Below are 144,179 nucleotides of genomic sequence, written 5' to 3'. Positions count from 1 at the left end.
CAGTGTACGAGCAACATTTCCCCCTAATCCCCCTATGAATAAGACTGGATTATACTTTATTGTGTATTTAGCTGTATTATGGCAAAGCTGAGAGTGTTTGGAACATACTGAGTGTGTGGATGAGCAGTGGAGAAATGGATTATGCTGCCAGAGTGGTTTAAAAAGTGAATACTCGTCACATATGGAAGGAATCATAACCTGAATCTGAGCTGACCAGAGCCACTCAAAAGGAGTGTTTGTTTTTCTGTCTTCGCATTTTCTCACATAAAGTATGGTGTGCCTAAGGGTCAGTTTGGGGGGTTTATTCTCCTTATGCAAGCTTCACCTGGGGAACATGATATGCAGTCAGTTTTTTTCCTATTATGCCGATGACACTCACAACTACACTGCAAAAAAGGGGTGTCTAAAACAAGAAAAAAACAATAAATCTGACGGAAATTATGTTGCTTCTTGGACAGATCATTTCACTTGACAAGATTTCTTTTAAGATTCAAGATTGTTTATAAAAATCCATGAAGTGAATAAGTTCAAACATTAAATATACTGCCTTAGTATAGTTTTTCAATTGAATAAATGTCAAAAAATTTGCAAATTTTGCATTTGAGTTTTACATAGTGTCAGCTCTTTGGGATCAGGCTTGTGTGACCACCATAAGATTTATTACTAAATCAGAACATAATTTTAAATTTAAATGAAAAAAAAAAACAAGTCTGAAAACAAGAAAAAAACAATAAATCTGAGGGAAATTATTTTGCTTCTTGGACAGATACTTTCACTTGACAAGATTTCTTAAATTAAGATTGTTAAATCAAGATATAAGCATGTTGTACGCTTAAAATAAGAAATTACCTCTTAAAACAAGATAAATTAAAGTTGCAAGCAGCGATGAACTGGCCCCAGCAGAGTGCACTGCAAATTATTTGTTTCTTACCAAGATTTAAAAAAACCCCGTTAGATTTAGAAGTGTTACATAATTTATCTTGTTTTAAGAGTTAATTTCTTATTCTAAGCGTTCAACATGCTTATTCCTAGATTCACTTTACTCCATGTTATTGGACACATTATGCATTTTGCAAGAAATCTTGTTCTTTATTTGATAGTGCAGCCTGTTGAATCACATTTCAACCATTTGATCAAAATTATATTTTGTCTTTTACAGACAAAGTAACCTTTTTCTTTCGTGCTCCTCACACCATGATTATTGAAACAACCTATTAACTAGTGATGTACAAATGAGGCTTCATGAACCATTATTTTTATTTTCTGAGCCCACTAGATGGCACTCTCTGTTCAAAAACAGGCTGAAAGCACATTCAGCTACCATTGCTTGAGCGTTTTTCTTTAAACCAAGAAAAGACAATGGTTCATGAGGCTTCATTGGCACATCACTATTATTAACTACAAATGTATTGATTGACTAAAGAGTGCACAAAACTCAGCTGACAGGCTTAAAATCAGACAGGTGACATACAGAACAATTTGTGTAGTATGTTTTGAGATTAATCTTAAAATCTTAAATAGTGGTTGTCCAGAATGGATAGGTTAGCAATGGTGTCTTTAAACTGAATACCAAGCGGACATTTCAAACAATCAAAATGTTTCTTAACTTTGAATTGAAAGCACACTTTGAAAGGGAAAACATTTTTTATTCACTGTAAAGTAATAAACACATCTAACAGGCCTGAACTAGATGCTCCCTGCCTGTGTCTTAGTGAAAAGCATTAACAATGAGCATTGACTGTATAGTATTAGTGTATCCTTCAGCACTTCCTAGGACATTCAGTGCAGTCAAACTTATTTTCCATGGCCACATTGCTCAAGGTCAAAATGACTCAGTCAAAAGGAATGTGTTTTCAGACAAACACAGTGCACTGTGGTAGTGACCGCTGTAGTTATAAGGTAGTCCCGCCCCTCATCAACTTTTACTCGAAATGGAACCATATTTTACAAATTGAACATTATGCTGTATTGAAGAAGACTTCAAACAGGCATTTAATCATAGAATAATTAGGAAAATGTTTATTGAGGTAATAAATCAGGTTAGAATTATAGGTTTAACTGAGTTCTTCTTTTTGCAACCAGTGGAGGCGCCCCCTGCTGGCCCTAAGATAGAATACAGGTTTACAGCACTTCCACATTGGCTTCATTTTTCAGAGATTTGCAATTTGTACAAACAGGAGATCAGTAATTGTCAGAGGATATTTCACTTTTGGAAGAGTTTCTGTAAAAAAACTAAACAAATACTAAATAACAACATTGCAGCCTTGATAAAACCTTTAATAATGCACAATGACTTTCATCTGTTCATCACTTTCTCTTTTGATTTTCTTTAATTTATATTTTTACCATTAGCATTACACGTCACCCTCTCCCTTCATGATTGCTATGATGAGTGGAAACCTCTGTCTACGCATAGATCCCCATGGCAGCAATTAGCTAGCCAGTGGGAGAACTATTGCTGTTGTTAGCTTGGGGCTAGCCATTAAAGCTCAGCCTCCTCCATGTTTGCTTCTCACATCAAAGTCTAAAGCCATAGGGCTTCCTGGTGGCTCACCTGTACAGCGCATACTATTAAGGCTCAGTCCTTGGTGCAGTGGGCTTGGAGCCCTTTCCTGCATGTCTCCCCCTTTCACTCTGTCTCTCTGCCACTGTCATTAATGCTGTAAAATGGCCAAAAAAAAAGATGAAAGCCATGTGTATTCAATCCTGGCCAAGACTCTGAATGTCAATCAAACTCTGGTGAGAGCTGTGTGGAGTCAATCCCAGCATAGACTGAATTTTCATTGGTATTTTGAGTACATCATCTTAGAATAACAATTTTTCATTTTTTTCTCTGGTGGTCTTGTTTGCTTATGTAGGCCATAGAGTCATATCGTTTCATAGCCAGTTAATAACACCTTGTAATAACTTGAATGTAACTTTACTCTCACCAGAGGGGTTTTTAATGCAGTAATTGATATGTTTACAATGTTGGTATTACATTTTCATACACATGGGCAAACTCAAACCTTCAGATCATCATGAATTGCCATCTTTATTTTTGTTACCATAAATATTTGCACAATGGCTATCTGTAGTAACATTGTTCTAATAGTTAATTATCAAGGTAAGCCACAAGCCTCTTAACCCTTTTGTTTTGTCTCCCACATATGTATAATTAAGATCTGAATCACCTATTGTATTAATCTGTTTTTCTATGATGTATACTCATACTATTAAGGCTCAGTCCTTGGTGCAGTGGGCTTGGAGCCCTTTCACTCTGTTTCTCTGCCGCTATCAATAAAGCCGTAAAATGATGAAAAAAAAGACAAAAGCACGGATTTGCTTAACGGGATATGACTGTCATTAACTTGCATTGAAGCAAAATCCGTGTCAGTTTCACAGTAACTAATATTTTAAATTATCAAAAAAAATACAGTTTTGGCTGATATATACATTTACAGTATTTCATTGTTACTGAAACTGAATTAACCCATGTATCATTTTATGGTCTTTTACTGTCATGGTTTAGCAGTTTTTCATCGTAAAATCTACAGACATTTTTTTTACAGTGTATCCTGATTGGTGAAAATGAATTACTTTCAAGAAGAGTCACTGTTAGTGAGAACTACTGTATGTTGATTTTAAGTACACATGCAAAATAACTAGTATGCACAAGCCACAAGCCGCTTAACCCTTTTGTTTTGTCTCCCACATATGTATAATTAAGATCTGAATCACCTCTTGTATTAATCTGTTTTTCTATGATGTAATCATACTATTAAGGCTCAGTCCTTGGTGCAGTGGGCTTGGAGCCCTTTCACTCTGTTTCTCTGCCACTATCAATAAAGCCGTAAAATGATGGAAAAAAAAGACAAAAGCCATGTGTAGCCTGGCCCAGACTCTGAATGTCAATCAAACTCTTTTTGTTTTATATTTTGCCTTTATTTTATACTCTTACAGGTCACGTGGGAGAGTGAGAGGAGGATACCATGGAACAAAGCTATCTGACCAGAATCAAATGACTCCCTGCCTTTTTCTCTGTACCTCAATCCATACACGTCAAGGAGAAACTCTCAGCTGTCCAGGCTATGATTTATGTGCTGTAGGTGTCTGCCTTGTAGAAAATGACTGTCATGGGGAATCCCACCCCCTTGTCTGTCTCTCTTTGCCATGTTGTGACCACCTCGCCCACACTTTAGCAAGAGGATGAGCACCACGCTCAGTCTCGATTTGAACAATACCAAAGGGATTACCGTGCGGATGAGAGCAGCCTGACTCAGCTCAATCCCCATGTGAGGGAGCTTGGCTGGACTCATAACGCTAAAGTGCTGTCATGCACATTTCTCAGTCAGAGGTATGGTTTTATTATTTTATCAATATTTAATGATATAAACGCTCTCAAAAGACCACTGTCATTCTCCAGAGGCTTAGCTGGATGTGCAGACATTTGAGGTTTAAAGGCAAAGCGGAAGCATCGGCTGGCATTGGTTTTATGTGGAATCTGAAAATAACATGTTGGATAGTTGCTTTGCTATAAAAGAGACACGTCTTTTTTTTTTTTTTTACTTAAGCCTGCCAAGTTTGTTTTCATAAACATGTTCCTCAATAATGGTTGGTTCTTTTGTTTTGCATTTTCATTTGCTGTTTTAGATTTTTTTGTCATGTAAAAAGCTCTGATAGATGCATCAACCTTTTATTCCCTGTAAAGTAATGAAGATAAACCAACCTGGTCTCACAGGGATCCGTGAAATAGGCAGGGATTTGCTTAACTCAAAATCCGTGGAATAGCCACGGAATCACTCAAATTTCCGTGAAACTACAATGCAAGTTAATGACAGTCATATCCCGTGGCTATTCCAACATACAAAGTGATTATGTACATTCACTGAGTGAATATTTAGAAAATAAAACATATATTTCTTGCTAGAAATGTGATCAATATCCATTTTTATGCAGAAACTAAGTCAAAATATTGATTTTTTCACTAAAAATGAGAGAACTGTCCGCCATGTTTTTGTTCTGACTGCCAGGACCTTAAAAGTCATGTGACTTGGAACAAACCAATAGGAAAAAATATCCATGGAATAGCCATTTACAGTATTTCATTGTTACTGAAACTGAATTAACCCATTTATCATTTTATGGTCTTTTAGTGTCATGATTTAGCAGTTTTTCACCGTAAAATCTACATACATTTTTTTCCAGTGTATCCTGATTGGTGAAAATGAATTACTTTCAAGAAGAGTCACTGCTAGTGAGAACTATTGTATGTTGATTTTAAGTACACACGCAAAATAACTAGTATGCAGCATGGGTAAGGTTTTTTTTTGTATTGATCTTTTTTATGGCAATATTTCTTCTTAAAGAATACACTATTTACCACAGTTTTCAGTAAGGGCCTCTAGCAACCCAGTGGTTAGTGCAGCTAAGAAAAGACTGCCAGTAAAAATAAAACTATGTGCCAGTATAAGAGCTCTTCAAAGTACAAATACTACATTGTTATTTCTAAAAATGTTATTATCCCACAAATACAGTCATGGAAAAAGTTATTATACTACTTTTTTCCTTCAGTTTCTTGTTCATTTTAATGCCTGGTACAACTAAATGTGCCTTTGTTTGGACAAATATAATGATAACAATAAGAGAGTTTAATATAAGAGCTGATATCTAGACATTTTCCATGGTTTTCTTGATAATAACCAAAATCATTATCAAGAAAACCATGGAAAATGGCTAGATATCAGCTCTTAAAATAAACTTTAAACAAAAAAGCAGGGAGAAAACAAGGGTGGTCTAATAATTTTTTCCATGACTATATTTGGAGAAGTGGTTCTCGATTGCCTATTTTATCCAAGGAGGTAAGTCCAAATCTACGTCAGTGCGTAAGGTTAATTCATTGTTATTTTACAGCACAGGGTAGCACAGTGGAATGCAAGTTGTAGTCCCTTTATGCTACATATTAATAACAAAATAAACAAAAGAACAAACTTTTTTTTTTTTAAATGGTGGAGTACGGCCCTCTTTCAAGTTGTGCTCAATTTATGCAAAATCTATGCAAAATGCGTGGTCTTCTATGTATTTTGCACTTATACGTTGTGCTTTTTTGTGATTGACACTGGATGGTGGTGCCATATGAATCATCAAGAGAAGAAAATCAAAAACTCTCCTCCTGCTGTCTATGCTGAGGTTTTCTGGCTGGTCGACGTTTTTTAATGTAAACGTCAAAGTACACTGTAAAAAATGTTTGTAGAAATGACAGTAAAACACTGTCAAATTACATCACAAATAGGGTGTAAATTGTGTATCACTGTAGTAGACACTTTTAATTACTGTAAATCAAAGAATAGCAAAAAACTTTAACTTTTACTGTCATAAACTGTAGAAAACACACAGTTTTGCTGTAAAAATATAACATTACCATGTAAAATTAATGGAGAAATACCATGATGTCACAATGACACAATGACCCTAAAAATAACGGGATTATTCAGTCTAAATTACAGGTTTTGCTGATTTTTACATCTAAATTTACAGTAGAAAACCCACTCACTGTATTTTTTACGGCAAAGTTCTGGCAACCACAGCTGCCGGTATTTTACCGTAAATTAAACAGATTATTTTTTACAGTGTAAGCACAGAGGAAAAGGTGAAGACTATGGGCACCAGCTGTGATCCCCGACCACATGGACAGGAAAGACTCTCCCTGTGTCCACCTGGACTTCACTCTCACAGAGCAGACCAAAAGGAGTTAAACCAAGTGTGGATCTTCTCTGCCTCATATCCTGCTGGACAGCATATGAGAACTGGATGGTGGGCTGCAGGACCTCTGAGCCTGTTACAAATGAGTTGACAGGAACTGTGGTGTCATTTGTTTCTCTGGGGCTTGGCTGGGTCCTGGAGTGCTGGTGTCTCCTATTCTGTGTGGTGAACTGACAGAGCAGAGACGTCCTGATAGGGAACATCACTGCACAGATAGTCTGACTAACCATTTGAAGACTGTTGGGATAAGCACTGTCCCTTTCAAACGGAATTCTCTTCCCCTTCTGCTATCTCTGTGATCTATTTTGCAAGAGCACCGTCGCTGTATCCGGGGCTTAGCGCCCACCAAGACAATTGTGATTGGTTTAAAGTAATACAAAAAATGGGGCGTTTTTATTTATTTATTTATTTTTTTTAACAATTTTTAATGTTCTCCCTGATGTTCAGATTGGTCTCCCCCTCTAAAAATGTCAATGTAAGGCATTTGTTAGTGATTTGCCAATGAAGCTTCATGAACTATTTTCTTTTGAGCCCACTAGATGGCGCTCTTGGTTTAAAGAAAAAGGCTCAAGCAATGGTAACTGAAAGTGCTTTTTAGCCTGTTTTTGAACAGAGAGCGCCATCTAGTGGGCTCAGAAAATAAAAATAATGGTTCATGAAGCTTCATTCGTACATCACTCGTGAGCAGCGAAATGCGCATTTTGACAAACGCTCATATGTGTCGTTAAGGGTGGTGTTGACAAACACTCTAAAACTCTATTCTGATGTTTAGATTGGAGATCTTGTTGTTGACATGTTGTTTTTTGTAAATTAAATGATATATCCAAAGTTTCTTACTAAATTACATTACATTACATGTAATTTAGCAGACGCTTTTGTCCAAAGCGACTTACAATAAGTGCAAGAAACATGGTTTGTCATATTGTTACTAGAGTGAACAATCGCTGTGAGCAGGGTTTGAACCTGCACGGGGAGACCCCATTGGATTTCGAGTCCAACGCCTTAACCTCTCGGCCATCACAGCTTTTCATTTTCATAAATGTATACAATCTGCATTCTATTGTTTATAAATGGTTAAACTCATAATATACTGTTTTAATCAGCCGTGAACCTCGCATGGCCAGTACTGACATAGTTGAGTTTACTGGTTGAAATGAACAAGTCATAAAGAATGTTAACACCTGACACATCAAAGCCCACATCATTTCATAGCATAGGGTATAAGTGGAGCTTATCTGACTGTAGTATAGGTTAGTGTGTCAAAGCAGATATGTTACTGCTGAGGTAAACCCACAGAGAGCTCTGCAACAGTGATTTTCTGTCTTCACTGAGAGTTTGTTTATTTGGTCTTTAACCTGATGATTTATAGACAGTTTGAAAATGTGGTGGAGGATGCGTACACAAAGCTGAACACTTGCCAAGAAAATGTTACAGACCAAAGTGAGAACCAGCAGCCTGGATACATTTAGTTTCTGAAAGTTTCCTTAAGCCATTTGAAGTGTGCATCAAGAATCTTTATGGCCCAGCACACTTGTCACCCTATACAGAACTCCTGTTTCATGACAGAACAAAGTAGCTCTAAACACTGGCTAACACTCTGACGCCATGACATAATGACACATAGGACACTTAACCACATATTACGTACAGACAAATTAACCAATGGCCCGTAAATTTATACAAACATACACAATTGTATTTGCTCTATTTGCATGCAGAGCATTATTATTAAGGTGCCCCTGTCTATAAGGTGGCTGGCCAGTGTTGAGAGGAGACCCAATCTTCCATCCTTATCAGACCATGTGGTTATGTTACTCCCATTTAACAGAAGCCCATTTGTTAAATTAACAAATGTCCTATTTTAAAAAAAAAAACAAACACATCAAAATTATCCTTCCCAGAATATCAACCAACTTCTCAAATTATACTTAAAGTTACTGCAAGTGTAACATTGGTGTAGACTGAAATAAATTTGTATTTGTCGATTATAAAAATATGCAGCTTCAATACAGCATTAAAACATTATTTTTTCCATACTCTTTGGTCAACTTAAATGTACATCATAACTTACGAAAGTCTATGGCCCGCCACCTTAACCTCAAAATTTGGCCAACTTCAAGTTTAGTTTTAATTTTCCCTTGCTAGGCTAGCTTTTGAGTCCAAATCTCCGGAGGTATTTTTTCAGTGTCCAGCGTCTCATGTGCACTTTGGTTCTCACTGCTTTCTGACAAAATCATATTGATAAATTGTCATTATGACCTATTAGTAAAGCTGGTAGGCTAGTTTAGACTTAGTAGGCTGTTTTATCGTCATTGTAAGGCTTGAAATAAGGTTTGCGGCTCCATTCCGACATTTTTCCCCCTCCTTTTGGCCAACAGTGGCTCTTGCTCATAAAGGTTGCCGACCCCTGGTCTAACTATTGGCCCGGTGCTGGCTGCAGCTCAGCTGAGCCCAGGCTTCTGTGGGAGATTGGTGCTCTTACAGAGGTTACCTGCTGATAATTAATGCAGTCATAGTTACTAATGAGCTCAGATCCACCAATCTTAGCACCATTAGCATTCCATGTCACCCTCTTCCTTCATGATTGGTATGATGAGTGGTAACCTCAATGTACGGATCTCCTATGGCAGCAATTAGCTAGCCAGTGGGAGAACTATTGCTGTTGTTAGCTTGCGGCTAGCCATTAAAGCTCAGCCTCCTCCATGTTTGCTTCTCACATCGAAGTCTAAAGCCATAGGGCTTCCTGGTGGCTCACCTGTACAGCACATACTATTAAGGCTCAGTCCTTGGTGCAGTGGGCTTGGAGCCCTTTCCTGCATGTCTCCCCCTTTCACTCTGTCTCTCTGCCACTGTCATTAAAGCTGTAAAATGGCCAAAAAAAAAGACGAAAGCCATGTTTATTCAATCCCGTCCAAGACTCTGAATGTCAATCAAACTCTGGTGAGAGCTGTGTGGAGTCAATCCCAGCATAGACTGAATTTTCATCAGTATTTTGAGTACATCATCTTAGAAAAACTATTTTTCTATCTTTTTCTCTGCTGGTCTTGTTTGCTTATGTAGGTCATATGTAGGTCATAGAGGCATCGCTTCATAGCCAGTTAATAACTCCTTGTAATAACTTGAATGTAACTTTTCTCTCACCAGAGGGGTTTTTAATGCAGTAATTGATATGTTTACAATGTTGGTATTACATTTTCATACACAAACTCAAAACTTCAGATCATCATGAATTGCCATCTTTATTTTTGTCACCATAAATATTTGCACAACGGCTATCTGTAGTAACATTGTTCTGATGTTTAATTACCAAGGTAAGCCATAAGCCCTTTTGTTTTGTCTCTCACCGCATATGTATTATTAAGATCTGAATCACCTCTCCTATTAATCTGTTTTGCTATGATGTTTACTGTTAAATATGCAGATGGTGGAAAGATCACTTCTCACTTTAGCTTCAGCTGAAAAGTTTATGTAGGTGGCACTCTTTGCAAACTAGCAAATTATTTTTTTCTATTTTGAGAATATGGCAATGCATATTTAAGCTATTTTAATATTTTTGGAGATACACCAGAGTGTGCACTTTTGAAATTAACCACTTTGAAAGGCCGGTGCTTTGTCTTTGATGTGGAGCTAAAGTCTAAGCTGCTGTGTGTTTCCTCTTCAAGGCAACACTCGGGAGGTTTGTGTTCATAGTGAGGGCAAAGTTTTAGAGACTTTGGTGATCTGAGAGAGCCTGGTTCACTCACAGAGACATCAAGCATCAAGGCGGAGAAGAACAAGAGCGGGCACTTGCTGCACTCTGTGGATTATTATGCATTCAAATGAAACACTTAGTTAAGACTAAAATAGTAAAAAAGAAACTTTGTTTTATGTTGGTCATAGCTCAGAGTCATTTTCTCTCCGTTTGTGAATACAGTAGAGGACTACTTAACATGCAGTATGATGGCGAGTAGAGTCAAAGGTTTTTGTTTTGGGATAGACTACTTTCAAAATTTCTGTAAAACAGTAGAAAGTGCAACAAAACCCATTTTTATGAGAAAGAAAATGTTTTTTTTTTCAGCTTTTCTTACAAAAGACAAGTGATGAAATTACAGATACCATAGAGAGTAGTCCATGTTAGTATTCTACAACCAGAGAGACAATCCTGAGTGAGTTCGGGAGATTTTTTTCTGCCTAAAGTGACAGGTCTGGGCCAGGTTCAGAATGTTCAAATGTGCTTTCTCCGACACAGTCATCTGAATCCATGTGTGTCATGGAAAAAGTCCTGCTAAGAAAAACATCAGTATCAGTTTTTTTCTGGAAATGCCCAATAGGGCTCTTACTTTTATTTGAAAATGGAAAATTCCATGCTGCAGGACTGGCAGCTCAAAGCACCGGAGGAGTTATGGTGTCTACACCGCTTACACAGGAGCTTTGGACCGATGGGAGATGGAGGTTTTTTTTAACAAGAGCTACCCATTCGTAGGAGGCTGAGAGCATCTTAAGAAGCTCCCGAACCTGCAGGAGAAACCAAAAAGTCAGTCTTTACCCGGTTTTGTTCATTTATCATTTAAAGTTCATAGTTTTGTCACAAACACTGATGTTCTCAGTGAGTTTGTGTTTGAATGAGAAAATAACACAAAATAAGTAAGATATTCAAACTAATTCAGCAATTATTTGGTGTAGATGGTTCACTGATAATTATATTTTGTGTTCAGAGTGAATTATATCTATAAAGCATTAACACACAGAACATACACACTTTGTGATGTATGCATTTGTAAGAGATTACAAACAGTTAAATATGCTAAATCTAAAGTGCATTAAACCTGCATTCTATGTTGGTTCACGGTGACATTTGACCTATGACCTCCGTAATCTAATCAGTTCACCCTTGAGTCCATGTGTACATTAAAACTATATATGGTTGTGACATTTTGTGTGATATGAAATTGTTTTCAAACTTCTGCATGAGTTGATGCTGAGTTATTTCATTTTGCTTTGACTATTTACGTGAGTGATGGTGTCTACACCGCTAACACAGGAGCTTTGGACCGATGGGAGGTGGAGGTTTTCAGGCCAGGGGCGGGGCACCGGTATCATGCCTGAAGTGGAGCCAGGTGAGCAGGCAATGAAACTGGGTTCAGCAGCCTTTAAAAATAAGTATTGGACTGTTTTAGAGATCTTCTAGGTGTTGGGTTAGTGATATTAGCTGGCTTGCTATGTCTTGTATTGCTGCACTTGCTTGACGTTTGGATGTAAGCAGTGCTTAAGTGGTTTGGTTTGGAGGGTTACAGATTTGTTTAACCTTGACTTTTGCAAAATGTGACAGCCCGAATGCCTAACAATCATACTTATGTTCACATGAAAAATAAGAACCGAGGGCGTCCCGGTGGCTCACACTGGTAGAACGTTACCATTAATAATAATAATAATACATTAAATTTATATAGCGCTATTAAAGGTACTCAAAGTCGCTTAACATGACAGGAAATTAGACACACACAAACACAAAATACAGAAGAAAACAACTAAACAGAGATGAGAGATTATGAGTTCAGGTATTGTAAGCTATTTTGAAAAGGTCGGTTTTGAGTTGGTTTTTGAAGGCGTGGAGGGAGTCAGAATTGTGGATAGCAGGTTATTGAGGGCTTTGTAGGTGATGAGCAGGATCTTAAAGCGGATTCTGTGCTGGATAGGGAGCCAGTGAAGGTGCTGAAGGATGGGCGTGATGTGGTCTCTGGAGCGGGAGTGGGTGAGGCTGAGTCCTTTCTGCGGCGGAGCCGGGTTCGAATCCGGCCTGAGCTCCCTTTGCTGCATGTCCTCCCCTCTGTCTCCCCCTTTCTATCTGTCACTTTCAATAAAAAGCATGAAAAAATTCCCCAAAAAAATCTAAAAAAGAAAAATAAGAACCGCCTCTATCCATCACATCACCCCTGTCCTCCAACAGCTCCACTGGTTCAGTTCCGTATTCAATACAAAGTCCTCCTGGTAACTTTCAAGGCTATTCACAACCTCGTCCCCCCATATCTGTCCCACCTCCTCCATGTTCACACTCCCTCCCGCTCCCTCAGATCCTCTTTCTCCAAACACCTGTCCGTCCCCTCCGCCCGCCTCTCCATTATGGGGAGCAGAGCATTCAGCCGCTCTGCTCCCCGCCTCTAGAATTCATTACCACCTCAGCTCAGGAACATTGACTCACTCCCCCATTTCAAATCACAAATCAAAACAGATCTGTTTAAAACTGCCTATTCCCTCTGATGACAATTGCCCTGTCCAACCTATTGTATTGTTCTTAATTCTGTGTATTTTATTGTTGTTTCTTTTTCTATTTTTTTGTACGGTGTCCTTGAGTGCCAAGAAAGGCGCCTTCCAAATAAAATCTATTATTATTATAATTATTATTTTTTTTACCTCTAGTGGATATTGGACTTAAAAGCATTCCCTGTTGAGCATAAAAGGAGAAAGTAGACTCCATAGAGGTTGGAGTCACACTTGAAAACACTTATTAGGTTCCTGCTTCCTACCGACAGTCAATGTTTTTTTTCTTTTTAAACGTGAAACATGAAATTTCCCTTAAACTAACCAAGTCACTTTAAATAATAATAATATTACTAATGATACTAAACATATTTTACATTAAAACAATGCATTTACCCGTGTAGTGTAGCACAGAATAAAATAGAGAAACAAAAGTGAACTATAACAGGATATAAACTTAATTATAATTTTAAAGGCTTTCCATTAAAAGTGAGCGTTATTTAAAACTAGACTGAGAGGCAGGGAGTTCAGAGGCCTTGGGTGCATGGACTGGAAAGGACCGGGTCACCTTGGTTAACAAAGTCAGTGGTTGTATCACTAGCAGAACATCATAGAATGCTCTATGGTTATTACTTGCAATAAGGACCCACTTAAATAGTAATTGAGCTATTTCTATTCACTTCCATGAATGTAAACAGGTTGTTGACGTCTAACGTTGAGCTGGACATGCGTCAATGCTGCATTACTCTGGTTCACATCAGGACAGGTGTTCAATCTACTCACTCAAGCCTCACTGTTAGTCAGGCGCTCCTCTAAGCACCTCGGAGCTTGGTCTCCCTTATTACACAGTCTATCCCCCTCTCTAATCCCACAAAAAGTTGAGAAAGCATATTAAATGGAAGTGAGGGAGAGTTGCTACTGTTGCTAATTGGATTGGAGCTGGCGGGCATTGGCTCGGCGGCACAATGGGAGCAAATGAGAGTGAACAGGCAGATTCTCTTTGGCTGAGGTTACAGTTATTATTAGGCACTGACGGAGAGGTAATTCACTCAGATCAAATGGATTTTGCACTTGTTTTTTTGATCTATAGACTGTCCTGTGAGGCGGGCTCAGTGGTTTGCTCCGCACCCTCACAGCAAGGAGGTTCTGGGATGCAACTCTAGCTGGCTGGGTTCTCTCTGTGATACGAGATACTTTGTACAGCTAGAGTTTACATATAGAATGAAAGCTAAAATGCCAATGACTCCACTTTCCTAGTCCCTACATGCCAAGACTACAATACACTTGAGTATAATCTAGTGGGGGGTATACACATACATATTTTTCATTTGTGATAATTGGACTGTCTGTATATACACCTGGGTTCTTTAATTTTGTTTTATACAAGCTATTTTTTTCTTCTTTAGGCATACAAGGCGAACAAAGTGCTCAGATTCTACAATGAAGACTTTTAACAGTAAACATGGTATGGGGAAAATCATTTGTTATGTTTTCTGTCCTTTTTTATTTCCTCTTCTTCATTTGCATATTTCCTCCTGGTCCTATTCCCTTATTTTTCCCTTTGTTTACAACTTCCTTACTTTCTTCTGTTATTCCCTCATTTCTCAAACATTTTCAAGATCTCCAACCTAAACGACAAAATCAACCGTTTGTCAATGCCACATGTAACGACACATCTGAGCATTTAAATGAGCGTTTCTACAATTCTACAATGTCATCTAGCAGCAATTTTATCCAAAGCGATGTACAAATGAGAGTTAATACAACACAAGCAAGGATTAAGTCAAGAAACATAGCAAGAGTAACAGCCATGGGTTAAGTTTGAGTCCATTAGGACACAAGTGCTTTTAGGTCGCTGAGCGGTCAGTGCGATACTTGTCGTAGTCGTCAGTGTAGATCAAGAGTGAATGTGTTCAGTAAAGAGTTGGTCTTCAGTCTCTTCTTAAAGATTGAGAAGGATTCAGCAGAACGGATGGAGTTTGGAAGTTGTTTCCACCACCTATAGGGGCTCTACAGAGGAGAAGAGTCTGGTTCGAGACGTAGAGGCCTTCAGCTGTGGAGGGGCCAGACGTCTTTCACTGGAGGAGCGTAGTGGACGGGAGGGTTTGTGGACCTGTACAAATGGAATTCACAAACTGTCAGCCACAGAAGTTACATAAAACACAAGTTACGTAAAAAGTTATTTACTTTTGTTTTCACATGGGACCTGAACCCCATTTTCCTAGGTGACAGCCCTCCTTTTATTTGAACCAGCCGCCCTGAGTGTGAAATCAGCCATTTAAACTCTGCATCTACTACTGTGTCAGCAAGATGGCGATGGAGTACAGTCTCAAACGTATATATGAGTTGTATTTTGTAGTGATGTACAAATGAAGCTTCGTGAACCATCATTTTTATTTTCTAAGCCCACTAGATGGCGCTCTCTGTTCAAAAACAGACTGAAACCACACTCGGTTACCATTGCTTGAACCTTTTTCTTTAAACCAAGAGCGCCATCTAGTGGGCTCAGAAGAAAAATAAATTGGTTCATGAGGCTTCATTGGCGCATCACGAGTATTTTGTTGCATGTACAAACACCTACATTGACATTTTTCAGGTCAGACCAGTCTGAAGTATTTAAAGTCAATTTTTGACCTCAGAAACCCCATTCACCAAAACAATATAACCACATGGTAAATTTTATAGCTTCTATGGAGCTTTTCTTTTTTTGCAAGATTTTGCCACAAAAACATGTAGATGCTCAGTTATGTGAAGTTGCTGTCCTCATTTTATTCTATTCAGAGGTGAGAAAAAAAACATCAGCAAGCGTAAGAGCTTTCACACACAATGCAGTTCCTGGAGCAAGACAAAGTTATAGACCTGTCTTGTTTCCCAAAAGCATCTTAAGGCAAGGATGATCACTAAATCCATTTACAAAGCTACCCTCTCGTAGGGGGCTGAGAGCATCTTAAGAAGCTCTCGAACCTGCAGGAGAAACCAAAAAGTCAGTCTTTATCTGGTTTTGTTCATTTATCATTTTAAGTTGATCGTTTTGTCACAAACACTGATGTTCTCAGTGAGTTTATGTGTTTAAATGAGAAAATAACACAAAGCAAGTAAGATTCAAACAAATAAAGCAATTATTTGGTGTAGATGGTTCACTGATATTTAAATTTTGTGTTCAGAGTGAACTATGTCAAGTATATAAAGCATTAACACACAGAAAATACACACTTTGTGATGTATGCATTTGTAACAAATTACAAACAGTTTCATATGCTAAATCCAAATCTAAAGCAAATGAAAAGTGCATTAAACCTGCATTCTATGTTAGTTCACGGTGACGTTTGACCTATGACCTCCGTAATCTAATCAGTTCGCCCTTGAGCCCAAGTGGACATTAAAATATTTTGTGTGATATGAAATCGTTTTCAAACTTCTGCATGAGTTGATGCTGAGTTAATTCATTGTTTATGTGCTGTTATTAAAGTTTTCACAACCGAAACATTGGTATTCATTACCAATATGCTTTTTTCATCACCGCAAAGCATTGTTGTTGATGATTTATTGAGTTTGCACAAATCGTATTCCCCAAATATTTAACCATTGTGCACCCCATGTACATTTTTTGCACATTTCTTTTTTAAATACTCAATAACTTTACCTGTGTTAATGCTATTGGGACCAAATTTTGCAACGATATGTGTTTTCTATCAACTTTTAAAATTTCAACCTTGTATCAATTGATAGGGCAATATTTCACTGTGTCAAAAAAATAGTTCCTCTGAGTACCTTAAAGACATTTTTTGCACCATTGACTCCCATTCAAACATACATTTTTGATCCTAGTCTAATTTGAGCATAACATGATGTTTTATGAATGTATACCTTTCCAATCTAAGCTTTTGGCTTGAAAAAATTTTTTTTTTTCAATTATCCATCATATGATGTCATTTTTCACTATATGGCTGAGGGATCCATTATATGCTGTTTCAATGAGGCTTTCTCCTGTTGCATTTCTGACTATTGCTTGGCAACAGAATACATGATTACAACTAAAATGGTCTGAATGTGTTGGTACTGATTGTCAAGTAATCTGGAGGTTATTTGAGATCCCTCTTAGCCATACACCAACAAAATGGTATGAGACTGGAAAACTAAGGGACTTACCAGCATTAGAGAATGCTGGAGAAATCGGTACTTACCAAACCTGATGTAATACACTAGGGCACTGTGACACTGAAGTGATTTTACTATAAAAGATGATGATCTGTTATATGCATGCCATTGTATTGACTACTATTGATCTGACATAATGGATGTAGAAATGATTGCACTAAATGAAGTAAGTAATGATTTTATGAGAAATAAGATTAACAAATTAATATGATTAAATGGTTTAACTGTTGAAATGAAATACAATAGTGATCCAAAGAAATGATATGACTGTGACATTGATTCTGCTGATTTTGTAAAACTAAAAGACAGTTAGGGCGAGGTTGTTAGAAAAGAGGAATTGAAAGGAGAGCAGAGTTGAGCGAGACATGTTGTAACTTGGTGTACGTGCAAAACTGAACGAAGTCGTGAAGTTGGGAGGAACGGACTAAAGGAAATCTGGCCGGCAACAGAAGAATCATGGTTATAAAAAAGAATTAAACCAATAAGACAATGATTTGAGGAATGGTAATATGAAACCCTTGAGTCTTGGGCGCAGTAGGGTATAAAAACTGCTGCCCGACGAAATTCAGTGTTACCCCTTGCTGCATCCCTCACGAGGAGTAGCAAGACTTTTACAACTCTCTGGATTTGAGGACTACACCCGATCGACCACATCGGTGGTAGGACTTGGATTTTTATAGCTAACAGAAGGAGACGGTTTTGAGGACGTTTTTACATCAAGGAAGAATATTTCCAATTTTGACAGATGAGGACGAGAGATAAGTTTTGAAGGGTAACCACTTCCAACATTTGTCAAGATGGATTAATGGATTCTTCTTTCTTTGTTCTTGCTGTATTGGATTACGGTTTCGGACGAGGATCTTTCTGACTTTGGACAAAGTGGATTGCCTCGGTTGAAGACCGTTTTTCGGACAGTGCGTTTCAAGTTGCTTGGCCAGGCAACTTTTCCCGTTTTCCTCTTCAAATTGGATGGATTACAATTCCCAGCTACAGCTTCATTTATTATAGGAAAGTTAGGGTTAGGGTAAGACAAATCAAACCATAATCATTTTTATTATTATACTCTTATGAATTTGATCTGTAATCAACTTTTGAAATATTACATGCTGTATGCTTGCACCTTGCTATATTATCAATAAATTCTCAATTGCATTTAAAGTGAAGTAGTGGACATTAGATCTCTAACTCTTTTGTTATAATAAGGTTGTGTGTTTAAATAAGGTTCTTACAGGTTAACTCCAGCCAACAAATCAAACTTGTCCTAGGAGCTTTTATTCTCAGCTACTAAATCTGACCTAGCAATTCACCAAGTGCAAAGATCGTTAGAGGAGAGCTGCCGTTAAACGGGCGCGGCCAGCGTGGTATCTGTAGCTTATGGGTTATCCTATGGGTGCCATTCTGGCTTAAGCAGGGCAGGTGCTCGGTATTAGGCAGTGAGAGCTAGGCGAATCTTCTCGCCACCAGCTTATAAAGTTCCTGAAACACTTATTGTGATAATATCCATAGTGTAGGGAACAAAACCCCTTAGTGGAGAGCTGGTCCAGAAGTCCCTATTTTTAGGGCATTCTCGGGGATCAAACACGTGGCGCCCAACGTGGGGCGTGACAATAAGAAGATTGTCGTGCCCTCGGAAGAACCCCAGCGGGAGCAAGTCGCCGCTGTTCGTGTGGAACGACCCCAGAAGAAAAGAGAAAGGCTTGAGGCAGAAAGGACATCTGCTAGAGAGCCAAAGAAGCAGTCAGCAGGCACGCAGAATTGCCTGGTGATCTCCTTTTGATCCGAGGAGAGCCAGAGCTCCACGAGTGTCCCCTGAGCAGGGAGAGTGGAGAAAGGAGCGACCGCAGAAGCAGAGGAGTGAGTCCCTGAGAGCGGCGCTGAATAACCCAAAGGTCTGAAATTCATCCCTGCCCGAGACGTCCCGGGAGGCTTTGAAAGACAGACAACTCGAGACGACGAACAAAGCCCAAAGCACCGCAAGATGGCGGCTGCAGAGGGAGGAACAGAGATACTAGTGGACCTAAGGGAGATTGATAAGGAAGCAAGTCCCTCAAAGGGCCAAAAGAAACATGTTTATGAGAAACTCAAGTATAGCGGTGTTCTCCCACATCGCGTATACCTGTTTGGGGATGGATTTGACACTTGGAGCAAGGCTACTGCTGCTAGTTTCACCCAGTACATGGTGGCGGGTTCGAGCCAGCTGGGGGAACGAATGCAAACGGGTCTAAGCAACAGAAAGAGTTTCTACGCAGACACCATTATGGATGGCCAAGCACTGGTGGTTTTACCAAATCCCCGTAAAGTGAAATCCAGGGACGAAGTCAAAGGCTGGTTGAGATGGTGGATTGGCGTGCTGTCAGACTGGCAGCAGGGACCAATAACCTCCATAATAAGCCCATCACAGCGGTATGATTCTATTGTGAAATTGACAGCAAACACCTTGGGGGTTGGCTGTGTGCTGGACCATCACCCTGGAAAGGCGACGGACCGACGAAGGGAATACGCGGAGGAGTTAAAGGAATTAAAAAGATTAGGAGAAAGGATGCGAGAAAAGCATCCATATGAAGAGAGTAACAGCGTAATCGAAGAAGCCTCAGTCGAGGGCGAGCCAGCCGACCTGCAGGACGTGGTAGAGGACGGACCGGGTGAGGATTGGCTGCCTGATTCGACCCAACCGGGAACGCTCGATGAGGACCTGGAAGCGGAGCAAGGCTCGGCGGTAGACGCGGATGCCGAGTCAAGCTCGGAATCAGATGAGTTGCATCGGGAGGAAGACGACAGATCCCAGGGGCACGACTCGAGACCGGACTCACCGGCAAGCCAGGATCTAGGAGAAGAGCGGCTCGATGACTTCGAGGCCGACGTGGAGGACATCCTAGCCCCCGAGAGAGGCGAGCCTCTCTTCCCTGGCGGTCCTGAAGACAGCGTCGAACCCCCCACTCAGGCCCGTGAAAGGACCCAGGAGGACGGAGAAGAGGGCGAAGAGATAGCTGGGCTCGGGTCACCACAAGTGCAAGCAGCCAAAATGCTCCTGGGTAAATTCGTCCGCCCAGTAGTCAATGACATCGAATCACTAGTGCAGGGGGCCAGAAGCCATCGGGAGCTCCTAGAGAGACACGAAAAAGCTCTGAAGGGAGGCCCGTTGGTCAGCAAAGTTAAGGAACTGGCCCGGGAAGCTAAGGAGCAACGAAGGATCCTACAGGAGCAACAGCAGCTCCTACTGTCAGACCCTCGTTTCCTCACGCCACAGAGACAGCCGGGACCCAGAAAGGGAGAGCAGGGCTCGAGTGGCAGGACATGTTCTGGGTTCCTGTCGCCAGAAGAGAACCTGCAGCTCCCAACAGAGTTACGCGACGTATTCACGCCATTGGTGCAGAACCTGATAAGGACCACTGAAAGACAGCAAAAACACCTGCAAGAGCAAGGTGAACTTCTAAAGGCAAGCGTGAAATTCCGTCCCGCGGACCCACCAGCCGACCAGAAGAAACAACCAAAGACCAAGACAAAGGGAGACCAAGGGAAGCGGCAGAGCTCCACTGGGGAGGTTGGAGCGAACGACGAGCTGGAACCGCTACCCCCGCTCCCACAGGACGTGACAAAAATTAGAACCCAAAGCGGGTTTACTGGGATGTACTACCGGAACGGGATGTGGGGCATCGGAGCAGATGCTCTCATTGTACTCACTAATGAGAAACTGAAAATACATCATGGGAAGACCAGGAGGGGTCTGCGGCATGAAATGAAGAATACTGAAGAGTACCAATGGGAGATCCAGAAGGCGCTCAGCAAGCGAAATACCCAACACGACAAATCCAGGCCGGCAGCCACGTCAGGAGGCCATTCGGGCTACTACGCGATCATCCACGTGCCGGTCACGGCTTATGAAGGGAAAGAGACACACACGGAGCACCAATTGGAGGTGTTGGGAGCCTTAGAGAAAGGGTTCGACTTAGCCGTGGCCTTAGGCCTGAGAAGAGTGGTGATAGGAGTAAACGGCATAAGATCGGGGGATCTTCCCTGGAATGAGGCTGAGAAAATGGCCACAGCGTTCCTGAAGATGCAGCTACGCCAGTCGGGCCTGCAAGGGTCCGTAACGGAGCTGATGGTGGTAGTAGAACCAGAAGACGCAGAGAATAGGATACGACACGCGGTGGCCGGCATACCCACACTGAAGCTGACCTCGCCCCAGGACGATAATCAGGGACAGCCAGGAGTGCAGTCACTGAAATGGTCCGAGAAAACACCACCAAGAGCCCCGAATCCGAAGCTGCCACCAGCACAGCACAGCAGGCTCCTTAGGAGCCCTGGGAAGACACCGCCACGAGATCCCAATGAGCCGCCACAGCCATCTCCAAGGGGAAAACCCACAGAGACATTAACAGGAAGGAAGAATAGGCTCGTCGAACTCAGCCCTCTACAGAAGCAACGCAAGGAAAAAAGGGAGTTAGCAGAGGAATTTGTGCAGGGCTTTGAAGCCCTGTACCTCCAAGACCCACAAACCGGACCTGAAGACACCGACTACGAGACCGATGGCGGTCTGTACGACGATGTGTACGCCGAAGGCGAGGTCTCGGAGGGAGAGGAAATGGCCAGCCTAGAGTCAGTTGCCGCCCAGAGCCCGAAACTCCTCAAGCTGAGGAATAGCACAAGAAAGGGGGAAAAGAAAGACATCCCTCTACACAACCCAAAGGACTCTTCCCTGAAAAAGGCCCGTGACCCGGAGTGGGGTTACATAGAGTCCAAAGACGGAAGGCAGGTTTATGTGCCAGAAGCCGGACAAAATGATTACCCGATCCCTACCTGCTGGAGGGATTCCTTGGATAACACCAAGAAGCTGGAGGTGGAAGCCACGCTCGGGGAATGGGCCAATATCATCATGATGCCCTCTTACCCGACCCTAGCCATGAGTAAAGAACTGACCGGTAACTTTAGAGCGGCATATGTTGCCGTGGCACATGATGTGATGCTCAGGAGGCTGAAGAAGACAGCAGTGCACTGGGCTAAACAGGTGATAAAACGCCAAACGGGAGATTTCACCTCTGATGAAGAAGAAGATGCTGAGCCAGCGGCACGAAGCCCACCAGTCCTAGCAGCTGGACCTGACCCAGTAACCAGCCAAACTCAAGCGAGCAAAGCTGGATTTGATGAGTTCAAAAAGCTGAAGGAAATGGTGAGAAAAAGAAGATCAGACGAAGACATGAAGGATTACCTAAGGGAAGTTTGGACCCTGGTAGAAAGCAGCACCGAGTGCGAGGAGGGAAAGAGGCTGTGGCTGAGTAGCACCATAAGCCAGCCACTCGATAAGAACGAACCCACTCGCAACCATTATGAGAGACTGGTGTTGGAAGACACCGACGACGAAGATTCTTTAGTCGCCAGGGCCCAAGCGGCCATGAAAGCGGGGCATACACTCGGCCAAGCATGGCACGAGCTGAAGCCGCGCATATCAACAGAAAGGTATGTGCAAGTCCTGAGGAAGGTTACCAAAGGGACCAGAGGAGAGATCACCTTTGTCAAAATGCCAGTGAAGGGCAAAACCACCGCGCAGCTGGACGCAGCAATAAGAGAATGGGACCTGGAACAACAGTTCTACGAGAGCAAACGTAGGAAGGAGACTAGTTCTCCAGCTAAAGCTGCCGAGAAGACCACAGCCAAACCTTACACCCGACCGCAGAGCCAGGGGCAGCCGGGCTACCAGCCTAGGCCGCAGAACAACACCTGGACTGCACAGCCTGGAGCTCAACGAGGCCCAGGACCACAGAAGGAAGGATCAGCTCCCACCCCCAGGACACAGCGACTCACAGACGAGGAGTATCGCGCATTGACACCAGAACAGAAAAAAGCCCTCGCGGAAGCCCGTAAGTTTGTGGCAACCGGAGGGCAGAAGAAATGATGGATTCCAGGCAGCGGGTCGCCCTGGAGCATGCCTACTGGGAAGGGGACAAAGTCTACACGGACGTGGACGGAGAACCTTTTCTAGTAGATAGTGGGGCAGATGTGTCCATGACCCGCAGAAGCCTCGAAACCAAAGGACACTTGGATGTACAGTTTGCCAATGGAGCCATTGAGAAAATGCCTTTCGGAATTTGGAAGGGCATTGTGTGGCTCCTGGGACCATGTAATTTAGTAGCGGTAGGAGATTTGAAAGATCTCCATACCCCAAAAAAGAAACGGCGCTCACCGAAACAAATCCTGCAAGTGATGAAAAGCAGGGTAAATCAGATCACATTGATACCAAAGGAATTACAATTGACAGGATGGTATAAAACTGTGGATATACCAGTAACTACTGAACAAAAGCTGGAAGAAAGTGATTTTTCGCCAGCGGGAAAAGAAAAGCTGAGACAAATTATTGCCAAAGCCAAGGTGGCAGGATTTAAAAATGATTGTGGAGACTTGGGACCCAAGTATGTACATACCATTGAAGGCGGCGTGCATCCACCAGTACGCCAATACCCATTAAACCCAGGAGCGGTTGAAGAAATGGATAAAATTGTCAAAGAACTAAGCCAGTTAGGGATTATTCGAGAGGAATCAAATCCCATAACTAATAGCCCAATTCAGGCAGTGAAGAAACCTGAATCAGCCGGAGGAGGCTGGAGACCTGTGATCAACTTTAAGGCCCTTAATCGAAGGACCATCGCCAACCGAGCGAGCCTCATCAACCCGCAAGGAGCCTTGAAGACGCTGAGAGTCAGGAAATACAAATCCTGCATTGACCTAGCCAACGGGTTTTTCTCCCTGAGACTGGCCAAGCAGTCGCAGGGAAAAACTGCTTTTACCCACAAAGGAAGAGCCTACGTATGGCAGAGATTACCCCAAGGATACAAAAATTCACCTAATGTTTTCCAGTCGGCGGTAATGGACGTTTTAAAGGACCTAGATGCGGCAATCTACATCGACGACGTGTTCATCGCAGACGACACCGAGGAGGAACACTTACGAAGGCTACAGACCGTGGTTGAAAGGTTGACAGCAGCAGGCTTAAAGCTGAATCTGAAGAAATGTCAGTTTGGGCAGTTTGAAGTAAACTATCTGGGGTTCCATGTCGGTACAGATTTGGGACTATCAGAAGGTTACAAAGAAAAACTCAATCACATTACCCCACCAACGTCGGAGAATGAGCTCCAGAAGATTCTGGGGCTTTGTAACTATGTGAGAGACCATGTGCCTAGTTATCAAAAATATGCTAGGCCATTGTACGCCTGTCTCAAAAAGAAAGAGACAGACCTGGACACCAAATCTGCGAAGACATGGATTTGGACAGCTGCCGATCAAGACAACCTGGAAAAGCTGAAAAAGGCTATTCTAGATGCAGTAAGACTGGAGCCAAGAAGTCTTAACACCAGACTAGTGGTAGATGTGAGCTGTGATGGCAGTGATGCCATGGTGAAAGTCAGCAACGAAGGAGGTGGTCTAGTGTGCATGTGGAGCTACACTTTGACCTCTGTGGAGCAGAAGTTTCCCCAAGAAGAGAAGGAGTTAGCAGTCCTGGCAAGGTACTGGGGACACACGAAAGAGCTGGCCCAAGGACAAGGGATTAAAGTCATCACACAGAGTCAAGTACACCGGTTCCTGCGAAAAGGAACAGTGGAAAGTACCAAAGCCACAAACACGAGGTGGGGAAGATGGGAAGACATTCTGTTGGACCCAGACCTCGAAATCGGCCCAGCACAACCGGTAAAGAAAACTGCCGTGAAACTAGATGAAACAGAAGAAAAACCATATGAATGGATTGTATATACTGATGGATCAAGAAAAGGACCCGACAACACAGCCTATTGGGGCTACATTCTCAAACAGAATGGCGAAGAAAGGTTGAGGAAAAAGGGCAGGACACCAGGGAGTGCGCAGGCCGGAGAAGTAACTGCGATCCTGGAAGGAATCCTGGAGCTTACAAACCAAAAGGTGAAGCGAGCTAGGATAGTGACCGACAGCCACTACTGTGCCCAAGCCCTAAATGAAGACCTTGCCATTTGGGAAGAAAATGGATTTGAGGGAGCCAAAGGTAAGGTGATTGCTCACCAAGACCTGTGGAAGAAAATAGCCGAAATGCGGCTAAACATGAACCTCGACGTAGTGCACCAGAAAGCCCACGGCAAGGAGGGGGTGCACTGGAGAGGTAATGATGAAGTGGATCGATATGTTCAGCAACGAAGAGTTGTTTTCGTCGGGATCGAGAATTGGGACAAAACACCCAATGGCCGGGTGGTCCCAGAAGAATCCGTGGAGGGGGTAGTGCAGGCAGTGCATGAGGACCTAGGGCATGCAGGAGCAGTACCCACACGGAAGGAGTTGGAGAAGCAGCAACTCAGGATTCCTGGAGGCCGGATCCGCCAAGTCCTCAAGGACTGCGAAATCTGTGGTCGATTCAACGCAGGACGACGAGGACAGAGAGTGGAAGGCCTCACCATAAAAAGCACTGTTCCATGGGGATCAATATGCATGGACGTAGCCGGCCCTTTGGGGGTGACGGGAAAAAGAGGTGAGAAGTACCTCATAGTGCTTGTAGACTCTATGTCAGGGTTTGTGAGTGTCAAACCAGTGAGGAAAGCTAACGGCAGCAGCGTGGTGGGAATGCTAGATCAGACTTGTGCTAATCTAGGCCTACCAAAAGAGCTAAGAACGGACAATGGGACACATTTTCGCAATGCTCAGGTGGACCAGTGGTGTCAAGAACATGGGGTAATCAGAGTTTACTCTCCCCCATACACCCCCCAAGCTAACGGAGTAGCCGAGCGTACCATAGGCTTGGTGAAAAATTGGATCGGGAAGAATGCTAACAACAAAGAATGGAGCACCAAAGCACTGGAAATAGGAGTGGCCCTGAACGATCGCCATCGTGCAGGAAGGCCCTCCCCCTCAGAGGAACTCAATGGCCGCCCATTTACGTCACAGGAAGTGGGACGGATTAAGGAGTACAAGGAGGAAGTCCCTGAGCCCAAGGTCCCATTCCATGTCGGACAGAGGGTGTGGATCAAGGCTCGAGATCATCCAACTCAAGCTGCAGTCAAAGTAAAGTACGAGTTTTCCGACATAGTAGAAAAGATCATTGATAGTAACACGGTGTTACTGAAGAGAAAGGGAGTCCAAGGAGTCGAGCAGCTTAAACCGATTCCCAGCTAAGGAGTAAACCAGGAACCAAGATGGCCAGTAACACACAGAACTTACCGCCCTATGTCAGAATGGCCACTGTCTACGGGGTGGTAGCCTTAAGGAGAACAACCTCAGGACTCTGGGCAGGCAGAGGACTGAAGACTTTGGAGTATGCGAAGAAAGGATTCCTGTCAGAAGAAAAGGAGACTTTAGAGTGGAAAGAAGTAAAAAACTCATGTGTAGTATGCATGAAACCATCACCCCTCTCGGTCCAATGGGAAGGACCTGGAGGTAACAAGCCGTGTGCACCGAACGGTGCCAAAGAAGAATTCAAAGGAATGCTTTACAAACCAGTAAAGGTGTTGGATGCATATGTTTGTGGGTTGTGCCGAGTGACAACCCTACCAAGGTTGATAATCTTGACTCAGTGGGACCTCCGAGGAACAAGATTAGACTCGGAGGGATGTACTTGTCAGTGGGATGGAAAATTCATCCACCCCTGCAATAACTGTGGACTGATGCAAAGGAATGGAAGAATGATGCACGTTGGACAGGCGAAGGGATGGCAAGTGAGGAGGTTTTTGGACCCCCTCAAGACCCTCTCGGCCGCCGGCAACAGCGAAGGATGGACCCGAGGAGCGGATGCTATGACGGCACCTCCACAAGGTAGAGCACTGCCGCCGAGGCCGAGTGCAGAACAGGCCAGCCCCTCTGCTCCAGGGCTCTATCCACACATGGTGGCGGCCAGCGGCAGTTACCTGCGACAATACAGTGATGAGGGACCAGGACGGTATGGGCCTCTGGAAGAGGCTATTTCCCTGGCCTGGCCCTATGATCCTCAGCACGGAAGGGTAGCGAGTCCACCTTTCTCCACTACCCAAGTCCCATTAGTGCTGAGAGTGTACCGAGATCCGGCAAAACCAGGCTATACGCCGGGTCTTGAAAGACTCCCAGACGAGGTCAGGGAGCAGGCTCAAAAGGGTGGTTGGGAAGGCCCATGGGAGCTAACCACCTGGAAGAGTCTAGTTGAAGAAGTTTTTGGGGACCCAAGCATCCCCACAGAAGATTTAGGTCATGTTCCTAAAGAAGAAGGAGCCAGAGGTACTAATTTGTACTACCAGGTCACAGGCTTGGACGCCTGGGGACATTATGGAGCTAAATCGAAGTCCAAGAGTGCTGTCTACTACGTTACTCCCGAAGACTGGGACCGAAAAGGGATCCTGCAAGTGCCCGGAGGAGTGGCCAGTAGAACAGACACACCCTGGAGGAAGGATCAAGTACAGAAAGTCCAAATCACCGTTCGCATGGTGGTGGTCCCATACAAAGGAGTCTACTCAGTTGGAGCAGATATCAATGAGATGGAAGAGGAAAAACCTGAACCTGCTAAGCCAGCGCCAAGCCCGGAGAGGGAAAGCGGAGCTAAGAGATTCAAGGCCTTTTTCAAGCACCCCTTTGGAGGTAACAAAGGGTCCAGAAAGGACCCTCCGAAGAAACAATAAAAGGATTAAAAGATGGCAAATTACCCCGGATATCCCCAACCTGACCCCTACTTTCCCGGAAAACCCTCCCACAACCATCAAAACTAAGAGTCAGCACCAGCACGGAGGCGTGGCGAAGGCTGAGCCCGGAACTAAAATAACGGTCACCAATCTACACCGCCCTAGTTGCGCAGCGAGCAGTCAAGGCGGAAGAGCTTAAGACTAACTCACCAGGGAGCCGAAAAGAGCAGCAAAAATGGCATATACCTTTGGACACCCCAACTTTGGATACCCCCTCATGTCCCCCCTCGACACAAGCCACCGTTGGCCCACAAAACCAAAAAATGAAGGAGAAGAAGCGCTGGACGAGTATACAACCAACGGCCCAGGAGATGGACCGAAACCCCCATTCCTCAGGACCCAACATGGAAAGATCCGCCTAGATTGGCCGAGAAAGGATTATTACCAGAATACACGTGGATTTACAAATAACTATTTTGCTTCCTATCGAGAAGTGGAAAGGAGTGCGGACCTCGCCAACCCAAAACAGATCATTGATAAAGATCGATCGGACGAGGTAGGCTCAAAATCTAATCCCTACCGAGACCACCCCTTGAGAAGAATATACCCAGTTCCCATGAATTGTCCCGTGATCTTCAACGTGGTACATGTACAGTACCTAGGTTTTACGTTCAAACTAAGATGGGGACCCAATTATGAAGATCCGATACAAGGACATTATGTTGACATTTGGCTAGGACCCTACCTGATCTGGACCACTAGCCCAACCATGTACAAGAGTGCCCTAGCCTCCAGACGAGGAGAAGGAGGAATGTTGATAGAAAATCAGCATATGCATCTACGCACTACTTGTGGGAATCCCACCTTTCAAGATGGAGGCGCCTTCAACCCTAGCCTCAGCCTACCAGGATATCAATGTTGGATAGACAGAAACACAAAAATAGGTAATAGAACACTCGTACTAAAGTTGATGATTGAGCCAGGCAAACAGAAAGGCAAAACAAGTCAACCGCTGTATTCCGTGACTATTGATGCTTGGGACCAAGTCCTAAAGGGTCACGGGCGTGCGGAGTACCTCAGGGCTACAGGCAGAGCATTCATAGTCTTCCAGGGACCCCTTGAGGAGCACAAACAGATAAGGGTTGGCACACACACGAGGGCGTGGCGAGGGTTGGACCCAACGGTTAAATACCAATCCCCTGTCTACACAGATTTAGTGGCACAACAAGTCTACAAGGCAGAGAAGTTCCACATAAGCCAGCGTCCTATTTACTGCTACTTGAAGGCAACTCACAGAAGCAGAAAAAGACTTTTGAACAAAAAAACCCGTAGGATCAGATCCTACACCACAGACGCGGGATGGAGTTTTCGCTGCATAGAACCCAAGGACGGGGCAACAAATTAAGCCACTCTGATGACTTTTCATCATCAGACTCCGAAGAAGAATTCGAACCAAAAGGCAAAGACGGACCACAACGACCACGCAACGGACAACGGAAAAAATGCTTGATCATAATTTTGAGAATAATGGCAGTAATGGCAGGTATAGTGGCAGTTTTGTCTATACTATACCATTATGGTAGCCACCCTTGGGCTCTAACCCATACCAGAGTCCAATATGCAACAACCCGCCAGTTCCAGCAGGCTTGCTGGACGGTGAAACGAAGAGACATCTTCGCGGTATGGGACCCCAGTGGTACCACCTCCAACTCAACGGAGAACGAGACCACTACAGAACCATGGACGTCCTACGGCAACGGAAACATTACCGAGATAACCAATGGGACAGAGGTGCTGCAAGAACTGCAGGACCTAGGAGGCGAAGGGACCCTTGTAAGGGTCCTGGTTCTACAAAAGAAGGTACGGAGAACTGTACAATGCACCTGGATTAAAGCGGATATCGAAGATCCAGGATGGTACTGCAACTGGGGATGCAGACCATTGACGAATGTAACCGGGCAAGGTTACTGGGAAGAAGAGGTGGTATTTCCAGCACCACCGCGGAATGATACATGCCGAACGGCCCTCCTGAAATGGAGGTTTTGTGGTAGCTACAACCTCACCTGTGAATTAACTAGAGGCCGAATGCCCAAGAACAGAACGACGGCCCGGCCGGGGAATGCAACCACAAGGAACACTACGTCTGGTAGCGCCACCGCACCAACTACGCCTCCATCCACAGCCGTTTCACCGACGGCGCCACCCCTACCAGATACCCTTCAAATAATAGAACCGAGCGGCACAGGTTCGAGCCAGCGCCTAGAGCTACTTAGGAATTTAACTATCAAATGTGTTCACCAACAGTTGACACATTTAAACCGATGCTATTGGAATAAGCAGCAGAACTGTACGGGACAAAACTACATGGTTATAACTCCCGTGACAAAGCCATGGTTCCAGACCCACAGAGGGACCTATGGAGTAATCAACCAAGCTCACCATGAAGAATGGCTGAACAATACCCTGCCATGGATTTGGATCGCTTCTCTGAAGCATTTCAGGGGCTCGTTTCCGCCAGGATACCTATGGACACCGCTGGGACTCCTGGGACCGTACCAAACCAACATGTACGTCCAGAAGTTGCCAACACCGGTTGACCTCATGACAGTACCATCAGGAGACTTCCACAAGATTGATCAATGTGTGGCTGACAAAATGTTTGACAGTCTAAATGGTACATTGTTCGTGAGCGATGGCAAATCACCGAGGTGTCGGCTGGAACAAGTACAGACGAAAATTTGGAGCCAGTGGATTTACAATTGTACGTACCTTAAAGGGAATCAAACGGTAAAGGGAACGCTGCAAGCTTGGAAAGAAGGCTATTACAGAGACGTTACATCTACCTGGTGGGGATTGGAAAAGACCGAGGTGCTACAATGGGTGATTCCTTGCCTAACCCAGTCAAGCAACTATTGGGTACAGTATCAATATATTGCTACTGTGTATTCTAAAGACCGGGATATCTGGCCTGGCGTCTGGAACCGACCATCTCCAGTTGTCAGTCCCAGGCCCTGGAACATGAAGTGTGACCGTGCTAACACCACCTGTACCATCAGCCTGGCTAGGCAACACTGCAAACATGTTCCCGGTTGGAACGACCATTGTGAGGCGTTCTATGTTGGAGAGTACGACACCTATGGGCACCAGACCGTTTGGAAGAAAGACCCCAAGAAAGGCGGCTGGTATCGAGCATTCCCAGAGAGAGTTGGATGTGCTCGAGGCATTCTAGGACATGGAATGACGAAGAGAAAGCAGATTAACGGACAAATAGTACCCTTTGTTGCTGAACCAACCATTTTCCTGGCTGAAGGACATGCTTTCAGGAGAAGCCTGTGTGCCGGGAAAGAAATCTCCGGATACGAGTGGTTGGGACCGAATCGACTCTATAACAACGGTACCTGTCATTCCCCAGAAGAAAACTGGCTGCATTGTGGTAGTGGGAAACTGTCACATGAGTGCAACTGGTATGAAAGGGCCGGCATGACCCTACAAGGAGTGGCTGAAGAAGCCATAGAAGTAATAACTGCAGGAGTTGAAGTTGTGGAAGGATGGATTGCTGACCTTTTCCACAAATTATGGCCTTACCTGTTGATGATAGTGGGACTCATCATAGTTGGATTGATAGCCTACGTGATCGTCAAGGGCGGGGTCACCTCAGCTGTTCGTGCAGGAAGGAGAGGCAAAGCCAAGAAGGGAGCTAAGAAGCCACTCCTCCCGGAAGGGGAGGAGCAAGAGGAAGTATAAGGCATCAGGCTCGGCCGCACCCTGGTCAGTCTGGTTCCTGATTTTGGCGAGGCAGCAGCAACAACAGAAGAACTACAGCATTAATTAATAACCATTTTTTAAGTAAAGTTTTATTCTAAGGGAACACGATCATCATGACTAACAACACAGGCAACGGTACTGTGATACCTGTACCAACCATGGCTGAAGTAAGTACAGTGGAGTTTACCGTCTTTTTGGCCATATGGCTAGTTTACTGCTGTACCGGACCATGGTCTCCAGACCAACCGATGAGATACATCACCTTGCTCCATGGAGGTATCAAGTTGATCATTGTTACCGTCTGCTACCAAACCCGGACGGTGGCATTGTCCCTGTTTGTTACATACATGATGGGACGCATCAACCTTACGCTTGACCGATCGGGTATCTGTTTCGCAGGCATCCTGATACTATGGATGGTGTTTGACTTTGCCGAGATCTTCCACGCTCCACTCAGACCATTAGTAGGGGTAGTTGAGGCCATGATGACCGCCGCTATGATAACTTACGTAACTGCCCTCACGACCGCGCTGCAAGAGCGCTCTAAGATACGTTGGGGACTAAAGCTGGGTGCACTGATTGCATGGTGCCTAGCTTGGTTCGCCCTGAGCATCCTCTTTTGGTATAAGCTAATTGGCGAACCGATAGTTGCTGTATGGTTCATGACATACGCTGCCTGCTTCCCAATGTCTAGGACCGGTGATGGTCAAGGGAACGCACCAACGCTGGCCTTCCGATCACCTTGGCTGGCTCAACGACCCTAGAGGAAAAGCCCTTCTAGGGAGCCAGAAGAAAAGAAATCATTGCATGCTAGACCGCTTAAGTAACTGCTAAACTAAGAAATCATATGAAACTATGTGCCTTATCATTTAGGAAGAAGTACGCTGCACCCAGTGTAAAACTACAGTGGGAGCAGCCGGATACCTTTGGGAAATCTGCGCTGCATTATGGTGCACTCCGTGTCAACACTGCTGTCTCCCTCTCGGGATTCCTACAGGAGTGGTCACCGCCAATAATAACATCAGCCTACCCGAGGTGCCGAACGAGAGAATGGTGGAACTTATGGCCCGGGCCCAGATGGAATGGAATTCCATCCGTACAGGGGAAAGCGGCAGAAAACGTGGGTATCCCTCTCACCATGTGTACCACGCTACCTACGCTGTGTTTTGGAGGTTCGACGATGGGGAGAGTGCGGTTACCACGCACCTCCTGAATGGCAAGATCATCGCCATAGGGCAAAGGCCCTGTGCCAGCGCAACGGCGCTGGAACCAACCATTGTAAACACCAAAGCCCAGGCCGTGGACCAAGAGCGGTACTATGAGAATTACCTGGAGCAACTCATAGACTTCCATGGGGTGGAAGGCAGCATGCCCCTGCTTGAGCGAGAAGCAAGTACTTCAAACCTTGCAGGCGACCCCGGCGGCCAGCCGGAAGTCGATATGTCCACCTTCATGGCAGGTCTTGCTCATCTGCCACTCCCCTGCGCCGAGGATTCCGACGAAGGAGAAGCGACTGAGAAAACCCCTGTTGGCCCAGAGCAAGATACGAGCCCTGGGGACCAGTGGCCGGACCTACGGGACTTGGGAGAAGAACCAGGCTACGTGGCCATGATCGAGAGCCCAGCTGTGACGGTCAAAAGCCCGGACGCCATGGTCCTAAGTCCTTACGAGAGGCCAGGGGATTTCACGGTTGTCAACGCCCAAGCCACGGAAGCAGCTGCTGCGGCTGTTGAAGTGTATTCCATCGACCTTACGGAGGACGCCGGAGTGATCACCATTGACGAAGTAAGTGAAACTGACTCTCTGTTCAACGCTGCACCGCCCACTCCTCTCTACGACGAGATCTCCTCGGACGAGGACGAAAGAGGCTACAAGTGATCTCAAGGAGGGGGTGTCAAGTAATCTGGAGGTTATTTGAGATCCCTCTTAGCCATACACCAACAAAATGGTATGAGACTGGAAAACTAAGGGACTTACCAGCATTAGAGAATGCTGGAGAAATCGGTACTTACCAAACCTGATGTAATACACTAGGGCACTGTGACACTGAAGTGATTTTACTATAAAAGATGATGATCTGTTATATGCATGCCATTGTATTGACTACTATTGATCTGACATAATGGATGTAGAAATGATTGCACTAAATGAAGTAAGTAATGATTTTATGAGAAATAAGATTAACAAATTAATATGATTAAATGGTTTAACTGTTGAAATGAAATACAATAGTGATCCAAAGAAATGATATGACTGTGACATTGATTCTGCTGATTTTGTAAAACTAAAAGACAGTTAGGGCGAGGTTGTTAGAAAAGAGGAATTGAAAGGAGAGCAGAGTTGAGCGAGACATGTTGTAACTTGGTGTACGTGCAAAACTGAACGAAGTCGTGAAGTTGGGAGGAACGGACTAAAGGAAATCTGGCCGGCAACAGAAGAATCATGGTTATAAAAAAGAATTAAACCAATAAGACAATGATTTGAGGAATGGTAATATGAAACCCTTGAGTCTTGGGCGCAGTAGGGTATAAAAACTGCTGCCCGACGAAATTCAGTGTTACCCCTTGCTGCATCCCTCACGAGGAGTAGCAAGACTTTTACAACTCTCTGGATTTGAGGACTACACCCGATCGACCACATCGGTGGTAGGACTTGGATTTTTATAGCTAACAGAAGGAGACGGTTTTGAGGACGTTTTTACATCAAGGAAGAATATTTCCAATTTTGACAGATGAGGACGAGAGATAAGTTTTGAAGGGTAACCACTTCCAACATTTGTCAAGATGGATTAATGGATTCTTCTTTCTTTGTTCTTGCTGTATTGGATTACGGTTTCGGACGAGGATCTTTCTGACTTTGGACAAAGTGGATTGCCTCGGTTGAAGACCGTTTTTCGGACAGTGCGTTTCAAGTTGCTTGGCCAGGCAACTTTTCCCGTTTTCCTCTTCAAATTGGATGGATTACAATTCCCAGCTACAGCTTCATTTATTATAGGAAAGTTAGGGTTAGGGTAAGACAAATCAAACCATAATCATTTTTATTATTATACTCTTATGAATTTGATCTGTAATCAACTTTTGAAATATTACATGCTGTATGCTTGCACCTTGCTATATTATCAATAAATTCTCAATTGCATTTAAAGTGAAGTAGTGGACATTAGATCTCTAACTCTTTTGTTATAATAAGGTTGTGTGTTTAAATAAGGTTCTTACAGGTTAACTCCAGCCAACAAATCAAACTTGTCCTAGGAGCTTTTATTCTCAGCTACTAAATCTGACCTAGCAATTCACCAAGTGCAAAGATCGTTAGAGGAGAGCTGCCGTTAAACGGGCGCGGCCAGCGTGGTATCTGTAGCTTATGGGTTATCCTATGGGTGCCATTCTGGCTTAAGCAGGGCAGGTGCTCGGTATTAGGCAGTGAGAGCTAGGCGAATCTTCTCGCCACCAGCTTATAAAGTTCCTGAAACACTTATTGTGATAATATCCATAGTGTAGGGAACAAAACCCCTTAGTGGAGAGCTGGTCCAGAAGTCCCTATTTTTAGGGCATTCTCGGGGATCAAACATGATGTATAGAAGTATGGTATGAATGTGTGTATTGAGAAAATTATTTGTGTGTGTGTGTGTGTGTGTGTGTGTACAGGGAAACAGTATTTTTTGCTCATCACATTTTCATCACCCACACACACACACACACACACACACACAAACACAGTACTAGTAAACCAAAGAAAGACCAATCAAAGTCAAAAGTTCAAAGATCAAAGATGCACTCCTTTACCAAAGCAAAAAAAAATGATGCTTGGGATTTCAGTGCAGCATGTTGACACAGGTGATGTTGCTGTAAGTAGAGTAAAGCTATCAGTACATGTAGCTTGCTTGGCTGGTCATTTCTTCAGCAAAAATGAAAAGAGTACTATCTCTGGAGGAAGCTCTGACTGCTGTCCTGAAGTCCTCCGAGGACGAGGAGATGGCCACAGCCAGTGAAGAGACATCAGGTGAGGCTTCACCTGAATTTGAGGATGGGTCTTCCAGCTCCAGCTCAAGGGAAGACATGGAGGAGGAGGAGGAGGAGGAGGATGTCGAAAAATTGGCAGCTGATCTGGGCTCCAACTCCTGAAGAGACCCTGCGCTATTTTCCACCCCCCAATTCTCACCTCAGGTCCCACACGTTATGCCACAGCCAGGATCAGCAGCCCAAAGACCTCCTATGAGCTCTTCATTACTGAGGACATTTTTCAGCTTGTCCTCAGTAACACCAATCTGCAGGGGAGGCGAACAGCAGCAAATTGGAGAGATGTGGATGAGGAGGAGCTGTGGGCCTTTATCGGGTTGCTGATCCTGGCTGGAGTCTACAGATCCCGGAATGAGGCGACGAAGAGCCTGTGGGCTGAGGACACAGGACGGTCCATTTTTTTGCGCCACAATGTCCCGGGATAGGTTTGCGACAATCAGCACGGGCCTCAGATTCAATGACCGTACCGGACCGTACCGGAAGAGTACCTACCCCCCTTCTTTTCAATCCAGGCCGGGATGTACGTGTGGATGAACAGCTGGTCCCTTTCAAGGGACGCTGTTCATTCAAACAGTACATCCCAAGCAAACCAGCTAAGTATGGGTTGAAAATCTGGGTAGTGTGTGACGTTGAGACATCATATGCCTGGAAAATGCAGGTCTACACAGGGAGGTCTACACAGGGAGGTCTCCAGGAGCGGCAAGAGAGGTCAACCAGGGGGTGCGGGTGGTCCTTGAGTTGACTGAGGGACTTGAGGGCCACACTGTCACCATGGACAATTTTTTTACTTCATTTCCACTGGCAGCAGAGCCACTGAAGAAAAAAAATGACCCTGGTGGGCACCTTGCGAAAAAACAAGCCGGAGCTCCCCCCGCAGCTGCTTCAGACCAGGCTGAGAGAAGAACTGTCCTCACTGTTTGCCTTCACTCGCACCCAAACACCTGTATCATACATCCCAAAGAGGGGGAGAAATGTTGTGCTGCTGAGCATGAAGCACATGGAGCCATCAGTGGAGGAGGAACCGAAGAGGAAACCTCGTATAGTGACTGATTACAACCACTGCAAAGGCGCAGTTGACAATCTAGACAAGGTATGTGCCATTACACATTAATTCTTCGCAATTTGTAATTTATTTTGTTGTACTCAATACATATACTTTTCTGATATAGCCATAGGTTATTTAGTTAATTTTACTGAGTAATTTTTTATATTTATATACCGTATTTTCCGCACTATAAGGCGCACCGGAGTATAAGCCGCAGCAGCTAAATTGAATGTGTACATATATAAGCCGCACTGGACTATAAGCCGCAGGTGTTTTAATGTTTAATTACCATATGTAAGGGTTCTTGCACAGAGGGGATTGTCGGGAAAGAGATGGCTGCTTGAGGAAGCTTCTTTTACAGCCAGATTGACTGTCTTTAACTTAAAAGCTGCATCATATGCATTTCTACGTTTGTTTTCCATAATGAGGGTTTGTGCATGAAAACTTCCTTTGCACAAACTATCTCGCTCTCGTAATGTCGGTCTTGCTCTCGTTCTGTCTCTCGTACCACTCTCGGTTTCACTTTTACTTTTGCGCACTACCTGTTTCACTCTTTTCCGGCGCCCTTTTTCGGGGTCCTTCGTCTGCAAAACGCAACGGCACGGCGACTTCGACAAACTAAGTAGCTTTCGACACAAATACACACAGACAAGTGAAAAATAGCTTAAAAGTATATGAAGGACCCCGAGCCGATCTGGTACGTACACCTGCCTCCAGCTTTTCCTGCTGGAGCCCGCCGCTCCTCGCGGACCGGTCATAGAGCCCATAGAGTTAAAGTTGGTGGACTGTAACCTGTAAAATCCATATTTTTAGGAGGTAACCTAGTGGCCGTTAGCTGTAAAAATCCATAGATTAGCCGCACCGTTATATAAGCCGCAGAATCCAAAAATGGGGAAAAGGGCGCGGCTTATAGTCCGAAAATTACGGTTATCAATGACAGATGGTCTATATTTGTGTTGAAAAAGAATATTTGTATTTATTCTTTTTTTTTCTTTGGTCATTTCTTTTTCTTTTGAAGGTTGTTGGCACCTACAGCTGTGGTAGGAGGTCCTGCAGGTGGCCACAGAGCCTCTTTAGTAACATCTTGGATGTCTCCTCCTACAATGCATTCATCCTCTTTATGGCGGTGGATCCCAGCTGGAACCAGAGCAAACTGTTTAGGAGGCGTCTATTTCTTGAGGAGTTGGGGAAATCCCTAGTTTCCCCAGTGACGGCCAGAAGATGCCGCATGCCGCGCTCACTGGCAGCAGCCACAGCGGTGGCAAAGGTCTGCAGCCAAGGCCAAGGGTTGGAGCAAAGGGAAGAGCCAGCAGAAGAGGCCGGGCCCTCAAAGAGGCGCAAGCTGTGCAAATTTTGCACACAACAGAGGAAGGTCTGGACCCAGTGTGCCAAGTGCAGCGAGCACGCATGTAAAATGCACATGAAAATGATCTGCAGCTCCTGTTCTACTGATTGAACACACACACACACATACTGTTTCATATTGTGTTTTTTGACAATAAAAATGTTCCCAAAAAGGCATTGAAAGGTTAAAATTATTTTAATCAGGGCTGATGTTGGCCGAAAGCTTTAATGAAGTGAAAGCTAAAAAAAGTTCTTATATAATATTTTTATAGCACTTTTTAAGAACTGAACATTTTTTGCACCTAGGTAAAAGGTGGGGTATTTTTTTATAAACTCACACTGCTCAAAAATTATTAATGCATTTTGATCAATGTTGTTGTTGATTATTGATGTATCCAACCAGCCAAAAAGTTCACATGTCACTCCGCTGCTCATTGAGCTCCACTGGCTACCTGTTGCAGCCCAAAGCATCAAATTCAAATCTCTAATGCTGCCTATAAAGTTGTCTCCGGTACTGCTCCTACCTACCTGAACGCCCTGATTCAGACATATGCTACCTCACAACCGCTGCGCTCTTCCAATGAATGGCGCCTGGCTCTGCCCCCCGTTGGTCCAAGGCAATCCAGACTCTTTGCATTTCTTGTTCCCCGTTGGTGGAACACACTACCAGTTCCTACCAGAGCAGGGGCGTCCCTCTCTACCTTTAAAAAACTGAAGACCTTCAGCTCTTCAGAGAGCATCTTCTCTCCTAGCACCACACAATAATTCTACTCCTCAAAGAATTGTCACTAGCACTTATTGATGCACTGATTATTATTGCACTATACCTCGATTGTTTGCTTTTATTCTTCCTGTAAGTCGCTTTGGATAAAAGCGTCTGCTAAATGACTAAATGTAAATGTAAAATGTATCCAAGGGTCTAATAATCCCCCCCAAAAAATTCCAGTTTGCACTTAGTTTATGGAAAATATTTCATATTTTGTGTTTTTATCATTTAAAACATGTTGATTTACATTTCTAAAAGGGCATTAAAGGGTTAATAACCACTCCCGTGGTCATGAAAAGAAGTCAGTTTGCATGTAAGTCAATAGGAAGATGATTACTTCTGACTTGATTTATTCCCTCAATTATGGTCCCACTAGATCATAATAATCATCATAACACATGGTATCTCTTAACATTAACTCTAGCACTTTGTTTGCTTAAAAAAAATATCTTTTTCAGTGTTCAGTTGGACTAAAAGACACTCTAACCACAAGGAGTTGGCTGTCCGTTCAACAATTGTCCCTTGCTAACCAAGTTATATATCTAGCACTAGTGTCAGCTGGTGACGTAGCCTCATTCTGGCTCTTGATCCATTCGATGCATATACTGCTTGCAAAATTCAGCCATAAATCAAGATGCTGGTGGCCAAAATGCGAAACTTGAGGCTTTAAAACACTCCACAAACCAATGGGTGATGCCATGGTGACTATGTCCACTATTTTTTATACAGTATATGGTTTAAATTTTCTGTTAACTTCTACGTTTGACCATTATTGTAAAATGGGACACAGATCAGCTATGCATATCATTTGAACATCTTTGATTTTGGCATCGCGCAGTGGCAGTATCAAAAAGTCAGTGTAGCAAACTGTAATGCAAGCAAATTTAAAGTGATACAATCAATTCTGAGAGTAACATTTACTGATATTTTTAAGTGTCTGCTATATAACGAAGCATTGGAGAACCAGAGGGATTATAATACATACTCTCCTGACAGTCTTAAAGGCAGTTCTGCCTAAATTACAGCTATTTGTATGAATTATCAATAAGAGGTCAAAGAGACCAAGGGCAGTGAAGGATGTAACATACGCAAGGCTCGCCCCCCCTTCCTCACTTAACATGCAATGCAGGAAGCTCAATGAGGAATGGCTCAATTTCCTCTCTATCTCCCTCTCCCCCTCTCTTTATCTCCCTGTCAGAGGTTTATGTGGGACTCAGAATATTCATGTAAGTTGTTCTTGAGTTGCAAGTGAATCTGCCCAGGAGAGTTTGTGTTGTCCATTGTACTCCACTAACATCCCATTTCTATTATATTGGAAAAGGGCTATTATTGTGCTGGGGATAAGAGATCAGGTATAAATTCTGAGCAGCATATGAAATTGGGAAATATGATTTTTTTTCCATAGTGTTATAAAAACTGCATGTGTGTAATTGCATTTACATGAAAAATGCAATTACACAGGCTGTGTCACGGTTCCGGTGGGCGTGGCTTCTCTGGTTTCCCTAAACATCAGAGTCCACAAGTACTCTTGGCTCTAGATTTCTAGTCTGTAAAAAGCATCTTTGTGAATTCCACTCATGTTTTTACCCAAATCTTATTTTATGTTTTTTCTCCTGCTTTTTCCAGTTTTCCCGCAGACTATAAAGCCAGATTCCCACTTACCAATCCTCATGTCTATTTTGGACCCTTATCCAATACACTGCTCCCCTCGCATGCTGCCTGCCCATCCTCCACCTGCAACTCACCCTCTTAAAACCCCATTTACCTGCTCATTGTCTCTGCCTCCGCTATTGGGTTCTGTTCCTGACTAAGTTAAGCTGTTCCTAAGACCTAACAGGTTGACTCCAGATAACAATACTGACTCTTGGTTTCACATTGGACATTAAAACTAGTCTCCCTGGTGGAAGTCAGAGTTTGTCTGACCCATCTACACTGGAAAAAAAGTCTGTAGATTTTAAGGTGAAAAACTGCTAAACCATGAGAGTAAAAGACTGTAAAATGATAAATGAGTTAATTCAGTTTCAGTCACAATGAAACACTAAATGTATATGTCAGCCAAAACAGTATTTTTTAAATTTTTTAAAATACATTACTCCACTGTAAAATACACTGGCACTGTGTTTGTGGCAAAGACATACTGTAATATATACATGCACAAGCCATCATTTTTGCATTTATTTTTGGTAAAAATATTTTTTCTCACTGTTAAAGGAACACTCCACCGTTTTTTCATATTAAAACATGTTATTCGGGTAAGTAAGACGAGTTGATACAGACCTCTTGCGTCTCAATGCGTGCACTCAATCGCCCTGGCGCGCGGCGCCACTTGGCTAGCACTTAGCTTAGCCCAGTTCATTCATTAGGATCCAAACAGATGGACAGTTAGAAGCGACCAAACTCCTCCACGTTTTCCCTATTTAAATACAGCTACACGAGTATTTAAACGACCAAGTATGGCGACACAAAATAAAACGTGGCGCTTTTCTAAGGGGATAAAAAGGATAACTATAATGTATGGCGGAATAGCACTTGGGAGCACTTTGACTCGGCGCAGTAATATCATCACTCCTGACGGAAGTGAGAGGGAGCGGAAGTGATGTCGAAGAGTCGAAGTTTGGTCGCTTCTAACTGTCCATCTGTTTGGACCGTAATGAATGAACTGGGCTAAGCTAAGTGCTAGCCAAGTAGCGCCGCGCGCCAGGGCGATTGAGTGCACGCATTGAGACGCAAGAGGTCTGTATCAACTCGTCTTACTTACCCGAATAACATGTTTTAATATGAAAAAACGGTGGAGTGTTCCTTTAAATGTACGAAACACCATATCTCTAACAGAAATATAATGTAATTAAGTAATGTAATATTTAATGGTCTTTCTAATCTTTAATTCATGCAGCATTTATAAAGTATTATATATATGTATATAAAGTATTTTCTTGTCAATTATATGGCAAAACAGCGTTTCTTTTGATGGAAAAATGTTTCATTTTGTACTGTAAAATATGGAATAAAATGGCTTAAATGTGAATCTTAAATGTGAAATTAACAGTGCTAATATAATTTTCCAGTAATATTACAAAAACCTGCACCATATTACGGTAAAGTTCTGGCGACCACAGCTGCTGTTTTTTTTACCGTAAAAACAACAGGTTTTTTTAAACAGTGTATCACCACTGCCTCCCACCTTGAAAGGACCTTTTCACTCTTTATGTTACGTCAGTTAGTTGCTGCTGATGGGTTTAAATTGGAGTGAATGGAAAGCTCAGTATATCTCATACACATGCTAAAGGGTAAATGACCAGCTTGTCTCATTCATTCTCACCATTCAGAACCAACCGACAAAAGGGTAATCGAGAATGAATATTACATTTATACTCACCAGCTGGACTCAGACATAAACCCAAATGAATGCTAACGTTGCTCAATATATTATAGATATACTACATAAATGAATTTTGAAGTTTGGGTGCTCATCTCTGGGGCTTCTGCTCTATTTCTTCTCCACACTGATAGAGCAGTTTTAGTGTCCAGGTCTTCCCTGTGCAAAAAAAGGATGCAATGCCCTTTACTTGTATCGTAAGTGAGTAGTTTCCATTTTTGGCAAACATGAGGGGTTGACCTGCATTAAAATAATGTCTTGAATGGGGCTATCGGCTCAGGGGCACCGGTCATGACAGCAATGTGATCTCTATGCCTGATCGTAGGATGTTCCCTTGTAAAGGTGGTGTGCTCATCTTGATATAGGTGCGGGGCGAGGCTATCCATTTGGCAGGCATGTACTGCAGAAATGTTATCATGTTGTTCTCATCGCTCTGAAACAGCTTAGCCAATCACAGTGAAGCATGACAACAGCGGCAGAACAAATGGAAAGACATTTCTTCAGGAAATAATATTGTTGTCTGGATAATGCACAGTGGTACAAGGTGAACACACAGCAACACAAAACTGCAGACAGAGGCCGATGGTGTGTTTGTTTGTTTTTTGTTAATACAATGAGAGAAATTATTATTTTTTAAATTGATAAAGCCATTTATATTCATCCATCCATCCATCTTCCTCCGCTTATCTGGGGCCGGGTCGCGGGGGCAGCAGGCTAAGCAGGGCATTCCAGACGTCCCTCTCCCCAGCCACAACGTCCAGCTCCTCCTGGGGGACCCGAGGCGTTCCCAGGCCAGGAGAGAGATATAATCCCTCCACCGTGTTCTGGGTCTTCCCCGGGGCCTCCGACCAGTTGGACGTGCCCGGAACACCTCTAACGGGAGGCATCCTTACTGGGGATTTCCACTAGGCGTGTTACAGCCGCGGAACGGCTCCACCGCGGTTTTGCTCCGTCTCCTGCCCAGCGTCAATTCACACCGGGGGCATTACAGCCGCGGCACGGCAGCTTAGCGAGCAGGTCTTATACACGTGAGACAACGAGAACACGCGATAATTCTGACCATACGGGAGGCCGCGAGATCCCGTGATAAACTCTTATTTATACAGTCTATGGATAAACTGTGTGTATAAAGTAAACAACAACAACCACCAACAGCTTACTTTGCTTCTCTGACATTGAAGATCTGTTGATCTGACCATCTACCCTTATAAAAACAATATGTTATGTCATAAATGATTGTATGATGTTCCACTTCAACAATCAGTCTCTTGTCGTCCGTGTCGCCGATCCTCTGAGACCCTTTGATTGATTGATTCATTGATTGCTGATGTGGTGCCTCGGTCATAACATAATGTTGATGTGAAGTAGTTTTAGGCTGCATGAACTGCGTATTGTGTTTTATTTTGAAAGGGGGCGGAAGTGTTTTACGTTGATTCTGAGTCGGACTTCCTGTCTGCTGCGATCTGCTCTGTTGAGATTTATGAGGTTTAGCAGCGGCTCGCGGAAAAAATAGAAGTCCTACCTAATGCTCGCGTAGAGACGTTGCTGTAACGTTTCGCAGCGCGCCCGGTGTAAATGCTCTCATTGATTAGAGTGGCAGCTATTTGCAACAGCGACCGCGGCGCTGCCGTTCCGCGGCTGTAACGTGCCCGGTGAAAATCAGGCTTTACAAGATGCCCAAACCACCTCAACTGGCTCATTTCAACACAAAGGAATCGCAGCTCTACTCCGAGCTCCTTCCGGATGTCTGAGCTCCTCACCCTATCTCTAAGGCTGAGCCCAGCCACCTTCCGGAGCAAGCTAATTTCAACCATTTGTATTTGTGAACTCATTCTTTCTGTCTACATCCAAAGCTCATGACCATAGGTGAGGGTTGGAACAGATAGGACCGGTAAATGGACAGCATCGCCTTCTTGCTCAGCTCCTTCATCACCACAATGGTCTCTTCCAACGCCCACATCACTGCTGACTCTACCACCACTCTTGAACAAGACCCTGAGATACTTGAACTTCTTCACTTGAGGCTTTTATGAGTGATGTATGCATGAAGCTTCATGAACCATTATTTTTATTTTCTTCCCCACTAGATGGCGCTCTCTATTCAAAAACAGGCTGAAAGCATACTCAGTTACCACTCAGTTGCTTGAGCCTTTTTCTTTAAACCAAGAGCGCCATCTAGTGGGCTCAGAAGAAAAAGGAAAATGTTCATGAGGCTTCATTGGCACATCACTACCATTTATATAACCACATCAATGTGGTTTCTGTTTTATACTACTCTACTAGTAGTGCATGAATCACATATTTATTGTAAAATGTGACCACAGCTACATCATTATCATGCATTTCAAGGATAAAACATTTAATGCCACCTTTGTTGGCAAAAGCAAGTTGGAGAGGAGGCTCTGACTCACAGGATCAATAGGAAGCTGTAATCCAACTTCTTTTACATAAACATACAGAGCTATATGTGTGTAGTGGCGTGTGTGTGTGTGTGTGTGGTGATTCTGTAGCAGCCTGGTGTCATGCTCATGTGATTTAATGAAAGCAAACATGGAGGACCTCTGTGTGTATTGGCATTGCACTCTGATGCAGCATTTCTATAATCAGAGGCTGCAGATTTATCAACATACTATATATTTCCTGCTGCCTTTAAACCACTGCAGGGACTTAATTAACTGAAGTCGGTTGTCATACAGTGTAAAGAATGTGGACACCGCTGGCTGGAATAATCACTCATACTAATTTTTACATAAATAAAGACTGATTCCTGCTTTAACCACAATAAAGGTACATTTTTTTGGACATGCTCGATCTAGATCTATGATTACTGTCTTCAAGATTACTGATTCACATAGTTATCTGACTGGATGGTTATGAGGTAATCAACGTATTCCACATCATCTAAAGTGGACTGAAGTAGAGCCACACCCCTTTTTGAGGGAGCATGGCCAACCACGAGGAAAGGAGGAAGCACAAGGCACATTTTAATCTGTCATTCATATTTCAAGTTCATTAAGTTCATGATTTGTGGTTTAACTGTGTTTAAAGTGAACAAAAGATGAAATGATGACATATCAAAATATATGAAAGATTTGGGGTTTGGAATGGGGGTACGGCGGCTCGTTAAAAAGAACTAGTCGAATCGGCAAAGTCCTCCTGCAGCAGTCTCTCCAAGCTGCAGAGCCGGAGGGGATGTTAACCCCAAAGCGTCCAGTCTGCAAATTGCTAACAGGCTAACAGTTAGCTCTGTAGCAGTACAGTGTGTATGTGATGTTGCTGCAGGAGGTGTTCACTTAGTGATCTGTTTGTTTACAACAAGCACCGGACACTCTGTGCACAGTTAGCGATGCCGGTTAATTAGCCATGCTGCTTTGTTTATGATCAGCTGTTGACGTATTACACAGTTAGCCATGGCGGCCACAGTTGCGTCTCCTGTGTTGAATCTGCCGCATATGTGATCACGGTCGAAACTGTTACTAAGCAATTACGCAATGATGGAAAACCAAATCTCGTAAATCCCTCTGGGGGCCGTTTTGTATTGGATACACGCAGATTGAGCGGACTTTTGAGAGGGTGTGGCCTGAGACTTTCCCGATGGCCGCCCCTAAAGGAAACACAGCTAATGTCTTTAAAACGGAATGGGAAAACAGGGAAAAGTTATGATGTTTTCTACCTGATTAAATTTTCTAATGAAACAGTTAGCCTATAATATATGTACACAATATGCAACTCATGTAGCTTTGAACATGCTGTTTTCTGGAGATAATTTAACTACATATATATATTATTTTATATGATAAAAAAGATACATGCAATGTGTTTTAAAGCAAGACTGTACTGGGAATGAAAAATGAATAAATGTATGTATTTTCTGAACAAAAGAGCAAATTATTTTATTTTTTCCCCTATTGACAGTTTTCTCATGTTCACATATTTTTTGTCTTTGGAACACAATAGGGTTCTGAACGGGTTAAAAACTTGAGTGTTAAATTAAAAAAAAATAATTAAAGCTGTTTGTTATTATTGAACATTTGCTGCAAGTATTTATCCCAGTTTCCACTAAAATACCAAAAAAAGCCTACACACTGTCTCATCTGAATGAACCTGGTTATCTTAAGGAATCAACTCCAACATAAAAAACAAAAATCACATTGTTAAACCCTACTGTACCCCACCATGCCTGTTACCCCCAACCTCCTCACAAAGTTTACTTATCTAAGAACAGGTTGATGCATACAGTAGCTCAGACGCTTTGACTCCAACACTCTCTTTGTCTTTCTTCCTCTTCCCTGAGGCAAGCCACACTGAGCTGATTTTACATTGCGCAGGCCAGTTCTCCCCTCAGCCATTCTTTTTGCTCCAGCCCAGCTTTCTCTGCCTCTTTAAGTGTCACTGCAGCCTCTACTTTTCTTGTGATTATTGTAGTGATGCCTGCCTAGGACACCTCGAGGTCATCTGGAGCTGGATACAGCAGGTGTTCGCTTTCTTGAGCCACAAGGAACTCCTGTTTCCTTGAGATGAAATGTAAGCGCGAGTTCATTGTGAATGCACCTTTCATACTGGGCCTGTGTTGACTGTGCTTCTGGATTTAGCTTTGGAGCCAGTGAACCTGCAGTATAGTTCAAACCCTCCACAAAATGGACAAAAAGGACAGACACTTGCCAGTGAGAGCAACAAACATTAGAAAAAGAAAAATCAGGAAATATCCTCACAGTGAAACTAAAACTGCTCTCAATTTCTTGCATCATTAAATTGCCTTATTATGTTTCATTTTATTGCATGAGGTTTGAATATACACTCACCGGCCACTTTATTAGATACACTTGTTGAATTGCTCTTTAACGCAAATATCTAAACAGCCAATCACATGGCAGCATTGAAATGCATTTAGGCATGTAGACAAGATGAAGATTAGCTGCTGAAGTTCAAAGCGAGCATCAGAATGGGGAAGAAAGGTGATTTAAGTGACTTTGAATGTGACATGATTGTTGGTGGGAAAAAGTGCTAATCACCACACCACTGTGAAGCCAACAAGATGATTTAAGATCACACACATGGTGTTTATACATACAATATCAGAGAGGCAATTACAGGTACTGGAAGGATCTGAGAATCTCAAAGAAACTCATGATCAAATGTCATTTCAGATAAACCTGGCAACAAACATGACAGCAGCCTTTTGTCAGCGGGTTGGACTTTGCAATCAGAAAAAAAGAGAAAAAGAACTGTGGCTCGAGTCATGGCTGAGCAGGAAACAGTTTTATTGTTGGGCTCAAACATGGTTAGTGTAAGCTAATGCTAGAAGCTAACACTAACGTGGTGGTGACGCTTTGACATCAGTCAGGATTGCTATGAATAATAAACATGTTTTATATCTATGAGTCCAAAACGGAGGCTTTGATCCACTTTGTAATATTAAGATAATAATAATAATAATATGTTTAATAATATAATAATAATATATTTAACCCTTGTGCCCTCCTCTGGAATTTTTTACAATTTTTCTCTTCCTTTTTTTTTTCATTTGTTGATCATTTTAGCTGTGTTACAGTTTGAGGCATGAATTTTTTTTCTTTTCTTTTCAGTAAATTTTTTAAAATGCATTGTCATTAACCCTTACATGTCTTTTATACTACCCTCTGGTGACCCTCGTGGCCAAAAAAGGCCACGCACACAACAACTGCTATTAAATCACCGTACATCAATATTTTTTTCTGAATTTTTTCCATAAATCTCTTAGGTCCGCAATCATTTTTTGTAGGGTTTTTTTTTGGAAGAAATTATGGAAAAATTCAAATCAAAACAACTTTATTTATAGAGTCCTTTAAGACAGCGTTAGCTGATACAAAGTGCTGTACATGGCAGGACAGACCAACAATAAAAACAGAGAACAAGCAAAAACTACTAAAACAGTCTCATGCTGGGTAAAAACCAGTAAATAAAAGTGGGTTTTAAAATTAATCTCAATTTTAAAAAACCACAAAGAACAAATAAAAACAAATAAAACAGAGCAAAGGCTCATGTTGAGCTAAAAGCCAGTGAATAAAATATATAAACTGGCATATAAAAGGTTAACATTTTGAAAATGATTTAATGTTTGGTAGTTTTCAACAAATCTGAAGTTGTTTAAGAGATTTATGAAAAACAAATCTGAAAAAAATATTGATATGGTGATTTTATAGCAGTTTTAGTGTGCATGGCCTTTTTTGGTCACGAGAGAGTAGTACATTTGAGGAGGGCATAAGAAAAAAACAACAAAAAAACAGAGGATCAGCTGGGCAGGTAATCAGCTCAGACAAGCCCTGAATCTGGAACACCCCTGTGCATGTTGGGAGGGGTGAATCAGCCAAATTATCCTCTCGTGTGGGGACAACGTCCGTAATCAAACAGTATTACCGGACAAAAGAGCTCAGAGCTAGAATGTGTAACAACCCCACACAACTGAGAAAAAAAAATCAGTTATAACAGTGCAAATTTAATTTGAAATTTGTTTGATATTTGCATGAATCTGGACATCCAACTCCACTAAAGGGAAATAAAAATAAAATACAAGTTAAATAGAGGACCTAGAAATACTGTTGCCACGGTGAAGCTGGTGGCCTGCATCTGAAGGACAGCTGTAGGGGAAAGCAGAAAGGACCTGAGAGGGAAAAAAAAGATGTGGAGAGGTCTCAGGTAAGAGCACAACAATAAAAGGCTCCACAGAGCTGAGGGGAGTAAGAGACACCATTCACAGTACACAAAGTCATCTGATACACTCTTAATATAAAAATATTGATTTGTGCAGCATTAACCAGTGTTACTGAGTCAATGTACACCTACTGATAATAGAAGGAGGCATTCATTGGTCTTTGGTAGCTAAGAACAAAAACCAACAGTAGAGTCGGTTGACAGAAACTCTTCCCATTCTCTCATTCATACGTGTTGCCTGACTCATGGTCACCTAGCTCTTTCTCTCTGTGACCCATTTTGCCCTTTGTTATATCACCATTATTATTGGTTTTATTGTGTCAACTCAAAATGGCTTTCAGGCCAGTTACAATCCCAATGGTGATTGAGTTTCACAGTAAAAAGAAAAGTACAAGTAAAAACTGTAATAATGTTTTGATTACCTGAAACCTTATTGGATTCAATTGCCTGCTTTCATTATTAGAATTACTAAAATAATTCTAGCACATTCAAAAGTTACATTTTGTGTTGATTGCAAGCATAGACTGTATATAAGTAATGGACGTAGTCACCGTGACGTCACCCATTGGTTTGTGGCCCGTTGGAAGCATCGAGTTCAGCGTTACACTCGTCGCCATCTTGTTTCTGATACGGGGAGCAGACCATATCTGGACTGTGGAGGAGGAGAGGGATCTGATCACTGACTACAGCCTCTCTACACCTCAACCTGACTGAGAGAAGCTGCTGCTAATTCATGTTAGCATTAACTGGAGCATTAACTGGGATGTTAGTTTTGGCTAGCAAAAAATAAAAACAAAATGTATGTTACTGACCTCAGAAAACTGAGCAGCGACTCCTTGGAGTGTCTGTTAGTTCAACCAAACGCTGAACAAGACATTTTTACTGAACAAAACATTCAAATAAACTGTCATTAAGTGAAAATACAGTGAAAGGGTCAAAGTTATGAGACCAAACTGGTAAATGTCCTGGGTTGCCTTGGAAACACATTGTTCTGCTTCTCTCCTGATGACGGCTCGCCTTGTTAGCCACCTGTCAAACAAAGGTAGCCACGCCCCAAATCATACGATTCTTTATCTTCTATTTTCTTCTAAATGGGGCCATTATTAGAACCAATAACATGAAATTGTCTTGAAGAAGATTTTTTACTAGCGATTGAGGTCGTGCTGTTGTCCTAAAATAATGTCTGAGATAATAAATCAAGTGAGAAGTTTTCTCATTTTGCACTGAAATGAATGGGCAGCATTTTTTTGCAGCCAAACTTAGCGCCCCCTACTGGAATTTTTGGTAGAATGCAGCTTAAGGCACTTCCTGGTTTGCCTCCCTGCTCAGACACAGAGGTTGCCGCCTGATTGCAAGTTTTATTCTAAATTGAAAAAGTGAATTTCCTTTCCCTTTGACTTGATTAATTGATGTTAAATTAGTACCCTGAGCAGTAATTATTTTTGCATCTATTGTAATTAATCAAATGACGATCATGTCACCCTCTAAAACTTCATTTTAAACTGTTTATAACACATTACATATTGACAAATGGTCTATTCTGGGGAACAAAATGGAATACACTGTCACCCATTAAGTTGGCATTAAATATTTTTTACTTCTTTCCATGAAATGATTGTGACAATGTGATTTATTATTGACAGATGACGGGTATATCTTCTTAAACTTTATTAATCAATCTCTTTCAAGCGTAACTCAATGAAAATAAAATCACAATTAAAAGAGGATTGTGTCTGAAAACAAAATTATTCCAACTTTTTGGGCGACCGTGTCGTTGGAGATCTTGTTGATATGGCCATCGCCAGGAGTTCATGCCAATCCATCTTGTAGATGTAGACATATGATGGTGATGGTCTGACATAAAAGTCAGAGGATCAACTAAGTTTTTATGATTCATCTTCTGGGGCGCTTGAATATATGGACCATATATGAGCAGCTGTGGCTCAGGGGGCGGCTGTGGCTCAGTTGGTAGAGTAGAGTTTTTTTTTACAGTTTTTAATACATTACTATAAAATACACTGGCACCGTAATGTACTGTAATATATATACAAGCAATCACTGTAATTTTTGCATTTTTTTTTTATAGAAATACTTTTTTTCTCACTATTAAATTTACTAAACACCATATCTCTAACAAAAATATACTGTAATATTTAATGGTAGAACCTTTAATTCATGCGGAATTTATAAAGTATTTCTTGTCAGTTATATGGCAGAACAGTGTTTCTTTTGATGGATTTTTTTACAGTTAAATATGGAATAAAATGGCAATCTTAAATTGTAAATCAACAGTGCTAATATCCTTTTACCGTAGTTATTTATTACGGTAAAGTTCTGGCAACCACAGCTGCCAGTTTTTTTTTTACAGTGGTAATGGTAAATGGACCTGCACTTATATAGCGCTTTTTTAGTCGATTTTCAAAGCGCTTTGCACTACAAACTGCGCTCATTCACCCATTCACACACACATTCATACTGGTGGCAAATGTTACCCTAAATGGTGCCACCATTTTGCCACCTGCCACCATTGGGAATTCATTCTCACACAGAATCGGGAAAATTTGGGGTTCAGTATCTTGCTCAAGGATACTTCGACATGTAGGCTGCCATGGTCATGGTTGAACCACCAACCCTTCAATTGGTAGGCAACCTGCTCTACCAACTGAGCCACATGCTCTCGAATCTAGGATACAAATATAGTAATGTCAAGCTGCCTTAAATCCAGAGTTTTCTTTACAGATATCATAGTTGGACTTGGTAATTGACATGAGGCTTCATGTTTCAGTTAGCTGCCATTTAGGTTTCTCTTTTTCATTTCCATTGTCATGCTAACACAAGTGTGTCACCACCAATACTTCTACCGGCTTCTTACAAATTGATGAAATTACATCTCTACCTAACTTGGAGCAGTACTTGTCCCAGACAGGCCTCATCATAGCCAGTTTCAAGCTTGCGAATGTTCACACAATGAGCCCCTTGAAACCCTGAGGGAACCACCTGGCTCTAGTGAAAGCAATTAAAAGCTTCAAACATGATCACTGGGACATTATTACAGCCACTTTACAGTATGAATGTTAAAGCAATTATGTTAAACTCTAAAAATTGGAAGACATTGCATTTGCTGAAGACCATGTGGTGATTCAGTTGACCTACATTTATAATTACATGAGCATTCAGCCATTTCATTTCATGGCACTGTTCTCTCTGCTGCTTAAATGATACAAACATTCATGTTTTTACTGCTGCTGGAGTGAGCAGATAATTTGATAACTGATGAGAGCTATTCAAAAACATGGGATAGGCTTCCCATATTTGTGTTCACAGAGTTTGGCTGTATATTTCGAGCTGCCACAGTTCCTATTAAAAAATATCTGATGGCATTCACAGCATCAGTATTACTTTCACAGCTAATCTGCCAAACTGATAAGATGAGGAAGTGACTGTCTAACAGACAGAGAGCAAGTGGGATGACACTAACAGACTCTCTATTTAATCAATGATCTGTACTATCTCAACCTCCTCATTCAAACAGCTGCCGTCTTGCCGCCAACAAAAATCAGATATATTTGCATAAACACCTTATCATTTAATTACAGCTGAGAGTTCTCCAATCATGCCCTGAGATTATGCTTTTGTAGAAGCCTCAGTGACTAAAATGATTAGAAGCTGTGAGACGGCATGTAAATGGAGACTATAGATACTGTATATTATAAATTACAGTATAGAAAACACTGAAATGTGTGTACTCGGAAAAACACCCAATGGACAAAAATGACCTGCAGAAGATGCGCAGAAAAACCTAGTGATGTACAAGACTTTGGATCTAATCTACAACATTCACAGTCAGGATACGGTAATATCTGTGGAAAATGCTCATGTAGGATACTGTCCTGATAATGCAAGGCATTCCCATCACAACTTGTCAGATACGGCTCTCGGTGTGTGATACCAACACACATTGAAAAGTCTGGTTAAGGACGTGTCAGGGACGATGCACCAGATATACACGTTGGACCTCATTTATCAATAAAACGTAGAAACCAGCGCAGGTGCTAGTGTATAAATCGTGAATCATTTGCTTTATTTTTTGGACCCCACTAGATGGCAGTTTTGGATTTAAAAATAGCAATGGTAACTGAGTGAAAAGAGCGCCATCTAGTGGGCTCAGAAAATGAGGAAAATGGTTAATGAAGCTTCGTTGTCACTTCACTACCTAATAGCCTATATAACATGATATTACTATTAATATAATGGAGAGATCATGAGCACATTATTAAAAAAATGCAATGAATGAAATGAAACACTAATGCACCACTGGTGTCCAAGCCGGATAACAGTAAAAAATTAATAGCAGAAGATAATGTTTTTACATTTAAAAACATTTAATAGCCCAGGCTGTTTAACACATTTCTCGGCTGTTGGTTTTTTTTAATGATGTTTTAATGTTTTATCTGCTCATGTCATTGATACAATAATAACAATAACCCTAACCTAGTGAAGTGACAAAGAAGCTTCATGAACTGTTTGCTTTGCCCACTAGATGGCGGTCTTGGCTTACAAAAAGGCTCTAGCAATGGAAATACCAGTGTGTTTTCAGCCCCTTGTTGAACAAAGAGCGCCATCTAGTGGGCTCAGAAAATAAAGAAAATGGTTCATGAAGCTTCGTTGCCACTTCACTACACTAACCCATAACAATTCTCTGACTCAGACATTACACTTTACGCTGACTCAACATCATACATGAGCTCAGACCAGACTTGTGTAGAAATGACCATACACCCACTTTTGTTTGTTTTGTAAATGAGGGCCATTGACTCTTGGTTTAACCAGACGGCAACCTCCGGGTCTGAGCAGGGAGGCAAACCAGGAAGTGCCTTAAGCTGCATTCTGCCAAAAATTCCAGCAGGCGGTGCTAAGTTTGGCTGCAAAAAAATGCTGTCCATTCATTTCAGTGCAAAATGAAAAAACTTCTCACTTGATTATTACCTCGGAAATTTTTTTTTAGGACAACACTATGGTCTCAATTGCTTGTAAAAATTTTCTTCAAGACAATTTGATGTTAATAGTTCCTAATAATGGCCCCATTTAGAAGAAAATAGAAGATAAAGAATCATATGATTTGGGGCGTGGCTACCTTTGATTGACAGGTGGCCAACTAGGAGAGCCATCATCAGGAGAGAAGCAGAACAATGCGTATCCACGGCAACGTGTCAATAAAGTCCAGGGTTTGTTTGACCCATCCATCCTTCGCGCTACCTTTTCTATGCATTTACGCATATGCATCTCTATGCATTTTCTAAGCGTCTAACCCCTATTAGTTCCACAATGGGGAAATTCAACCTCAGTACTTAACCCATCCTTTTCACACCAGTGAAGACACCATACTTAGGAGCAGTGGGCAGCACATTTTCTACGCCACGTTAGGCAAAAATAGTATATGAACATAATGTTTGGAACCACAAGCAACTTTTCAGGCTTCAAATCTATTTTTTATCCACTTCTGTGCAAAAGTACATAATTATGCATAAGGCTGTGAGCTCTGTCAAAATACTTGTGGGTGCGCAGCAGTACTGAGACTGAACAGGTCCACTCCAGACACTGACAGAGAACTGCGGCAGCTGCTGCTGTTGTAGATGAGGCACATCATATATCCAACAGAATGCTAGTTGTATACATCACACACATCACAGATGTGGAAGAATGCATCAACACATTTTCTGTATCGTCAGCCATCTGCATATGATTGAATATAAAGAGGAATATAATGATACTGGAATCCTGCCAGCTCCAACACCTGACTGTCTTTTCATGTGTGCAGACTACGTACAGGATTTGAGAACTCAAAATGTGATGATGCCATTTTCCCACATCTATGATGCTGATTTGCCGGGCTGATATCTTTTGAGATCAAATAGCAAGTAGGCTTTTGTGTTACAGAGCCTGATGTTTATGAAGAGTGGAAATCTGTCACAGCTGATATGACAAACCATATGTGCATTTTTTTTTTCAAAAAATAAGGCAAAAATAACGTTAGTTATTTATAAGTCTGCAAAAAACATTTGTATGATGTATCATTCATGTCTTATGATGCCATCCAATATAATCCATCCCAATGGTTATGAAAATCCCTACACTATTGTACCATTTAAAATGACACAAACTTGGAAAAGCAATAATGAATAATGTATGTGAGCAAGTGTTTAACATTTACAATTTTAATTCATTTTATTGGCATCCATTGTGTGGTGCCAAAACACTGCACATAACATTTACAATACACAATCACTTATGTCCTGTAAGCAAATGAGTCAGGGAATCAATAAAATATAAAATATTTCTGAATTAATAATAATAATGTAATCAATAATGACATAGTACATTGCACCTGAAGAAATGGAGCTGCACTGGACCAACTATTTAATGCCATACAATATAATAAATGGAAATAAGTAAGCATTCAGTATACTTCACATACACACTTCCTTTATCATTACTCATCATTTGAAGTCTAAAAACAGCCTACATGTCCATCTTTGACACACAGTATGCATGTCAGGATAAAATCCACCCCGGTGAAATGAAAGGACCATTACTGTGAGTCACAGGAAGTTCAACACACGTCATCATTTTCTTTCAACAAGGTAGAATACAGAAGACGCATGGTTGTTTAGAAAATCATATTGTTGCTATGGTAGCAAGTGTAGTTTATTACTAACACAAGTAATCTTTGTCAGATATACAATAGAGGATATGTATGTGTACAGCCTGTTCCAGTTCTTCATCAAAGAGCTCACAGTTGCTGCCCCTCACTCTTCCATTTAAAACTTGTTTTGCATTAGCATCAGTGCTAACTGTAGCATTAGCATTAGCTGTAACCTAATACAGCTCTGATAGAGCATTCGTAGAACAGAACAGGGAGGGTGTGGTCAATGAGAACATTTTATGCTGGATTACATGCTGCATCCTTTTCTGTGAATCCTGCATGTGAAAGTAATTTAAATCCAGCGTGGGAATGGTGGACTCCACTAACAATGAAACCTGCCATATTCCCATACTTACTGGATTGAAAGGCTATTTCAGAAAAAAAAAATACATACCATCAATGATATAAAAATAATTACTTTGATTTCATTAAAGTTTTAAGAATAATGACTTTAGACTTTATACTGCAATGATTATACAATCTAGCCTGGCTAACACTAGACTATATGAACTCTATTCAGCTATTCCAGAGCTGTTTTTTGAGCGCTACGAATGTCTATCATAAGCGACTTTTAGCCAGTTGTATCAGTTACACCACAACGACCAGGGTCTTGCTAATCCCCATTAGTTTAGCCACTAACAGGGCTAGTTGGTAGATTCTGTCCTGTTCTGTTCTGTCCTGATATCCTGTTGGAATCAAGGCTAAAACATCCTTTTTGGTGGTCATAAAGGAGTGTGAAGCCAAATGTTGTTCTTCTTTTAAAATAAACTTGCACTCTAATCTATCTAGAACACTGTCTACAGCTAGATCGAAAGAGAGCTTCGCACCTGCTGCAGCCATGTTGGATCCGTAAGCAAACTACAAGCTTCCATCATCGTCTTTCCGTCCCTCCCCGTTCTGTGATTGGATACCAAAGGCAGGGCTAAGAATCGGCCATGGACACCATGCCGCCTTGCAGTTTGAAACAAAATTGAGCGTGCAAGGCAGCATGGGTAGACCCAGGCTATATACAACCTGTTGGTCAAAGAAAAAAAGACTGTAGTAGCATCTCACTGGTACACCTACTCAGCACCACTGTAGTAGAAATCAGTCTTTTGATGACCTGGACCTGGCCACTAGATGTGAGTAGGAGTGGGCTTCTGATGAGCTCATCCTGCACATATATGATGGCTGGAGGTGAAGGAAATGGAGAGCAACAGAACGCAAAACTCACTTCTCTCTCTTTCTCTATGGCATTTTCAAGCACCAACTCAAACAAGACTGTATATATACACTGAACAAAAATATAAATGCAACACTTTTGATTTCACTTCAGAGTTGAAATACAAGATGACAAGACTTGTTTCCTATGCACACAAAAGGCTTATTTTTCTCACGTTCTGTAGTTAAAACCAATGTTTTGCACTCCATGCACCTGACTAATGTGGCATGTCAAGATGCTGATTAACAGTGCAGATTATTGTACATGTTACTCATGTTGAGTGGGGGAATGGGAGAAATTAAGATGTCATCCAAACTGACAAAGACAAACTGGTTACATGTGCCACAGAGGACATAGTTTGCTGGAGCCTGGAAAACTGCTGGATCATTTGTTACACCACATGGCATTATATATTTAGTTTTCCAGGGCAGTGTTGGATGCTGTTGTCCACTTGTCACCATTGTGGATGAGAGGAAGGTGGTATGTGTTGCAAAAGTCCAGTTTAGAAAAGACAGTGGCTCCAAGGAGGACTGATGAGAGGCAGAGGGTATTTATTTAATATGGATAATATAGAGACCATGAAAGTCAATACAAGGTATCATGGTTCCACCCTTCTTTCAACAAGCCCCCTCTGGAGAAGATAAAGATCGGATACTACCTGCAGCAAGGAATTTCATGTGTACTCCCCCATCAACTCACGCTCATGTCAGGAAAGGTTGTATAGCTGATGGCTAGGGACTCCAGGCTGGAGGTCCATGGCACAGTCATATGAGCTGTGAAGTGGAAGGGACAAGCCGTGGTGTTTACTGAAGACCAGGGTGACTTCATAATAAATGTCTAGGACAGAGGACAGGTCAGGGGCAGTGGCTGTAGTAGCAATAGCTGGGGCTAAGGCAGAATGTAAACAGTAAGAGCAGCAGAAAGTGTGCCAGGAGCTAACCTTACCCGAGGTTCAGTCAATGTGTTGGTTGTTGATCTTGAGCTGGGGACAAGCTAGCAACAGTGAAGTAAAAATAGATGACAACTGATTCCTTCATGATTTCCAGTCAGCAAAAGCGTCATAGAATTAGTCTTGTGAACAATTTCAACTAGCCGCAAACTGTAGAGGGCCTTGTCTTCCAGGGAATCGAGGGGCTTAGTCTTAGTCCAGCCTCCAGTCAATTACGTCTTTTTCAGCTCCAGAATCGATGAATGCTGAGAGGAGGAAAGAATGGGTGCATCACAGTAGGGTGGCATCAAGTTGTGGCCCGGAGGGAGATGAACTGGCTGCCCCGTCCATCCGTATTTTTTCTGCTATTGATGAACCAGCTCTTTTACCGGCTGTAACAGGCTGGTGGAGAGTTCAACATGCTAGACAAAGCTGCATGGCCTCAGGTTCAGAGCCTCTCATGATGTCTAAGTGAGGCTCAGACCAACTGTGTCCTCGAAGACCCACTAGTGGAGATGGTTGAATAGGACAAGGGAGATAAGCTGGTTGAGGTCCAGAAGTTCCCCACAGAAGACAAGCTCATCCAACGATGTCATTAAGGGTGTCCTGGAAAGACACCATGAAGAGTCTCCATTCCACCCACTTTGCAAAGCGAGAGTCCGGAACTCAATGGCTGACTTGGCAACGCTGTGCGGGCCCTGACATTGGGAGAGGAGACACTTGAGACATACTCCTTACCCCAGACGGGATAATCCTCCTTAGTGAGTCAGTGAAGGACGGGCAAATGGTAGTTTGTTCTTCCCATACTACAAAGGCCCAGATGAAATCAGCCCCTTTCAGTGAAGCAGGAACTTACGCAATCAGAGGCATATGTGTGTGACTACCACATAAATCCAAGACACATTGTACCAGAAAGGCAAGACAGGGACCAATGTTGCCATCATAGTGAATCGGAACTACTAGAAGGGCGAGTTAAGTCGTTGCTGCTAAGGCCTGAAGAGAGATCTTTTAGGCTGGTAAAAATTGTATTCAGAGCCCGCTTGTGTTGTCCAGTTAGGGTGCCTCGACGAACAAGGGCTTGGTGTAAAGCACCTGTGTCTGCCGGGTTCAATATTTTTAGCCACATCGTACTGCTAATGCTAGACAAGTGAACCAAAGTTCAAGACACAGAGAGTTTAAAGATGGTTTTATGGTAGGGCTGAAAATGTGAGCCAGGCTGACTGGGTTCCAGTGACAATGTAAGCCAGGGACAGAGAGGATAAGGCGAGAGGAAGCTGAGCAGATGGATGGGCTGGGAAAATGGACGAAGGCTGGGGAGCAGAAACTAGAAGCAGAAGGCTGAGAGACAGAACCTGGAGTCAGGCTGAAGTTTTCTGCAGGCACAGGCAAACAGGTATCAGTTACAGGCAAATACTGACGGAACAGTAGCAAAAGTTCAGAAATCTGGAAGTGTAACTGACTGCATGAACAGAGTCTACAGTTTGGTGACTCGTGGGGTCTTTATGGCAGGGCTAATCAATACGAGTAGCAACTGGTTGCCTGACTCTTGCACACCTGTCTCCACTCCTGTAATTAGACATACACTCATGCAGAAACACAAATACTGAGAGAAAGAGAGGGTGGCTGCAGGCTAGGTGGAAGTAGAGTCAAAAGTGGAAGGCATGACATTTGGCAATATTTTTAGTTTCAAACATTGTAAAAAGAACTTACACTGAGTGTGGATAAGTGACAGATTTGACATTAAGTCAACATATGTATTATGATCGTACTGGAATTAGTATGCTGACCAGCTAGCCTCAACCTATCCATCTTCTCGTAATACCACCCATGCCTTGAGGCAATTGTGAGTTACTGTAGCCAGTCTATCCTCAGAGTTGACGAAGATGTAGATGTAGCTACAATGTGAGCTGTACAACAGTTAGTTTGTACCTTAAACTAAAACAAAGAGCTAACGTTACACAAAAACTGAGTTCCTGTGTTCAAGAAACTGTTGCAGTGGTTAAAAGTGTGGAATATTTAGTTCCACCTTGGATTGCTCAGCTGAATGCATAGAGACCAACAGCCCTGCAGAGAGAAGAGAAGGGTGATGATGCTAGAACAAGCAGAAGCTAGGCACGCAAGAAGCTAGGCTGTAAGGGGGGCAAATTTATTTCAACAGTCTCTTGAATACAGAATCGGTACGGAAGACTTAATTTTACTTTAAAAGTTAGCTATACATGTTTAGGACATTGCAAGGTTTGATTGCATGTGAAACTACAACGTTACGCAACGTTGCTCTTGAAAAGTTTCATTGTTGCATTCAGTAAATCATGAAGTGCTTGCATAAATTAAAATACAGCCCACTATTTTGGAGCATGTGGACAGTGATTACATACATTCAATTTAAGCGCACACATTTAAGGCTCTGTCCAAGACAAACAAGTTCCCTGGATCACATCTGGCCAGGGACCTTTATTTTATGTCTTTCCACATCTCCTCATTTCCTGTTATCTTTCTACTGCTGACTGACTTAAACATAAAATGCTCAAAGGTCTATCTTATAAAACTATTTCAGTGTAGTGGTTTTTGATTGAGACATTCCGTCTCGGCTGTTGCTTATGTTAAACAGTCTGAACCATGGGCATAAGTCTGGTTCCAGAAGCAGAAAGATTGGGCAGACTGTATGCCTGAGAGGTGAAACATGGGGCAAAAGAAGAGCTCACTGTAGCTTGTTAAATTGCTGTCTGTGAGCATGCAGTAATGATTGTACATGACTCAGATGAGTGTATCAACATTTTTATCAGCTCAGCTGAACTCAATCAACTGAAACTATAAAAGTGAGGAGGACGGAAATAGGATTTTGAAAAGTCACCCCACCCCTACCCCGTCCTGAGTGGAAATCCAGCCCTTAATCCAAACACTGCTGCTTTCACTGACAGCAAAACTTTTCAGTTTGACTGTGTGGCCCGAGAGTGAAACCTATAAATCAACCACCAGATCAGTTTACTCGTCCTTGGGTCTAACAAAGAAACCTTAGCCTTGATATGGTAACAGTGGCTTAAGATTTATTTAAAGCTGGAAAAAAAGGTTTTTGTGTTTAAACAGAGTGTATTATGCTTGAATACCAAGACACATACTTGATCTTATCAAGACCATGCACCTGCAGTGCCTTAAACGACCTTTTTTAACTGCCAAAGGACAGAAAGACAGCACTCATTGTGGATCAGAACTGCTATAATAGAGTGGGACATTTTCCAAAGTACAAATATCTACACAGAATACCAATAGAGGCTTAAACAGAGGTTAAACAGCAAACATTTGGCACTGCTCTGAATCTTTCGCCCCAGGAAAATCAAGAAGATTGTTGTCTCCACTATTTAGACGGTTTTACACCAGGAAGTCAATGCTTCGAGCTGTAATCTAAATTGTTGACCATTTAGTTTTGGGAATTATCCCAGTTGGCATCACAAAAGAATTATTTCTACAGCGAAAACCCCAGATATCTCCCACTCTGATCAATACCTACTGTGCATTCAATCATAAGCATGCGTCCATTCCACTCACGGCACAAAGCAATTACAAATGGCTGCGAGTGAACTGAAACAGGGAAGAGCTGTAGTGGCAGCTTTTGCAAATGGATTCACTTTTAAGCTCAAATTAATGGACCCCCTGGCTCGATAGAAATTATATTTCACAATGTATTTTCATAATAACCTCCCGTGAGCTGAATCTAGAGACATCTTATTTGGCAAACATTGCTGGTGGCCTATAGGCCTTTCAGACCACAGGGATAATGCAAAAAGAGTAAGGATCAGAATTTCTAAAGCACTACAGTCAGACTGACAAGTACAGATGGAGAGAGGACAGAAATGTACTGAAAGAGAGCAGGAAATAAGAAGTTATTGTTTTTTAAAAAATCTTTTTTTCTCTTTTGTTTGTGATATTTGACAATTTATTCATTCTGCACACAAGATAACTAATTGCTTTAGAAATTGGCATGAATGTCAATCTGATTCCATTCCTTAAACCCCACAATGCCACAAATAATCTTCGCTTAGTGTTACATTGGCTGATTGAACCAGAGGACATTTTCTAGAAGAAGAAAACCCATTTGTAATATGATGACAAATAAAATAACATCACTTTTACTATCTTGTTCTACTATCGTACAGTTTAATATCATTGGATGTAATGAGAATTGCCAGCAGGGCTTTAGATAATTTCCTGAAGTGCACTTGGATCACAAGCACCAGCACGCATAACCAACCTAGTTTTGCAATTTTGTTGACCGGCAGTGCCATGTGACACAACCTGGGAAAGAGACTAGAACAGAATTAATATAACAGAAGGAGGAAGGATGTGGCGGAGAGAAGAGGCGAGCTTCTCGGGGGAAGAACACACTTGCAAGGCACAAATATACAACAAAGTAATATAACAATATTAATATACGGCAGGCCAAATATGAATAAACACAGCACACCAAATATTAATAAACACAAGTCCAAATATGAATACACTTCACCTTAAATATTAATATGCAGTATACAGAACCAGATTTGCTTTGTAGGGCAGACAATGTCCCTCTTTGAGCTGAATTGATGCGTACTTGACTCTATGTGTGATGATGGGCAATTGTTTTAGAGAACAATATATCTTTATAGTTAGGCTATAACTAGCCTAACTATACGACTTGTAGTACCAACAATATCTCCAACCTTAATGACAGAATAGACCGTTTGTCAACACCACCCATAACAACACATATGAACTTTGGTCAAAATCAGGCGGCAAACCTCCTGGTCTGAGCAAGGAGGCAAACCAGGAAGTGCCTTAAGCTGCATTCTACAAAAAATTCCAGCAGGGGGCGCTAAGTTTAGCTGCAAAAAAATCTGTCCATTCATTTCAATGCAAAATTTGAAAACTTCTCACTTGATTTATTACCTCAGAATTTTTTTTAAGAAAACACTATGGTCTCAATCGCGAGTAAAAAATCTTCTTCAAGACAACTTCATGTTAATAGTTCTAATAATGGCCCCATTTAGAAGAAAGTAGAAGATAAAGAATCGTATGATTTGGGGCGTGGCTACCTTTGATTGACAGGTCACTGACAAGGCGAGTCGTCATCAGGAGAGAAGCAGAGCAATGCGTATCCACGGCAACGTGTCAATAAAGTTATATATAACGTTATATAGATATAAAAAAGGACTTTACTGGTTTGGTCTCATAACTTTGACCCTTTCACTGTATTTTCACTTAATGACAGTTTATTTGAACGTTTTGTTCAGTAAAAATGTCTTGTTCAGCGTTTGGTTGGACTAACAGACACTCCAAGGAGTCGCTGCTCAGTTTTCTGAGGTCAGTAACATACATTTTGTTTTTGTTTTTTTGCTAGCCAAAACTAACATCCCAGTTAATGCTCCAGTTAATGCTAACATGAATTAGAATTTTGAATTTAGGCTACAAAACCACTGACCAAGGTTTAGGGTAAAACATTAAAATTACGTTAAAAAAAACATGATTCACAAACTGTGACCCACATAAGTTATGTAAAAAGTAATTTACTTTTGTTTTCACATGGGACATTTTTCCTGGGTGAAGGTCCACCGTTAGTCGACCCATCCACCTCCCCTCCTCCTCCTCCTCCTCCTCCTCCTCATTACTTCTATGTCCGCAAGTTGCCGGTGGAGATGTGAGTCGTATTTTACCTGTACAAACACCTTATAATGACGTTTTAGAGCGGTGACAAGTCTCTGTAGTACATTAGAAATTATATAGTTTTTAAGATGTGCATTAAGTTGCCCATTGTGTACATGCAATCAATAACATTGTGAAATGCATTAGCGTTGGTTGAATTGTTTTATAACAAATGAGTTTACAGGACAGAGGGTATTGTTTTTGGGAATATAAATTTTGGTAATAATTTTGAGATCTGGTCTATTGACTCTGATGTCATAGAAGGACTGTAAGTATTTGCTGACCGTCACAAAAGTGACTCTCCTTAAAGCATTACCTTTGGCAATCTTATGAAAGGTTTACTGCAGGCTTGAAAGGTGAAGCTCGGATGATGTGTTGATACAGTGTGTCAAAAACATGTCGGAGTCCTTTTGACACGGTAAATAACACCAGGTTTAGTTGGTGTGAGCAATTTAATAGCATGGTTAAGTGTTCCTTTCATAAAAACATGCATTGCCCTGAACTTTTTTTTATTTGACAGAAGCTCAGTGAACAACAAACACCTAAGAAGTGATAGATCCAGCCCAGGCAGCCACAATATGTCAAGTTATTTTCCTTGATATCACTTTTCCAGACATGTCATGCCAAGTCAACAAAGGGTCTCTTTAATCATCTCACCATGAGGGAAACACCTCAATGTTCACATTCACATCCGGATTGATCTCAGCATTCATCTGGCAGAGTAGCGTGATACAGAGAGCACCTGCAGTTTCACCTTGATCTTCTGAATTATTATCAGACATCAACAGCTCACTCTGTATTCCATCCTTATTTGTAGCATTATGTAATAACTCAGCAGCAGCAGGGCCCAAGGATCAGTCAGTTGGTCTGTCTGGCCATACAAAACCATAAAAATATGATGTATGTGTAATGATGGCCATAAAAATCTCTGGGTCAAAAATGAACTTGAAAAACTGCAGTTTAAGTTCATTTTTAATTTTTTATTTATTAAAGAGGTTTCATTGATTTCTTTTATCTGTTGGAAACAATGAAATATCACAGTTACGGCAGGAAATATTCAGTAAAAAAGTATTGACTCCAAGTCAGTCCGACATAAACCCTAATACAGGGTTGCTAGTAAAGTTGGAAAAACATTTTTTTAACATATTTTCATGAAATATATGTAACGATAAAGTGATAAAGTGTATATCTTCTCATAACTTTATTAATCAATCTCTTCCAAACATCACAATGAAAATAAAAGCACAATTAACAGAGGATTGTGTCTGACAACCAAATTATGCCAACTTTATGGGCGACTGTGTAGTTCATAATGTATGTCAAAGCATCAAATTGATCTCATACTGGATTATAGCTAATAATAAAAATTAGGGCAAGGACTCGATAAAAAAAATTAATCTAATTAATTGATTAATTGAGGTTTTGTAATTAATAAATCAAAATTAATCGCATTTTAAACGCATATAAATATTTGACCTGAGAACAGTGAGAAGTAATTTTTTTCACATGGATTTTTAGTATACCATTGAATAATGACTGAATACATAAGCTTAAGCAACAAAAATATTGTTCATTTTTTTCCAAGTCCAACAGACCAGTGCGATTTTTGCCATTAAGTGTAGCAATAGCATATTTAGAAATATAGTACATTTCATAAATCCAGGTAGCATATAGGTAGGTAGACCTTCTGGAAACTAGAATACTTTGTTTTTTTAAGTAAAAGATAATCCACGCTAGCTACCACACTAGCTGCTATATGTTTAGCATTGAGGTGATAGATGAGGCTGGATGTGATGCGGTGATATGTGAATTCCTTGTTGCATAGCAACACAACCATGCTCTTATCGACGCTTCCATCCGTTGGTTTTTAGTAACTAAATGTCCCATCATCCACGGGGCCAACCAAAGGTCTCATCAGCTTCTTCCTTCATGTTCACTGTGGTTTGTTGTTGTCTCAACTCATCAACGCTAGTTGGTGCTCCAGTATAGTCGGTCCGCCTGAAACTCATCCAGTGAGAAACGTTCCGCGGTGCAAAAATAAGTGCGATTAAAATGCGTCAATTTTTTAACTAGTTAATTCTTTTGTAATTAATTAATCTTAATTAACACGTTAAAGTCCCGGCCCTAATAAAAAATAAAAGGTCCTTATTCTCATACCGCACATTTAATTTCTCTTTCTTTGTCTCTCTTCATTTTAACTTAACTATGTTTCATGAACTGTCAGAACACACCACCCACCACCCCTTCAAACTGGAACACACTGAACAATCAGAAATCAAATGGAAAATAAAAAATGGCAAATTATTACAAGCACTCTAGGTTATAAGATTCATTTTGATGTTTAGTTTGCAGGGGCTTTTTTCTTGCTACACCCACGCCTTCTCCTCCTCCATGCCAGAGTTTTGACTCACATGGGCAGGTCAAAAAGTGACAAAGCAGTGCTCTGAGTAGTCTTATCTTATTAATAACTTACAGAAACACTGCATGCACTAGTCCTCTCCCCTTCTGTGTTACTATTCCTCTCTCAAACACACACACACACACACACACACACACACACATGTTGTGTTTCCATTGACATACATTCATTTCCTGAAGACTTTCCCTCACCCCAACCCTAACCTTACTCCAACATTAAACCAGTCTTACATAAAATTGAATGATTTGCATTACAGGGACTTGAATTTGATTTCCATGTCTCCACAAAAGCTTATGTGTCACCTTAAGATACCTCAGTTCAGCACTGAATGGAGAAACTACAGAATATTGCGACCACTTTTCAATAATGGGTAAATAAAATGACTACTATGTAAAAACAAACTTCTATTTTGCAAACAGATGGATTTTCTATCTTGTGGCCATCCACAATGATATGAATGTTATGCTGATGCACAGGCATGTAAATGATGTTTTCCCCCCTCAGATAATAAGCAGCAAGTTAAATAGGGTAGAATAAATATCTGTTTCCATCTCATTATTTGGGAATGAGACTCAGCTATTTTTCTCCAGAGTCGCATACTGCACCTTTACCTATCTGACATAAAAACTAAAATTGGAAAAATTAAAGACCATGATGAGAACTAAATTAGCAACTTTAGAAAGGACAAAGCCTTTTTTTGAAAAGGACCCTTCACTTCCCATAGTGTAACTTGATTTTATCTTTCAGTAGATGGTCTGGAAATGCCACAGTCCCAGTGCTTTCTGCATTTTAGTCATAACATCAAAGTTTATTTCCTTAGACTTCTCCCAAGCTACAGAAGGCGACTGTCAAATGATCTTCACATGTAAAATCAGTGGAGTTCCTCTAAATGGGGGAATACTTGGCCGATATCTCCTGAACAAAAGGTCGGACAGACATGGAACCATGATCGGTTAGATGGTTTTTGTCAGGGTTTTAGTGAAGTGACAACGAAGCTTTGTGAACCATTTTCTTTTTTTCCTTAGCCCATCAGATGGGGCTCAAACACACTCGAAGACCGCAATCTAGTATGTTCAAAAATTAAAGCAAATGGTTCTTGAAGCTTCGTTATCACTTGTCACTTCATTGTCATGTCTATATGATCTCAAAAAATGATACTTATGGCCCCTGGTCCGATACCAGTTCAAAATATTTAGGATGTTCCATCGACTCCTCTGTTGTCCCCCTCACCTGCGGGGTCCCTCAGGGCTCTATACTCGGTCCCATCCTCTTCCTGTTATACATTTTACCCATAGACTGTATATAAATAATTGACGTAGTCACTGTGACGTCACCCATTGGTTTGTGGCCCGTTGGAAGCATCGAGTTCAGCGTTACAGTCGTCGCCATCTTGTGTCGCCATCTTGTGTCGCCATCTTGTTTCCGATACGGGGAGCAGACCATATTTGGGACTCTGGAACTGTCTCCCCATCCAGATCCGTTCAGCGCAGTCCCTGAATGTTTTTAAGTCACACTTGAAGACCCACCTCTTTTCTCTTGCCTCCAATAACATCTTCCTCTTGCAAGTGCTAGGGAATAGTGTCCCGTATTAAACCCTCAGGTCCTTTAAATTATCCCTTCTCTTGCAGGCAATTTATTTTGACCCTTTTTGTTTTCTTCACATTTGTCAATCCTGTTTTTTTATTGCACTTTATGTGAAGAACTTTGGTGCGGCTCAGCCATCTGTAAATGCGCTATAGAAATACATTTTGACTTTACTTGGCTTGACTCAGCCACCTTCAAAACCCCGAGAAATGAAGTTTGGGGTCAATCAAACAAAATGAAAGCATTCAAAATTGAGTGTGACCTTCCGGTAAAAAAAAAAAAACCTTTACCTTGCCCACGTCTATGTGGCATGTATTGTTGACCTGCTATCTCCCCCTAAAGTGCACTGCCCACAACCCCCAATTCTCAATAAAAAGGGGCTGAATGATAAGGAGTTAACAATTTTCTCATATAAGCGTTTTCAATTTCCTTCACTTATACCATGGGATATAATGATTACATCTTGCTTGAATAAATAATTCAACAACTAAAACTGTCAGATTCCTGAACAGTTTCACCCCTTCAGTCAAACTTCCCTCCATTCTTCAGATGACATACCTTTGATTGGCACTTGAAGGATCCCTCCCCTCATTATTACAGCCCCCAATATTCTGTTTCAAGAGAATCATGTCTAATTAGCAAAGTTAGAAGTTCTCATGGGGCGTGAGGAGGTTCCTTTACATCCACATTTGACATGATAGAATAAATGCTTTGAAGAATACAGAGTGAGGTGTTTCCAAGAGTGCAACGCCAACTCATGCTGTTCAGAGAACTTGGGTTATGCAAATAATGCTAAGCTAAAATGGTGTTGCAGGCTCTTTCATCAACAGATTTTCCAAATTAAATGCATGCACTGGTTTCTGTGCTACACACCCACCAACATTTAGGAAGAATAAAATAATCTTGGGGTCAAGAACTTTCTTTACTTTCACTTTAAATACTTAACAGTAAGCTTTTAATGGTTTCCCCTCTAGAACAAAGTTCCTCTGAGTGCTTTGAAGGGCATCTTGCATATACTTATTTCGTGGCTAAATCTAAAAAGGATGCAATTGAGGGCAGTGCTCAGTGAAACAGTGCATTCAGGGTGACTTTCTAACCTCAAGTGAATCTCAGCTTTAGCAACTCAAAGAAAAAATAGGAAACCCATTACAAAGACAGCTTGAATATTCCTCAGGCAATTTGCAACATTCTCACATGAAAACACCAAAGTGCTTTATGCTTAGCATGACATCGACAGTATTAACAATATAAGTGAAACAAAGAAATCACACTATCAACAGGATGCACAATCTAAACAATTTGAAAAAAGCAGATCTTGGCAGGAATCCCACTCCATCTAGAGAGACAGTTTTTTTTATTTATTTATCTCCCTAGCCCCCCTTACTCCCCTCCTCGAGCCCATTGATTAGCATGATTAAGTCTCATCAGCCCAAATCAACAGTACCCCCCTCCCCCAAATGAGCGGGAAGAAGCTCATCAGGCATCACTAATCAAGTACAGCTTGATGCTAGTTTTCAGCCAATCATGCATAGCCTCAGGCGCTGCGAATAAATAAGGCTGATTTGATCAGTCTAAATTTTTAATCAGACGTTTGAACTGCGACAGTCATTTTCTCAGTTGTGCTGCTCTTTGTTTTGCTCATCTGAGGTCAAGAGGAGGTCAGGGTGACTTCGCTGGAAAAAAGTATTATCATTGTACAGTGCCTCCTCAGCTATTAGTTTTTAGACAATCTTTAGTTGAATGTTTTATGAAGAAACTGCAACGCAGGTGCAAAATTAAAAATACTGCAGTGTTTCAGCACAATGTGTGCATTTCACAGTAAGTGCAGGAGTTTTTCTGCCATAATAGCTATACACTTTTATAGCAGTTTGTCTATAGCTGCTACAATGTCAAAACTAATGTGCTGAATTTGTACCTTTAGGGGTACAACAGCTTGTGACTGGGGCAGTACCCTCCAAGTACACATGTGTACTAGGCCAATAGGGCTGTTTCCACTATCGGGCAATACTGGCATGAGGCGGGTCTCACTCGCCAAAGCTCCCATAATTTGAATACGAGCCGTCTGGAGCGGACTTTTGTCGGGACTTTTTTTCGTCCCTGTCAAAGAGCAGGGGTTTTATTCTCCCCTGACAAAAGCCTGATTGCTGATTGGATAGATCACTAAGTAGGATGTGACGTAGTACTCGACGCCACAACAACAAGCACCATTTGTAAGAGCCAGCGAAGCAGTGTTGCCAACTTAGCGACTTTGTTGCTATAATTAGCAACTTTTCGGCTCTTCTTAACGAGCTGCGGGAGCCGGCGGCTTGTTAAGAGGAGTAAGAACGAGTCGAAGCGGCACATTCCTCCTGCAGCAGTCTCTCCCAGCTGCAGTCACAGAGCCGGCTAACAGTTAGCTCTGTAGCAGTAGTGTGTATGTGCTGCTGCTACAGGAGGTGTTCACTTAGTGATCTCTGTTTGTTTACAACAAGCACCGGACACTCTGTGCACAGTTAGTGATGCCGGTTAATTCACCATCACTATGTTTATGATCAGCGGAGAAGCTGTGCATAATTAGCCATGCTGCTTTGCTTATGATCAGCTGCTGACAATGTACACAGTTAGCGACTGCGGCCACAGTTGCATCTCCCGGGTTTAATCCGTTTGCAACGATCAAAAACCATATGTCACCTCCAGAGTCTCTAAATCCCTCTGGGGGCCTTTTTGTAATGGAGACACGCAGACTGAGCGGACTTTTGAGAGGGCGTGGCCTGAGACTTTCCTGGTGGCCACTCTTCCCCCTAAAGGAAACACGGCTAAGGTACAACAGCTGTATCCTCAAGGGTATTGTCCCAGTGAGAAGCTGTTGTAACCATAAAGGTACATATTCAACACATTATTTCTAAGTGTTAATATTTCACTAATGTTCTGTTCTAGTTGCTAAACATGGTCATTATTGTCAGTTCACTGAATTTACAGTATGCCATTCAAGATGTTGCAGTTACAAAGAACAATTAACCATGGGAAAGCATAATACCTTATAGATTAAAAACTGATCCCTGTAAAATAAGAACAAATTGATGTTTTGTCATCATTGAGCTTGAGTTTGATGTTTAAGCATTTGTGATACTGCTTAAGGTTACATGTCAAAATGTCTTTGGAATAGAACAAAAACCATGCCACCCACCTATACATTTTTTTATAAATTGTTATTAATATTGGACAAAGGAGAATTTTTTACTCAATGATGGTGTTAGATGAATAGTCAGAGGATCACTGAAGTTATTACAAGTTATTCAATTTCATTTTATTCCATTCCATCTTAGACGGGGGTCGGCAACCTTTCCTAACAAAAGAGCCATTGTTGGCTAAAAGAAGAGAAAAAAATCTCGGAATGGATCCACAAAAGTTATTTCTTAGCCTTACAAGACACAAGATAACACAGCCTTGATTGAAGCATAATTAACCCACCAACATTACTAATATGTCACAATAAGCAGTTATTAATATGCTTTTTTTCCAGAATGCAGTGAGGATCCAAGTGCAAATAAGAGGCTAAACTCCTGAGAAATGTCTCAGGAAAGCTAGCCTGGCAAGGGAAACTCAAAACTAGACTTGAAGTTGGCAACATTTAGAGGTTAAGGTGCCAGGCTGTAGACTTTCATAAGCTATGATTCACATTTTAGTAGGCCTGTCACAATAACACAATTTTAGAACAATATATTTTCCCAGAAACTATCAAGATAACCGATAGTGTCCCTGAGTACATCATGTTCCACAGCAATTCATTTTTATACCTCAAGAATATTAAACAACTGAAATGTGGAAAATAAATTTTAAAACAGCCTAGATAAATAAAACACAAATAAATAAACTACAATCAAAACAATTAAAATAGACTTTCAGGCTCTGTTAACAGAAATTGCACTGAGATAAAAGTTATATTATTATATTTTATAAATAATATATAAAAAAGCTGTTTGGGAGTTTTTTTTTTGGCAATTCTTACTGCCTGTCAAACATTTGCAGCATTACTAAAAAAGCACAAAAAGTCACTATAAGAGTGGCGTGGCTCCTTTAAGAGGCAGGGCAGTCTGTGCGCAAAACAAACACGCATGTAAACAACAATTATTGAGTCCAGCAAAAACTATCCTGTCCATTTTATATATTGAACGCTTAGTCCATATAGTATTTATCGTAACAGGCCTACATTTTAGTTGACTAAAATTTTAAAAGAAATAGTTTTACTGACGATTATAAACTACACATTTCTACAATTGAGGAATACAAATTGATTTTGGGCCTACACCAGGGATTCCCAAAGTGTGGTGCGTGGACCCCTGGGGGTGCGCGACCTGCCGCTAGGGGGTGCGCGAGATGAAAAATGTAATGGCGGTCTGATAATTACACAATTACATTTTTTTCCCCCACACACAATAAAAATGTGTAAATAAGCATTTCCTTTAAAAAAGGTTAAATCAAAAACTGTAATATTAATTGATAAATGAATTCAGGCTATTCAAAATGCACTTCATCTTAAAATGAAGCGTAAAAGAAGTTATCTTCTTCCATTTTTGTTGAACGCGGCCAAAAATATTAACACTATTAACATATAACATTTTTCCCAACTGTGCTTTCTGCCTCTGATCCTGAGCCTGTCATCATCCGCTTTGCTCTTAAAAGTGGAAGGTTGCGCACAACTTTGTTGCATTATATTGAAACTGTGTTTCAGATTAATTCAGATGTGAGAGGTCATTGTTGTGATTGCGATTATTTTATTATATGTGAGTCTCTGGTCATTTGAGCATGATAATACATGCCGCCTGTAATATGGCTATAAAAAAGCTTATTGCATTTTGCTTTTTTGAAGGCGTGGGGGATTGGGATTGGGACATAGAAGAGGGTGCGCAGCTAAAAAAGGTTGGGAACCGCTGGCCTACACCAATGATACATTCAAATTAAAATGTAAAGAAATAACTGTTATTAGCCTGTATACTTGTTTTGGTCACAGTCACAGGGAGCCACTGTAGATAGCCTGAAGAGCCACTTGAGGCTCCGGAGCCTCAGGTTGCCTCCCCCTGATCTGAGAGCTCATTTTTCACAAGATGACCAATTGCAATTCATGGCGATAGTAGAGGAAAAGTCAGAGGATCAACAAAGTCGCCAATAAGTAGAAGATTCATCATCTCAGAGGCAAAAGTGTGTTTACATTTTCCCCCAATAGCTATCCATTAGATATTTCACAGAATATATGAAAAAGCCTAACTTGATGGTAGAGCCACATGAATAGGATTCAATGTTGATATCTTAAAGGGAAACATATTGGCCTTTACACAACCAGTAGTGCTACACTGTAAAAAAGTCTGTAGATTTTATGGTGAAAAACTGCTAAACCATGACAGTAAAATACAGTAAAATGATAAATGAGTTAATTCAGTTTCAGTAACAATGAAACACTGTAAATTTATATATCAGCCAAAACAGTATTTTTTACAGTTTTTTTAATGCATTACTCCACTGTAAAATACACTGGCACCGTGTTGGTTACAAAAATATACTGTTTTTTATATATAACAATGATATCCCTGTAATTTTTGCATTTATTTTTTGTAAAAAAATACTTTCTCACTGTTAAATGTACTGAACATCATAACAAAAATATACTGTAATATTTAATGGTAAAATCTTTAATTATTGTAGCATTTATAAAGTATTTTCTTGTCAATTACATGGCATAATATGGAATAAAATGGCAATCTTAAATGTGAAATCAACAGTGCTCATCCTTTTACCGTAATATTAGAAAAAGTTGCACCGTATGTATTACAGTAAAGTTCTGGCAACCACAGCTGCCAGTTTTTTACCGTAAAACAACAGGTTTCTTTTTACAGTATATAGAGAACTGCTTTTACAAGTTGGTCCCTGTTTGTAGCCTGTATGTGTATAACACAAAGGCACATATCCTGATATTAGTTTAATGATATTCCACTGATCAACAGTTGGTGTCTAATAATGCACCAAGGGCAATGAAAAGGGAGTCAGTCAGCAGATAAACATGAATGCAAACAGGCCAGGATTTGAAATAATGATTTTATTTTCCACGTTTAAAGCACACGTGGTCATTCTCAAGGCAAGTTGAATGTCAGATACAGCCTCATATATGCATTACCTGAATGAACACTACACTCAAATGCACAGACAGAAACATTATCAAGTCACAAATACATATTCATCACTTATAACACTGAGAATAAGTCATAATTTCTAACAATTCAATTCAATTCAATTCAATTGGCTTTATTAGCATGACGTAACAATGTATATATTGCCAAAGCAAGCATCAGAAAAAAAGATAACAAGATAAGGAAAGCAATATGAATATAATATGAAGCATAATGAATTATTATAATTCTGTTATTCATTTTAAAAGAAAAGAAAAACTAATAACAATAAAAGAAAGCAATATTTACAATCATTGAACAATATTTACAATCAATATATAATTCATACAATCTAACATACTAATCTAACTCTCTCTCTCTCTCTCTCTCTCTCTCTCTCTCTCTCTCTATATATATATATATATATATATATATTATTAACCAATACACAGCATAAAAACTGTATATTTTAGAGTATGTCTCAAAATTGTTTGGACATCTCAGTTACCCAGCTTAAAGAAGAAGATCTAACAGTAAAGGCTACAGAGAAAGGTAGACATGGGATTTTTGGAAGCATGTATTGATTTAGCTATTACAACCTTGATTCCAAAATAGTTGAGCCGCTGTCTAAAATATAAATGAAAAGGAATTATTTTGACGCTAAAAATTATTTTTGACATATATTTGATGGACAACTATACAAGGACTCTTTATTTAATGTTTAATGTTAATCTGAATCATCTATTGCTATGATAATCAGTCAAAGGAATGTTAAACAATACATCTGATGTTTTTGTCTCCATACTAACCTCAATCTAGATTAATTTCTTTCAGATCGACTTGACATTTATCCAGGTGTTTCCACTTCCAGAAAGCCTTTACAGCTCACAGTTGAGAACAATTGTATTAAGGTTAGCAGTAAATGAAACATGAACTTTCTTGTTTGGAATCATATTTCCTCTGTGGACTAGAGGTGTTACTTCCACTTTTTTCTTGAAACTGGTACATCATCAGGTTAAAAAGGATTTTGAAAAGTCACACTGCTACACAATTTCCCCCCCGAGGTTCAATAAAGTTAATCTTACCCTTAACCTCAATGACCAAGAACATTGAACCCCATAAATGCTACAGAAATAGAGACCACTGACATTTACCCTGACGTGTCCAGTCCCATTTTGATGGTGCATTTCACACCAACTCTATAGCTTCTTATTTTTTCACGGAGCCGCTCCAGCCTCCCTCCATACTGGCATTGTGGATAGTATGGCAGAGGAACAGCCTGTCACAACAAACAAGAGCGAGAGAAAAATAGCATTAGGGAAAGGATTGATCTATATCTGCCACATTTGCCTGTAACCCTGGCTTAAGTTTGCTCAGTTTTTTTGGCAAAGCATCCCTTCATTCCTTCATTCATTTTCTGTTAGTATTTTCCATATAAAGCCTCTTGAAGTTGCGCTCTTTTAAGAGCCACATTAAAGAAATTATACACAGGCGGCTTCTGAAAACTGGCACGGTTCATGTTTACTGTTTCTCTCTCAGATATTATAATCCTACTATTGAATTTACCCTCCTCAACTCCTTCCTCGGCCCTCAGTGTTTGCTATTATTCCATCTGAAAGGCAGAGAGCAAAAATATTCCATTATGTCCTGTGTTGTATCTGTTTCATGTGTGTGCTTGGCAGGCAGCTTATGAATACAAATGGAGGCCAACATACTATTTAATTTTCATGACTGCACCAGAGGTAATATTGTATCCATTTTTCTCTCTCTGAGAACAATGCTAGAAACATCTTATGATTCGGCAGCCTGAGTATGTCTGGCACTTGACCTTTCCTTTCTATCACACAGCTGTATAAGATGCAATCCAGAGTTGCTGAAATTTAGGCAGGTAAACGAGGCAAAGCTGAGAAAAGCGGCCAACTGATATGGAGATGCGACTTGGTTGGCTGTCCCTGTGGGGCAGGGGTGAGATTGAAGGCTTGGCTTTGGGAATGCATTTAAAATGTTGATGTATTTTCTCCACTCTTTCTTCCTGCCTGCAGCATTGATCTGCAAGCAAGACCTAAATCAACCCACGCAAATGAACTGAACAATGACTGACGTTTAGCAAAGCGCTGTTGGCTTGCAATCGGCTGTTTATCACCCTGCAGGTCACACTCAACGAGAGCCCATATCATCTACATTCATATGGCAAGGCCAAAGTCATTTCTATCAATAATGGGACATTTGAGTGTCTCAAACTTTTTCTTATCCAAAGACAAAATATGAAATGGACAAAGCTCTAACAAATTGACCCTTTGCTAAGTCCCACTTGGTAACTGTCGCTAGGCCTGTCAAGCTTAAAAGCGAATTTTCTTTTTGTGTTGTGTTATGGTCTTTGCAGCGCGTTTTCTTATTGTGTTGTGTTATGGTCTATTTGCATCGCGTTTTCTTATTGTGTTGTGGTCTTTGCAGCGCGTTTTCTTATTGAGTTGTGTTGTGGTCTATTTGCATCGCGTTTTCTTATTGTGTTGTGGTCTTTGCAGCGCGTTTTCTTATTGAGTTGTGTTGTGGTCGATTTGCATCGCGTTTTCTTATTGTGTTGTGGTCTTTGCAGCACATTTTCTAATTGTGTTTTGTTGTGGTCTTTGCAGCAGGTTTTCTTATTGTGTTGTGGTCTATTTGCATTGCGTTTTCTTATTGTGTTGTGGTCTTTGCAGCACATTTTCTAATTGTGTTTTGTTGTGGTCTTTGCAGCACGTTTTCTTATTGTGTTGTGGTCTATTTGCATCGCGTTTTCTTATTGTGTTGTGGTCTTTGCAGCACGTTTTCTTATTGAGTTGTGTGATGGTCTTTGCAGCACGTTTTCTTATTGTGTTGTGTTGTGGTCTATTTGCATCGCGTTTTCTTATTGTGTTGTGGTCTTTGCAGCACGTTTTCTTAATTACCGATATGTCTTTTTCATTACCACAATGCATAGTGTTTGATGATATATTGAGATTGCATAAATAGTATTCCACAAATATTGTGGGTTTGATTTTTTAAATTTAATTTATTGGTTTAAAACGAAATCTGAATGAAAATTGATGAGAAAAAATGGTTAGATGTATATTTTAATAAAACACTTTTTCGTGATACCCGCTACCCTTGAGCATATTTAAGTGCTTGCCAAAGAAAAAAGAGAAAAACATTTTTTTTTCTATTTCTATTTAAAAATGTGTTACGGTATTGATTTTTTTGCTCACAGTTTCTCTAAAAATGTCAGAAAATACCTTAAAAATGTTCAAGTATAAATGGTTCATGAGGCTTCATTGGCACATCACTGGTAAATACATCAGATCATCATCTGTGTCAAGAGTCATCACTTTCAAATTGAAAAGTTTCACATTTAAGGAAAAAGGGTGAACTGCTACAATCAGGACCAAAGATTTCTGACAGCTAGACTACAACATTGAAATTTGTTATCAGCAAGTGCCTGTGAGGGCTGCAGATACAATGTGTTTTTTTTTTTCAAGTCTGTGGCTAGCCTGTTAACCATTGATATTACTCACCGACCCAACTGATAGAATAAAACGTTGACATTGCATTGTGATGCTTCTACAAACCACAGATACTTGGAATCTCAATCTCTAAATTAAGTTAGGCTTCAATGTTGCAAATCTACATTTTCACGCCTCATTTAATGTTGCATTAAAGGGCTGTTACCAGTTGAATAATTTAGTTTTATGTTGTGATTATAGACTTTAAGTTTGACTCTACTTGACTCGACATAGCCTGTGACTTGACTTGATCAAATTACTTTAGTCACATGTCCGGTTAACCCTCTGGAGTCCATCTATTTATTGAAAATACACATTTTATTTACAGTAATAACTGTATTTATATATGATATGTAGACAAGCTGAGAAAGCCAGTTGAAAGAGCAATCATAGGAGCTTTCACAGTGTGCAATTTATGTTTCTATACAATTTTTAAAATTGTAGAAAAAATTTTGAATTTTCTTTCTACAATGAGGACAGACTGAAAGATGCTAAACAGAGACAGAAGCGAATGCATAGGAAGTTGACAGATTTCAACCAAAATCTCCTGGACTTCAGAGGTTTAAAATGTCCACCAAATCTCATAGTGGTAATAAATCAAGCGAAATTTTGCATTGAAATGAATGGACCCAAATGCTTCTGCAGCCAAACTTAGCACCCCCTGCTGGAATTTTTTGCCGGCACTGCCGGCAAAAATTTGCGTCTATTCGCGTGTTTGCATTGACTTTGTATGTAATCTTGTCGCTCGAAATATTCGCTACGCGTCCGGTCTGAACGCACCGTCATAGTGGTTGCAGTAGCAAGTGTGTGTGTGTTTGAGAGTGTGAGAGCGAGAGAGAGAGAGTTTAGGTTTTGTACAAGCCCCCCTTCTGTAAATTTGTCACTGAGAGTCCTAAGGTGTGGAAAAGCTCCATCCTTTATGGTTACAACAACAAAAGGCCAAGTGTGATGGTTGGAAACACACCCCGCTTTAACTTAATGAACTCTCATGATACAGGCAATTATTTTAGAAACAGTAAACCATCTATCTCTCTTACATTTTAAAAAGCTCCAAATAAATTTGTCTGTCGAGACTGTGGTTTCATTACCACACTAAAATTAATCTCCTTTTTTTCACACTTGTATGGCGACTAATGGACAAAAATTTGCCTGTAACCCCCACTCCAATCGTTAGGCATTCACAAAATAGGACCCTTTCCCTCTTGTAATGGGACTTTCAAATAAATCATTCATAGCACCAAGCTAAATTAAATGCAATAACTTTTCAATGATTCCTTTTAACCTGCAGTGCAGATGGAGTAGGCCATTCCATTGCTATGGTGCATTTACTCAACAAAATGTAGCTATAAATGACTTCCACACAATACAGCCTTTTTAGTTAATGATTTTCAGTTAGGGTTTCAGGAAAATTGAGCCGGGAAAAAGACAGCTTTGAGGGCTGTTTGAGCTGCCATATGTAAAGACGAGGGATATGCACTATTACAGGTGCCTGATCACAAGGGAAATCTCTCTCTTTTTATTTTCCTATCCACTCCATTTCCTCTCAGAGCTGTTGTCTGTATGTTTTGCTGTGACAAATGGAACAGCTGCATTGTGATGGCCAGCTTCCAGCACTGATGTAATTCAGTGCTCCATCTCACAGCAAAGATTACTGTTGTTTTTGTTGTCCTCAAAACTGACAAGAATAAATATTCATTTTTGGCTTATTTGCATCCTGATGTGACGGTTGTCATGTTTGTTTACACATCCCACCAGCCCATTGAGAACAGATGAGCAGGCCGCTTCAAGCCAGGAATCTGCCACACCTTTAGCTTGTAAGTGCAGTTCACATTGTTTCTGAGTGGTTTGAATCTGTAATGGTCAGTCAGCCGTTAAAAGACCATACCAGTGTTTTGTAAGCACATTGGAATAATATTCACTGGGCCCTAAAGTACCATTTCCCTCAGCATACTTTCATTGCATATTTTCATGAATCTGAGGCCATGGTTCTCTGCCGGAAAACGGTGGATTTCCCCCTCTGGGTGGGGAGAGAGGTACTGCCTCAAGCGAAGAAGTTCAAGTATCTCGGGGTCTAGTTCACGAGTGAGGGTAGAACGGAGCGTAAGATGGACAGGCGGCTGTTGGTAGAGTCGGTTGGCCTCCAACCGAAGGGTTGGTGGTTCGATCCCTGACCGTCGCAGCCTACATGCCGAAGTATCCTTGAGCAAGATACTGAACCCCAAATTGCTCCCGATGCTGTGTTCAACGGTGTGTGAATGAATTCCCAATGGTGGCAGGTGGGACCGTTGAGGGTAGCCTCTGCCACCAGTATGAATGTGTGTGTGAAAGGGTGAATGAGCGCAGTCTGTAGTGTAAAGCGATTTGAGTGGTCGCAAAGCGACTAGAAAAGCGCTATATAAGTGCAGGTCCATTTACCATTACCATTTACAGTCGGTTTGGTGCGGTGTCAGCAGTGATGCGGGCGTTGTACCGTACCGTTGTGGTGAAGAAGGAGCTGAGCCTGAAGGCAAAGCTCTCGATTTACCGGTCCATCTACGTTCCAACCCTCACCTATGGTCATGAGCTTTGGGTAGTGACCGAAAGAACAAGATCGCGGATACAAGCGGCTGAAATGAGCTTCCTCCGTAGGGTGGCTGGGCTCAGCCTTAGAGATAGGGGGAGGAGCTCAGACATCCGGAGGGAGCTCGGAGTAGAGCCGCTGCTCCTTCACGTCGAAAGGAGCTAGTTGAGGTGGTTTGGGCATCTGGTAAGGATCCTCCCGGGCACCTCCCGTTAGAGATGTTCCGGGCACGTCCAACTGGTAGGAGGCCCCGGGGAAGACCCAGAACACGGTGGAGGGATTATATCTCTCTCCTGGCCTGGGAACGCCTCGGGGTCCCCCTGGAGGAGCTGGACGTTGTGGCTTGGGAGAGGAACGTCTGGAATGCCCTGCTTAGCCTGCTGCCCCCGCAACCCGGCCCCGGATAAGCGGAGGAAAATGGATGGATGGATGGATGGATTTTCATGAATGCAACAACTCAGAGCCTTAAGAAGTTGGACTGTGTTTATTGTTGTGCTCTGTGTTTCGTTACTGACTTAGGAAATCGTACACACCATTGTACTCTGTATGCCACAGCTGAAATGCCATCTTTGTATGTTCGCAGGCTCTCATTGGTTAGTTTTTATCTATAAATCTATTCTTGGACTGCTTCCCTCATGCCTGTGTACATACATGTGTCGAAACCAAACCCAACAAGGTCTACGCTCGCAAAATATTGTACAGATGCTGGAGCCAAGAGTGAGAACTGAATGAGGTAAGAAAGCTTTTAGTTACGCCCCTTTATCATGGAACAATTTGCAAAAGGAATTTAAATTGTCTGAATTGATCACAATCTGTGAATTTAAATCGATTCTAAAGGATAAAGAAATAATTTCCCTTGGTCGGTGTGACTGCTCCTTATAAGTCTCTACTGAGGCTCCTTCAGAGTTGTTGTGATGCTGTATTTGTATTTAATTGTTTATGATAACTGTGTTTAAATGTTGTAACTTGTCTCTTTTCATGCTGCTTTCTTGGCCAGGTCTCTCTTGGAAAAGAGATTTTTTTTATGTCAATGAGATTTAAGATGAAGGATAAAGGATATATATATATATATATATATAGTGATCAGATCCCTCTCGCTCCTCCACAGTCCAGATATGGTCTGCTCCGCGTATCGGAAACAAGATGGCGACGCAAAATGGTGGCTAGTGTAACGCTGAACTCGATGCTTCCAACAGGCCACAAACCAATGGGTGACATCACGGTGACTACGTCCATTATTTATATACAGTCTATGTTCAGAACCACTAGATGCAGGGCAGCACCAGGATCTCGTACCAAGACAAATGGGTTTGTTGGCCACACACATGCATTTAAACTGACACACAAACATGCAGGCTCAGTCAGCCCAGCTACAACAAAGAACAGAGAAGCTTGCGTCTTCATCTTTTCAAAAGCTTTACATAGCCAATAATTTCAACATATATAGTCGTCTATAGATGTTTTAAATATCATATATAGAACCTTTAATATCTCTTATGATGAAAGAACAAGATGACGCATAACAAAAAGCATTCTGGCCTTTTGTGATTTCTTTTTTCTTCAATTTTTGTTTCATGTAAGTGCACAAGGTACCTTCCCAAGTGCTGATCTGATTAGTACCATTAGTAAAAAAAAAAAAAATAGTGCATCTATAACTGATGGTCCACAGAGGTTAATATATTTGGTGGTCCTTGACCTTTGCTGTATTGCCTCTAGTGTTATACAAAAAAAATAGAAAAATCCAATGAACAGATTGCCATGAAATTTATAAGGCAAATGAATGTTCTTCTGAGGACAAACCTCTACATTCTTGAAAACATTGCATCAACATTTCTCATGTGCTAACTTCATGACAGAAAGTCAACTTTGTATCCAAGACATTTCATCATCTATTTGGTAAATTGTAACGACAGATTACATCATCAGTGTTTTGTCCAACACTTTTGCATTGTGGGGTGTAGTACATGTTGCAGCCTGTAGGAGCCACTAGTAGCCCTCACACTTTAAGCTTTTATGTTCTTGTCATTACCCCTTGGTTTGCACCATAACTCCTCTCCTGCCTCTCATATTTCAAACCTCTGTTGTTCGTCTGACTCAAGATGTGTCTACATCTGCTATTTATCTTTTCTGCTTACCTGTTTCCTGTCTCATATTTTCTCTATCTAAAATGTTTCCTCAGCCTGTCTTCCCTTTTATTTCTTGTATCGAATGAGTCCAATTACTTCTTTCCTTCTTATAATCTGTGTACCTGCTGTCATGCAGTGCCGTTCCATCCTGCAATGTGACTACCGCAAGAATAGCCTCAAAGCAAATTAGTGTGCACTGCACGATAAAGGAGAAGTTGAGTGTGTGACACACAAATCACCCCCATATGTTGCCAAGTGGTAAGAGGTAACTATGTTGTTTGCATTGCACTGATGTCTGTGGCAAGCTGTGTGTGTGTCTGAGGGACACGCTATGATTTCAAAGGTTAATGCATGGCAGAAATAGAACATGAGTGGGTTTGATAATCACAGGCAAACAAGGGACCAGTGATACACCATGTCAGCTTGAAGAAGCTACTGTGTGTGTGTGTGTGTGTGTGTGTGTGTGTGTGTGTGTGTGTGTGTGTGTGGAGAACAATTTGTTCAGCGAAATGCTTGTGTAAGTTTGATTTGAAGGACGGATGTGCACAAATATTTACTTTAAGGAATGTGGAATGTTATTATGTAGTATGTTAACATTTCGCTAGCATTCAGTGCAATGTACTGTTCCAGATCTTCAATGCATACAATTATAATAATACACAGCATGTCTCTGAAATGTGTAATTTATAGAGATGCACCCAATGAACCATTGAGCCTGAATTGGATTTTTCCTTCTCACTGAACTACTCAATAAAGCAGAAATAACCTCAGACTTAGAATACTGAAAGTTAACACCTACATTACACTGTTACATCATTATTTGCCATATAGTCACCAGTAATGGCAAGTATTTGTGTTTTCTAGTAAAAGTGCAGCATTGCACTTTATGTACTATTTATTATAGATGCCGCAATAAATAGTCACCTGTATATGAATGCAGAATCTATAAACAATGGATTTTGCGATCTAAAGTGTTCTGTTTTCCACTTAGTGTCTCCGTTTGTAGTATGAGCAGTATTGACCAATCGTTTTGAGCATTCTTTGTTTGCATTCATTGACTGTATAATACTAGTAGACATCACCCAATGGCTTGTGGACTGCTGCTTTGAAGCCTTGAGTTTGGCATTTTGGCCATTTCTTTATGGCCGTCGCTATATTGTTTTTTTTATTTGCAACCAGTTCAAGGTGCAGAACAGATCAGAATAATGCTAGGGCATCAGCTAATGATATTAGCCAGCTAGCGTCAAGGTCACGATTATTTCTAGAGCACCTTATACTGTTCACTGAGATAATAAATCAAGTTCTTTTGCAATCTTTGCTGTTGCCAGTTGCTGGTCTATCTCTCTGCATTGAGTTCCATCGTACTGGGTTGCCACTTGGTTGCATGCAGGTCAACAACACATGTGGAGAGCAAAAGAAATTGAATGCATTGACCCAAATACAACCTCTGAACCCTTCTGGCGATGATTTAGATTTTTTTGTTAGTTTTATTAAAATTTACCTGCATTCATATGTGGGAAAACAGTCTGATCATAGACGTCATCTCTCAACTCAAGCTCCATTCTCAGGTCTGAAGTTAATAATGTTAACTGTAAACAATGACTCACTCACAGAAGAGAAAGTCTTATTCCTGATATCTGTCATTTGTTTTGTGAATCTCCTCTGGCTGCACTGGAACCTTCAGAAATATAGTCCATTGCTCCCAGAGGTTACATCATCATTAGACCAATAGCTGATGGGTTCCAAGAGATTTTGACTCAGTCACATACTCACTGTCCTGGTGCCAGAAACTCACCAAAGCACCATGTAGATTAATCCACTGCTGAATTTAGACCCTAATAAATGCACTACTCACTTCTGTTTGAGTAAAAAGGGATGCACTGATCCAACTTTTTCAGTCCTGATACCGATGCCGATACTCTGGCTTTTGGTATTGACTGATACAGAATAGCTCATCTGAATATTTTTGACTTTATAATGAAAACCAAACAAAGAGGTCAACTTTAATAATCTCTCTGTTTCCAATGGCTGCTGTAACTGCAACAAAAGACACGGTCAGTTTAAAGTCGCTAATGGACTGGGTCACTCTGGGTACTAATCCGTAACACCGACTAAACCAATTTAATTATTTGACGTGATTCTTAGTAAAACTTGTTGCAAGAGTGAAGCTGACATGTTGTTCTCAGCTTCCTTTGCATATATGGCCAACACAGCTGACATGTAAACATTTAATTTAATTTATTAATTCTTCTTTTCAAACCAAAAAATAAACAACAACAACAACGTAGGCTAGATGCATTTACGTATACATACACATACACATACACACCATTATACAGATGTACATATATACATATAAACATTTACACACATACAGTATATATAACCCTATACATATACACATACAGTATATATAACCCTATACATATATACACACATACAGTATATATAATCCTTTACACATACAGTATATATTACCCTATACACATATACACACATACAGTATATATAACCCTATACATATACACATATACAGTATATATAAACCTATACATATACACACATACATTATATATTACCCTATACATATATACACATACAGTATATATAACCCTATACATGTATACACACATACAGTATATATAACCCTATACATATATACACACATACAGTATATATAACCCTATACATGTATACACACATACAGTAAATATAACCCTATAAATATACACACATTCAGTATATATAACCCTATACATATACACACATACATTATATATAACCCTATACATATATACACATACAGTATATATAACCCTATACATATACACACACATACAGTATATATGACCCTATACATATATACACATACAGTATATATAACCCTATACATATACATGCATCTGCCCTCTAAGTAATAAAAGATAAATAAGAAATAATAAAAGAAGAAAAAAAGGGAGTAGGCTGAAGTAAAAAATACTTATCTAGGCCTATCCCCTGGTACTCCACACTTTCCAATAAGAGATTTTTTCTACTTAATGTCAAATAAATATATATTGTTATTATTATTATTTGTCATCAACACAGAATCAGAATGAATAGAACGGCCCAATTGCCACAGACACCCGATCCAGCTGTTTGAGTCGGTATTGGCACGATATCAGATATTAATATCAGATATATCAGTTATCTATATTCTTATTGTTTGAAATACTTTTTACTGATTACTGTTTTTCTTTAATATACCTACAATTATGACGAATACATTATTCACCCTTCACCCAGATACACTATAATCCACCTGACCTGCAGAGCAGCTAAACTCTTATAACAGTCTCAAGGAATCTCATGTTTACCTGTTAGAGTCAAACTGTGTTTTTTTGTCATCATCTGTCAAAAACATCACAAGCTCTGCTCTCTGCTTTCATCACCCTCTTTGTACTTAGTCTAGTCTAGATTTAGCTTGACTGCATAAGCCATACAGCAATCACATTTCCTCCAAAATCTCATTTAGAGAAGCTTACTAAAACATGTAAAACCACTGCTATGGTCCTTTAACCATGTAAGTGTTTCAGTTTGTGTTCAAAACATTCATGAACTTGGGATCAAGCCAACTAAAACAAAATGTACTCCAAATGTTTCTGTCAAATTGAGTTTAGAAATGAGAATCTGAGGCAGGCTCTTGTGTGTGTGTGCGTGTGTGTGTGTGTGTGTGTGTGTGTGTGTGTGCGTGCGTGTCTTTGATCTCCTTTCTATAGGAATGGCTCGAACTCACAGTATGTGGCCCTTACTCTGGTACACAAGCCATGGAAGATGCTACAGGCCACCAAACTTCTGCATAAATCAGTGTGTGTGTGTTTGTGTGTGTGTGTGTGTATGTGTACTTGTGTGTGGGTGTGTGCAAAGCTGTGCATGCTCTATTATCTCATCTTCTTCAAGTACCCTTTTGAGTTGGGTTCAGTCTTCATGCCACCCGCTCCTTTTACCATGCATTATGCACTGTTCCACTACATATATTTATTTATTACTGTGTCTTTCAAGATCAAAATGAATGGCAAATAGGATCCAGTGAGATAAATATTGTAGCAGACGTGGGAGTCAGCTGAGGCCGTCAGACGGTAGGTGTGTCTGAACGTTATAGATCACTCGGATCAAGGTAGATATTGTATCTGCTTGTCAGAGGCTCCACAGGTCATCAAATGAGCGAGGTCTGAGAGCGAGAGAGGCAGGCAGACAGAGAGAGAATCAGCTCCTTCTCCTCTCTCAGCACTCTAACCTGCTGCTCTTTCTTCTCTCTTCTCTTCACACCTACACCTGGATGCTGCCTCCCATTCCCCAGTATAGCAATACATACTACAGCATGTATCCACAGTACCTCCAGGCAAACAGGTGAACGCCTGTGGGCCCCAAGTTCAACAAGAGCGGCTGTGGCCCAGTTTGTAGAGCGGTCACCCACCGATCGGATGGTCGGTGGTTCGATCCCTGACCATGGCAGCCTACATGTCAAAGTATCCTGGGTAGAGTTGTTCTGATTCCGATACCAGTATTGGAAATTGCTCCGATACTGCCGAGAAGGCTGGCATAGGTATCGGTGAGTACTGGAGTCCAGGAACCGATCCCATACCACGTAATTTATTAAATTAGTCATCTATTTCCTGGTTCGTTCCATTAAACTCTGGCACAGTTCTTCTTCGCCGCTCTTAAAACAGTGCAGCACTTCTAGCAAAATCAATTTGGAAATGTTTATTCACTGAAAACAAAATGTATAAGCTGAAAGAAGACAACAACATTTTACTGCACTCTGGTCTTGCATTACGGAATTTCCCTTCGGGGATGAATAAAGTAATCAGTCAGTCAGTCAGTCAGTCAGTCAGTCCACTACAATTTGAACCTTTTACAGCAAAATCAGAGTGTAGTTACTACATTTTTGGGGTTAACGGTCAAATAAATTATCATGATTTTTGAGCATTAAAATAACATAATCAACATGAGGCTTCATTGACATATCACTAGTTATGCTAGTGATGTGCCAATGAAGCCTCATGAACCATTTTCTTTTTCTTCTGAGCCCACTAGATGGTGCTCTTGGTTTAAAGAAAAAAGCTCAAGCAATGGTAACTGAGTGTGCTATCTAGTGGGCTCAGAAAATAAAAATGATGGTTCATGGAGCTTCTTTCGTACATCACTACCTATAACCCATTTGGCTGACTAGTTAAAAAACTTTAAAGCAGTTTTTCTCAGTTTTACCTCTTGCGTAGTTACTGCAGTTAGGCTTTGTAGGGCAGTGTAGTATAAAGCACTTTGGATAAAAGCGCTATATAAGTGCAGTCCATTGATTTAACACAAGAACTGCTAAACTCCCAAAAGTAAAATCAGTATCTTCTCCGCAAGATGATAATCTGCTGCTAAAGATTGATCTGTTGCCAACACAATTAGTAAAGTAGCATTAATAAATATGGTAATGGGAAAAATATTAATGAGACAAACATTCACTTGTCATGTTGACACCTTGAGTCAGTGTTGCAGTTGAGTCACCAATTCAGTTTGAATCCAAGTCCGGAGTCCCCAGTGTTAAATTCTGAGTCCAGGTTGAGTCATCATTGCCTGAGTTTGAGTTTGAGTGTCATCAAGGTCGAGGCTGAGTGGAGTTCTCCATTGTGGCTCCTTCAAAGAGCTGATATAGAAATAAAACATAATGACACACTGTAACCATTTCAGAGAGTTTATTTAGTTCTTCTAAAATCAGGCAGTGCTTCCAAGGTCCACACAAACTCGATGTGCCAGACTGAGTCACTGTGCACCAGAATGCACAAGTCATGAAAATCGGGCTTCCAGTCCAACCCGATTCTAGGACTCAAGTATGTCAGGAAGATGGGGAATTAATGTTAATTAAATGCTTCCTTCCACACTAGGGGCAGATCATAAAGTGTGTATTAGGGATGTAAGGATGGTGCTTCCATTATAAAATCTTAACTCAGCACATATTCTTAACCACACTTACAACCCACTTTACGATGGGTTAAAAATATAGATTTGAGAAACCTCAGCAGCACATCCATTTGACAATCCAAACCTCACTGAAAAGATGAGAGACAATGAGGCCTCCTTCTGAAGAGAGGCAAGAAAAATATGAATGTGATATAAAAATCCATATTTCTAAATTATAAAAATAAAAAAGTACAAAAGTATTATTTTCTTAGCATTAGAATTATGGATAGAAAGGACATTTCCATTCAATTCAACTTAACAGAATGATCAGCACAGCCATTTGTGCGTGCCCAGCTGTGCCAAACTGTTTTGGTGGACTATAAACCTCCTTATGAACTCGCAGCAAGTCATCAACAACCTGAGGTAACGTAGCTTTACTTTAGCATTAAATAAAGGTTTCTGTCTAATGGGACTCTATCACCAGGGCAGCAGCCGGATGCACAAACTATATAAAAAAGGAGTTGTCTCCACTGTAAAAAAAAAAAAGAAACTTTACAGTAAAAACTTTGTTTTTAAAGTAAAAAAACGCCAGCTACGGTTGGCAGAACTTTACCGTAATATATGTGGTATCTATCTATCTATCTATTTTAGAATTCCTGATGAATCCAGTGCAGAAAGCAAAGCTTAATTATAATCACTTCTTTATGGCATTCCCACCATCTTCCTTTTTCTGATTTAGCTGCAAAATGTTTTCTGCTCATCTTGTCCTCATCTCTAGTGTCCTAACTGAGGTCAGACAGGCTAAATCCGCTGTGAGCACCTGTAATAATAAATGCAGAACTTTTTCATTCAAGGCACAAAATACCTCTGTTTTGGGATTTTATGTGTCTGTGCTTTTCACTCTCTCCGTGGAGTATTAGAGTGTTGATGTCCCTGTGAAGTGAGCCAGGACTGGGAGATAGACATGAGGGATATGACAGCAACCCAGAGCCACACTAGGTGGGCAGCCCACTAGAGCCCACTGGGCCACTGACCACAGCTCAGTATTTTTATTTCATTGCATTGGCACAAATTGTGTAGCAGCCCACATGGGAAACTTCTAGTACTCCAGATGGCCAGTTCAACCTTGGGCTACCAAAGTCTCTGCTTACACATTTTAGGCAACAGATGAGTTCACTGTTTTAGCAAAATTATATTTAAGATGCTTCTCTTCAAAGTTCCTACATCAAACACATTAACTTTTGCTTTGCTGTTGAAACAAAAAAAAAGAGATAAAAGTCAATTAATCTTTAATCACAGTCTGGCTTGGATTGACAAAATCTGTTCCAACTTGGAATCGGCATTAAATTGACACGTATTAATAATGTTAAAAGTTATAAAAATTCTGTCAAAATGTCTAACAAAATCCAGTATTTCAAATTTCAAATTTCTAACTTTTTTATTAAAAAAACATGTTGAGGCTTGTGTTGTAAAGTTTTAGGCTAATTTATCTTGAATAAGGTAATGTAAACTGGGAGACATCAACTGAGATGAATAACACTTTGTTAGCTTGTTAGCTTGCGAGCCAGCTAGCTACTATTCATCCCAACATAGCATGTAGCCTCAGCTAGCTTGGTAGCTTCGAGCTAGGTTGGCGTGTTTCAGCCAAGATAAAACAAGATAAAAACATTAAATCTGAGGGAAATGATCTTGCTGCATGGACAGATAATTTCACTTGACAAGATTTCTTAAATTAAGATTATTAAATCTAGAAATAAGCATGTTGAACGCTTAAAATTATCTAACACTTCCTAATCTAAAGGTTTTTTTTTATCTTGGTAAGAAACAAATAATTTGCAGTGCACTCTGCTCGGGCCAGTTCATGGCTGCTTGCAGCTTTAATTGATCTTGTTTCAAGAGTTCATTTCTAATTTATTCCTAGATTTAATAATCTTAATTCAAGAAATCTTGTCAAGTGAAATTATCTGTCCATGCAGCAAGATAATTTCCCTCAGATTTAGTGTTTTTATCTTGTTTTTAGACCAGACTTTTTTGCAGTGTAGCCCTCTTGACAAATACTGGACGACAAGAGTTCTTAGAAAAACAGCCTTGTGCGGGATTTAATGAAAATATATCAGAATACAGATACAACTTGACAAGATACAAAACAGGTACTTGATTAGAGCAGCGAGTGAGTTCCTTCCTATCCTGTGCTCTTAATTCATCAGAAAGTTTGTGCATATTGCACTCATGTGAATCTGACTAATGCTCTTTGATTTCCTGTTTGTTACAATTTTTGGTACTTTGGGATTCTGGAAACTCTGAGAGTTCAGAGTCAACATGTCATCTCAACCCGTACCGAAAAAACCCCCCGTGTTTTTACGGTAAAAAACTGGCAGCTGTGGTTGCCAGAACTTTACCGTAATAAATACGGTGCAACTTTTTCTAATATTACAGTAAAAGGATATTAGCACTGTTGATTTACCATTTAAGATTGCCATTTTATTCCATATTTAACTGTAAAAAAAATCCATCAAAAGAAACATTGTTCTTGACTTGAATTGACAAGAAATACTTTATAAATAAATTCAGCATAAATTAAAGATTGTACCATTAAATATTTCAGTATATTTTTGTTACAGATATGGTGTTTAGTAAATTTAACCGTGAGAAAAAAGTATTTTTATTAAAAAAAAAATAGATGCAAAAATTACAGTGATTGCTTGTATATATATATTACAGTATATTTTTGTTACAAACACGGTGCCAGTGTATTTTATAGGAATGTATTTAAAACTGTAAAAAATACTGTTTTTGCTGATATATACATTTACGGTGTTTCATTGTAACTGAAACTGAATAAACTAATTTCAATTAATACAATTTTTTTACAGTGTGATTTTTCCTGTTGGGTGCTTGCTAAATTATATGTGGTGCAATCTTACCAATACTGTTATATGTCTGATATTTTAACATTGTGCCAATTAATTTCTCCAACACTGCCCACTTTGGCTTTCAATTGCGCTCTTCAGAAATTTAGATGACAGCTTATGTGATCATTGTCAGAGAGCTATCAGATCAATTTTGAATAGTTTTCTCTCACTCTGCTGCACACACGTCTAAAATTTGGCACTGAAACAATACCTGAACTGAAAATGAAAACATTGGCAGTGAAACATTTGTTTTGGTTGAAAAAAAGTTGTGTTGGCACTGAAAAAAAATATTGGCACTGAGAAGAAATTCCTCTGAAAAAAACCCACAGCCATTAAAAATATTTATTTTTTTCATTTTCTGTCACTGTTTTGGCAAGAGCCTAACCAATATATTGGTCTGTGGATTTCATTGCTGTCACAGATGTATCAATATGCACCAGAAGGAAAATGTTGAGTCATTTGTAATCTACAAACTAAGAAAAGAGCAGCACTCTTCTGGATAGTCAGAAAGTTTTTTTTAAGTTCAGATATGATTAAATGCTCATCCTATACCTGTACACTGTAAAAAATTATCATGACATTTATCATGACAGTAAAATGATAAATGGGCTAATTCAGTTTAAGTAACAATGAAATGTATAATTCAGCCAAAACAGTATTTTTTACATTTTCTTTTTGAAAAATACATTACTCTAATGTAAAAATACACTGGCACCTTGTTTTAACAAATATATACTGTAATATATACAAGCCATCACTGTAAATTTTGCATTTATTTTTTCTAAAAATACTTTTTCCTCAATGTTAAATGTACTAAACATCATATCTCTAACAAAAATACACTGTAATATTTAATGGTAAAGTCTTACATTTATGCAGCATTTATGAAGTATTTTCTTGTCAATTATATGGCAAAACAGCATTTGTTTTGATGGAAAAGTTTTTATTTTTAACGGTAAAATATGGAATAAAATGGCAATCTTCAATGTGAAATCAACAGTGCTAATATAATTTTACCGTAATATTAGAAAAAATTGCACCGTATTTATTACTGTAAACTTCTCGCAACCGCAGCTGCCATTTTTTTTTTACCTTAACCTCCTGAGACCCAAGCTTTTGTTTGGTATGTATTGTTAGTTTCTCCTAGATATTTGACATTTTGGATTTGTAGGACATGATGAGTACAAAAACTAAGCAATGACTTTGAACAGGAAGTAGTTATTGAAAAAAACATCAAATCAGTTAATTTTACTGTATAACGCAATTAATTCACCAGTGTATAAAACTTTTATTTCCTTACATATACTCCCTCTCTTTGGAAGAACGATAGTAAAAGTCTATTCGTTTTTCAAATTAGTACTTCCTGATTAGCAGAGTCGTAGCTTGTTGCTATTGCTAAAAATAGTCAAACTTGCACAAAATATCAAGCTACAAACATTATTAAGCACAAATGAACAAGTTTTAACCATAAAATCTGATCAGATTTTGTACCTGGTCCACTTTTGTCTAGGGATAAGCTGTTGATTGACTTTTAGCAAGGTGCTGCCATCTGGTTTTTACACTAATTGATGTATTGTGCTTTTTCTAGAGTGTTTACTACTGAGGACAACATGTTATAGTTAAGCAGAATTAAGTATAAGGTCCATAAAACCTAAAATGAAATGTCCACATATGAGGACGCAGGGTCACAGGAGGTTAAAAACAACTGGTTTTTCAGTGTAGAGAAACTACTTTGAATTTTACACAATCATTTTGAAAAACATTTTGAGCAGAAATCCACTGAACGTCTCTGTAAACATTTGTTTATATCATATATGGGTGGTGTCACCTTTTCAACAAGACTAACAAGGTTACATTGTACATGTACTACTAGTAGACAATTTTCCAAGAAGGACTCTGGCTACTCACCACCGTGTTTCCATCCAAACGTTTTTAATGTGAATTATCTAATTAAAAAGTTGGTTGGAAGAGACAACTCCATTATAACTTTCCCCAGAGCTATGAATCACTGCTGCACCTGTAAGGGACGCTTTGTCATTTTCTTACTTTGTAAGCAACAAATATCGTCTCATATGAGCTGAAACAGAAGAACCTGGCCAAAAGCAGACAGATCTAGACAGCCAATTTCCCCCCCTGACATTGGAACTTTGCCCTCAGGTAGACATTTTATTTTTGAATACACAACTAATTTACTTTCTACTTTTTAATTTTTTTTAAATCACTTGATTGTGAAATTCAACACAATTAAATGCAAAATGATGAGTAATGTGAAGTAATAATTGGGATAGGCATATATATATCACATTTGTATATAAAGTACCTTTATATTATTAGTGATGTGCCAATGAAGCCTCATTTACCATCTTCTTTTTCTTCTTAGCCCACTAGATGGTGCTCTTGGTTTAAAGTAAAAGGCTCAAGCAATGGTAACTGAGTGTGCTTTAAGCCTGTTTTTGAACAGAGAGCGCCATCTAGTGGGCTCAGAAAATAAAAATGATGGTTCATGAAGCTTCATTCGTACATCACTACTGGCTAACCATATTTACTCCACCATTCTTTGCACCTTAATACACTTCTGCACCACTTGTTCCATAACCATGGAGACACAGTATGTAGTATATATATATAAATTATTATTATTATTATTATTATTATTATTATTATACTGCTTGTTCCATCAGGCTGTCTCATTCTTCAAGAGATTCTACCAGACTAACTGAATTTCCCCTTGGGGATGAATAAAGTAATTTTGATTTTGATTTTGATTTGATAGCACAAGCCTACATACAATAGCTAATCATGTTTGCTTATGAAACCATTAAGAATACAGCCCTGCAACTCCAACTCTGAGGGAATTGCTCCCATTGGCTTACAAGTTCAAGCGTCTAAGATGCTTGTTGACCAGACGGAGCTCCAAACTGACAGGTGGAGTGGTGCAGTGGCAGTGTTGTGGCGTTGAGGATCTAGAGGCGTATACATGCTCTCAATTTTCCACACAATCTACGCTCCAGCCTTCACCCATGGTCATGAACTCTGGGTAGTGACCAAGAGGATGAGATAATGGTTACAAATGGAGAAAATGGGTTTACTCAGCAGGGTGGCTGGTGGTCATCATAAGAGAAAAAGAGGACAACCGGCTCAGATTTCCAGAAAGAGGTCTGCACAGAACTGCTGATACCTCGGTGTAGAAAAGGAACAAGTTGAGTTTGGGTATCTGGGGCTGGATTCACAAAAATGTTCTTAAGATAAAACTTAAGAAAATTCTTAAGAAAAAAAATAGGATGTGCCTAAGAATGTTCTTAAATGCTATTCACCATTTTTTCTTAAGAATTGTCGTATGTCTTAGGAACTTCTTAGTTTTCTCACTGAGGACGTTCTTATATTTTTTAACTTAAGATCACTCGTAATATGTTCATCGGTATAAATACTTCAAATTCAAATTTTTTCAAGTAAATACATATCGAGACTTTCCTTTTCACTGAATCGGTTTTAAGACTGGTGAGGGCTTCTCTTAAAGTTATGAGAAGAAATCAAAGAATTCTTTGTTTTCAAGAATCTCATTTGTTCTCAAGTTCTATCTAAGGAAAAAACTTAACAAGAAAGTTAAGAAAAAACTACTAGAGAGATAAGACTTTCTCCATGAATACCAAATCTTCATAAATTTGGTCTTAAGAGCAAAGTTAAGAAAAAAGTGGAACTTAAGAAGCATTTTTTTCTTAAGAATGCTTTGTGAATCCGGCCCCTGATGAGAAAATATCTTGTAGCAACTGCAAAACAAACTGATAAAAGATAAGAAATAAATAACTAGAATTAAGCAAATACATGCTCGAAACAAGTAAAATTATCTGCCGGTGCAGTAAGTACATTTTTCTTTGTAAGAATTCTTTAAATTAGTAAAAATATCTAGGCGGTGGAAAAACAAATGATATGTTGAAATAAGTCCAAATATACTTATTTTGATGAAATGTGGTTTTAATAGCCCGACTGAAGTAACTTTAAAATAAGCCAGCAATACTTGAAACAAGCACGTTTTGGTGGTTGAAAATGCTTTTGAGATAGCATTCAAACTACATGCAACTAAAACTCTGAATTGGAGCCAATATTTTTAGATTAGATTAGATTAGATTAGATTAGATTCAACTTTATTTTCATTGCACGTGTCACAAGTACAAAGCAACGAAATGCAGATAGCATCTAACCAGAAGTGCTTAAGCAGTAATTAAGTGAATCATATTGCAATATATACAGGAATGAATTGTATAAAAATGCAGTATATATAGGTATATATTATATAATACATTTTAGGTAACTCATCAAATTCAAGAACATGAAATGTTATTTTATACAAGCTGTACATTTTTAAATGTTCTTAACTTTTCTTTCCTTTTCTTACCCTTTTTAGGTTTATAGTGATTGATCTTACCTGTAAATGTTTGATATATTGAGAATATGTTTTTCTGTATATTCTGTGTTGTTCCTGTGGACCCCAGGAAGACTAGCTGTTTACTAAGGTACCAGCTAATGGGGATCCTTAATAAATAAACAAATAAACAGTTGAATAGCTTGAAAAGCATGAAAAAGCTCACAATGTCAAAGTCTTTAAACAATGAGATAATTACATAAGCACATAATAATAATAATAATAATAATAATAATAATTAAATAAGCACATAAAGTAGGTAGGTAAATTATACTCAAAACAATATAATTAAGATACTATTGCTAGATATAGGAAGAAAATACTTGGTAAGCTTCATGTTTTTTGCAGTGTCTGTTTACAGGTTTCCATTCTACATCCGACTGGGAGGAGAGCTCAAGTCACAGCCAGAACATGCTGTAGGGATTATATAGTATAATGTATGTGGCTGCAACCGTCTCAGAATCCCCCAGTAGGAGCTGGAGGGAGTGGCTGGCTGCACTGCTGCTGAACCCACATGAATATATACTCAACTTTTCCATAGAGTCTGAAAACAAATCCTATTTAAAATCAACACATATTCTGCTAGCCTGAGATTCCCAGTGTCTCCTTGGAGATATGGATGCAATGTGTGACACAAATCATTTCAAGTCTTAATAAAGAGCACTTAAGATGGAACATGAGATTTCAATCATTACTGATTATTATATGGTCAACTAATACGAGCAACAGCCATTTCACAGCAGCACTCTTTTATAAGCAGAGCATGTAGGTGGCCCAGAAAAGCAACCAAGATTTATTATATCTCTGATGCAATAAATATTATATCTCTGGTGTAATAAATCATTATGGAAAACAAAGTAGTTCTGCTGCTCTCTAAACACGGCTGCCCAGGGAACAGCCCTCGTTACCGCAACTGCACATCCGTTAATTCTCTAGTAGCCTCTTGTGGATGACAGCTTTTGTTCACATCTAGCTTTGGTCCTGAGCAGCATTCAGGGGTAGTCATGCCATTTTTGTGACTTTGTGTTGCATGGAGATATAGAGAAATGCCTAAATCTGCCGTGTGGTGGGATGCCCAACCAAAAGGGTCCCAAGATGAACACACCCTGGCACTCAATATGCCTTATAGTTATTGTTGTGCTGCAAGCATTTAGTTAGAAAGTCAGATATCTAGATGTCAGTTAAAGGCTATAACTATATTTATCTCCCCATGATTTATATTTTATTTTTTATTGGCCCCTAAAGGCACATTTACTCACTTTACTCACACAAAATTATGGATTTGCCAAAGATCGACCACCACTAGCCAACTAGAGGGCTGTTTCCACTACCGCCCAATACCCGGAATGAGGCGGGTCTCACTCGCCGAAATGCCCCTAATGTGAATACGAGCCCTCCGGAGCGGACTTTTGTCAGGACTTTTTTAGGGACTTTTTTCGTTCCCTGTAGAAGAGCAGGGCCTTTTTTCCTCCCCTGATAAAAGCCTGGTTACTGATTGGATAGATCGCTAAGCAGGATGTGACGTAGTACTCTACACGATAAATGGTAAATGGACCTGCACTTATATAGCGCTTTTCTAGTCGCTTTGCAACCACTCAAAGCGCTTTACACTACAGACTGCGCTCATTCACCCTTTCACACTGGTGGCAGAGGCTATCCTAAACGGTCCCACCTGCCACCATTGGGAATTCATTCACACACCGATGAACACAACATTGGGAGCAATTTGGGGTTCAGTATCTTGCTCAAGGATACTTCGACATGTAGGCTGCGACGGTCAGGGATCGAACCACCAACCCTTCGGTTAGGGGCCAACCAACTCTACCAACTGAGCCACAGCCACCCCACACACGCCATTTGCAAAAGCCGGCGAAGCAGTGTTGCCAACTTAGCGACTTTGTTGCTATATTTAGCGACTTTTCAGACCCCCTTACCGACTACTTTTCAAGAAATTGACTGATAGACAAATCCAGCGACTTTTTCTGATGTTATTGGAGACTTTTGGAGACTCGTTCTTACTCTTCTTAACGAGCCGCCGGAAGAGTAAGAACAAGTCGAAGCAGCACAGTCCTCCTGCAGCAGTCTCTCCCAGCTGCAGAGCCAGAGGGGATGTTAGCCTTAGCGTCCAGTCTGCAAATTGCTAATAGGCTAAAAGTTAGCTCTGTAGCAGTACAGCGTGTATCTGCTGCTGCTACAGGAGGTGTTCACTTTCTTACTCTTCTTAATGATCCGCAGCTCGTTAAGAAGAGTAAGAACGAGTCTCCTTTATACTCCAACTGGTGAACAAGACCCCAAAATACCCTTTGCTTGGGACAGTACATCACTCCCAATCCAGAGCGAGCAATCCAACGTTTTACGGGTGAATCCTTGGTTGCATATTGTGGTGGAGATTGTTTTCCCCCCAGTGGATGTGCACTCTGTCTCTATACAGCAAAGCATCTCAGTACTCCAATCTTCACAACAGAATTTATTAAGCCAAGCCCATATTCTGTATATAAATCAAGTGACTGTCCATTTACTGGCAATAACCTGATCATTTACAGACCTGGTTGTATAAACATGGACCCAAACCCAGAAGAATGGAACAGTGAAGTCAGCTGAGGCAAATAATCTAAAAGGGGAGCATCGAAATAATCAAAAAGTATGAGTGTTTACTGGTGTACCTTTTCAACATCTGACTGGAATGCATCTAAAACCACCGAGACAAATCACTTAAGATGATTTCAACAACAGGCATTTATTCTATCTCTGCTTGGATTCGTTTGCAACAGTGATCTGATGCATGAAGTGCTCTAGATAGGCTTCAGACTGTATTGTAGACTGTTCTTGGAAAAATGCAGCACATAAAGAGATGATGACAACATATTGAGAGACCTATAAATATAATTGAATAGCCTCAACAAAAACTTCAGCAGCTTAAATATGTACCGAAGATGTCAGTTCCGACAGCTTGTTTGTGATTTGTCAGAAACTTTTCATTCATTTGCTGTAGAGCAGCTCTCACGCAGTTTTGAAAAGACGACGGGAAATAATCTGTGTTACCTGCTGTCACATTTATAAATTCTCTTTGTATCCAAAGACTTTTAGTTTGAATGCTCACTGAAAGCATTTATACCCAAGTGTCAAAATCCCTCAGTAGGCTGATGTGAGAGGGAAAGAGAAAGCAGAAATGTTAAAAGAATGAATCAAGGAAAATGGTCTAATAAGGCTTCTACGGGGTTGTGAGCTCCTCTTGTGTTGTGAACTAATACAACAGCTCAGACATCTCTGTTGCAGCAATATAATAGCTCACCTTCTATCAGCAGGGATTAATGAGGCTGCTTGGTTTCCTTGCTGTGCAGCCTGTCCTCTCAAACCCTGCTGTGATCACACAATGGTTTCTGAACACTACGGCTGACAGGGGAACACGCAATCCATGAGACACTCTAGCATATCATATAATGCATGAAAAACTCATGCAGCGGCAGAAATGCATTGAAGTCTCTTCTTTTTTTGGGAGGGGTGAGAATTATAATTTTATGAGAACGGTAGACATCATCAGCCCTCAGCAGAACCTCCACTTGACTCCTCATCATCTATATATGAAACCATAGGAAGCCACATTTTATGCAGCGGGGCACACGGTATCAAATGGAGGAACAGCCTCAAGCAAATTCACACAAATTATGAAATCTGAATAAATTGCGAGAGAAAGAATGATTTTGCACAAATTAACCTTAGAGGCACAAATTGATCCCTTCACACTCCTGCAAGCCATTCTTATTCAACCTCAGATCTGTATTTCTGGCTTAATTTAAGCCTTCACTCTTTATATGCGCCATGGAAAAGAACAAGGAAACATGTTCAATATGGTGGTAATGGTTCATGTAAGGAAACTTGTAATCATGGTGTGCACATATTGAAAAGAAAAGACAAAAAAAACAGTAGATACGGTATTGTAAATAGATAAATTAAAATTAGATGTGGTCATTTAAACAGTTGCATGTGTTTTTAAGTACACTGTGTTGGTCTGTCTCTGGATAATTCCTGACATCCCCACAAAGCCCCAAGCCAATTGGTTCGTAATGAACAAATAAGCCTTTAAAAACATGTCACGAATATAATCATTTTACTGACCACTGTAGTTTTTACCAAGCATTACCCAAACTGGAAGAAATGCTACATTTGTTTGTAGACTAGTTTCTCTTGTGGATTAATCCACATTTGGTGTCATAGTTTGCTTCCCCTGCAGCAGGAGTGGGCTGGAGTCCTACATTACTTTTCATCGTAATGAAGAAACATGCCATCAAGTGCAACAGTGTGGCTCATTATCTGCTAACAATACTTGTTAGCAGAGTACATTCATTTATGTCACAAAAAAAGGTTTTAAAATCACTGTACACTAGTGATGTGAAGTGATGTACAAATGAAGCTTCATGAACCCTTATTTTTATTTTCTGAGCCCACTAGATGGCGCTCTGATGGAGCATCAGGATCATGCGCAAATGTCTTGTCATACATGCCGGTGAAAATCCTATTCCAATCGCATTATCTGTGTCCTAATCAGTAGTGATGTGCCAATGAAGCCTCATGAACCATTTTCTATAATTTAAGCCCACTAGATGGCGTACTTGGTTTAAAGAAAAAGGCTCAAGCAATGGTAATTGAATGTGCTTTCAGGTCTTTGGTGAACAGAATCCGCCATCTAGTGGGCTCAGAAAATAAAGAAAATGGTTCATGAAGCTTCATTCGCCCATCACTACTAATCAACATCAATCGGACTAAAATGTTTACAATTCAGTTATCCAGTTATAGTCAGATTAAGGCAAAAAAAAAAAAAAAGTTTTTTTCAAGTGTCATGTAAACGACTGTCTCGAACCAGTAGAGCCTCTGTATAACATTCCGCCAATGATAGTCTGGAAGAAATCCATCTCTAGTTCCCTTCTCAGAAATAACTGTTTCTGACAAATTCTGTTATGTCTCCTTGCTGTCACAGATGTTCTGAGTGAATGCCTACAGTATATACAAGAATATTAAATCTAGTCAAAAATGAGGGAAAGAATTGGGGTGGCAGAGGAAAATGCAACTGCAGATATTAGAAGAGTCGTCAGTGGAAAGTGTCAGGTTATAGGCCTGTGTGCTGTCATGAATATGATTGGCTGTTACTAGTCAGCTGATATAGCTGATGTAAGTGTGACTTCAGGATTCCGCCAGAACTAATGCTATGATCCATTCAGTTCAGTGCATTTTCTCTTTAAAACACTTTTTTGTATAGTTCTGTGTTTCACTGCAAGATACAATCACATCACATCCATCATTCCAACTTTTGATGGTCGTCACATCAAGCCATTGCTGCTGACTGCATGTCACTTGCTGGTAACCATCGTTTTGTGTTTATTTATTGTGTTTATTAAGTTTAAAAGTGTAAAATAAGAACATTATAGAAGTTATTTGCATGCATCATTGCAAATGACTCATTGAAGTTTAGACACTCTGGCAACATATTCAGATTAATCAAGTACACTAAAAAAATCTGCTATGGCTTTCTTTCTTATAAGGCTACATCAATGTACAAATCATTCAGGATGCAGCTTCTCCTTCCCAGCCAGCGCTGACCGACACTTTCGCCAGTTAAAATGACAAACGTTGCCAGTGGCAGGTCGTAACAGCTGTTGCTTATCAATGTTAATTTTGTGAGTAATTTAATGACAGGCCAAAATTAAACTTGGCTGTTGTCGAATTTGTGTGCTGTGTGTACTCAGCCATAGATCATTTGTGAGGGAAGAGGCTCCACCCTGCACAGAGTGAAATAGCCACTTGCATATCTTCTTCTGATAACATTTTTAGTTTGTAAAGTAAATATCTTATCATCCACCTTTCTTTTGGGATGAATTACATTCTATCTAATCTTATATCAGGTTGTAGCTTGAGGATGGACTGGGCAGCTGTGTCATTTTGGGGTAAATAAGTATTAGATCAGACTCTGCATCAGCAGATAGACCTGCCTTCCTCCTGTTCTTTCTTAAGTTTCCTTTGCACAGCCTTTGCATGTTCTCTTATTTTCTGTCTTTATCAGGACCTTTTTCATCCCAATCACAGGAACTTAATTGCTGGCACCATGACATACTGTATACTAATATAGTAAGCAGAGACGTACACAAACTCTTTCCATAAAAACAAATTGAAGATTTGCTGTTGACAGACATGTTTGGTATGGATGTGTGGCAGTGGGAATTGGGTGTTGAATTGAAAAGCTACTTAGCACTCTCTAAACAGAAGGACAACCAGTCCTCAGTCTGTTTGTCATTGTCAATGCTCTGCAGGAAGAGTGGAGTGGCAGGTAGTGGGAGCGAGAGACACTGGAAGAGTGCCGGCCAGAAGGGAGCTGAAGACAAACTGTTTGTATGGAGATCAGCAAAGATGAATGTCAGCAAAGGCTGGATCAGAGGATGGACAGTGGATCTGGCTGGGACTTCAAACTATATAACGATATAAAATGTGGTAATCATTTTTGGTGGTGCCCCACAATGTCCCGAAGTCCAACTGATTTTATAGCTCAATAAACCGTGTTTCCACTAGGGGGAAAAGTGGCCACTGGGAAAGTATCAGGCCACACCCTCTCAAAAGTTGAATTTGAATTTGAATTTATTTTTATTTGATAGGGACAATGCAGTTAGCATAGATACAGGACATGCATCTGATGTGCTGCATACAGAGATATAGCTTCAGCTAATTTTCAACTCCTGTCCCTAGTTGGGCTTTTACAACTACATACAAAATCACAATACTAAAAAAATCCAATATACAATTACACCATCTACAAAATAGACAAATGGTAAGAAAAATCCTAAAAATCCTAAAAACTGCAAGAAAAAACTTGAGATAAGAAGGACTTGAGTGGAGCCCAACAAACCACCTGTGTCCTCATCAGCCATCTTGCCCCCCACTCACTCTACGTGTCTCCATTACAAGTTAGCCCCCAGAGAGATTTAGAGACTCCGGAGGTGACGTATGATTTTCGACTGTCGCGTAACCGGCATCGCAAACTGTGCACAGAGTGTCCGGTGCTTGTTGAGATTGCTAAGTGAACACCTCCTGCAGCAGCAGCACATACACACTGTACTGCCACAGAGCTAACTGTTAGCCTATTAGCAATTTGCAGACTGGACGCTAAGGGGTTAACATCCCCTCAGGCTCTGCAGCTGGGAGAGACTGCTGCAGGAGGACTGTGCTGCTTCGACTTGTTCTTACTCTTCCGGCGGCTCGTTAAGAAGAGCAAGAACGAGTCTCCAAAAGTCTCCAATAACCAGAAAAAGTCGCTGGATTTATCATCAGTCGCTTTCATGAAAAATAGTCAATAAGGGGTCTGAGATGTCGCTAAATATAGCAACAAAGTCACTAAGTGACTGCTTCGCCGGCTTTTAAAATGTGTTGTTGTCTGGTAGAGTACTACGTCACATCCCGCTTAGCGATCTATCAAACTATCTATCGGATGAAAAAAGTCCTGAAGTCCGCTCCGGAGGGCTCGTAGTCAAAATAGGGGCGTTTCGGCGAGTGAGACCCGCCTCATTCTGGGTATTGGGCAGTAGTGGAAACAACCCAATAGTCTGAAGAAGTTGTCTTTCTCTAACCCTAACAGAATGGTTTTGTGCCTAAACCTTACCATTCCTTTACCACAAGCCTGTCAAACCTTAAAAATATCTTTTTTAAGAAGCACCTTGGAAGTCATTGGGCTGCAGTGTGTATTTTTGGACTATTGGGCCGTCTGACCCATATATCTATGCATCTGTCCAATGGGATGTTGGAAAAATGAGCAGCCCCATTTTTGCTATGGGGCTAGTATCACATATGAAGCATAAAAATATTTATTTCCAACAACCATAATAACATTCAGAATTTCCCCAAATAGATCAATTGATTAATATACTATTATTCACCCACAATTCAATGCAACTTCTGAAGAGCTTCCTAACTGTCTCAGTCAAACCAAGCCATGAATTTAACTTCCAGGTGCAGCAATGAATACATTATAATCAACCTTGTTTTACCTCCCTAGGAGCACCCTGGACGATCTATTTATCATTAATGATGATGTGCTTGTCAAATTACTTCACAACCAGTTCAACCTATAAGCCCTTCACCACTATATATAGTTAGTGCTTTTCCATTTAATGGTAACCCAGATATTGTCTGTCCTTCACTAAAAAAAAGACACACCAGGCTGCTTCAGTCTAAATAATTACCTTTAATATCAAGCCGTGTTTCCTGGAATAAAATAAAGGAAAAAATACTTTCCAAGAGCTGACTTTTTACTTCCATATTCATGCTTTTTATAAATTTAATATTCCATCTTTGCTTCATTCACAGCACAGAGAGAGGCTTTTACAAACCTAGCTCTACACATTGGAGAGTACCATAGCAGTTAATTCTCATTTGTCTTTTGGCTTACAGTTTTGCTTATCTAATACATCTTATCTGAATCCAAATCATATTTCTAGGCTGACAATATTAACAATATTACCAGTCTGTTGCCCAGTTCCCCCATTGAGACAGAGCTTCATGCGTCATACTCTGAAAACCATGCCCAACAGAGGGGAATTTTATCTGTCACACAATACACAACCATGGGCTGGAATGAGAACATGTCTGTTTCTAGCTAGATTTAAGTATGTCATATGAGTATTTTAGCACTCTATGTCAACCAGAGAGGAAAAGTTGGCTGTTAGCAAGCTAATGTTAGCTATATGTTAATGAGGTATTGTTTGCTATATGTTAGCAAGCTAATTTTGGCAGGGTCATCCCATCCCAAAAAGGTTCCTATGTTCCCCGAGCGGGAAAATGGGGAACATAGGAGCCTTTTTTTTTAAAAAAAAGGTTCCCCATTTTTCCCAGAAAGGGTCCTATGTTCCCATGTAGCAATATACCGGGGAGCATAAGACCCTTTTTCTGGAATAGGGTCCTATGTTCCCCGCAATCTATCGATCTTTACGGTAGACTCTCAGCATGGCCAGCAGGCCTACCGTCACATGGCCCACCTTAGCTCAAGCAGCCTAAAACTTGAAATTTGCACAGCAGCTACTTTCTGGTTACTTTGCAGTTCATTTTTTTTGTTCTTTAAATCTAGGATTACTCATGTTTGTATATCCCTACCCCTAATCATCTTGTCTTGCATCGAGGCTTAGCTTTTTCCTTTTATTATCCTACCTGTTCTCCATTGGATTGTGCTGACTGACATCTGGGTTCAACAAGCAAGTGTCTGCTAAATACCTGTCTTTAACCTTTTTGTTGAGCGTCACAACGCACCTCAACTATCACACGTTGAAAGCGAAAGGAAACATGGTGGAGCCTGCTCTCTCTGGCTGTGCTTATGAATTAAATAATGAGTTTGTGATCCAAGTTTTATCATTACTGATTGAACTAACATTCATTGAAAGGATCCCTTGGTCCAACATTAAGTGACATAATTAACAGAGCAGCCAAAAAGCTGCATGCAGCTCGAGACCTGCAGGTTTGCCACCCCTGACCTAATCTTTCCTCGTCTAGGCCTATTTGAATATTCGCGTTAAACAGCCCGTAGGACTATTTGCCATGGAATTTGGCAGTAATGGTGGAAAAAGTAACAGACAGGGGAACATAGGACCCAGGGAACATAGACACGCTCCAATGTTGGCTATATATAGCTTTATAGCTAAATAGCTTTCTGAATTATCCACATTCTACAACATGAGTTACATAGTGTCAAATGGTTTAACTTTATTTACAAAATGGTTTAATTTTATTTACAGAAATGTAGTAAGCCTAAAACTGACTTTGCATATGACTTATTGACAAAATGCACGGCATACATAAGTTTAATATACATTAAATAAATAATGAGTTTCAGAATTGCACAGTTTTCCCCAGTGTTACTGCTAATCTCTCAAGTCTGTATACGTCTATATCCACTTTTGTCTCTCTCACTGAATAGAGATTGTGATTACAGACAGCATGTATGCCGACCCATATACATTGGGTTGTGCACGTATTCCAGGAGGTAGACTGTGATTACTGGCTATTTTTATGCAAATTAAAGTGTGCTAATGCATGCTCGGTATTGTCTTATCTGTAGAGTCCACAAGAGAGCTATGTCTCTTATATTACAGAACTAGGGTTGCAATACTGTGACCTTCATTACAGCTAATCACTAAGTAACAACGAAGCTTCATGAACCATTATTAATGGCGCCACTAAATTGGCGGTGTTGGCTTAAAAAAAGGCTCTAGCAAGCCCTTGCTACCATCTAGTGGGCTCAGAAAATTAAGTAAATGGTTCACAAAGCTTCGTTGTCACTTCACTACTAATCACTATGAGAACAAGCTATTGTTGTGCAATTTAGTGTGAAATTTGGTCTAGTACAAAGAGCCAGTGCAACTGGCTCCTGGAGCTGATTAATGAAAGTCAATTTGAAAGATGCATTTTTGTATGAAACTGTACATACACTCTCGTTTATTATGTCTTCCAGGCACACTTTAGGGATTTACATGAATCCTTTTCTGAATGTTGACTTTCCCTATTTTACTCTGATATACTGTATCAACTAATGTAAGACTAAATGCACAACGAATTCTGCTCTGTGCTGAGCGAGATTAATGGTTGATTCTAATCCATAATGTCATCCACCAGTGTTTGGATGAGAGGATCCATTAGGGCCTCTCCTTTCAGTTGATTAAATCCCTGTGCCTTCAGATTCTGTCCTGAGGACACAGCTGCCTGTAGGTTTAGAGAACATTGAATTTCTCTCTTGACTCGACATCACCAAAGCCGACATCACCAATCATACGCCAAAAATGCCATCATTTCCTGAACCACTACAGCTTTTGTTGAATACCGCCTGTGGTTTTAATGAACAAGATGGTGTGGTTTAGCAGAATGATGGCTGTAATTATGTTTGGATGGTAAAATTTGACTGTCGTGGAGAAAAAATAAACAAGTGTTCTTTTTCCAGTGAATACATAAATATACGACATGTTGTAGACAGGCAGTTGTTGAATTTAATGCTCCCCATCTCCAACTAAAGCCACAACACAAACTCATTAATTCACATTTTCTATTACATATTCTATGAAATACATGACTCGATGTATTCTATTTAATACTAAATTATTAAATGTCATGTTGTACCTTCTACATATATGCAAATCTGACCATGTGGACCTTAAGGAGTTGCATGTGTGGTATAATTGATTGAATTTTGACTTTACTGGAAAGAAGCATAAGAGAAAAACAAAAATGATGCAAATGTGAAGAGACTTTTGACTGTTCCTATCGAATTTCTGTTTCTCTTGAGTATTAATTAATTTCATCCAAGCCATGTCGGCTCTTTAGTTTTCCGTTTTCATCATTTTCAAATTATCATAAATCAGGAGGCTTTTGTTTTAACCTTGAGTTTTTTCTTTCTGTCACCACATAGCATGTTTGAGGTGTCTGCTAATGGGTTTTTATTTCAGATGTTAAAGCAGCAGACCGTGAAGACTTGATTTATCATACACAACTGTATTTAATTCGGTAGAGATGTAATTTAGAGTGAACAGACCTTATCATGTAGTAGTTATATTTAGGGGGGTAGTGATGTCATAGTAGTACAGGAACATTCTCCCCTGGAGTCTACAGCCTGGTGGTGGTAAAGAGAGTTGGCTGAATATCGGAATGATGGGATGTGGAATGGGACTTCTGATTCACCTCAGTGGAAGGAATCTTGGGTTCTGGATGTGATGAGACCTGAAAGCAAATAGAATGGAGGGATGTTAGATTAGACCATGTTGAAATGACAACTGACAGCAGTAGAAAGGATATCATATGAAACAAGAAGGCCTAGGGAATACAATATAAGTACCAATCATGTCATGCTTGTGGGAAGGAGGCTAAAAAAATTTTGGCTAATTTTTAGGAAAGAAAACAACATCTCACAGGAATCCGTGAAATAGCCAAGGATTTGCTTAACTCAAAAATTTAGAACAGCCATGGAATCACTCAAATTTCTGTGAAACTGACACGGATTTCGCTACAATGCAAGTTAATGACAGTCATATCCCGTGGCTATTCCAACATACAAAGTGATTATGTACATTCACTGAGTGAATATTTAGAAAATAAAACATATATTTCTCGCTAGAAATGTAATCAAAATCCATTTTTATGCAGAAACTAAGTCAAAATATTGATTTTTTTCGCTAAAAATGAGAGAACTGTCCGCCATGTTTTTTGTTCTGACCGCCGGGACCTTGAAAGTCACGTGACTTGGAACAAACCAATAGGAAAAAATATTAACTTGCATTGTAACGAAATGTATGTGTTTGAATATCTTAAGTTATGTGTTTGAATATCTATCTGCTTAATGAGGTCCCTAAACAGTTGCATAAAAATAATGGTTCATGAAGCTTCGTTCGTACATCACTAGTTATATGTGCAGTTGGAAAGCAGATCAGTGAACGCATGGTCAATGTCTTTGGAAGATCCTGATCTTTTTTTATTGTCAGGTTTTAGGCTGATCTACCTGTTATGGCTTGTGCTTGAATAATCTTTTTTTGCTGAAAAACGGTTTCAAACAGGAGGAAATGCCTCCATGGTAAGACCTGGTTGAATTTTGAATGCTGAGTAAAGGTGCCTTTAGCACTGCAGTTGTCATTCTTTCTTCAAATCTTTCCATCACAGTCAAGGAAATTGGTTTGGAAATGACTGAGGAGCTTTGGGACAATTCGATATAGTGAATTCGGGTAATGTGGGACATTTTTTGCAATTTTGACTTTGTATTGTATGAATGGATGAATTTTTCTAAATTTAAAAATATTTTATGTAATTTCAGTCACATGACACCCATGGTAGACCAATTGTAAAGGTTTTGATAACTATATTTACTTTAAGCGGGAAATAAACCAGCCAAACCTGAAGTGTCCCACATTACCTGAATCCACCCTAATTGCTGTTTTTTCTGTCACTTTCCAACAGTTTAAAGTGGATTATGTAATGAACCTAAGTGATCATTCTGTGACTGTGTTCTGACCTGTGGTTCCCTGACTTCTGTGCTTTTTTAAAGAAAGGTGCCGGATGTATTTTTTCTTGAAACCATTCTTGTCTCGTCTGAACTCCCCAAGGGAGGATCTGTAGAGGGTTCAACCCTCTATACATCGATTTTTATCCACAGGATCAACAAGCCCTAACAAATATTTTTTATGTTGCATTATGAATTGTGTCATCCCATACTTTAAAGAAGGGCCATATTCACATCCTAGAGTACTACCCTCTTCTGTTAACATAGCCTTGTTGTACTGTGCATATAATTATATTTTATTCATGAGTTGAAATTTCTATACTTTTAGACCCATAGTGAGTCTCTCCTGGGTTTTATCTACAGGTTCTTTGCAAGCTGCATTTATGTAAACCCTGACGGTTCTCTTTCTTCCTGAATGAACTAATGGCTGTTGCTCCAACTTCCAGCATCCCCAGGGTGACTTTGGCCTTCCAACTTTGCTTTTCCACCTTGGGTGCTAAGTATATATGGGCTTCTTCCTTTCATACGCCTCATCTGCTGCCTTCCCATGGTACTATAGCTCCAAAGTAAGCATCCGCAGGGTGTTTAACCACAAGGTCAGGGCTAGAGGGCTGCAAGGGGACTGGCTTCTCCCGGGATACAACGCAAATGTTGTTGATGTTTAATATTTTCACTGTTAGAACTATTTCCAAAGGGGTAATGTGAAAAACAGCATGATGAAATTTCAGGTATAAACATACTGTGAAACAAAATGTTCATCTCTTGGTTGTCAGCATTCTCTGAGGGCCCAGAGCCCTTTAGTTTGGTCACATGGTTCAGCTACCAGGTTAAACCTCCATAGCAGCTTAGCTGTCCAGACAGTGACAGATTAGAAAGATGATGTAAAGAAGAGCAATGGTTTCACTGACAACTGCACTATAATTCAATGTGTCCCTTATGTCTAAAAAGAGGCAAAGATGAGAGAGACTGTTATCAAAATAATACCTAACACACTTTTTATCTATACCTAATAACTATATCATATTTCACTAATACAAAGAATAATTAAGAGCAAGTAAACAACCATTAAGATAAAAGAAACAATGTTTTTTTGTGTGTTTCTGTCCGTCTTTAATATAAATGTGAGATTCAAGCAGAAAAACTTTTTCTTTTAAAGGATGTCGGTTAGTCCACTTTATTATTATTATTATTATTATTAATAATAATAATAATAATAATAATAATAATAATAATAATAATAACAAGGTTAATGTGTGAATATTACATTTACACAGCATTTTTTTAAAAGTTTTTAAGGCATTCAATTGTGTATATCTTTCTGAAATGCATGTGTACGCTCTGCAAGACCTGGGGCCAGATGCATAAACTTCACCAAAATGTGGATGCACATTCTTTTCATCAGTTATAAACCTGCCTGTATGCCTGAAATCTCAATCATTTAGTAAACGAGAGCTCTAGACTCATTTACACTCCCACAATCAGCCATAAAGCGAGAGGAAACGCCCCTTAACATCCGATACTTGTGCCTGCTCAACCACTCATTAGACCTGTCATTGAGAAGAAAGGCAAAGAAAAAGTACAATTTAACCGATTGCGATGCATCAACGAGCTCCTCCAACAGCAGCAGAACAGCTGTCATTAACCGCTGTTGTGGCTATTTATAGCAGCTATACCACTAATTTGTCTTTCTCCTGAAGAAAAGATAACACAAGGAGCCATTTCACACTTAAAGTTTTGCAGAAAAAAAACACTGACAGGATAAATATTACATTGTTGTTACAGTAGTAGTCATACAGTGTTTCTGTAATTTTAGGATAGCCTACTTAAAATAAAGTTGTTTTTGTGACTTAGACATCCACATCATCTGATCATCTGGCTGTGGCTCAGTTGGTAGAGCGGATTGCCCACCGATCGGAGGGTTGGTGGTTCAATCCCTGACCATGGCACACTACATTTCGAAGCATCCTTGGGCAATATACTGGACCTCAAATTGTTCCCGATGCTGCGTTTATCGGTGTGTGAATGAATTCCCAATGGTGGCAGGTGGCACCGTTTAGGGTAGCCTCTGCCACCAGTATGAGTGTGTATGTGAACAGGTGAATGAGCGCAGTCTGGAGTGTAAATCGCTTTGAGTGGTCGCAAAGCGACTAGAAAAAGCGCTGTATGAGTGCAGGTCCATACCATTACTCTTTTATTATATAAAATATTGAGCAAATCATATGATTATTTTAGCACTTTATGTCTACCGGAAAGATAAGTTGGCTGTTAGTAAGCTAATGTAAGCTATTTGTTAGCAAGCTAGTGTTAACTATAGCCTATGTTAGCAAGCTAAGGCACTTAATACTAGTGATGTGCCAATGAAGCCTCATGAACCATTTTCTGTGTTTTTTAAGCCCACTAGATGGCGCACTTGGTTTAAAGAAAAAGGCTCAAGCTATGGTAATTGAATGTGCTTTCAGGTCTTTGGTGAACAGAGTTCAGCATCTAGTGGGCTCAGAAAATAAAGGAAATGGTTCATGAAGCTTCATTTGCTCATCACTACTTAATACTGCATAGCTTTCTGAAATATCCATATTCTACAACAACACAAGTTACATGTTTCAAATGCTTTAGCGTCACTTACAGAAATGTAGCCTAAAATTGACTTTGGATACATGACTTGCCAACAAAATGTACTGCTTATTTAAAGTTAAAGTTAAATATACTGATATACTGATATAGGATCGCACTGATGTCTCACATTTATATATATCTGTATCAATTTTTGTCCTCTTAAAAGTTAGTTTTTTCAATTTGTCAGATTTTAAAACATAGTTATGCCTTCCTTATCCTGTTGGTAGTGCCTTTCACCACACAGCAGCTTTTCTGTTGTTTGCCACAGACAGAATTGTCAAAGAGACCCCTTCTTTCAAAACAAAGTAAATTGACAGAGATACTGGTAAATGGACTGCACTTATATAGCACTTTTCTAGTCTTTGCGAGCACTCAAAATGCTTTACAGTACAGACGGAAGTCATTCACCCATTCACACACTGGTGGCCGAGGCTACCATAAACGGCTAGGGCACACCATGGCAAACTGGTGCCACCAGCCACCATTTGTAGTGATGGGCGAATGAGGCTTCATGAACCATTTTCTTTATTTTCTGAGCCCACTAGATGGCGCACTCTGTTCACCAAAGACCTGAAAGCACATTCAATTACCATTGCTTGAGCCTTTTTCTTTAAACGAAGTGCGCCATCTAGTGGGCTTAGAAAATACAGAAAATGGTTCATGAGGCTTCATTGGCACATCACTAACCATTGGTAAATTTATTCACACACTGATGAATGCAGCATCAGGAGCAATTTGGGGTTCAGTATCTTGACCAAGAATACTTTGACATGTAGACTACCATGGTCGGGGATCAAACCACCGTCTTTCCGATCGATGGGCGACCGCTCTATCTGAGCCAAAGCCACCCCAGAGATGGAGATGGATTATGTTCCACTCTGTTGGGGGCGGGGCTTAAGTGTGCTCAGCTAGATTGCATACCCATTGTGGTAAGAACAAAATTGTCAAGTATGCCTGTATTATGAATTCAAAGGTCATTTTACATGTGCACTTATTTTGTCCACAAAGAAAGAATATTTCAATGCACATAGTGAATGAGGCCTATTGAGTCTTCTTACTGGTAGGTGTGTTTAGGACAGCCTTTTATACGCAGACTCTACTCAATGCATGACTGACCCGCGATTGACCAATTTATAAGAGACAGCTATTACGGGTTGAAGGCTGGTTGTCTGTGACAGCAGAGACTGCAGTTTCAGCTCACAGGAACAGAAAAAACATTGCTTTTCGTACATCACTTACACTTTTATGATAAAAAAAAGTCAAATTAGTGGAGATAACAGGCAGCAGTTCAGCAAAGTTTGCAAAGTATATTATAGGTCTAAAAAATGTGTGACCTGCCTCAGAGCATGGTAGACAAAAAGAATGTGATAGACACTTTTATTGGAATGAGTTTTAGAATAAAGCAGCCCTGTGTCCACCTTTCCTGTCAGCTTTAGAAGCATTTACACTATTGAAATTTGAAGGGCTGTCTCAAAGAGAACTGTTGCTCTGTCGCTGTTATCTAACCACATTTCAGTCAAAAGCATGGAATCTAGATTGCATGCAGTAATAAGGTGATTAACTAAAAATGACTTCTTGGAATGGGATCTGATATTGAGCAGAGCTTTGTAGTATTAATGGAAGTCCCCAGAGCGGTCTGACATTGACATGGAGCAGATAACAGGTTAGTCAGATTTGAAGCTTGAGTTGAGTGCACCTCTGTCATTGCTATAGCCCATCACAGCAGGGACAAAGACCGTTAAGACACACTGGAGCCGGCTTGTTCCGGGAAGAGTCTCATGGCCATCATTGTAACCTATATAATCTATTTGTATATAATCTATATGATGTAATCAGTTGTGTTAACTGGACTATTTTCTGCAGAGTTGGGAGATGAAGGACAATTGTGACCGAGGTCAAGGGCAGGGATGTGGGGTGGATATGGTATGCCTGCAGTAAAGGCATGTGTGACAGCTGGCCAGGGCTCACAGCCAATGCCGGAGGTGGGCGCCTTGGGAAGACTTTCTGGGAACAAAACGGACCTAAGGGCAGAGAAAAAGGCCAGAGGCCAAGAATAAGTTTGGTGCTCCTGTTTAGTACTTCGGCGATGGATTAAATCATTTTCAGTCATTGAGAATGTTGGTATTGGTAAAAACAAAAGAAGTAAAAAACTGAACCACACTGTAAGAATACTCCTGGTAGACCCAGTGGTGGATGACTCAGGTCATTTATTTATGTAAAAGCAGCAATACCATAGTGTAGAAATACTACAACACTTACAAGTAAAAGTCCTGCATTGAACATTTAACATTTACAAAAGTATAAAATATATTCAAAGTACAAAAATTAGTACTTATTATGCAGCTGGCACATTTCAGAATATAATAATAATAATAATAATCCATCCATTTTCCTCCGTTTGTCCGGGGCCGGGTTGCGGGACCAGCAGGCTAAGCAGGGCAAAAATGCAGTTACAAATAAAGACAAAAGCAGTTTTAAACAGGTGGGTTTTGACAAGTTTTTTGAAGGTGGGTGGATGTCTTATGTTTTTTGGGAAATAGTTCCAGAGGGAGGGGGCGGCTATTGAGAAAGCTCTGTCGCCCCGGGTGCTTTTATAAGTAAAAGCAGCAATACCATAGTGTAGAAGTACTACAACACTTACAAGTAAAAGTCCTGCATTGAACACTTAACTTCAGTAAAAGTAAAAAAGTATCAGCATCAAAATATATTCAAAGTACAAAAAATAGTACTTATTATGCAGCTGGCACATTTCAGAATGTTATAATAATAATAATAATCCATCCATCCATCCATTTTCCTCCGTTTATCCGGGGCCGGGTTGCGGGGGCAGCAGGCTAAGCAGGGCATTCCAGACGTCCCTCTCCCCAGCCACAACACCTCATTCATAGAGCGCTTTACAAGGTACTCAAAGATGCTTTACGGTTAAAACACTGTGAAAATGCAGTTACAAATAAAGACAAAAGCAGTTTTTAACAGGTGGGTTTTGACAAGTTTTTTGAAGGTGGGTGGATGTCTTATGTTTTTTGGGAAAGAGTTCCAGAGGGAGGGGGCGGCTATTGAGAAGGCTCTGTCGCCCCGGGTGCTTTTATTTAAGTAAAAGCAGCAATACCATAGTGTAGAAGAACTACAACACTTACAAGTAAAAGTCCTGCATTGAACATTTAACTTAAGTAAAAGTACAAAAGTATCGGCATCAAAATATATTCAAAGTACAAAAATTAGTACTTATTATGCAGTTGGCACATTTCAGAATATTATAATAAAAATAATAATAATCCATCCATCCATTTTCCTCCGGCCGGGTCGCGGGGGCAGCAGGATAAGCAGGGCATTTCAGACATCCCTCTCCCCAGCCACAACACCTCATTTATAGAGCGCTTTACAAGCTACTCAAAGACGCTTTACAGTTAAAACACTGTTTTTAAGATAAAAAAAATATCTTAAATAAAAGTAGCCTATGAAATAAAATAGGCCAATCTCTGCAAAATAAATATATTTATATGAGAAAAGAATAACAAAAATTACAAAATAACTAAATATGACAAACCCTTGTAATGGCAGCATATATATATAAAGAAATAAATAAAATGTGAACTATATCGATATAAGCGATATGGTCTAATATATATCACATTATATCACCATATTACATTTACATTTCCTTACTTGTGGTGCCAAGCCATTGTTCTGATGGTCCAACAGTCTGAAGAAGTGATTTTTTAACTAACCCTGACTAAGTCTTACCTGTCCCTTAACCTAACCATTCCTTAACTACAGCATTGTAACATCATAATTTTTTAAGAATGACATCATCAGTCAGTCAGCATTTTCAGACTATTGGGCCATTGGATTCATATGTCTATGCTTCGGAACCAATCGGCGATCGAAACAATGAGCAGCCCTACTTGTGTTACCTTTATATATATTGTTTCATTTGATGAAGTTGCGGTTATTTATAATATTCATATTTCTTACAGATCCTTGCCCTCTAAAAAAATATTTTGCCTGCTGCAAGTTAGAAGTTTCGGGGCTAACACCATTCTTTGCATTAGCATTGGCTTGGCTAGCAAATGGTAACACTAGATCAGGGGTGTCAAACTCAAATACACAATGGGCCAAAATTTAAAACTTGAATAAAATTGCAGGCCAACATTGAACAAATAAACCTTTTAATATATACCAAACATGTTTTGCTTTAACATTAAATATGGAACCAGCAACGCTTATAAACATACAATATATAACTAAATAGTGCAGACATGCAAAATCAAATTTCAAATAAAAAACACATCAATGTCATTAATTTATTAAATAAAGCTTTTATAGTACAATAATAATATAATAATTTGGTATTGCCTCGCTGCGGGCCAAATAGAATTACACTGCGGGCCAAATTTGGCCCACGGGCCAGAGTTTGACACCCCTGCACTAGATATACTCCAATGGTAACTTAGTTTATATATCAACAAGTGCAAATGACTTTGTCTGGTCAACAGACCCATCTGGCAGGGCTTTGCAGCTGAACTTGCCGTTCAAATTACCCTTTTATTACCCTTTGTTTCTAGTTCCCATCTGTCTTTGGACAAAGAATTGTGTCAAAACAGTTTGTGGTGTTAAAACAAATTAGTGTTAATGCATTATTATCACATCGACTCTGATAGCCTTATGATTAACACGTTGACACTGATAAAGAAAGCAGATGAAGGCACAGTGTGAGTTAGGTTATGCACGAGTGAGAAAAGTAACACCTTTACATTTTTGCACTTCAATGCGTATTGAGCAACACCAGCATCTGCTTATGTCCTCTGTGAGGTGAAAGCAGTGTATTTAGCCATTGTTTTGCCAATATATGTCTATAGCTGTATGGCTGTCTGTACATACATCAGCCAAGCTTCCAGGAACTACGTGGGCTAGACATCAGACACAGCAGTAAATGCAGGTGATGTGATGGCCTTGGGCTCTGCAAGATTTTTGTTGAACAATTTTCAGTGGCACAGCTGCAACGTTTTGAGGCATATTTTTATGCTGAGAAAGTGAATAAAGATTTAATTGATACAATTTGAATTATGACATCCAATATATTTTAAAAGTCACAGGAGCTGTATCAATGCCTACTAAAGGAATAACTGCTCAGTTTGAAATAAAATTTCTATTTCACCATTTCCTCTCAATCACCTGCTGTCTAATGTGGATCTTTCTTTTTAATATGTTAACAGTCTGTCTTTGTTGTTTGGTCAGGGGTTATTGCAGGCATTCATTAGAATGGCAGCAGTGACAAAGCCTCACCGAGCTGGACTGACATGTCAACCACTGGCAGGGAAAGGTTGCATATGGATGGATCATTCTTAACACTGCGACTGACTGACACTGCGGCTGACAGCTGCCTCTGATGTATGGACACCCCACTACCCCTGTTACTGAAGCTGACACACTTTCCTCAAAGCTTTTTCCTCTATAAAGGGCAAGATTGATCGCAGGCATTCAGATTTTCTCTCCTCACTTGTCTGTTTTTCTGTGTGTGTGTGTGTGTGTTGGGGGGTGCATGGCTTCAGCATTTCAATGTGTGTGATGATTAAATACTGAAACGAATATTCCTGAAACCTTTTGGTTTTTATTAGGGATGGCGCTGATCGATCGGCAACCGATCGGATCGGCCCGATATGATAAAAAAACGATCGATCGAAAAATCAGATCAAAGGTTAAAATCACAGATCCGATCGCATTATACGTACATGTGCTTTACAAGTGTTTGTTATGATGTGATATACATTCCGGATCCAAAGGTGGCGGTAGTGCGCCAAAATGCTGCCGCTTTGAAACGAAGAAGAAGAAGAGTTGTGTTGTGGTCACGCAGCCTGCATGCACCGACACACACCATCAACATGTCTGACATATGGAACTTTTTCGAAGTGAGTGAGTCCGCTGTTACACACGCTTTAGACATTTAGAGAAATGTTAGTGTGAGAGTGAGCAATAATAATATGTTACACTGTACTGTAGTTCAGGGTTCAATAATGCCACCAATGTCCAGACTGGCATTTTGAGTTTGTTTAGCCTGTTAAATAGGCTCAATTTTTATTTGAATTGTATTTTATACGATATATGCAACAGTACAGCCATTTAAAATGGATAGTATCAATAAATAAATGACTGAACTTTCAGCATTAAGCTCTTGCCTGTTCTTGACTGCCCTATAGAGGCCATGTTGGCATATTGATTTCCACAGTGCCACTGCTGCTATGATGGAATATTAAAGTTACTGCTATGCAATAAATAAAGGTCAATCTAGGTAATCTAGTAGTATCTAGTAAATAAATGATTACAAGGTTAACATAAATGAAAGGCTATAGGCCTGTGCATGAGTGGATGAATTGATGGGGGGAAAACAAGAGTAAAATATAAATATTAATATCGTCCCACGTGATCGATCGGTTCTGATCAGTAATTGGATCGGTAATCAGATCGGTGAGGCTTTAGGTGATCGGTGATCGGTATCGGTCCCAAAAAACCTGATCGGACCATCTCTAGTTTTTATCCAATTTATTTTGGGACATATGGACGATGTTGCTGGTCCCTCTATGGCCCAAAGTTCCAAACTGTACTTTAACAGCTTTCGGAACATTTTTAAGAGAAAATAGGTAGGTTATTAACGAGTTCCAAAATGGCCGTTTTTCAATTACAATAAAGGCAACATTTCACCTGCAGCTGCCTTTTACTTTTACACTTAACAGTGTTTCATCTTTACCAAATTAGATTAAGCAGCTAGGGGCCCAGGGCAAAAATGTGTTGTTGAGCCCTTGAGGGCCAAACTAATACCACGAGGCATTTTACTTGATATTGTTCTTTAGCAGAACAAATTCCAAATCAAATGTAATGAATCAAACCACCAACTCTGTCTGAAGCACGTGTACAATTTATGATTACTGGCCACATGCTTCCAGACTAAATCAGGTCAAAACCCAGTATATGGGTTTGGTCAAATCGATTTTGCTTGCGATTTTTGTTTCAGGAATAGTTAATGGTAGTGTCTATGATGTGAATTTTGGATATTAGTAGTTAGTATGCTTTTGTGTCGGATATAAAAATAAGTAATGATATGCTTAGTGATATAATAAACCATGTGGCCAATCCTCAGTGGACACGATTTTTAAGCACTTTTTACTAGTGATGTGCCAATGAAGCCTCATGAACCATTTCCTTTTTCTTCTGAGCCCACTAGATGGCGCTCTTGGTTTAAAGAAAAAGGCTCAAGCAATGGTAACTGAGTGTGCTTTCAGCCTGTTTTTGAACAGAGAGCGCCATCTAGTGGGCTCAGAAAATAAAAATAATGGTTCATGAAGCTTCAGCGGCCTCCAGCCAGCGGTCAGCCAAAAACAGTGGGTAGTATTTCACCTTGCGCTACAAGTGTTGCATGATTCACAAAGGCACACAGGCAGTAAGACGGGCAATAAACCTGTCATCAAAAGTTTATAGAGCAATTTAAAAACTTTTTTCCAAAATAATATTAAGACCCCACATTGATATTCTGCACTAAGAGACTGCTTGGAGGGAGTTAGACTTTCTGGGAACCCGTCTATTGCAACAGACTGAATCACTCACATAGAGCAGCAGCCCAATGAAGAGGAGGCACAAGTGGATAGGCAACCTTTACTAACAAAAGAGCCATTGTTGGCCAAAAAGAGAGAAAAAATCTCGGAATGGAGCCACAAATTTTTCTTTGGAGCATATCTCAGGAAAGCTAGCCTGGCAAGGGAAACTTAAAACTAGACTTGATAGTGGCAAAATGTAGAGGTTAAGGTACGGGGTGTAGACTTTTCAAAAGCTATGATGCACATTTTAGTTGACTAAAATGTGGCCTACACCAATGACAAATTAAAGTCAAAATGTAAAGAAACAACTTATTATTTTATATAATTTTTTGGTCACAGCCACAGGGAGCCGCTGTAGATGGCCTGAAGAGCCACAGGTTGCCTACCCCTGGTATAGATGATATGGCCTGCCAACTACACTGCTAAGATAAGTCAGATATGTTCAATGTTGTCTGGTCTCCATAAGAAAATCACTATAACACAGTGATCCATGCAGTGGTTGGTAAGCAGCAGTCTCATGTTGTCAAGCCTGACGAGAGAACAGGCGTTGCTGAGCGATGGCGTTTTGTTCTCAGTGGAGATCGATCTTAACATTCTTCAAATTATTATTATTCAAACACAGAATCTCAATAGGTCTTGATGTTGTACAGGGCAGAATGGGCCGTATCTAGCTGGCTAGCATCTTTATTCCAATATCTCTGCAACGCAATACTAAGATATCTTTGACATAGCATCACTTCTTCATATTCAGTTGATAATGTTAGTTCATTTTTAGAATGTCTTAAAATAAAACTCTGGCTACATCTTACACATTGCACCTTTAAGAAATCCTATACTGTGATTTCCAGGGCCTTTAATATGTATATATATATATTATGGTATGCCGTTCAGGAAATTATTATATATATGGATTAAAAACCTGAGAATATATAGATATTGAAACCTGAAAATATATATTGAAGGTTTTAACCGAAGGTTTTAATATATATTCTCAGACTTTTAATATATATTCTCAGGTTTTCAATATATATTCTCAGACTTTTCATATATATTCTCAGATTTTCAATATATATTCTCAGACTTTTCATATATATTGTCAGGATTCAATATATGTCAATTCTCAGGTTTTGAATCCATATATATAATACATTTCCTGAACGGTATGCCATTATACATATATATGTATATATATATTTCATGCACCAAAATGTGTGTAAAGAAAGCATGCCATTTAAACCAAGGTTACATTTTATTTTATCAATCAAAAATAACACCTGCCACCTTTTCCTATTAATGATAGGGGAACAAATATAGTTGCATCACATAATATAACACGATACTGGAGCCGAGGCCTAACTTTCCAAGTTGATGTTGTCAGTGATTCATACCCTGGTCAAATATTTCATTTTTTACTAAAATTGAAACCTAGATACATCTTGCCAAAAACCTAAACATCCCCCACAATCGAGGACATGACCTCAGTGTCAAGTTGTTGATTTTTCACAACAGTGTGAGCAGAAAATAAATGCGATATTATTTACACACAGTCTTTGGCAGACTGTCCATCTGCTTTCTCCCTCTGGTGGGAGTTGACCTGGCTACAGAAGAGGTAATTTTCTCTCCTGCACATATTTTATCTTTTATAATAATAAACAAGAATCATACTGCTGTCGTTGCATGCTTTATTTATGCATACGATTCAAAAAGTCTGCTGCAGGCTACACTGTGATTGTCTCTGACATTTGTCTTTCAGAATCTGCACACATTTCACCAAGGCCAATTTTGCTGTCATATGTAGAACCTTTCTGTGTTGCATACAATAAAAAAGTATTTTGTCTGCAAGGGTTATAGACAACAATTAAAAAAATAAAACTGCCAGTTTATTACAGGTGGAATATGTGATTGTGTGGAATTTTCTGTTTTCTTTTTTTTATTTAAACATGCAAACAAGCTATTATCTAATTAAATATGCTTATTTGCTTACATTTCCAGAACAGAAATCTGAACATAAATAAAGCAAAGTTCAAAATTCTTATTTTATTTTGTTGATATATGTGTGACAAACACTGTCAACAGCATTAAAACATCTCATGGTTGGTTTTGTTATCACTAGTGATGTGCCAATGAAGCCTCATGAACCATTTTCTGTATTTTCTAAGCCCACTAGATGGCGCACTTGGTTTAAAGAAAAAGGCTCAAGCAATTGTAATTGAATGTGCTTTCAGGTCTTTGGTGAACAGAGTGCGCCATCTAGTGGGCTCAGAAAACGGCTCTGGACGATCATAAACCACGCCTCCTCTACGGAAAAATGAATAGGTGGTCTCCAGACAATATCTCATTTGTGTGCAATTGTAACAATTACTTCCTAGGCAGCACACACATGCACAAAATGAAGCTAATCTTTTTTTTACTTGCATCTAAGCCAAAAGAAAGACCAGACAAATTCTGCTGAAGCGACAGAGTTTCTTTTAGCAGGGCTGAAATGTGTTTCTATGCGGATACCTGGGATGCATGCAATGAAAGTACCTAATTTTTTTAGTGGAGTAGAAGTATAAAGTTACACAAATGTAAATACTCAGGTAAAGTACTGCCCTACAAAGCAAAAAAGGCAGTAACTGCATTTTTGGTCAAAAAATGTGTTATTATCATTTTCATGACATTCAAGGCATCCTTTGTGAAGTGACAAAACATCTTATCTCAAATGTGAGAAAATGGTAGTCGTGGTTCATGAAGCTTCATTCGCCCATCACTAGTTATCATGTTAAGAGATTTTAGGTAATGTAATGGTGCAAAGACATCTTTTCCTATAGCTAACCAAGTTTTGTAGTCTTTTGTAGTAGTCTTCTTGCCTAACATTTCCCACTTGGCTGTCTTGCACTTGCTGTAATTGGTTGTTCACTTTCACGCACCAATCAACATCAAGTAGAACAATTAAGACATTCCTAAGGCTGTATTCAGTAGCAGGTGCAGTTAAATTGCTGCTTTTTGCCTGAAGGTCAAAACACAACATCATTTCATAAAGCGTGACAGCAAAACAGTAAATACAACATTTCACATAAGCATCAGCATTCCAGAAAACACTATGACATTTAAAAACACGACATTTCAGAAAAGAGCAGCAAAAAAGGATACACAACCACATTTTGAAAAACGCTACAGATACAATAACAGTGGCTATTTTAAAATACTCTGATGTTGGTTGCACAAAATGTAACAGATCTGCCATGAATAATTGTGGCTTAACACAGAGGGTAACAGCTGAACCTGCTAGTGACCCCTGGAGCGACACATTTTAACTACAATACAGGCTGCTGTGTGGCTGTGATGACCACCATGATGTGACTGAGATTGTTCAGTTTTCTTTTCTTTTCTCTTTTGCCATTGTGTTTTCTGAAATGTTGTGTTTTTTTTAAATGTCATGTCTTTTTCGAAATGTTATATTATGACCTCTATGTAGTCTTGATCATTGGTTTTGGCAGTACACCAATAAACCTGCATTAATGATTTTTTTGGCCAGTTTGGAATAAATTGTAAACATAACACTGACATATCACCTCAAAAACTTGCAACAAGATTTCCAACCGAAACGACAGAATAGTCCGCTTGTCAACACCCCCATAATGACAAATATGAGCATTTTAAAAATGAGCGTTTCGTGGCTCACGGTACCACGTGGTGTTCTAGAAATAGCACACATGTCATTATACATATAAGTACAGTTTGCAATTGTAAAAAAGGCTGATTTAAGGCCACAAAACCACTGACCTAGGTTTAGGGCAAAAAACTTCCTGGTAAGGCGTTCTAAAAGCCAGTTTAAACTGTAAATAAATGTACATAAATACCGGAAGTGAAGTAGTTACGAGGGTCATGTGAGCCACGGAATTTACGTAGAAATGGAAGTTACGTACACTGTAAAAAATGTCTGTAGATTTTATGGTGAAAAACTGCTAAACCATGAAAGTAAAAGACCGTAAAATGTAAATTAGTTAATTCAGTTCCAGTAACAATGAAACACTGTAAATGTATCTATCAGCCAAAACAGTATTTTTTACAGTTTTGTTTTTTGAAAAAAAATCATTACTCCACTGTAATATGTATTTGATGTAAAATATATACAAGCCACCACTGTACTTTTTGCATTTATCTTTTGTAAAAAATATTTTTTGTCACTGTTAAATGTACTGAACACCATGTCGTAAAAACAACAGTTTTTTTTACAGTGTAGAAAAGGAAATTACGTAGAAATGGAAGTTAGTAAAAACTGTGTATATACAACTGGAATAAATTCCAAATATTTGCTTTTCCCACATGTATTCATATTTTTATTTTCCAAAAGTGGCACTGCTTGCTTATTTATTTTTGTCTCACTGTTTTATTGCTCTTTAAATATACCCCTTTTTAAATCCCCGGGCATCCTATTCTTGATATGACTACACCAACCTGAATTATCTACAATTACAAGTGAAGGTTTTTTCCTTTTTTCCTCATGTTTTATGTCTGTACAGCTCTGTGTGTTTGTGTGTGTATTCCGTGTGTATGTGTGACTATGTTTGGAGTGATGCATATTCATCCGTGCATTGCAGATTCTGGCAGACGAAAGGAGAAAAGGAAGATGGAGAGACAGAATTGGGCCAGTGAGTGGCAGAGCTCCCCGCAGCCTCAGTCAGAGTGCTGAATGTCTGAAGAGGGACTGGAGGCCCTTGGGCAAAAACTGACATCACCAGTTTGGCTTGCTCATGCCTCGCAAGACAGGCCCATGTAAATATTACATCCATGCCCACACACACACACATGTGCTCACAAATATGCCTACGCTCACACACAAGCTTTTAACTGCTGTGACATTGTGGTAGAACTATCAGCTTCTGTTACTCATCATTAAAAGCAAACAACCACCAGTGTGGAATAGACCCTTTTAGTGGCGCCATGGTTACGTCACAGTGTTAGCTGGAAACAGGACAAAGGAAAAACTGGAGGCAAACATGAATCAGCGCAGAGTAGTAGACTACTGAAAATGTCATCCTGCTGTATTATTGGGTGCCAGAATCACACACACAAAAAAAAAAAAAAAATATATATATATATATAAATCATAACAACCGCAACAGCACGAGCACTCTGTTAGCATTACTGGAGTTTCTGTGCCTGCTCCATCCAGGCACACTCGACTTGTGGTGTGGCTGCCTCATTGACTTTATGGCGAGGAGTAGTGATGTGCCAATGAAGCCTCATGAACCATTTTCTTTTTCTTCTGAGCCCACTATGGCGCTCTTGGTTAAAAGAAAAAGGCTCAAGCAATGGTAACTGAGTGTGCTTAAGCCTGGTTTTGAAACAGAGAGCGCCATCTAGTGGGCTCAAAAAAAATGGTTCATGAAGCTTCATTCGTACATCACTAGCATTAGTGGCCTCTATGGCTACCATATGCACTGCATGGTAGCCATAGGGGCTCCTTGTCCACATTTTTATTTCATCAAATCGTCTCGAGACGATAGAGAACGTACGGTTAAGTTGTAACTGTGGCACTCTGAGTAGAGAGACTATCCCTCCAGCTACTAGGCCACTCTGAGATATGGTCGATCAAACTATCAGTGATTGCACGCCAACACAGGTGTTTTATAGGTATCTGTGGGCCTGTCAAGCTGGTGAGTCTTAAAGAAATTACCATGTACCCTGACCATAAACTGTATATAAATACATTACCCATTGGTTTGTGGCCCGTTGGAAGCATCAAGTTCAGCGTTACACTTGTGGCCATCCTGTGTCACCATCTTGTTTCTGATACGGGGAGCAGACCATATCTGGACTGTGGAGGAGGAGAGGGATCTGATCACTGACTACAGCCTCTCTACACCTCAACCTGACTGAGAGAAGCTGCTGCTAATTCATGTTAGCATTAACTGGAGCATTAACTGGGATGTTAGTTTTGGCTAGCAAAAAAACAAAAACAAAATTAAATGAAAAAAACTAAATTACTTAAAAGACACAAAATGACCAAAAAAGACGCAAAATTACAGAAAAAACTAATTTACTTAAAAAAGACACAAAATTACCAAAAAGAGACACAAAATTATTTTTAAAAAGACACAAAATTATTTAAAAAAGACACAAAATTACCAAAAAAAGACACAAAATTATTTTAAAAAGGACACAAAATTATTTTAAAAAAGACACAAAATTCCCATAAAAAGTAATCAAAGACCTTCCACACACAACATGGTCATCTACTTCAGTGCCATTTGAAAAAAACTGTCTAATGCTACGTGCTGAGGTTTGTTGAGTTCTCACGAAATGTCTCAACTGTACTGCCCTACAAAGTCTAACTGCAGTAACTACATTTTTGGTTGAAATTGAGTTATAACTAAAAATGCTGCTAATTCATGTTAGCATTAACTGGAGCATTAACTGGGATGTTCGTTTTGGCTAGCAAAAAAACAAAAACAAAATGTATGTTACTGACCTCAGAAAGTCAAGGCAAGGCAAGTTTATTTGTATAGCACAATTCACCTAACAAGCTATCCATTTTGAGCAAGTGACACGCTTTTGCAGGTTATCAACTAGGTTTTGCAGTTTGTACTAATTGTTCTGAGAAATGTATTAACTGTTGTGCAAATGTTAATAGTAATGTGAGAAATGCACCAAAGTAACTGAGAAAAACTGAAAAGAGACCAATCTTTTTTTTCAGTCATTACTAAAAAAACAAACCAACAAAGCTATTTGGCCTCTACCAGAGCTCCACCAACAAGAAATCATCTTGTTTATTGACAGAAAAGGGGTCTATTCAAAAGAAATATTCCACACTGTAAATTTGTTTTCTACTCCAGAACATTTCTTTTGAAACTAGAAGGATACTTGAAGTGCACAGACCTTTGCGCAATGCCCTTAATGGCAATGCTTACAAAAGTGAAAAATAATTGTGTACTTGCCCAGTGTTTCACATACACATTTCCATGGATTCTATCCTTGGACCATGAACTTCCACCAAGTTCATTTAAAATCAGACCAAGTGTTTTCATAAAATTCCTGGCAAACAGACATACAGACCAAGAAATAAAGTGAAGGAAATGGCAAACATACTGAAACGTCCTCAGTGGAGGTAAAGATCATTCCTATTGGTTATGCTTCTTGACATGACATGTGGGAATGTGGCAATTTTTTTAAAGAAGTCAAATGTGTGGAGTGAGATCATCAGATCCACATATATTTGGGACAGAAAAACAAAAAGTCTATTCTGTCCTCTTGGTTCAACTTTGACCTACCATACTCACTAGCAGTTAGCACTATTGTGTTAAATGGTTGACATAATTATGTGTTTACAACCTGGCCAATCAAATGCTGAAAAAACAAAATGAAAAAATGGCGGACATTCTTTCTTTCTTTTTTTTTTTTTTTTTTTACATTTTGTCTTTATTTAGAATCACATTTCCATAGCTCATTACAACAGTCATCACTGTTATGATGATTGGCATTGTGACCCATATTTTCAGATCTTTATCTAGTTATAAACAAACATCTTGGGGGTGTTTCCATTCAGCAGGGGTCTCAAACTCAAATTACCTGGGGGCCGCTGGAGGCAGTATCAAAATTACCAAAAAAACTACACAAAATGACAAAAAAAAAGACACAAAATTACTTAAAAGACACAAAATGACCAAAAAGAGACACAAAATTACTCAGAAAAGACACAAAATTACTTAAAAGACACAAAATGACCAAAAAAGACACAAAATGACCAAAAAAGACGCAAAATTACAAAAAAAGACACACAATTATTTTAAAAAGACACAAAATTACCAGAAAAAGACACAAAATTATTTTTAAAAAGTCACAAAATTACCATAAAAAGTAATCAAAGACCTTCCACACACAACGTGGTCATCTACTTCAATACCATTTGAAAAAAAACTGTCCAATACTACGTGCTGAGGTTTGATGAGTTCTCACCAAATGTCTCAACTGTACAGCCCTACAAAGTCTAACTGCAGTAACTACATTTTTGGTTGAAATTGAGTTATAACTAAAAATATCTGTTTTACCTTGTCACAAAGGTTTAGATTTCAATTTTGCTTTATTTTCAGAGAAATAATGATACAAAAATTGCAGTAACTACAAAATCTAACTCAAAACCAAAGCAGACCGCAGTAAGTGGTCTGCTCTGACTGTGATACAGTGTAGCCTTGTATTTCTTCTTTGTGTTGAATAGTGAAGACAAGAATAATAGAAATTATAAATGTATTTGAAAGGGAAATTATTATCTAGATAGTGATTAAGTAAAAAAGTGAGATATAATTATATACAGACTAAAATATAACATCACTTTATAATATTTAGTCTACAATACGCAAATCTTTGAATAGAGATAAAAGAACATTGTTACTCCACTCTGTTTCTGCATTACTATTAGAACCTTTTTACAGCAAAACCAGAGTGCAATAACTACATTTTAGGGTCAAAGGTTAAATAAATCATCATGATTTTGTAGCATAAAAATGACATCGTCAATACATGTAGAAATAAGTGTCATATCACTAACCTACCAATAACCCATTTGGCTGGCCAGTTAAAACACATTAACAAACTTTAAAGCAGTTTTTCTCAGTTTTACCCTTTAGTAGTTACTGCAGTTAGACTTTGTAGGGCTGTATATGTAACTGAATGAAGTAAGACTGTAAATGTTTGGCATTGTTCAGCTTTAACATGGTCAGATCCTTAACATAGAAAATAAAATGTCAGCACGACATGTGTTCAAAGTCAGCTTCACTTTACTTTGGTAAGTAAACCTTTGGTATTGTTATCAAACCCAAAAGTGATTCTGACCCTTAGTAAATGTTACATATATTATTTAAGCATATTTTAATGGAAATGAAGTGTTATTTAACTCCACTTATAAAATACATGTAATTTCAACATATATTGTCAGCATTATGACAATCTTATTTTATTTAATTAAATGTAGCTCGAAAAAATTAAGTTCATCCAAATTTCAAAATTATTTTGTCAGTTTAGACTGTTCATTCCATCCTTATTATTATAGTTGACAGAATCTGAGCAGTGTGTTTCTGCTTTCTTGTGTTGTATTGTTTGTATCATATTAAAGTTGGTGGTCTACACATCTTGTGGTTCTCATGTACACTGTAAAAAAACTTACAAGAAATTACAGTAAAACACTGTCAAATTGCATCAGAAATAGGTTGTCAAATTAAACATTGTACATCACCGTACTGAATACTTTTAATTACTGTAAATCAAAGAATAGCATAAAACTTTAAATTCAACTGCCATAAACTGCAGAAAACACAGTTTTAGTGTAAAAATATAAAATTTTGATGTAAAATTAATGGAGAAATACCATGATGACACAATTATCCTAAAAGTAATGGGATTATTCAGTATAAATTACAGTTTTTGCTGATATTTACATTTACATACGCTCACTGTATTTTTTTACAGTGAAGTTCTGGCAACCAAAGCTGCCGGTATTTTACTGTAAATTAAACAGATTTTTTTTTACAGTGTATGTCATGTATGATAGCTAAAAAATATTTAATTAGAATCAACTTAATAAAAAAAGGTAGAATTTAAACATTTTAATTGATTTGAAAGAGTACAATATATTTTAAAAAATACACAATTTATTTAAGTTAATTTAAAGTGGTTTTAATTGGATTTACTAAGAACATTTATTATTAATAATAATAATAATAATAATAATAATAATAATAATAATAATACATTTAATTTATAGGCGCCTTTCATGTCACCCAAGGTCACCTTACAAAGTCTAAAATCATAAACATCTTTAAAAACAAGACAACATGGTAAAAAGATCACGACATGGTAAAAACAAGACAATGTGATAAAAGCAAGTGAATTAGTGTCCAGTTACAGAGTGAATGCCAGTTTGTTAAGTAAAGTAAAATGAACTCAAAATAATTGAGAAAGAATTACATAATATATATTTTTAAAATGTACTTGAAAATGTATAAGTCCAGTCAACATAATAAAAAATATCTAGAGTCAGATAAAATTATTTTGTGCAACCACTTGTCATAAGGCCAAAACTCCAAGAAAGAAATGAAATGGTAAACCTGCACGTTGTTCTTATTCTACCTGACACATACATCTTCTCCTTTAGCAATAGCTCTTAACAAAATGTATATGGCATGTAGCCTACCCATACTGCACCATTGCTCTTTCTGTCTTCGTGGCTGGCTTGTTCAGTCACACATGGCCACATATCTAATTTCACATTACAAGTAACAGCACAGAAAATTCAATTTGTTTTTGTTTCCCTGCCATTTAGTGCAATTTCCATAAAATGAGAGTGGCTGACATCCAAAATCAATGGCTGTTTCCAAACCCCCAAGACTAATGGGGTAGATAGCTAAAACCGCAAGTTAATTGTTCAGGAATGTCCTTGAAAATTGTGCGTCAGCCTCTCTCTCTCTCTCTCTCTCTCTCTCTCTCTCTCTCTCTCTCTCTCTCTCTCTCTCTCTCTCTCCTTAACCCTCTCTCTTCTATTTACACTGCACTCTTGACTGCTTCTTGAGGAATAATTTCATGCAGGCTTTGTAATGACATGGATTTGGAATTTTAGCAGTCATGCTTAACCGAGCCCAAACTGGAACCCGGGTATTCCAATATTCATAATTCACAGATACTGCAATGCAATTTGTAAAACTTTTCTCCCACAACTAAGCAATGTCCCTGCCAGTCTTCTTATGGACTTGCCATGTGTGTACACCACAGGAACCTCAGCTACACACTGGATATTCCCTCTTTCTCTGTCAAGGTTATAAGCAAAGAACATTTCAGATTGAAAAGAGTGTTGTCATACAAAAGGATATTGTTATAAAAGCTGTCCACAGCAGACATATGCACTGGCCTTTTTGGCCTCTTGTGAATGAGCTGGCAGAACTCCCATTTAACAAACAAAGTCATATTTGTCTTCAGTGTTGGAATTCATTTTTTTATCACTAGATGAATTGAAGAAGGACTCAGCACATAAATTAGAAAGTGTGATACAGCAGACAATAATTGTGTTCCAAAGTCATTGAACTGAACTTATATAATTGTACATCTTGTGACAGTTTTCCATAAATGCCTCTATTGTGTGTATTATTCCATTGTCCCTGCACTGTGCAAGCATGCACTAGCTGCAGTCATCCAGGAAACATCCAGTACCTTGCATACACATGCACAATCTGTAGTTGACCAGGAATTATCCAGTGACCTGCACTGCAAAAAGGTGTGTCTAAAAACAAGATAAAAACACTAAATCTGAGGGAAATGAGAAATAAGCATGTTGAACGCTTAAAATAAGAAATTAACTCTTAAAACGAGATAAATTAAAGCTGCAAGCAGTGATGAACTGGCCCGAGCAGAGTGACCTGCAAATGATTTGTTTCTTACTAAGACTAAACTTGATTCTGATTTAGAAGTGTTAGAAAATGTATCTTGTTTTAAGAGTTAATTTCTTATTTTAAGTGTTCAACATGCTTATTTCTAGATTTAACAATCTTAATTCAAGAAATCTTGTCGAGTGAAATTATCTGTCCATGCAGCAAGATCATTTCACTCAGTTTTAGTGTTTTTAGACACTAATTTTTGCAGTGTGTGTTAAAAGCCCAAATTACAGTGGTCCAGGAACTATCTGCTATCCTGTACAACATTCACAAGCTGTAGTCATCCAGGTATTATCCAGTGTCCCGCATGAACAAGCACAATCTGCAGTTGTCAGGGAATAATCAGCTATCCTGTAAATGAGCACAAGCTGCAGAGTCCTAGTATATAAACATACACAGTCTTCAGTTGTCCAGGAATTATTCAGTACCCTTGCAAGCTTAAACAAACACACCTGGCAGGAAGTATCCCGTGCCCTCTTGCTGATAATGGATGGACCTCCACGGCTTCAGAGAAAGATGGGTCCTGATTATGTCTGACCATAAAGTGCACTTGTTTTGATGGTCAATTGAAGTTAATTACAAATATGCTCCACTTATTTTTATGGACATTTCTATCCCCATTCACATTATGGGGCGGCTGTGGTTCAGTTCGCCCACAGGGTTCCCACGCGTCCTGGAAAACCTGGAAAATGATTGACCAATTTTCCAGTCATGGAAAGGTCAAATGTCCTGGAAATTATTAAGTTATCCTGGAAAATTATTTATCCTCCCCCTGCCTTATGAGCATTTTTATTACCACTGTTGTTAGCATACATGAATGTGATTTAACATTACAACTATCAATCAGTCAATTTGACTTTATTCAAGAGTCAAGAGAGTCTTTAATGTCATTATGCTGGATAACGAAATATACATGTACATGTTAATAAATAAAAAGTATTGCATATTAAGGCACATATTAAATAAATTAAAAACAGGACAACATTATTTACACAGGTTTGGTTGTGTGTGTGTGTGTGTGTGTGTGTGTCTCAAAATCCGTGGAATAGCAACGGAATCACTCAAATTTCGCTACAATGCAAGTTAATGACAGTCATATCCCGTAGCTATTCCATGGATATTTTTTCCTATTGGTTTGTTCCAAGTCACGTGACTTTCAAGGTTCCGGCGGTCAGAACAAAAAACATGGCGGACAGTTCTCTCATTTTTAGTGAAAAAAATCAATATTTTGATTTAGTTTCTGCATAAAAATGGATTTTGATCACATTTCTAGCGAGAAATATATGTTTAATTTTCAAAATATTCACTCAGTGAATGTACATAATCACTTTGTATGTTGGAATAGCCACGGGATATGACTGTCATTAACTTGCATTGTAGCGAAATCCGTGTCAGTTTCACGGAAATTTGAGTGAATCTGTGGCTATTCCACGGATTTTGAGTTAAGCAAATCCGTGGCTATTTCACATATTCCTGTGAGACCATGTTGCCAATGAGCCACTGTGTAATATTAACATTTCTCAGAATAAATGGCAAACCGTTTAAAATAATGAACTACTACTGGTCCAAATCCCTGTTTACATCCCTGGTCAACAGCCAGTCACGTTGTTCTGTCCTTCTGTCTAAAACAGTGTTCCTCAAGAAAATGTTCTGCTACACTGCTTCGGCTCACATACTGGATCACAGCCATTGAAAATGTCCCAGTTCTTCTGATGTTTTGGAAACACCACAGGGATTTATTGCAGTTTGTTTCTGCATAACACAATTTTTTAGTTGCTAATATGTACAATCAGACAACGTTGGTTGGGCATTCCCAAAGTGTCAAAGATGCTTAGTGACCCTGATGTCCGTACTAACTACAGAAGTGCTAAAATAAGCTGCACTTTCTACCCCCTCCTGTCTGATGTGATGTTCTGTAGTTTTGGGAGATTATGAATCATGGCAGACACTTTGGGTGGTTTGTCTTCTTCCATTGAATAACAGCAGGAGGAAAACAGCAGGTTCTTCAGCAGACAGAAAGCATCAGTAAGGCAGTAAAACATATGTTCATTACTGCTTCATACTGATTATGAAAGAGAACTGAGTTAGGTGTAATGGAAAGCCTTTTTGGATGCGGGGCCCACAAACCATCTTCTTATTGTTGTTTTACCCTCTTTGATGATATTTCTCATTAGAATTCATGTTCTAAAGTGCTCACTCGGGGTTAAGAGGGAGCTGATGTCCTCAGTGAAGGAGTTAAAGTGTCCCACATGTCTCAAGATCAACAGGCAGATTGGTGCGAAACAACAAGAAGCAGGCTGTCACACTCTGACTCAGTGTGAGGGTAGGTTGTCGTTTGGCATACTGGAAAACTTCCCCCAAAAACCAATTTGTAAGGGAAAACTTCAAAATAGGGGTAAAATATAAAATAAAATATGAGGATTGATATGTACAAAAAATACGATAATATAAAGTAACAAAACAGCCACATGTCCAATAATCTACCTACAACTACTTAGGCTGGATTACAGGATAACTTTAAAGTAATTTTTCTCAGTTCTGCACTCTGCCTAGTTACTGCCTTTTTGCTTGGTAGGGCAGTGTACAAGTACCTCAAAATTGCACTTAAATACAGTACTTGATCAGAGGAATTTAGCAGTCGATATGATATCCTTGGCCAATAAATGTTCTTCAAGCAGGAGAGCCGCGGCTTTAACCCTCTATGGTACGCATTATGATACCAGTTAGGAAAAAAATGTTTGGAGTGGGTTTTTTTTTGTCTTAAAACAGACTAAATAAACATAATTTGAAGACATTTTCTATTTATTTTTTAAAAAATTTTTTTGAAGTTTTTTGGGGTTTGTTGCCCGTAGGCAACATTGTACCATAACAGTCAACAATAATAGAAAAAGTGGTTTGTTTTTTGTACATAATTGATACATAATTTGAACATTATCTATTATTATATAAACATGTGTAAAAGATTCAGTAGCTTCAAAATGGTACACAACATTTTATATTTAAAACCATTATAAAAGGAACTTTTTCAAACCAGTTTATTGTACCATTGAACCAACGACCCATTGAAATGAATGTCTTGAACAGTCTAAGTTCAGTTGCATTTTAACAAGTTTCCATTATTTAATTAGAAAATAAATTGCATGAAACTATCGAAAATGAAGGTTTACTCACCTATTAGTAGGAATATATTTTTTCCAGATGGAAAAGGGCCACAAAATGACGTTTTGAGTGCTTTTTTGTGGCGCAAATGGCAAAGCTGTTTCCTTTGGAAAAGTCTGCAAAAAAAATATTAAAATTTGGCCTCCTGGAGGTCATGTGACAAATTAAAGCATTGCTATTGGTCCCCTATAAGTATCGCATCACTCAAAAAGATGCATTGTAGAAATTTGACAAGCCAAAAATGGGAATGTTGCCTGAGGGCAACAATGTACCATAGAGGGTTAACAACATTGAACTGTCCAACTGGTGGTTAAAGGGCCAGGCTGTTGATAATTAATCAGGCTTCATGAACCCCAATACAAAAGTTAGTCTGAGGTGACCAATTTGGGTTTAAATCAGTCTTAATGTGTATAATAACTTCCCCGGTTTACATATTCCATCTGGTCTCATGGCATTTCCCAAGGAGGAACTGAAGGATTGAGCTTGTGAGAAGGACATCAGGCTACCTTGCTTCACCAGCTGTCACTGTCACTGACAGATGGATATATTTTGAAAAAATACAAATACGCACACTCACTGAGAATCATCAATATTCAGCTTTCCATTTTGAGCAACTGTAGGTGGGGCCCTCCATTGTATTCCTATATTGATTCTCCTCTAAGTTTTTATAATTCAGACTACTCACTCACAATAAGTCATAATAAAATAGCAAGTGTGGTATTCATGCAGTTTAATTACCTTACTTCGGTAGACGTAACCACGTCCTTGAGACTTCAATAGAGTGTAAATAAAGGTTGTTTGTGGCTGTGAAGCTTCCATTCTCTGTAATCAACTTCACCTTTGCCAGAATGAAACATTAATTAATTGATAGAACAGCAAAAAAATTCAGTAAATCAACTCTTCATTTCCCAAATGCATCCATTCAGTTAACCCTCTATGGTACGGTGTTGCCCTCAGGCAGCAAACCCTTTTTTGGCCTGTCAAATTTCTACAATGCATGTTTTTGAGTGATGCGATACTTTAAAAAAGAGGGAAGAGTCAAGGGAACCAATAGCAATGCTTTAATTTGTAACATGACCTCCAGGAGGCCATATTGAAACCCTTTTTTGCAGACTTTTCCAAAGGAAACAGTTTTACCATTTTGCGCCACAAAAAAACACTCAAACGTCATTTCCTGGCCCTTTTCCATCTGGAAAAAATATAATCCTACTGATAGTTGAGTAAACCTTCTTTTTTGATAGTTTCATACACTTAGACTGTTCAAGACATTCATTTCAATGGGTCGTTGGTTCAATGGTACAGACAAGAAACGGGTAAAAAAGTTCCTTTTATAATGTTTTTTAAATTTAAAATGCTTTGTATTGTACCCTGTTGAAGCTACTGACTCTTTTACACATGTTTATTAAATAAATTATGTTAAAATTAATTTTCAAAACTTTCTTTTTCACTTGTGCACCGTTATGGTACAATGTTGCCTATGGGCAACAAACCCCAAAAACTTCCCAAAACATTTTTTTTAAGAAAATTTCTTCAGAATATGTTAATTTAGTCTATTTTCAGACAAAAAACACTCAAAACTTTTTTTTCCCAACTGGCATCATAATGCGTACCATAGAGGGTTAAGACTGACATCAACATTTTGTTTAGAAAAACTGCTCAAATGTAAACATCCTTGTTATCTGATCTTGTGACATTACAATACAAGTGTGCAGTGTGAGAGCAGCAGTATTTGGGCACCAACACTGTGAACAGATTGCCGTACACATGCTATTGATTGAACTCTGCAGGGCTCCAATAGCTCATTGCCTGCCGAGCCAGAAGGAGTTTCCCTGCCTCTCATTCTCTATTGTCATCAGCATGCCCGGCTCATCTCGTCCATACGGGAAGAAACATGCTGAGAATGCAGGAAAATGAACAGGGCTGGGCCATTTCAGAAATCTAAACAGATCATTGCTTTGATGACAGACACACTGAGATTGGACAGAGAGAGAAACAGGAGGAAACAGGAGTCCGAATTAAGACACACTGTAAAGCTTTTCAGTGTAAATTGACAATGAATAACTGATTTATCCTGCAAAGAACTATATAAGGTATATAGGTAACTTAACAGCCTGCTTGACTGCCATCAAAAAATGGCTAAATAATAGCGTCCTTCAACTAAATTCTGCCAAAACGGAAACAGATTATTGCCCCAGATACTGCTATGAAAAGTGCTCTATAAATAAATTTTACTTACTTTTTACTTTACTTTACTGATATATTTTTACAGCTTGTAGAACCTGATAATGTAATAAATTCCCGATATTGTAATTACCCCAATAATGTAATAAAAAACTGCACTTGAGTCCATTGAAAATGTAATAAAACCTGATAATGTAAGAACTTCCCGATAATGTAATAAAGTACATTTCCCAATAATGTAATACACTTTTTTTTTTACCAATAATGTAATAAAGTATAACATTAATGGGAGGTTATTACATTATCAGGTTAGCCTTCATTTTGCAAGTCCTGATAATGTAGCCTAATATTTCCCCATATTGTAATAACTTAACAGCAGACCACCCATTACTTGGGTTCAAGTGGTGATAATGTAATAACTTCCCGATAATGTAATAAAGTGCATTTCCCAATAATGTAACACACTTTTTACCAATAATGTAATAAAGTATAACACCAAGCACCTTTAGATTTCAAGAAGCTGTTGAATGCATTCGGTTGTCATGGATACCTCGTTTGTGAAAAACGGATGAACGGGTCAAAAGTTAATAAACATTCAACTTTGACCTGTTGGTGGCGCTAGAGCTCTTAAGCTAGAGTTGATACACAGTATCACCACTTGAACCCAAGTAATGGGTGGTCTGCTGTTAAATTATTACAATATTGGGGAATTATTACATTATCAGGACTTGTGAAATGAAGGCTAACCTGATAATGTAATAACCTCCCATTAATGTTATTCTTTATTACATTATTGGTAAAAAAGTGTATTACATTATCGGGAAGTTATTACATTATCAGGAATTTATTACATTATCAGGTTCTACACAGCTCATTAAAGTATTTAAAAAATACAGTGTACCACTAGAGATACACTACAGCTCAAAATATTCTATAGCATTGAGTTGTTTAGACTATAGAACGATTTACTGCTTATGAACAGAACAGAAGATGAGGATTTTTTTTTTTTTTTAAATTGCAGATTAAATCGCAATTGCAATATTGGTTGAAAAAAATGCAATTAGATTATTTTCCCAAATCGTTCAGCCTGAGTACATTTGCAGTATATTACTGTATTGTTGTTAATTTATATCACAACACTGTTCAGTTTTTTTTTTTGTAAATTACTGAATAGTTGCAGTACAATGTAATACTCTTTTAGTGTATATGCCAGGGATGGACACTGGACTCGGTCTCAAGTCAGACTTGAAGCCAGATGGCTGGGTGGCTCATGACTCGACTTGGACTCAACCTTCTGATGACTCGGACATTCTGTCGCATGATCACTGGGACTTGCACATTCATGACTGACTCAGACTTGGACACGAGCATATTTAAAAAATGACTTTTGTTAACACAGCATATAAAAAATGGAACAACCGCATTCTAAAAGATGACTCTGGTCTCTTGAGTTTGTGTTGATTTTGGAAGAGCTAAATAAACTCTCTGAAATGGTGACAGTGTGTTATGTTTAATTTCTATATCGGCTCTTTGAAGGAGCCACAATGGAGAACTCCACTCAGACTCAACCTTGATGACTCAGACTTGTAAATCAAACTTATGTAATTATGACTCGACCTGGACTCAAATTTGAACACTAGGGACTCTGGACTTAGACTCAGATATTGATGATGATTTTCTTCTCTTCACTCACTTTGCATTTTGTTAATATAAAAACAATAAACTATTAACATTTCTGTTTTTCATGAAAGCCTGGGATAGAGACAACTAATTTGGGACAAGAATTAGACTGGGAAGCCATATGGGACAATGTCTCTGGAGCATCAAAAAACCCAAATCATAGATATATACTAGGGCCGGGACTTTAATGCGTTAATTAAGATGAATTAATTACACAAAAATTAACGTGCTAAAGAAATTGACGCATTTTAATCACACTTATTTTTGCACCGCGGAACGTTTCTCACTGGATGAGTTTCAGGCGGACCGATTATACTGGAGCACCAACTAGCGTTGATGAGTTCAGACAACAACAAACCACAGTGAACATGAAGGAAGAAGCTGATGAGACCTTTGGTTGGCCCCGTGGATGATGGGACATTTAGTTACTAAAAACCAACGGATGGAAGCGTCCATAAGAGCATGGTTGTGTGCAAGCTATATATGCTAAATGCTAAATATGCTATTGCTACAATTAATGGCAAAAATTGCACTGGTCTGTTGGACTTGAACAAAAATAAACAATATTTTTGTTGCTTAAGCTTATGTATTCAGTCATTATTCAATGGTATACTAAAAATCAATGTGAAAAAAATTACTTCTCACTGTTCTCAGGTCAAATATTCATATGCGATTAAAATGCGATTAATTTCGATTAATTAATTAAAAGCCTCTAATTAATTCGATTTTTTCCCGGCGCTAATATATACATTTAAAATTCTGTCATAGGGCATATGTTACACCAAGAATATGACATCAAATGGGATTCGTGCTGTATCCATATTGCTCTTTTTGCCCTCATGGAACCATTGGCTCTTTTTTACATGTTATGTGGGAATGTCCAGAGGTATCTAGATTATGGAGAAAGGTGAACGAAAATATTACTGATTTAACAGGAGTTTAGTTCCCTGTGGACCCTGCTGTGCATCTCTTAAATGATGATTCCCAGCTCTCACTTGCAGGAAAACATCGCAAGATATGGCTTGCAGCGCTTTATTATTGCTTGTGTGTGTCTATAAAACATACTATAAACTATATAACTATATATAACTATAAACATGTCATTCAATGTATTTGTTTTTGACAATAAAAATGTATGGGGGGAAAAAACATTTATATTTTTCTAAGCATTCTTATTTTACAGCTTTTTTTAACACCTGCCTAAGACTTTTGCACAGTACTGTATAGCAGCTGTTCTCAACCTTGGGGTCGGGACCCCAATTGGGGTCGCGAGATGGTTTCTGGGGGTCGCCAAATCATTTTGGAAGTCAGCTCTGTCTCCACTGTGTTAAAGTGTTCTACTCTTTTTGGTCATTTAATGTCTTTTTTTGATAATTTTCTGGTCAATTTGTGTCTTTTTTGGTAATTTTGTTTCCTTTTTTGGTAATTTTGTGTCTTTTTTTTAGTCATTTTGTGTCTTTTTTTGGGGTAATTTTGTGTCTTTTTGTCATTTTGTCTCTTTTTTTGTCATTTTGTGTCTTTTTTGGTCATTTTGTCTTTTTTTGGTCATTTTGTGTCTTTTTGGTCATTTTGTGTCTTTTTTGGTCATTTTGTTTCCTTTTTTTGGTCATTTTGTTTCTTTTTTGGGTGATCTGAACTGTGCGTGTGAGATTCTGTTCAGTGAGCGGGGGTCGTGGACAACATGCATGTTAAATTGGGGGTCGCGACTCAAAAAGGTTGAGAACTACTGCTGTATAGTACAGTAAGTTCCTGTAAATAGTGGTGTTCTCTTAATGTAATCACATATTTTTCTCCTAGATTACAACATACAGTATGAAACTTTATGACATACAGTAGATTCCACCGTAAATTTACATCCAAAGTTTACAATGTATTCAGTTCTTATCGTGTCTAAATTCAATGATACTAATATCCGGTCACCCACTTATTTCCACTTCACGTATGTCTGTATTGTGTTCTGCTCGAGACGAGTGCACAGATTTCACAGTGAAGAAAAGGCAGGAAGTAAGAGGTACTCTTCCCACGAAGAGAAAGGACGGCCTTGACGTAACACTGAATCTGACAAAAGCTCTTATAATACACCGCAGCTCAAACACTCTGGGACTAGTTATCATTTGTAATCTCAAGATGGCAATTTCAGGTGTGACAATTGAATGCATTTTGCACAATGAACTCATTAACAATATTAAATTGCAATTTTTGTAATAGCATCAGAATCCCATGCTGCTTTTATATCAGAACATAGAGGCAAGAGCATAAATGGTGCTATTTAAATCAGCTGAGCCATGTCCAAAATGAACCATAAGAATATATAATACAGTTTAAAAGTGTATCTATATGTGGCTATTATTATGTTTTTTAAATCATGTTTATAATTCATATGATATAGTGATGTGTTAATAACCCAGCACCTCTTAAATGCTTTACTTTTTTCTTTTTCCATCCTCAGTCTGTCTACTCTGTCACTGTTATATGGATAGCTTTAGAATTTTTTGGAAAAAAATGCAATTCATCTTTGTAAATTGCGTTGTTTTTTTTTTGGGCGAATCAATCCCACCCACTACAAAAAGAAGAAAGAAATAATTGAAGTGGCTACTGGACTTTTACTGGAGTTTGTGCAGCTGACTTTTTGTAAAATGTTCATTTTCAGATACTTTATTATAAAACTATTTGCAATCTTAGACTCTCAAACTAACATTCTGTAAGAAAACCTGGTGACTAAGGCTACGTTTACACGAGGACGGTCTGAACAGAAGACACAAAAGTGGCGTCGCGTCTTCAGTTTTTATTCCTCGTTTAGACGAGCATTTTCGTGAGGAAATCTGTGTGCATACGGTGACGCAAAAGTGTGTGGAATTGGATTGTATGCAGCCAGGCGGCATCACTTGAAGCGATAAGGGCATCTTTGAGCATGTGGAAGTTTTCACGCCACACATTTTCATCAGCTACTCCTTCCACAAAGTTATCCACCATCACTAGATCTCCCAGGTCTCGTCCAAAGCCGTCTGGCTCGCCTCCGACCAATTGCTGCATCCAAAATGTGATGGAGGTAATTCCAGATCCTTCTCTGTTCACTAATACTATCTCTACATATCCTGTACATTTGGTGAAAAGTTTATTAGAGCTGCCAGAGCAGCTTGAAGGTCCGACGCATGGAAATAATCCCACGTTTGTTTATTTCCCTGTTCTGGGGCATGTATGTGACGTAAAGACATACGTGACGTGAGCAGATCAGATCAGAGTTTTGTGTCTTGGCAGTGTAGACGGACACGCTACGGCGGAGCTTTGGAAGGTGGTTTCAGATTTTTGCGTTTTTAAGCCCCCAAAACGCCGTCACCGTCTAAACGAAAGGCACTTCCGATAAAATATTTTGTCGTTTTTACCCGCAAGCGTCCTCGTGTAAACGGGGCCTAAATCTAAATGTAATCCTCATGTGATCATAATTTGTTATTATATAGTTACATTCAGAAACATGTCATACATTTGCCCTTCAACTTTAATTACTGCACAAGCAGCAGACTTGAGCCATCAGTTGAGCGTCAAAAGATCTGGTCACAGTTCAGCAACGTCAAACTTCTGAAATAGCTATTAGCCGTTTGTGTCTGCAAAGTTGACGTGCTTGTACAGACAACTAACACTGGATTACTTTGATACTGAAGGGAAGTAAAAAGGAAGTGATCTAGAGTTCTAGGAACCCTTATAAGCCTTATATGAAGACTTTTTTATGGGTTCTAAGTGAATTCATTGACATTTATCTGTGAGGGACATCAGAGATAATGATACCCTCCAAAAGTGTAAGTCCCATTTGATCTGATTAGAAAAAGCATGCGACAAGATCTCCAACCTAAATGACAGAATACCACCCACAACACATACGAGCCCCAAGCATACGTCATTATACATACACATACGGTTCAGGGTTGTAAAAAAGACTCCAGTTTCTGTGTGGAAGTCAGATAAGACTGGAATTTGGGCTTAGGCGAAAGTGGCAGCATACAATTTCCTGCTACTCTTGTTGAAACACATCACTAGTAATCAATGCATGAAGAAGAGTTCAATTTTGTCACATCCCCCATTTATTTGAATGTAGAAAAAACATTTGATATGTGGAAATAATTCTGAAATTATAAAAGATGAGGATTATAAAAATAAAAACCAGAATCCTATTGGAGCGGAACATTATATTTATGTATGAAATGAGAATGTAATAAAGAAATTTGGTGGAAAAATAATACTAATAAAGAATCATGAATAACAAGAGGTGCCTCCAGCATTCCCACCTATTAGGCGAATGAAGCTTCATGAACCATTTTCTTTTTTTTCTGAGCCCACTAGATGGCGCACTCTGTTCACCAAAGACCTGAAAGCACATTCAATTACCTTTGCTTGAGCCTTTTTCTTTAAACCAAGAGCGCCATCTAGTGGGCTTAGAAAATACAGGAAATGGTTCATGAGGCTTCATTGGCACATCACTACTTAAGGTAGCCTAATACTAATAAAGAATCATGAATAACAAGAGGTGCCTCCAGCATTCCCACCTATTAGGTAGTAATTTTTGAGTGTCGTCTGGGCCTAAAGATTTTTATCTGTATGTCAGACTTGTCTCAGTCACTGGGATGGAAATAAATGTCTCTCCTGAAAGACATATGAGCTCCACAAAAAACCTAATTTGAGAAATTTCGGAGGAAATCTAAAATTAGTGATGTGCCAATGAAGCCTCATGAACCATTTTCTTTTTCTTCTGAACCCACTAGATGGCGCTCTTGGTTTAAAGAAAAAGGCTCAAGCAATGGTAACTGAGTGTGCTTTCAGCCTGTTTTTGACCAGAGAGCGCCATCTAGTGGGCTCAGAAAATAAAGAAAATGGTTCATGAAGCTTCATTTGCCCATCACTATACCTAATTGGTGGGAATCCTGGAGGCACCTCTTGTTATTCATGATTCTTTATTAGTATTATTTTTCCACCAATTTTCTTTTCTTTGCTTTCAGCCTGTTTTTGACCAGATAGCGCCATCTAGTGGGCTCAGAAAATAAAAATAATGGTTCATGAAGCTTCATTCTTACATCACTACTGTATGTAAACCATCAACATTTTTGGTGCCACTGTTTTTGCACTGTTTATTGTGTATACATTTATATTTATATATGTGTAGCTTTTTCCACACAGCCCAATGCATATGAAATGAAAGCAGTGCAGCTCTGTTGGAGAATATCTATTGTTGTGTTTGTCATGGTTCAATCTGAGCACACCTCTGCCCACACCTCCAGGAAGAGAGATATTATTATTTCTGACAGATCACTCCCAGCTGACTCTGGCTCCTGTCCAAACCTCAGCCTTCACCTTACCTTCAAACACACAATCCCATCCCTCTGCCCATCTTGCCCTCAACACTCTCCACCACCTCTCTCCCTGCATATCCCTTTATCAAGTTTCTTTCTTCCCGTCCCCTTTCACCTTCCTACGTCCCCCAGGTTTTATCTGCTGGTCTGAAAATGTCCTTTAAAGACAGTAGTCCACGGGTCAGCTGCTGCACAAGTTTCAATGTGTGGTAAAAGTTTGATTCATTGCACTTTTCTAAAGGAGAAACTCTTCTTTTTTCCCCCTCGATGACACAATAGGGCAGATGTTTCTGACAGAGCTTGAGAGGGTCTGATATAACTCACCGGGCAACTTCAGAATGTCCTTTGGCGTACTTTACCCTTCACTAAGTCTGACCTACATATGTTGTGTTGTTCATGTTTTCCACAAGACTGTGTTGATAAAAAGGTGTTTCTCATTCGACACAGCCGGAGAAAAAAAGCCTCTATTTCCCTTTTTTCCCTATTTTTAGTTGTAGTTAATTAAGCTACTTCTCCCTGCATGGGTTTTGATGGAGCGAGAGAGCTCAGTGTTTTACATCAAAGGTGTTTGTTGTTGCATGGGTATACGGACCACCACCGAAGCACTAGAAATAAAAGTGTGGTTTTGTAATGACAAAAAAAAAACAAGGAAATGAATTTACCACACAGGAAATTATAGTGGTTGTTGTATTCTTGATTTAACTTATTCAGTCAGAGTCTTTGAGCGTTCAAAGGACGTGATGAGGTTTAGTCGTACAATCAGCATGAACATTTTTCAGACGAGTCTCAGACGAGTGACTTTGAAGAGAGAAATGCACAAATGTACTCTTGGAATGGATAAAAATGTTAATTGTATGAGCAACAGTGTAACTTTGACATAGCAAGTGTTCTAGAAAATCTCTAAATCTAGCCCTCCTATGCATCAATGCTAATTGATCATGATCACATTTAAGCTTACTGACCACATTTCCTGCACAGAATACAAGTTTTGCTTTCTCACTCAGGCACCGATGGTGAAAACGTCTATATGGGCCATTTGTACAGGAAGCAAAATACGACTCACATTAACGTTTTAGACCAAGGGTCCCCAACCTTTTTGAAACCGAGAGCTACTGCAAGGGTACTGAGTAATACGAAGGGGCTACTTGTTTGATACTAACTTCTTGTCTATGAACACAGTGTTTGCAAATTATCATCATAGCTTCTTTCAAGACCTCCCCGTCCGAAAAAAGGCTTTGTTGCTCTTCATCAAAAAGTTTGCTGCTTCAAATCAATCAATCAGAAGTTGCTTTTTGTTACTTTTTCATCGGCCTTCTGAAAAAAGACTGCTGTTTCCCCAAAGCTGCCTTTAACTCACATGCTTAAGCTCTGCGCAAGTGTTGGAGGGCTGTCGGACTCACTACGCAGCGGATCTGGAAAAATAATACTAATAAAGAATCATGAATAACAAGAGGTGCCTCCAGCATTCCCACCTATTAAGTAGTGATGGGCGAATGCAGCTTCATGAACCATTTTCTTTATTTTCTGAGCCCACTAGATGGCGCACTCTGTTAACCAAAGACCTGAAAACACATTCAATTACCATTGCTTGAGCCTTTTTCTTTAAGCCAAGTGCGCCATCTAGTGGGCTTAGAAAATACAGGAAATGGTTCATGAGGCTTCATTGGCACATCACTACTTAAAGTAGCCTAATCTGGAGTCGGTGGAATCTCACATATTGATTATAATGAGTGCATAACGGCTCCGACGACGGATCTGCAGCCGTTACGCATGCAGTGGAATTCAGGGGTTACTTCTCTCTCACTTTTGTTCTGCAGACTGCAGACTGATGCGTCGGGCAGAGGGCTGGGGGCTGTTCTGTCCCAGCAGGTGCAGGGGGTCGACCGCCCGGTGCTCTACATCAGCCATAAACTGTCTGAAAGGGAGGCCAGGTACAGCACAGTGGAGAGGGAGTGCCTGGCCATCCGGTGGGCAGTTGATGCTCTGCGGAACTACCTGCTGGGGCTCAGACCATGCTCCCCTCCAGTGGCTCCACCGCATGAAAGATGCCAACTCCTGGATCACCCGTTGGTATCTGGCACTACAACCATTTAAATTCAAGGTGATCCGTAGTCCGGGGGCACAGATGGCTGTGGCCGACTTCCTTTCCTGCTCCCATTGGTGGGGGGGTTAGGCCGGGGAGATGTCCGGCCTAAGTTGGGCAGTGGAGGTATGTGGACTCGGGCTCAGGAGAGCAGCGCCAGGTGAGAGTGATTGGCACACCTGCATCGTGTTAGATAATCACTCTGTCCTTTTAACACAGTAGCATGCTGGACCTGGGGATCAGAAGACCGAGACTGAGACACAGAGGTCGGCAGCATAAAGCCTG

General features: G+C 39.7%; 1 non-coding gene and 1 pseudogene across 1 annotated transcript; one reads left to right on the top strand and one right to left on the bottom strand.

The window, feature by feature from the left end:
- Positions 1-7,683: 7,683 nt before the first annotated feature.
- trnas-cga (transfer RNA serine (anticodon CGA)) lies at positions 7,684-7,765 on the bottom strand. Its single transcript has one exon. It is a non-coding gene; the product is annotated as a tRNA-Ser (tRNA).
- Positions 7,766-35,398: 27,633 nt separating this feature from the next.
- Positions 35,399-143,905, top strand: LOC131962456 (piggyBac transposable element-derived protein 4-like; annotated as a pseudogene).
- The last annotated feature ends 274 nt before the right edge of the window (positions 143,906-144,179 follow it).

The sequence above is a fragment of the Centropristis striata genome, chromosome 23 (genome assembly GCF_030273125.1).
Source record: "Centropristis striata isolate RG_2023a ecotype Rhode Island chromosome 23, C.striata_1.0, whole genome shotgun sequence".
Lineage (NCBI taxonomy): Eukaryota > Metazoa > Chordata > Actinopteri > Perciformes > Serranidae > Centropristis > Centropristis striata.
Note: the sequence above shows the minus strand (reverse complement) of the source record. Positions and strands in the feature narration are given on the sequence as shown.